The following is a 137,188-nucleotide window of genomic DNA, read 5'->3' on the forward strand; positions in this document are numbered from 1 at the left end:
CTACTACCTTTCCATCTTTATCTGCTTCCTCATGTACTCTCTTCTCTGGAGAAATTGGGCCACTGGACCATTTGCCTTTCCCTGAATACAGCCTCTGTTGTCCCCTCCTCCATAAACTCTTGTGGCTTCCTCTTACCCCCAGGATCAAATATAAAATTCTCTTTGGCCTTCAGAACCCTTCATGACTTAGCCCCTTTCTGTATTTCCAGTGTTTTCCCACCTCTGTGTTTTCTGTCATTCAGTGAGACTGGTCTTACTCTTTCGACTTCAGGCTGTCCCCCATTCCTGGAACTCCCTCCTTCCTCACATCTGCCTCCTAGCTTCCCTAGCTTTCTTCAAATCTCTGCTAACGACTCATATTCTGCCCTTGAGGAGCAGAGAATGGGTGTTTGTTTTGCCTTTCTTTGTATCCCCAAAGTTCTGCATGGTGCTGGCACATAGTAGGCACTTAATAAAAGTGTGTTGCCTTGATTTGCAGGTCTTCTAGGAACTATGGATGTTCACAAGAGGAAAGACAAGGCAAGGCAGCCAGAGCTCAGATAGTTGAGTCTGTGCTCTCTGTGAGGAACAAAGGCTTGGAGGAACAGCTCATGGCTTATGTTTGTGTGACACCCAGTGTCAAGCACGGTGCTCTGCACATAGTAAGTGATCAATTTAAATGTCATGTTGTTTAATGAATACAAGCAAAAATGTTCCCTGTCAAAGGTTGCTTGTGGTGGTGTTTTATTTTTCCATTGGATTTAAAACCACGTATATGGAAGAATGGAATACTTCTCCTTTATCTGAATAGCCATCCAAACATGCCTCACTTTTTCTCTTGTTTATAACATTCATTTCCAGGAACATCACATCCTGGAAACTGAGATCCAGAACAGCTTGTTTCAGGGTCATGATAATGCAAGAGAAGCCCTTCGCTCAGAATGCCATGATTAGCGCTGGCACTTTGAAAACAGCCCATTACTATAAGCAGTAATCATGAGCCATTCGATCATGGTATGTACTTTTTTTTTCAGTCTGCCTACTCTGTATATAATAAATATTTTTCCTAACCTCCTTGTCCCACCCCAGGCCAAAAAAAAAATGACCTTGTATTTACCTGTGTGCATATTTCCCTCCCCCAGTAATTCCCTTGAAGGTAGGGGTTGTCTCCCTTTCCTTGTTATGCCCTCAGTGTACGACACAATGCATTGTACATAATACCAAGTACCTGATAAATGGAATGGAATAGATCAAACAGGCTGCATATAAATCCTCCTAGTTATGTGAATGTTGGCCCTATTTTAAGGAACTGAATTGGAACTCTGATTCATCAATTCAAAACCCTTCACAACTTTGTCATCTTAGAGCCTCCTTTCTTCTTTCTGGAAGCACGTATGTGTCTTCTGCTGAAGATTTTCATTTTTAAGACACTCATTGACTGAACTCCTTTCAACACATGTCTTGAGTTTAACTTTGTAATTTCCAGTTGAACTTAAGCCTCCAATAGCCAAAAGTGTCCTGGTCTATATTTCGTGCGTAATTCAGCAAGTCTGTGAGCTCTCAGCACCCCTACTATTAAGACATTAAGATTATAGACTGATTTTTTTCACTTCTCTCTTTCATGAATCTTCACATTTTATTGGAATCCCACGAGGTGAACCCTTTAAATTTCATTCCCTTTTCTTGGAACTTTTCTCAATAAGGGTATTATTTTTCCTTCCCCACTGTTCTATCTTGCAAGGGAAACTGAAGTGTTTTTCTTTCAGTGGCTAAAGTCTTCTCCCAGTGCAAGGCATTTCTCATACTTTCCATAGCCATGGGAAAAGTTCGAAGAAGAGAGATGAGCTCTGTCGCTGCCAATGCTTTGGACTCAGGTGGCAGACAGACAACATATCAGAGAAGCCTTAACAGTATCAGAGCAGGTAACTGTCAAAATGTTTATCTTCATTCCACGCCAACAGACTGACATTAACAGGAAGCAGCTATGGCGTAAGGGAGAGAGACTGAGATTGTGAATGCAGTAACTAACCTCATTCTGCCACTTGTTAGCTGTATGACTTGGCGAATCAGTGTCCCTTTCTGGGTTTCAATTTGTTTCATCTCTAAAATGAGGGAATTGGACTAGATGAAGTCTGTAGGGATGTTTTTCGCAAAATACTTTGATCCTTATTTTCAACCCCATTCCTAAGTAACCAGCAGGTGCATTTAGGGTTAGGGTTAGGGTTGCTATTAGCTGTATTTATCTCCTATCTCATTGCTTTTGCCCCCTGCCTAGAATCTGCTTCTTGGTATCCCTGGGTCCATTGACAGTTCAGCTCAAATATAAGCTCCTATAATAAAAGGCCCTTTCTGCCCTCTCAAACATTTATTATTAGCAGCTCTCTGAAATGATTTTGTATTTATCTTGTATACAGTTTGTATTTGTGGACATGCTCCCTCCCAGTAAGACGTAAGTTCCTTGAGGACTGTTTAAGTATCTAGGACACTTGGTACAATTTGCCTGGCACATGATAGGTTCTTAATGAATGTTCACTGAATGGAATTGAATTTGCCAGCTCTTAATACTGCATGGCTTAGTGAAAATAGAGTGGGTCAGTTTGTCTCCTGTGGGGCCCTTGTATGTATGTTGATAGGATCCTAGATAACAATCTTAATGATTGAACACCACCTCTTTATTTTGTATAGGAGAAAATAGACCCTTGACATTCTTATTGTCTGCACCTTAAGAGATGTAGCCTCGTCTATTTCTTACAGAGAAAGAAAGAGGCTAATATGTGTAGTACCATGTCTTTCTGTAGTCTGTGGATCCTCCTTACATCCTGGGTCTTCTACTTCATCTACTGCAGAGAATTTGGAAAACATTTAGTATAACCCCCTTGTTTTATGAAGAAAATGCAGCTCCAAAGAAGAAAGGTGATTCATCCTTCTAGGTCACTTTGCTCCTAAGTAGCACAGAGGGGATTCCAACCGAGATCTTCTTCTGATCCTTAATCCATTATTTTTTCCTTCCCGAGTCCATGAATCTCAGAGAGTTTTCTGGAGGTCAATGAGCTAAATTCAACTGCCCGACCCTCGAATTGCTTTGGAAAGAGTTTAAAACTAAAGAGTGAGTTTTCCTCTTAGTAGATAGGCAGGTGAAAGGAATTAGTATGCTCTACCTGTGCTAGGCATATTAATGGAACAATTCATGTATAAAGATACCTTGAAAACATGTGGCTTTCATGTGAAAGGAATATCATTTTTTAAGCATAAGCAGGAAGGATTTTTCAACGATGAGTCTTTTTCTCAGAGTAATGTTGCATACAAACTGAAGATTGCCTCTTCTATTGGATTGTATAATGAAAAATCCATCAGTTTAATGGTTGACAAACTTTGACATTCAAATAAAAATGTTGCTGGTATTTTCATAAAGACCTGTAGGCAAAACGAGATTCTGTGACTTTAATTTATGCAACGGTAAATGTCTGCCAAAACAGTGTACAAATGACTGTGTAATGAGACAATAATAACCGAAGGAATCAAGGGAAAAAATACCAAGGCCCAAACTTCTCCATTCGGGCAGATTGTAGACATACATTGACAAAATAATATAAGGTAAGAAAAAAATGCTCTTATGATCTCTCATTATAGGAGGTGATTTGATTTTTGAAAGAGATTCCTTTAAGTTGGAAAAAGCATTTTCTGCAAACTTAACTGTCACCTCAAACTTCTCCCTCCCCCTTTTCCTTTTCCTTCCTGAGCAAAGGAAGGCCGAGACTTCATCTCATTTCGTTTGCTCTGTTGTGAGATGAGTCCAGAAGAGATCTTTGTAAAGTGAGCCTTCTACCAGCAAAGCAAAACATTCCAAAGCTACAGTTTGTTTTAAAAAGGAGTGTGGGTGGGAAGAGGGGACAGCTGGATTAGCTTCAGCTGGGCCTAACCTTAGATGCTGGCGAGGATAAAAAAGTGGTCCCAGGGCTGAAGGTATTTTGCAGGAGCAGGATGAGTGCCATTGCTCATGTGATATTTGCTAGCTTTGTGACCTTTAGTAACTTAACTCTCTCAGCTTTGGTTTCTTCTATCTGTAAAATGGGGATAACACATTTTGAGTACATTACTTACAGGGCTGTTTGTGAGGTTCCAAGGGTATCATATTACATATATGTATAGATAAAGTATTTTGCAAACCTCATATCAGTCTTTTAATGTCACCTCTTAATATCATGTGAATTTTATTTGGAAAATATTGGGATATCACATCCCACGGTATATCTTCTATCTAGGTGCCAACTTACAGCTGAGCTAGAATCCCTACTATCACAGACCCATTAAATTTAAATGCTTATCCAGTTTTTCCTTAAAGGAGGTCTATCTTCAGCTGCTGTTTATTTCACTTCTGGATAGATTTCAATGTTAGGAAATTTGCCTTGTATCAAGGCTGTCTCTACAATTGCCTCCTACCCCCTGCCCTAAGTTCTGCTCTGTGGGGCCAAGGGAAATAAGTCTGATCTCTTGGCTGTGATGGTCATTCAAATATGTGGACAGCATCTCTCTCCTAAGTCTTTTCTTCAGGTCAAATATCCGTGTTTTCTTAGATGCTCTTCATATGACATGAGCTCAAAGACCATCTGCATTCTTTTGAGATACGGGAAGAGGTATTTCCACGTATTTGACCCATAATGAGAATACTTTGAGGAAAGCTCCCATCATACTTGATTTCTCTCTCTCCTTTCCAGCCACCTCTTCAACTTCCTTGCAACCCAACCTCGCCTCTTCCCTCAGGTTCTGTAACTGTAAACCATGATAAAATCAATCCTGCCACGTTCCTGCCCCAGGCTTAGTTTACCATCCCTGTAACTTTCAGGACCAAAGTGCCCCTTCCTCCTTGGCCACTGCTCCCTTCTATGGGTTGGCTCTCCCTTGATGTCAAAGATCTGTCTTTACTTTTCTATTTCGGTTCTCATTGCTAAACACAATGTTTAGCATGTTATAACCCTTTAACCCTTTGTCTTTTACTCATTAATATTCAGTTTGCAGGCCACTAAAACCCCTGCATCATTTTCTAATAAGTAATGAATATGAAAGTTTTGTGTAATCCATAAAAGGTGCAAAGGCTCCCATGCTAGGAGCAGCCACTTGGAAGACTCTCTCCTCTCTTTTGGAGGTCCTTCAAGAAACAATGCTGTTTTAATTCAAATAATCCAGTCCATATCCCTTTGGGGAGAATTAAGGAAGGGAAGAACTGGAAAGAGTATAGCTATGAGCCTTAAAGCTAGGAGAGTGAGTAGGAATTGCTGCCATAAATGAGAAGCATGCTGTGAAGTGACAGGGTAAGAGGGCAGGAAGCGAAAGGGTTTCAAGAAGACAGAATCTGGCCATTTAACCATAAGTTTATAAATACCAAAAAACCTACAAGGGAAGATCATACCCCCTTTCCCTTCCTCCTTTCCTCTTGTCTGTAAGCCTCAGTAAATGTGAAGCGTGGTGTGATGGAGACTTTGTGCTTTGGGTACAGAAGACTTGATGTAGTCATTTTTTAGATGTAAAGGGGAAAAAAAGTCCCAGAGAATTGTCCCAAATGGGCCAGTTTAGTGAGCTAGTCCATTGAGAAAAAGAGAAAGAGTGCCATCTCCTGGAGTAAAGTCAAACTGTGAGGAACAGCAATTTGGGCTGAGGCCCAGGAAGCAGATTTAGATGAGGGGAAGGTCCCAAGTGTACATCAGTGGAACAAAGCACAGCAATGGTGATGGGAGGACTCATGGCAACTGCCAGGAGTGTTATCTGGCTTCTCTTAACATGTCAGAGAAATGGCTGTTTATTCTTCCAAGGCTCACCCTTCTATTTACCCATATCCACTCATCTTCTCCAGCAGATTCCATATACAGTCATCTCCTTCTTTTTCTCAGATTTCAGTCTCTCTTTCACCCATTTCCTCCCCTAATGCTTTCATACACACCCAGTTTCTCCTTTTAACAAACCTTCTGAAGACTTTGCTACCCCTTAAGCTATTTTCTTAGGTCTTGTTTCTCTTTCTCAGCCAAACTCATTGAAAAAGCTATCTGCTCACTCTGCCTCCATTTCCTCTCTTCCCACTCATTCCTCAACCCTTTGCAATACGGTTTTCACCACCATTCAGCTGAGATGACTATCTTTGGATGTACCAGTGATCTCTTGATTGTTCATTCTGATGGTCTTTTCTCAGTTTTCGTTTGATACTTCTCTTCTTGTTGACTACCCTTTCCTCTTCGAAGCTCTTTTCCCCTCTGGATTTTGGAGACTCTACTCTCTCCTGGTTCACAGTCCAGCTGTCTGTCCACTTTTCAAGCCTCTTTCCTGCCTTATCATGTACATAATAGCCCCTCAATGTGGGTGGACCTCAAGATTCTATTTTAGGCCCTTTTTATTGTCTTCTTTTACACTCTTTCTCCCTTACATCATCAGCTCCCACAGAACCACCATAGCTGTACAGATGACTCTCAGTTGTATCTGTCCAGTTTCTCCCCCAAGCTTCAGTCTCACATCACCGTATGCCTATTGGACACTTCCAACTATCTAAAAATGAACTCATTTTTTATTCCCTTAAACTTTCCCCTTTTCCTCATATCCCCATTCCTGCCCAAGGCACTATCCTTCCAAATTGTGAAATGTACTGCCTCAGCATTATCCTATATTCCTTAGTCTCCTTCACCTCATCTAACTCATCACTTGTTTTGATGAGGTTTAGATTTGGGGTACCCAAATGAAATTAGGGTTTCTGGTGGTCAGGGAGTTAAAGGAGGTCTAGTGGCAGCTCAAGGGTAGAGAGTTCTGAGGATTCCCTTTCTGGAGACGTAGAGGTCCTTTGTAAAGGAATTTATAGACCCGAAACCCTATTGATAAAAGAGGTTTATTATGGGGATTGGAAGTAAGGTTAAAGTCTGGTTAAAGTCTAATTAAGGAAATAGGTGAAGATAAAGAGAGGAGGGAACTAGAAACAGTATTCCAGTGGGCAGAGACCCTTGGCATGCCAAGTGTAGGGCTGCCATGTTTGGAATCTCTGCAAAAAGAGGATTTTAGTTTGGCTCTTTTATAATGAGAGATTTAGCTAAAGGGGCCCATGAGTGGAGTCCCAAGTTGGCTGAGATCTGATGGGGGGCTGTAAGAGCCCAAGTTGGCTCAGATATGGTGGGGGCTGGGACAAGCCCAGATCTCCTATTGGAATTCAAAGGGGTGCTTTTAACTAGGATTTGTGAATCAAAGGTCCCAGCTTCTTGAATTGATAATGCATTAGCCAGGAGGGGCTGGGAATCAGAAAGGAATAAATCAAACTGAAAGGACTAATTTCTTAAAGGGACCATAACCCACTTCAGTTTCACATGGTCATTTCTGCCTTTACAACAAAGCTAATAGCCAACCTCTTTAGTTTGGGCCGTGCTCACTACCTCTCACCTAGATTATTTCAAAAACCTAATTGGGCTACCTGCCTCAAGTTTTGAACCATTCCAGTCCATCCTACATGCTTCTGCCAAAGAGATCTTCTTTAAGAGAAGATCTAACTATGTGATTCCCCTCTTCAACCAAATCATGTGGCTTCTTGTTACTTCTAAAGCTGTATACCGACTGGGCCCAAAATCTTTCAGGCTTATTATATAACATTTCCCTTCATGTACTCTTATATCCATCCATACTGGCTTTCCTTATATTGCTCACACAATGACACTCTAGCTCCTAGAATCCCCTTCATTCTTTACAGACCCCATATTCTGCAGTAAACTCTTCCTGATTCCCCCATTAGTCTCTTCCCTCTCTACCTTGTATTTAGATACTTTTTATTTATTCACTTTATACTTATGGTACATTAATTTCCCATGCATTTGTTCTCTCTTCCATTAAACATAAGCCCCTTATGCACAGTGATAATTTCATCCTTTGTACTAGTATTCTCAGTAGTTTAGCAACAAGCAAGCTCTTAACAAATACTTATTTGATGAATGGATTGATTGGTTATTTTTGAGATTTCAAGACTAAAAGAGATCCCAAAAAGTCATCTAATCAAGTTCCATATTCCCATTTTTCAAATAATAGATTTGGATCTAGAAGAAAAATAGAATCGAAATTTCCAGGTCAACTGAGTAGGAAAAGAAGTTAAAGTAGTGAGAAGTCCTTCACTGGGTGCTCAGTGTCAGAGGACACCCTCTGACACAAGAGTTACATTATTATAACACTTTAGTAAGCTTTATTTGTGAGATGATGTTCACCACTAAAGGAGAGGCTATGATGAGTGCCTGCCTATAAGAGTAAAGAAAGAGGCTGTGAATGGAGGAAAGGAGCATAGACGGAAGCAATAGGGAGAGCTAATGAAAGACCCATTTTTAAAAATTCATATTTTGGGGCTTACCCTGGTCTCAGAATTTGTCTGCCTGTGGCATAACATAAGTAACCTAGTAAAAAGTGTTTTTTTTAAAGATTTTATCTCCCAAAGGAAGAGGAACTCAAAGAATTTGCTTGGTGATTATTTAGTTTAGTTATTTTAGATCAGTCAGGGGCTAAAAAAACAAAAAAATTCACATGAAACAGGATGGCATGGTAAGAGAATTTTAGTATTGCCACCACTTTGCCTGAGACAGCAGGTCACATAATTACTTGAAGCCTTTTTCTTTTTAGCGGAGACTCTCAAAAGTTTAGCTCTGTTTAATGACAGAAGAATTTCTGGTTCAACTTTATTGCCTCAGTTTACTTTTGCTGAGATATCTAACTTCAGACCTGGTGCTATCTGGTTAGTTTCTGTTTTGTCTCCCTGCAAATTCCAATTAAACCCCCCCTAGTACTTGCTGATTCAATTAGTACTTAACTTGATATAGATCTTCCCCTTCTACTATTGGTTCTGTGTGTAAATCTTTACTTTTACTTTTGCCCTCTGTAAAATTTCAACTATACCCTTCCTTACTGATACAACTACCGAATAGGTAGGATTTTTAAAATGTTACACATTGTCTGCTGGGTTTTGTGGATCATGGGGCTGTGTTCTGAGAATGTAATAAACCAATCATTAAATTGTTTCTGCATGTTGATAAGTGTGACTGAAAGCCGTACTTACCAGTGAATTTTTGAACATTTTTATATCAATTTTCATTCCAGGTTACTAAAGTTAGAACTCTCTTTCTCTCAGTTAAGAAATGGTCATAATTAAGCTCAAAGTAACTGTTACTATCACTTGTAGGGTTAAACAGCTTAAACATTGGTTTTTTTTGGGGGGGGGGGCACAGTCTTTTAAATTGTATTGATTCTCCTTGGGTTCACATATTAATTTCTTCATGTACCTCTTCTCAATATACTCTACTGTAACTTAGAAAAGCAATTAAGCAAGATCAAGCAGCACAGTAACCATACCTGGTAGCACATATACTGTTCTGTGCCGATAGCCGCCCATGTGTTTACTGAGAGAGGAGTAAGGTACATTTCATTTTATCAACACTTTTTAAAATGAGAAAGTCATGTGTGTCAAGGGTTGTGGCCCTTTATTGGGAAATGATTGACATCTAAAGAGAAGAAAATGAATATCCTAGAGTAATAGGATATTATAAAACATGAAATAATATTGCCATTCAACATTACAACTATGTATTCACTGAATTCAAAAGCAGTCAATTATTTGTATCTTTTTTATAGTCAGAGCAGTCAAATGATTTAATGGACCTATTTCTCTCTCTCTCAGCATAATTTTTAATACTTTTAGAGCAGAGGTGTCAACTATTCTGGTTTCAAATGTAATTGTTAAGAATTTCACAAAATAAAAATGCAATCAAACTTGAATAATGTGAATATGTGAGCTTCTAAGTCAATCTGTCTCAAGGATCCTTATATCCTGGTGAGAGGCCTCCATTTCTTTTTGAGTGTGACTTATCTGCTTGAGAGAAGTTTTTCTTGGTCTTCTGCCGAGTTCATCTTCTAAGGATACCAACCACTAAATGGGGCTTTGGTTATTCAAGCCACTATTGTTCCTATTGAATCAGAGATCGGGAGCTGTGAGGGACCTTAGAATCATCTACTCTAAACCCATAGCAGGGTTGGTGGTTTTTTGTTTTTGTTTTTGTTTGTTTGTTTTTTTTTTTAATCAACTGACTCATTTAGAGAGGTGCCGTATTATAGCATCATTTTAATAGGAAAATTTGTTCCTTTATTTTAAAGGAGGCAAGTGGTGGAGTAGACTTAGTAGACCTGGTCTTTCAAGAATGCAAATATTATTTCCAATTTTAAAAAGGTATTAGGTAAGTCAAGAGGAACTGAGTTCAAATTTAGCCTCAGATATTCAACATTTCTTAGTTGTGTGACCCTAGGCAAGTCACTTAACCCCAACTGCCTTAGCAAAAAAAAAAAAAAAAGTATTAGGTGAGGCATTCATGTGAGCCATATGACTTGGAAGTGTTTAGGTAGGGACCTAGATTCAGGTCTTCTATACCCTTACCTGCTCTTGTAGTTCTTTAAAACAGAGATATCTAACAGTAGGCCCACAACACACTCCAGGAGACCTGAACTAGGTGAGAATTTAATGATGTAACTTTTAACAAAATAAAGAAAAATACAATAAAACATAGATAATGCTAATATGTGGTGTTCTAAGTCAATAGACCCCAGGTATAAAGGGCTGAAACTCTTGAGTTAATGCACTGAGGTTGGACAACTGAGTACTTAAGGCTAATTACAGATTGGACAATACTTTATAAGAATATGCTTGGAAAATGGCCCTTCCCACTGTTTTGTGCTGACCCAATCATTTAGTGTATACAGAGAATTGTAGGAGGGACAAGGGGGTGGAGTAAGACAAGCTAGAGTCTCTTCTGGGTGGGAGATGAAGAGGAGAGGTCACAGAGATTCTGCGTCTATCCAATTTACTTCTACCCCTAAAGACCAATAATAAAGACCAAGGACTTTTGCTTATCATGATTCCAGTTTATTCAAAGGCATCCAGGGTGCTAATGTAGACATCACACCCAGGGATCTTTCTGTATGATTCACTGGCCCCGTTTCTATTTGAGTTTCATACCACTGTCTCAGAACAATACAAATAATGGTGGGGAAAGGTAACAAAGACAGATTGTATAGTAGAAGGAGCACCGGAGTTGGAATGAGAAGCCTCACGTTCAAATTCTGACTGCTATTTCCTTGATATTTGACCCTAAGTTGGTGACTTTACTGCTCTGAGCCACTTTCCTCTTCTGGAAAATGGGAATAAAAATGTTAGGTCCTTTGTGGAATTGCTAGAAAGGAAGTACCTTATAACCTCCAAAGGAACTGCTAAACTACTGTGGCAGTAACAGTAACAATAAGACAGCTTTTAAGCTTTTATGAGAGTGGAACCAAGAAGTGGTAGAGTAAAGGCAATGACTCACCTGAGCTCTCCCAAGATTTCTTTCCAATATTAAAATAATGCTTCAAAATGAATTCCATGGCACTAGAACCAACAAATGATTTTCTAGTCCAGGACAACTTAGAAAGTTGGCAGGAAAGATATGTCTCACTGGAATAAGAGTGAAGTGCAGAGCAGCATGGCACAGACTGTATCCCAGCAAACCAGCAGCCGGCTTTGGAGGTGGCTAAGGCAGCTGCATGGGTTTTTCAAAGATCTTGTCCACAGATGGTAAGTGGGTCAGACAGCTGGGCAGATTACAAGGGACCCTTTACTGGCATGGGATGCAGAACTCTGTTTCATTGCCCATATGTGATTCTGGGTCACAATCCCAGGACAAGGAGGAGCACTGGCAAATTAAAGTGTGTGGAACCAGGTGTACAGGTGCCTGGTCAAAGTTCCAGAATAGAGAAGAGTGCTTGTGGTCAATCAGAGAACAGATGAATGTTGAAAACTATCTTTGCATGTATGTGGAAAAACAAGATGCTATTTTTAAAATATTAAATAGATAACAACAAAATCACAGATCGACACATGTCGTGAAAACAATGGCCACATCTTTCCCTTAGATAATACCACTTTTTGAAAAACTTAAAAATTATAGGTCCCCTGTATTTGCTTTGAAAATAGCAACACAAAACCCCTGAAGCTTGGGATAGCGGTCCTCCACCCTAGGAACAGAGTTGAACTTGAAGATAAAAGTTCGAAATAAAAAAATAGGATAGAAAAATGAGCAAACACAACAAAAAAGAATGAGACCATACAAAGCTACAATGGGAAAAAAAAGAGCTAAACACAGTCGGAAGAGAAAAACAATATCAAAATGGTTACATGCAAAGTCTCAAAGAAAAATGTGAGTAGGTGTCAGGCCTCCAAAAAACTTCCTTTTGAAAAAGCTCAAAAAGTATTAAAAACATTAAATAATAGAAAATTAAGGGGGAAATGAGAGTGATATAAGAAAACAATGAAAAATGAGTGAAACAGATTGAAAAAAGAGGCACAAAAAATAATGAAGAAAATAACTTTTAAAATAGAATAGGCTAAATAGTAAAAGAGGCACAGTAATCCATTGAAGAGAAGAACTTCATAAAAAGCAGAATTGGCCACATGGAAAAAGATATACAAAAATTCACTAAAGAAAAAACTTGTTTAAAATTGACTATAATTGGAAAAGGATGTATAAAAGCTCACTGAAGAAAGTAATTCCTTAAAAAGGAAATGTTGACAACTGGAAGCTAATTATTTCATGAGGCATAAAGAAATAATAACATGAAAACAAAAGAATGAAAAAAAAATAGAAGAAAATATTAAATAGCTTGTTGTAAAAACAACTGTCAAAGAGATGACTTAAGAATAATTGGACTTACTGAGAGCTGTGATAAAAAAAAAAGAGCTTAGACATCATATTTCAAGAAATTATCAATGAAAACTGCTCTGATCTCCAAGAACCAGGGAATAAAAAGAAATGGAAAGATTCTGCTGATAACTCCTTGAAAGAGATCCCAAAATGAAAAGTCCCAGAAATATAGCCTGAATTCCCAAGCTCCTAGTTTAAGGAGAAAATGTTGTAAGTAGCCAGAAAGAAACAATACAAATATCATGGTGCCACAGTCAGGATCACACAAGAATTAGCAGCTTCTGCATTATAAAATCAGAGTGCTTGAAGTTTGATATTCCAGAGAGCAAAGGATCTAAAATGACTACCAAGAATCAACTATCCAATAAAACTTGAGTATTACTTCAGGGGGAAAATTGAACAAAATAAAACACTTTCAAGTATTCCTGATGAAAAGACCAAAGCTGAATAGAAAATCTGACTTTCAAATACAAGACACAAGAGAAGCATAATAAGCTGTTTATCCTTTGAGTGTGTGTCTTCTTCAACAACATGACTAATATGGTAATTTATTTTGCATGATCTAGTGGGGTTAGGTTGTAAGAGAAGGAGAAAGAAAGTGTAGAACTTAATTTCTAAAAAAAATTATTGTGAAAAATTGTTTTCTATGTAACTGAAGAAAATAAAATATTAAGAATAAAAACTTTAAAAAAAGAAAATGCCCATCATAATTATTATCCAAAAATATAATTATATTCATGGAAACCAAATTTCACCAAATGTATGGTGCTTCCTAAAAATATGTTTAGCATTTCAGAGATTTGTATTGTTCTTTGAATACCATTTAGTGTATGGATTCAGAACAGAATAGTGCCTTTTATGCCTCCAGTATATTTTCTGTTGTATATATGCAACTGGGCAATTGCTCAGAGATCTGTAGGCTGCTCTATCTGTTCTTTCTCTGAAGTAAAGGAAGAAACAGCTATTGCCTACTGCCCTGGAAAGACAACATGTGAATATTTAAATTTTGTTGCCTACTAAAGAGGAAATATGGATAGATTGGGGCAGGCCTGACTTCACTATCAGGGAAACAATTCACATTTGCCCCAGTAATGATGGATCCAGGATGTCATCTTATTTCACCAAGGATGGCAAATTGTTTGCCTCATTGATGGAGGTAATCCCACCGTGGATGGCATAGAACAGTAAAAAGTCCCATGGATTAAAGTAGGCAGCTTGGGTTTGAAACTTGACTTAACTATTTACTATTTGTGTGACCTTGCATAAGACTGTGCCCCCTCTCTGGACCTCGGTTTATTTTTTGGCAAAATGAAAGGAATTGGATTTAGATTATCTCAAAGATCTCTTCCAGCTCCATACCTATGACCTTATCAATAGCAATAAGAAGTTGGATTGAATGACCTTTCAAGGGTTCGACTAGTCTACAAAGCTTTTCCTTTGTCATTTGAATTCAAACATCAGTAGCTTTATGCAGAGTATGTTACATAGCAACATGGATGAAAAACATCCTCCACAGTGTATGTATATGAACTGGCAGAGGGACTGGCTGACATTTGCTAAAGCCAGTTTTCTCAGGAGGATTTGACATTTAATTCTGCTGAATGTCATCCTAAATGACTTGATAAGATGTGTCAGTAAGCATTATGAAAGCGCCTGTTCAGGAGCCGATGATGCCAATTTATTTGCAGAAAAATACTTCTCCACATTGATTCTAAGTAATGACAGGGCCTACTTAGGGTGAAAACTTCCTTTTACTCTGTGCAGGGACATGTTGTTTTGACTATCATAGTGCTCTAAGCCTGGGATGGTCTTGTAAATCAATTCCGAAACAGAAAATAGGAGAAATGAGCGCACGATTCACATACCTTGTATAAAACCAAAGTTGATCTTAGAGCCTTTTCACCCAACTCAATACTCTGGTACATGCTGTGGAAGGCATTAGTAACCAAGTCACTACTCCACTCCTGTTTGGAGGGTTTCTTTTTTTAAATTTTTAAACATAAACATAAAGCTAGAAATATCAAAAAGCACAAATATTTGCATATTTAGAAAAAATATTGCATATGAAACTATGTAATGATAGAGTTTTAAAAGCATGATAGTACCAAACCTGCTCTGCTTATCTGTGTTCCTTTCTGAATTTTCTTTTGATCCCTTAGTGTATATTTTTAGTTTCCTTGACTTTCTTTTCTTTTCGTAGTCTTCTATTTGTTTATAAGTTGCTCTATTTCTTCTCTAACTTTCAGATTTTCTTTTTTATTTGTTTCAGATTGGCTGTTTATATTTTTTGATCTTTAGAATTTTTAACAAAATTTGTTTTTGATGAGCTTTAATGTTGACAAACAAGACCATTTCCGTGTACAAAGGAAAGATAAAGGAGTGTATGTAAAACTGAATTTCTCTTACATACTTTGTTTACAGGAAACATTCAGTTGAATACAAGATGGCCAGCGTTGCCTTGTTTTTCTGTGTGCCCTTCTGAACTTATTTTTCTGCTCTGTTCTGTATATCTTAAAGTATTTCAATGGCATTTTTTCTTTCTTTAAAAAAAAAAGTTTGCTGCACTATCATAATCCACTTATTTCTCTGTACAAAAGCCTTCTTTTGTAACAAATAAGTATGAAATAACAAAACAAATTCCCATAGTACTTGTGACTGAAAATATAAATTTCATTTTGCATCAACAGTCCTTTACCTCTCTGTCAAGATACAGGAATCATGTTTTATTTCATTCTTATAGAATTGTAACTGGTCATTACATCAATTATATTTCTTGAATTTTTCACAAGCTTTAGGTCATAGTAGGCATTGTATAAATTGTCATCCTAGTTCTGCTCATCTTAGCCTAAATAAGTTCATGTGAGTTTTTCCTATGTTCTTTGAATCTATCTCTTTTATGATTTCTTTGTTATTATTGATCTCATTTGAAGTTTTCTTAGCAAATATTGGAGCTGTTTGTCATTCTTTCTCCATCTTATTCTACAGATGAGGAATTGAGACAGAGAGGGTTAAGTGACTTGCCCAGAGTCATACAGGTAGTGTCTGAGGACAGATGTAAATGCAGGTCCTCCTGATTCTGGGACCTGCACTCTATCCAGTAGCACCGAACTGCCATTTGATTTCTTTTGTATGCATGTAAGTTGTGAGGCATGCTTATCCTACCTACCCCTTTCAAAATAAATCCCCAAATGGTTGCTGTATCTCCCCTCAGGATTCAAAGGGCACATGAGTGCTTTCTAAAGAGATCTACTCAAGCCCCCATTTCAGTGTGTTCTTTCCTAACCAAAATCAATTGCTAATGCCAGTTAATATGTCCTTAATATTATCAGTGTCATGATCCTAGAGAGATGTTATGAATATTTCCATAGTGTTTTCAACAGACCATCAGTCAATGCTGAAGTCATTGACCATTTACCTCAGATTGAAGTCTGTCCTTCCTTAGCTGGAGTCCCAACTAAATAAGAGATTTTGAATGCCATTAGTCTCATTTCATGTGGCAGAGCACCTGGTGCTGATTCTATTTCGGCTGAGATTTACAAGGTGGGGGATCCACTGCTCAGATAAAAGCTGACTGAAATTTTCTGAGTTAAATGGCAAATGGAGCTTTATCCCCCAGGAGTTCAAGGACATCTTGAATATTGTCCATCTCAATAAAGGTAAAGGGAATAGACACCGGGAGGGGGTGTCTCTTTTGTAGTCATTGGTAGCAAGATTCTATTAAGAGTCTATTAAGATAGGCTGATCTTTAACCTGAAAGATGGTCATCTACCTGAGAACCAGTATATGGCTTTACAAAGTGCTGAGGAATATCTGATATGGTGTTTGCTGTCCTATAACTCCAGGAGAAATGCCAGAAGCAGAACAAAAGTCTGTACACAGTATTTAGAGATCTGACCAAGTCTTTTGATACTGCCATTTGTGAAGCACTGTGGAAAATTATGTCAAAATTTGGCTGTCTAGGGAAGTTCAGTATTATATGTCAATATCATGACAGTATGCTTCCTTAGATTTTGTATAATAGCCGATGCTCTCGTGCTTTCCCCATTATCAGTGGAGTGAAACAAGGTTGTGTGCTTGCTTTTGTGCTTTTTAGCATGATGTTTTCAGCCATGTTGCCAAACACCTTCAATAAGGATGAACATAGCATTGAGATCAGTTACCACCCTGATGGCAAATTCTTCAACTCTAAAAGGCTATAAGCCAAAACTAAAGCGGAGGGAGTGCTGGTGCAGGATTTTTTGCTTGCAGATGATTGTGCACTCAATGCAGCCTCCTAAGCAGAGATGTGGCAAAGTATGGATCAATTCTTTGCTGCTTGTGCTAATTTTGGCCTAACACCAAGAAGACAGGCGCAGTCACCACCATACCATCTATTTGTAAAACTAATTGATGGAGAAGTTTTGAATGTTGTGGATAAGTTCATTTGCCTTGTTTTCCTGAAATATACACATCGATAATGAGTTTAACAGATGCATTGCCAGAGCCAGCTCACTGTTTGGGAGTTTGCAAATGAAAGTGTGGGACAGAAAAAGACTGGTCTACAGAGCCTTTGTGCTGACCTCATTGTTATATTCCTGTGAAAGATGGACAGTCTACCAGTGTCAGGATAAGAAACTGAATTGCTTCCATCTGAATTGTCTTAGGAAGATTCTGAAGATCCCCTGGCAGGATGAGGTACCAGACACTGAGTTCCTTCTCTTGAACTAAACTACCATGTATTCCAACTCTACCACAGAGAGCACAAATCTGTTGAGCTGTCCACATTGTTTGAATGCCAAATGTACAATTGTCAAAAAAAATTGTTTTATGTAGAACTCACACAGGATAAGTGCTTTCAAGGTGGTCAGAAAAGGTGATTCAAGGACACTCTTGAGAACTTTGGAATTGATTGAGTGACGTGGGGAGACACTGGCACAGGACCACCAAGTATGGTGTGCCCTCATCAGACAAACTGCTATGAACAAAGCTGAACTGAATTAACTCAGAAGATGCGCAAAGTTAGAGAATTCACTCCAAATGCTCACAGAGAATATTTGTGTCCGACCTGTGGTAAGACATTCTGAGTCTGTATTGGTTTGATTAGCCACAGTCTGACACATTATAGCTTGACTTTAATATAGTGATGTGATTTTGGTCCTCTTTGAGAACATAAGACAACAACCAACCATTAATTAGTGTCCCACTGTCAATTTAACCCATTACCATCGGTTAACTTTTACTTTTACTGAAAAGATATGGCAATAACAAAAGTATTAATTACCCAGAATCCTCCCATCCCCCCAAAATATCCTGGGGCATGGACTCTCCTTTTTCATGTTTGTCCCTGTGAAATAGTATCACTGGATTTCTGCTTCTTCAACCTTTTGAAATCCCACGAGGCCCTGTATTAAAGTGTATTAGACTGAAAAAAAACACCATCAACAGGAGATGCCTATTTTCATACATAAATTTGCTTATGAAGGCATATGCTCATGAGCTGGCTCAGTGGAAGAAAAAATACCTTCCTACAATCTCTTCAGAGTTCATCAAGTTGTCCTTATACTTTGTGGCCAGAAGGAAGGAAAACTGTTTTTTTTTTCCTTTTGGGACTTTTATGTGCATTCTTAGTTTAATCTCAGAAGTCAAGCAAAGGCCTTTCTTCACCATGAAGTAAACAAACAAGAAACAGAATACCAATGCATTCTCCAAAGTAGAGATCTAGGTCCCACACTACAGGCCATCACAAACTTCTCAAAGAAGTTTACCAATAACCATATTATTCAGTATATATGCTTTCTAGATTGGGTCCTTGTTAGCCAGTTCCCCATCATACTTGTGCCTCAAAGCTACCCTTCTTCCCAATTTCTGTATTTCTATAGAAGTCACTACTATCATTCTAGTCACTAAGATTCACTACTTGGTGTTACCTTTTAGTTTTTGCTCATCTTACATATCCAATTAGTTGCTAAATCCATTTCTCACATCTGTCTCCTGTCTTACCTTTCACCAACACTATTTCCACAGTCTTCTAAATGGACTTCTTGCCTCAGCTCTACCTATCCCAATCCATCCTTCACACATCTGCCAAAGTGATTTACTTGGCGTACACATGAAATCATGTTGCTCCTCAACTTGATAAACTCTTGTGTCTCCCTATTGCTTCTAGGATAAAACAATTATATATTTATTTATTTTGCTTGTTTGTTTTCTTTCCATTTTATTTGAGTTTTCAGTTCCAAATTATCTCCCCCAATTTAAAAGTTAAGAAAAATGAAACTCTAAGATAAAATGTAAACTCCTCTATTTGGCTTTTAAAGAGCTTCATAATGTGATTTCAACTTATCTTTGCAAATTCATTTTACATCTTTCCTCTCTACAATCCAGCCAAACTGGCTTTTAGTTTCTCATACACAAGACGCCATCTCTTATATCCTTGTTTCTCTATGGTCATTCTTCTGAGCCTGGACTGGCAATTCTTTCTTACTTCTTAAAGCACCACCTCAAGGTATGGCTCCTCAAGGAGTCTGTTGATAGATTTCAAGGGATCCATGAACTTGCATAGGAAAAAAAAGCATCCTTATTTTCAAAAAAGAATTACAGGGTAACTGAAAATCAAAAGGTCTTTTTTTATAGGAAAAGATACGAGCAGCTTTGGGGATCGGGAAAGACCTTGTAGAATGTAAATGTTTGAGTTGAGCTTTGAATGAAACTAAGAATTCTGATAGTGTTAAGGATGAGAGTATATTTCATGCATGGGAGAAATCAACTACTAGTAGCTGTAAGGCAAATTTCTTTCTGTTGCTTCCAAGGAGGCCTAGAGAACTGCATCTACCAAACTCTCCTTACATCCTCTTGAAACTTTCTTCTCCCTTAAATGAGGAGGAAAGTTTAGATCAGTGCTTCTCAACCCCCTTCCATTTTTTACATTTCAATTGTATTTTTCCAGATATATATATAAAGATAGTTTTCTGTATTCATTTTTGTAAGATTTTGCATTCCAAAAATTTTCCCTCCCTCCCCTACTTCCCCTCTCCCCAGGGCAGCAAGCAATCTAATAGTTTTTTTTTTTTTTATGTACAATAATTTTAAACATATTTCCTTATTTGTCACATTGCACAAGAAAAATCAGAATAAAAGGGAAAAAGAATGAGAAAGAAAAAGCAAGTAAACAAAAAAAGATGAAAATAGTATCCTTCAATCCACATTCAGTCTCCATAGTTCTCTCTCTGCATGCAGATGGCACTTTCCATCAGAAGTGTTTTGAAATGGCCTTGTATCACCTCATTGTTGAGAAGAGCGAAGTCCATCACAGTTGATCATCATGTAATCTTGTTGTTGCTGTGTACAATGTTCCCTTGGTTCTGCTCACATTACTCAGCATCAGTTCATGTAAGTTTTTCCAGGCCTCTGTGAAATTATCCTGCTAGTCACTTTTTACAGAACAATAATATTCCATAACATTCGTACACCATAACTTATTCAGCCATTACCCAATGGTTGGGAATCCACTTGATTTCCAATTCCTTGCCACTACAAAAAAAGGCTGCTGCAAACATTTTTGCACATGTGACTCCTTTTCACTCCTTTATGATCTCTTTGGGATACAGGTCCAGTAGTGACACTGCTGGATCAAAGGGTATGCACATTTTGATTGCCCTTTGGGCATAGCTCCAAATTGCTCCTCACCTACAATGTATCAGTTTCCTAGTTTTCCCACATCCCCACCAACATTTATCATTATTTTTTCCTGCCATCTTAGCAATGTGAGAGATGTAAAGTGGTACTTCTGAGTTGTCTTAATTTGCATTTCTCTAATCAGTAGTGATTTAGAGTATTTTTTTCAAATGACAATAAATGGCTTTAATTTCTTTGTCTGAAAATGATCTGTTCATATCCTTTGACCATTTATGAATTAGGGAATGGCTTTTATTCTTATAAATTAGATTCAGGTCTCTCTATATTTTAGAAATAATGCCTTTATTAAAAACACTGGCTGTTAAAAATGTTAGATATGTTGGTTTTGTTTGTGCAAAATGTTTTTAATTTAATGTAATTCATCTCAAACCCTTTTTTGCTCATATCATAATGGATTATATTACAATTGAAGTTCATACAATTTAGCGACTACTTTCTGATATATTTACATGTGTAAGTTTGATAAAAGGTCATCTATACCTACTGAGAAATCAAAGCATACATACCCTGGCTGATCCTGAGGTCTCCAGGGAGCTAGTTTGGACTTTACAGAAGTCCACTAGCGTGAAGGATCTCTTTCATGTCTTCCTGCCCTAACAGTTTCTGCTGTAAAATGCCTTCATTTGGGGCTTGATTGTGCTTTTAATTGACTTTCATATTATCCCAAAATGACCATGTAGCTTTTGAGTATTAATACAATAGGGAATGGAGAATATGGAACTTTGGTATGATAACTTGATCATCCCTTAATAAACAATCACTTTTTTTCTTGTATACATCTGATTTGCATATAGCATGAGATGGATTTTTTTCATTTTCTTACAACCTAGCTCAAGTATTAGCCTAAGGACCACAAGTCAAATCTAGCTCAAACCCTATTCTTATTTGATCTGTTCAAATCATTCTTAGCTTTGAGGGCAATACAAAAATAGGCAGCAGTCTGGAATTGCCTCCTAGGTTGTTGTTTGCAATCCCGTGGCCTTGAGCATATAGATGATTGAATACAATTTCACTACTAGAAAAAAAGAACGTTCAATATTGATGGCCCCAACAATTTAGAAAGAAATAGTATAGAGCCAATTCAAAGAAAAATTGATTTTGGTGCCTTACTTTCCTCTCTTTGTGCTCTTTTGCCGCTTCTTGTCCTACTTTCTTCTCCAATTCAATATCTTCATTCTATCTGAGATCTTCCTCGCCAGCATTGTATGCAGAGCTGTTTTCTTGTGAAATGCTCCTTTTTTCTATTTGCCATTAAACTTTCACTCCTGACATAGTAACTTCCACAAAGTAAATGTTCATTTGGTATGTTATGGTAGATAGAAAGTATAGGATTTGGAGGCATTGTGCCTGAGTTCGCTCCCTGCTGCCTGCATGACTTTGGCAGGTCACCCGTCTTGATGACAATTCTCTTATCTGTAAAAGGCGGGAATTAGACCAAATGATATCTAATGGCTTATTAAATATATTTTGTTCAGTTTCTTCAGTGTGGCTAACTTCACATTTTGCTTACATTAAATTGTTCATGTGTCAGTGGATCAGATTGGTACCATGTGGGCATTTGTTCAGGGGTCCATACCCATGGCTTTATTGCTTCTACAGACAGATGTTCTATGCCAGTCCTACCTCCTGCACGGAGACAGTTGTGGCTTATTCTAGGCTGGTCTTAACAAGTGGGAAAGACTTTGAATGGAGCCTAGTAGATAGTCATCTGAGGGCTAGCTGATGAATGCATTGGCCACACAACACATGAAGACCATTTTTGAAGGTGTTGGAGGCATTGAGATATGCATGGAGCCTGAGATATGTGCAAAGCATCTCATACAGAAAGGTTTCCTTTTTCAGACAATTTGGTGGTGGAATATGGGACAGAAATAGAATGATGATTATTATTGAACTAGCATTTGCATAGAAGCTACTCTGTCAGATACTCTTTACAAATATTCTCAATTATCTCAAAGAACTTATATTCTAATAATAAAAAGTAATTTCAGAAATAATACAAGTACTTCAAGAATGATACAAAACATTTTCTAGAGGTAGAGAGAACTAGAAGCAATCAGGAGAGGCCAGAAACAGGAAGTGGATCTTTCGAAAGATGCTAAGGATTCTGAGTAGCTCAGTGGCTCATTGGATAGTACACTGGGTTTGGATTCGAGAAGACTCATCTTCCTGAGTTCAAATCTGACCTCTGACAATTAAGAGCTGTGGGATCCTGGGCAAGTTACTCGATGACAATATTTGCCTCAATTACCATCTGTAAAATGAGGTGGAGAAGGAAATGGCAAACTACCCTAGTATCCCTGTGAAGAAAACCCCAAATGGAGTCATGAAAAGTCAGATATGACTTAATCGTACTGAACAATAGCAGGGATTCTGAGAGGAGGAGATATAGTGAGGTGGGATATGGACTTCTACTTACAGAGGGAGTAGGCCAATTTAACTTGATCATGGATCATGTAAACAGGAAGTGAGGAAGGGAAGGGAAGAACTATTTATATGTTACCTACTTTGTGCTAAGTTCTTTTGCAGATATTATTTCATTTGCTCCTCACAACTACCTTGTGAGGGAAGTGCTATAATTATCTCCATTTTCATAATTGAGGAAACTAAGGTCCATATAAGGTTAAGTGTCTGAGGCCTAATTTGCTGTCAGGTCTTCCTGACCCCAGGCCCAGTGTTCAATCCATTGTGCTACCAGCTGATTGAATATGGCTGCTCTGTGGTCTGTTGGAAAATGAGTATGATTGGTAAGATGTCTTGTCCTGCTAAACAGAAGTAGTAAAGAAGCTGATGCTAGGGAATGAGAAGTTTTAGGGGCAAACTGGGTACCTTTAAATTATACCAAGTGGACGTATGTCCATTTCCAGGTCTCCTAGGACTCACCTTGAAAAAAATAAAATCTCCAACTAGAAGATTCCAAAGGTCCCTTCCAAACCCTGAATTTCTATAACAGTGCTTATAGAGAAATGGCAAACATAATCTTCAAGTCAAGTAGTCAGACAATTATTATCCAAACCACATTTTTTTTTTGCCAATTTAAACCTTTCAATGAAACTATCTTCAAAACCTTTAAAAGGTTTGTGTGATCTGCATAAGAGAGGTAGTGTGGATATTGGACAGAGAGTAAGGGAGACTAGTTTATTTTTCACATGGTATTGGCCACGTGAGCTAGGGATTTAATTTCTCAGTATTCTAAGCAACCGTCTAGACTATAAATGGTAGAAAAGGCACAGACCTACACTGGTAGAGGAAATTTCTTCAGAGAAGAATTGTTCATACTAATGAAATCACAAATCCTGCCCCTTTCCCTGTGGTTATTATATTCATTTAGGTGTAAATGAAAAATAATTGTCATTTTGTTAAAATGATATACTGATATCTAGCGATCAGGCAAGTACAGAGAGGAATATTTACTAGTCATATAGTTAAAGAACAATTGGAACACTATGACTGCTTCTAATTATTTTATTTGAATCTTGATTATTTAAAAACAAATCCACATATTAATCATCATCATCAGAATAGCTAGCATTAAAGGGTGCTTTAAAGTTTACAAAGTACTTTACATGTTATCTCTATCATTACAAAATTCTGTGAGAAAAGTGCTATTTTATCTGTCCTTTACAAAGAAGTAAATGGAGGCTTAGAATTTAAATGACTTGTTCAAGGTTGCACGGATACTAAGTATGTGAGGCTGGATTTGAATTCAGCTCTCCCAACAGATTACAAACCATGTTTATTAGGTCTTCATAGAATTTCTCTCCTTTTTCCTTTGCTGCAGATGTTGATGCCTAAGCTGCCATTATCTTCATCATGCTTTCTTTGCAAACACTCATCAAGACTGAGATGACTGTCACATAAAATGATGGGGTTTTTTTTGCTTTCAGTTACATAACAAAAGTAAGTCTACAATCTCCTCAATTCTCCACCCCAAGGAGAACTTGTGATCCATCCTGCCATTTAGCCACAGCATCTTTGTCTTCTGTGTTTATGTCCCTAAAGGTGTGTTCTTATAATGGAGTCCCACTTCCTTAGTGATTGAACCAGAGATCTCATATTTGGATTGGAACCAAAGGTTCCATTGATGTTTGTGGATAGCCTAAAAACTGCAGCTCTCATTTAATACATTTCCCTTCCTTTTTGGCCTCCCTCCAAGGGGGCCACTTGTTACTGCCAAGGCAGAAGAGGGCTGCTTTGGACCTGAAGATCATTTTGTACTGTCATCTGTATCGTGGTCCTTTACTGATCAGTTTGCTGGTGATGAGGCTCTCCCCACTCAGGCTAGTTCTGGGAAAGCAAATACAGGACACCAACAGAACTGTACGCTCAGCCTTTCTGATTTGGCAGAATCTGCCAGTGCTCCATTCACACAGTATTTGAGATTTCAGGGTCATCTCCATTCATTGACAAGGCATTTGGTGAGGCGCAGTTGTTACCAATCAGAAATGGTCAATTGTAAATAAGCATCTTTATTTTTGGTCCTAGGTAATCTCACTGATTCTTCAGATTAACAAGAAATGTGTAAATACCACTTTCACCAAAGAGGTTAACATTTGCATAAGCTGACATGGTATGTTTTTATAGTATATACCAATTTCACCCAATGCATTCAGACAAGGTCTATTTTAATAAACTCAGAAATTACTGAGGCGTAAAATGAGTTGGTTGCATAAATGTTATGCAAGAAATTATTGAACTGTTAGAAATGAGGTTATCATGCTGCCTGCAAAATTCCACAGACTGGTTGTTCTTTGTGTGATTAGTTTATTTGGCTATAATGTGACTCTCAGAGATTCTCTCGCTTTTATGCTACTCTAAAGAAAACAAAAAGAGAAAATTTTGAATAGAATACTCTAATGAGTTGAAGATGTGAATAGCTGTTGAGACTTTTTCTCATGGAAACAAAAAGTCACCCAGATCTAAGAAAAATCACTTGTAAACTTTTGATAAATAAAAAGCAAATAGAGTAAAACAGATATTTGCATCCCTATTGATAAATACCCTCCACTGCTCTCTTATTCCAGTACCTCATGGTAGTGTGGAAGCAACCCTGGATTCCCCAAAGCTTTGTTGGAAGAAAATAAGCTTTGTCAGATCTTTCAGAGCTTGAAGGGTTTTGAATACAGATTCAGCAACAGAATGTAATCTAAGCACTGGTTGAGCTCCTTTGGAAAGGACCATACTGAGGTTGGTTGCAAAGTGAGAAATGTTTTAGCCACAGAAACTAATGAAGACCAGATGATAGGCATAGAAGGACTGGGAGCCATCAGTACAAGTAGTACCCATATTGATAAGTCACAAAATGTCAAGGTATTATTGATGCATACAATTATTGAGATGCTTATGGACATGGAAGATTGTGAGAGTTTTGTAATTTTAGTGACTCTAGTATCGGGCCCTGTTGTCAGACAGAATGAATTTTGTTTTGTTTTGTTTTGTTTTTACTAAGAAACTATGTAGATGATTTTGTCTTCACCCACAGTTCCTCCTGAATTAATGACAATCTGGTTCATATCACTTTAATGGCCACTTATAAACTCTGAGGCTAACAAAAGTATTAAGCATAGAAGAGTATTGTTAAAGGTAGTAGAGAACAGAAAGAGTCTCTGAGTGACTAACAAAACAACTGGGGCCTGAGAATCTCCCTGCTAAGTTCCATTTACCTTCCCAGAGGTTTTATTACAATCATGCAAATTCACAGCATTAATATGTGAAGTCTTTATATTCATGAATGGAATTGTGTATTCTTAGACAATTGCAGTCTCTTCTTGGGTCTTTCTGTGGTTTGTGAATGTGATGGTATATTCATGATGAGATGGTTTCGGAGAAACGAGAAGACTTGTATGAACTGATGCTGAGTAAACTGAGCTGAACCAAGAGAGCAATTTACACCATAGGAAAAATAGTGTAAAGTGAAACAACTTTGTCAGATTTAAGAACTCTGATCATCACACTGACCAACCATGATTTCAGAGGTCTCATGATGAAATGTCACGTATCACGTGATAATGAGGCCGAGGACGCAGTGCATGTTTTTTATGTGGTCAGCATGAGAATTTGTCCTGCTTGAATAGGCAGATTTGTAAGAGAAGTTTTGTTTTTCTTTCTCAGTGGAGTTTGAAGGGAGAGAAGACAGATTTTCATTGAGTGAAAAAACAATTTAATCTGAAAATAAGCATGGTTTAAGATTAGGAAGGTGATAGTCCTGCTGCAGGTCAGACCATTACTGTCATTTTGTATTAAATGTTGGGTGCCATATTTGGGAAGACCACTGATAAGCTAGAAAGTAGCCAAAGTAAAAGTTACTCTAGTAAAAGACCTGTAGCTGATTCCATATAAGGGTTAGTTAGTTGATCTGTGTAAAAGAAAACTCCAGGGAGATGTGTGTTTGAGTATTATAGAGATTCTTGGAGAAAAAGGGTTAAAATAAGGGTGCTTTAGAAGTAGGGGAAGATTTAATTTTGAGGTGAAGAAAAACTTGCCAGTAATTAGACTGGCTACAGATCCACTGGGTTACTTTGGGGACTTGTGGGATTCCCTTTCCTGGAAGTCTTTATGTCAAGGCTAGAAGACCACTTGCTGTCTCTACTGGAGGACAGGAATTATGTTCAGAAATGTACCAGATGACATCGGAACTCGCCTACAATTTGGAGCTTCTGTGTCTGTGTGCCAAATAGATATAGTCACATTTCAAAGTGCCCACTAGTTTGAATTGTGAGTATTCAGTTTGCTGGAGCAGGTGCTAGTGAGATAAGTGTATTTGATTGGAACAATGGAAGGGATAGATGTCTATACATTTCATTTCCCCTTTGCTTAGTTTCTCATTACTGTATAACTAGAGGGGAGGAAGTCACTGCTTTTTAGTAAATGGGTATGAGACTCTCAAAAATTAATGAAACCTACAAAATATAGTAAGATAATTCCCCCCAAAACTCAATGTGGGAGAAAATATTACGGGAAAGGAGACAACTATTAAAAAATGAAACAAAGGGATATTTGGGGCGTATGTTACCACAATTTTTCTATCTTTTAGAGGTCCAAGGGTTTTTTTTTGTTTGTTTGTTTTGTTTTTTCATTTTCCTCCTGGAACCATCTTTCCTTCATTTAAACACAGACCACGGATTCTACTGTAAATGGGCCAATCTTGTAGCATCCTTCCCTTTCCTCCCAAGGGCAGGTTGCTTTCTCAGCAACACAACTGAAACTGCTTTCCCTGGCCTGGTATTTGTGTCGGCAGCAAAATTGAAAGTATTTTTTGTCACCTGCCCCTGCTGTCAGCAGAAAAAAATAGAAAGTAGAAGAACATAATTTCAGCACTAACACAAGTATCAGAATGATTTACCTGTCTGTTCTGCTTTACTTTCATCTAAGCTTTCAGGGTTTCATTCATCAATATTGTATTTACACACGCATATCTCATTTTTACGCAGTTTCTCTCCTCACTGCCAGATGGCTGTGTCTGCTACAGTGTTCATCAAAGGAGGGTGAGAGAGTGGCCGGGCTGCCAATTGGCGTCTGGGTGGGGTTCGGCCAACTACCTAGTCTAATGGGAAGCTCCTATGAATAATGAAGAAGACGTGAGCAAACTGGTTCTTTTTTGAAGAAATGGTGTGCCATCTCCAAGGAAATGAACAACTTTCCCCAGAAAGAAACGGCCATCACAGTAGAGGATCATGAAAATGAGAAACAGAAAAACTGGGGAGGTCATAGCCCAGTTGCTAATGATGTTTTTCCCAGCCAGCTCATTTTCTAGTGTTCTGTGTGGCCCCTTTGAAATGACCCAGACAGAGTGGCTATTGCTTCCAGTGAGAGGCAATTTCAGTCTAATGGATCTCCCCATTGGGGCATTTTCCCTAATATCCAACCTAAACGTATCTTTCTTTAGGAGACATACCAGGTTCAAGTTAGGGATTAAATTCATATTAGCATCATGAAATCAAACAAATAATAATAAAAGCAATGAATTCATTTTTTTTTTCAAGAAAAACTCACATGAGACAGTGACCCTCCGAATAAGTATGATGGTGCTCTGGGTCTCAATTTTCTCATCTGTAAAATGTGAGAGTTGAACTAGATGATATAGCTTAAAAATATGTCATTGTTCTTTTTTTCTTCACTGTCATTTCCGAGTGATTTATCCCTTTTCCATCACCCTTCTTATCTAGAATCTTCTCTTATAACAAAGGAGTGCAGGTGATTGAACCAAATGTAAATTTCTGATAGTCGTACCTCATTCTCTACCTGTAGTTTATCACCTCTCTATCAAGGTGCAGAACACACACATTACTGCTTCTCACTGGAACCTCATTTGTTCTCTGGTGTGCTGAGCGTCTCTTTTTTTTACCTCCAGATTATCATTAATTTGAAGGTTATGGATTCCTGGCCAAGTCTACTTAAGCAGGAAAGTTTGAAGAAGGGCCTTGAAAACTGAAGAGGTAATAGGATGTGGTTGGAAAGTATGGTTTTGCTCCTTACTATCTGTGAGTTTGGACAGATCACTATCCTAATGTGAGCCTCAGTTTCCTCACCTGGAAGATGAGGTTTTTAGAATAAAAGCTCTGTGCCATCTCTAGAGCTTTGACTGTATGAAGATTCTAGAAAGATATCACCAGGTAGGCGATTATGGGGACCACTACTACCATGATGGTAGTGGGAAGGTGGAGTTCGGGGGAAGGAATAGATTATAGAAATTAGAGATAGGATCAGTTAGGCCTGGTATGTTACTGAGGTTTGATTGGTTCAGAGGAGAGGTGTTGGCAAGGCAAGAGTCAAGAGAGTTATAGAGGGTTCGAACAGGAAACATCAGGTGGAACACATAGTGGAAGACAGAAGCAGCAGGAGCTCAAGGTGAGGCACTTGTATTTGAGGTACCTTTGGAATATTCAGGTAGAGATGCCTTACAGGGGGTTGCAAAAGTAACCTAGAGTTCAGATGAAAGAACAGGCCCACAGGTGGTAGTTAAAGCCTTGAGAATAATGAACGTTTTACCAAGGGAGCAACTGAAAAGAGAAGGCAAAGGAGAAGGCCTTGACAAACATCTACCTTAAGGGGCTGGAGAAAATGAGGGGTCAGTGTTTCAATAATAAATATTCAATAATAATTCATGACATATGGCCTCAATGCTTTTATCCCAAACCATGGTTTATCGGCCTTTTTCTTTTTATTAAAAACAATCAAAATGGAGTTTATTGATTCAGTAGCAAGTGAGCCATATGCAAAATATTATCCCAGGGCTCAGAGGAGCCATGAATGCTTAAACCCTTAATACGTGCAAAGAACTAGGTATTCAAGCCAGATAATTTCTGCTCTCAAGGAGCTCATGGTAATTGACATTCCATTTGAGACAGACAACATATATGGGAGTCTTCAGCAGCAGATCAGATGGAATTAACACTAAAGCAGATAATAGTGCATCTTCTTTCAGGATGTTTCCATTGATAGAACCATATCCATTTCTAATGTTGAACCCGGTCTAGTCTGATTTCTGTCCTCATTACCCAACTGAAAAGCTTCTCTCCAGTTACAACCCAAAGACCTTCTCCTGATCCCCAGACTCTCTTACCTCCATACAGCCTCTGACATTGTCACTCACTCTCTTCTGTTGTTCTCTCATCACAGGATTTTGGAGACACAGTTGTTTCCTGCTTCTCCTACCTGTCTTACTATTTCTCTTGGACTTTTTTGAGGTCTTGTCCACTAGCTATGAGTGGCACCTGGGCTCTTTCCTGGGCCTTCTTTTCTTTTGTCCATATATTACCTTGCCTGGTGATGTTATTGGTAACCATGGCTTTAATGATCACCTTTGCACAGACCCTGGGAGAGTCACTTAACCCCTTTGCCTTAGTTTTTTCACCTATAAAATGAGCAGGAGAAAGAAATAACCAAGAACTCCTTTTTATGCAAATAAAAATGTTATTCTCAGTTCTATTTATCCAGCTCTAACCTTCCTCCTGATTTCCATCCTTGCTTCACCACCCAGAGAAATCTCAAATGCAACAAATTGTCTAAAACATTTTAGACAAAAATGTATAAAGCATTTCTGTGTAAAGTGCTATAGCAGTGGCAGCATATGTGAAGACTGTCTAATTCCAAAGGACCCATGGGAAAAATGCCATCTACCTCCCGAGAGAACTGATGAGCTCCAAATGTGGATTCAAGTATCATTTTCTCACTTTATTTTTATTTTTTGCTTTTTTGTACTGTAGCTAATGTAGAAATATGTTTTATATGGCTTTACATGTAATAATAATACTTGTTAGATTTCCTCCTCTTTTTCAGTGCTTTCCTATTCCTACTATTATTTCTAGACATTTGGGGTTAAGTGGCTTGCTGGGGCTCACACAGCTTGTAAGAGTCTGAGGCTGGATTTGAACTCAGGTTCTACTGACCACAGCACCACCTAGAGCTCTTTATTTATTATTGTTGAGGGCAGCACCCACACTTGCAAACTTGCTATCATCCTTAACTCCTCATTTGTACTGGCCTCCCATCTGTGATGTCTGCTGTCATGTCTTTTTATTTTTTGCTTGGTAGCATCTGTCTCATGTCCCTATCTCCCTTCTGGTGCTGTCACCACCTTGGTGCAGGCCCCCATACCACACTCCTAGGCTGTTATAATAACCTTTGGGTTGACCTCCAGGAATCAAGTCTCCCTTCACCCCCGATCTGCCTTATATCCATCTGCCAAAGTATTACCTGTCCTGCTCTGTAAACACCAGTGGCTCCCTGTTACCTCCAGGATCAAATAGAAAGTCCTTGGTTTAGTATATATAGCTATTCACAGCCTGGATGCTTCCTACCTTTCTAGTCTTATACTTTCATCCCTTACACACTCTGTGATTCAGTGACAAATTTTTTTTTCTGCTGCTCAATCTACTTACTCTCTCTGCCTTTTTTCTGGCTATCTCCCATGTGTGAAATGCTCTCTCTCCTAACCACTACCTTCTAGATTGAATTGAAACCTCCCTTTTCTGTGAAGGACTTTGCCATTCCTCCAGCCTCCACCACCGCCATGCCTTCCTTCTAAGACAATGCTCCATTTATACCCTGGATATCTTCTCCACATGGTGTTTTGCCTGCTGTCTTCTCCATTAGAATAGAAGCAGGGCAGGATCACAATTTTGACCTTTTTTTGTAACCATGGCTCAGCACGGTGCCAGGCTTAGGAAGAGCTTAATAAATTGCTTATTGACTAACAAGGTAATATGACAATATTATGAGCATGGAGAGCAAGACGTTTTTTTTAAATTTTTGTTCTGGACCCCCCAGAGCTTTGGCTACTAAAGCACCTACAGAAGAAGTTGCCAGGTCATCTCGGGGTGTTTTGTTGTGGGGCTGTTGGACTTTATTTTGGGCTAGCTCTAATGGGAAGTGATAGTTGAAGTGGTACCAGCATTTGAAGCATCTTAACATATCCTGTCTCTTGCCCATCCCTCAGGATACCTAGCTACTTCAGCTAGGTTAATTTGCTATGTAGACAGTTGGATGGAGCGGTGGTTAGAACCCGGGACTTGGAATCAAAGACCTGAATTCAAATTCATCCTCAGTCCCTAGTTGCATGACTTTGGGCAAGTTACTTAATCTCTGCTCAGTTGGGGATCTTAGTAACACTAACCTCCCAGGGTTTTCTGAGTATCTAATGAGATAATAGTTTATGAAAAGCCATCAGCACGGTGCCTGGCACATAGTAGACAGTACATAAATGCTAACCATTATTAATGTTATTAGTATGGTGGTAGTGTAGTGAAAACAATATTGAACTTGGAGTTAGAAGATCTCCCTTCAAGCCCTAGACTTGCCCCTTACTTTTGGCCTGTCATCCTCCCTGAGGCTGTGTCGCTCCATCTTTAAAAAGAGGATAATAAAAACCCATGTAGTTCAGTTGAAAAAGAGTTAAGATTTAGAACTGGAAGCTCTGAGTTTGGTCAGTCTGTCAAAAAAAAACAGCAACAACAACAACAACAACAACCACCATTTATTAAGCACTTACTATGTGCTTAATAACTCTACAGCATTGTGGAGGATACAGTAAAAAGGCAAAAGATAGTTTCTGATGTGAAGGATGAAGGAGCTCACATTCTAATGAGGGAAGCAAATTGCAAACAACTCAGCACAAATAAGCTGTAGAGGAGTTAAACTGGGGAGCATCTCAGAGAGAAGGCAATAGGATTAAGGTGGATTGGGAATGGTTTTCTGAAGAAAGTCCGGCTTTACTTGAGATTAAAAAGAAGCCAGAAGGTGGTGATAAGGAGGGAGAAAGTTCTAGCCTTAAGAGACAAGCAGTGAAAATGCCTGTAATGGAGTGTCTTGTAGGAGAAACAACAATGAGGTCACTGTCTCTGAGAGTTCATGGTGAGGAGAAAGGTACACTGGAAAAACAGAAAATTGGCCCAGTTAGAAAAGACCTAAAAGACAAATAGAAGATTTTATATTTAATAAGATATCTGTGCTCTCATTTACTTCCTGTGTGACTTTAAGTTTTAGTCCCTTAATTTCCCTGATTCTCAATATCCTCTTCTCTTAGATGAGGGCAGTTGGACCAGATACCTCTGAAGAACCTTTTTCAACTCAAAATCAGTAACTCTTTGGTCCTCATGAGGTTGTTCTGGGGAAAGCATTTCTGTCTAAAGTGCTATAGCAGTGGCAGCATTTGTGCAGACTAATTCCAAAGGACCCATGGGAAAAATGCCATCTACCTCCCGAGAGAAATGATGAAGTCCAAGTGCAGATTCAAGTATCATTTTCTCACTTTATTTATTTTTTGCTTTTTTGTACTGTGACTAATGTGGAAATATGTTTTATATGGCTTTACATGTAATAATATCATATCCCTTGTTTTAGGGTGGGGGAGGAGAAGGAAAGAGGAAGAGAATTTGGAATTCAGATTTTTAAAAAAATGAAGGTAAACTAATTTTTTTTACTGGTAATTGAGAAATATTTAACAAAAACGAATAAAAACCATGTTTTTAAAAAGATTCTCTCTGTGCCCTCCTGGAGATGATACAAAGGCAGCATGCAAAGTCTAAGGACGCCTTTCTTATGAAAGGGTCCCTGATAGCTTTTTTATATAATAATAGCTTTTTTTTTTTCAAAATACACACAGAAATAGTTTTCAACATTCACCCTTGCAAAAGCATGTATTGCAAATTTTTCTCCCTCCCTCTCTCCCCACTTCTCCCCTCCCCTAGATAGCAAGTAATCCACTATAGGTTAAACATGTATAATTGTTCTAAACATATTTCCACAGTTATTATGCTGCCCAAGAAAAATCAGATCAAAAAGGGAAAAAAATGAGAGAAAAAAACAAGCAGGCAAACAATAACAACAATCACAAAAGTGAACTTACTGTGTTGTGATTTGCATTAGATCCCATAGTCCACTTTCTCTGGATGCAGATGGCTTTTGAGATGGGCCTCAAGGGATGGGTCATGTTCTGCCTTGTAGAAGTCAGAGCAGTGGCACAGATACATGAAGAGTGCTTGCTGTGGGGCCGAGATGGAATTTTAGGATTACTTGAGTTTTACAGCAGAGGGGAGTGATGGAAGGTAAGACTTGAAAGACTGAGCAAAGCTTGATTGCAGAGACAACTAAGTAGTGCCATAGTGCACGGAGTCTTCAGCTTGGACTCAGAAAGACCCAAATTCAACTTGACCTCATATATTTACTAGCCGTGAGACCCTGGGCAAATCACTTGAACTCTGCCACAGTTTCCTCTTCTGTAAAATGAGGATCATAATGGCTCCTACCTCTCAGGGTTCTGAGAAACAAATGAGATAATATCTGTAAAGCACTTAGCACAGTGCCTGGCTCAGGGTAAGAGCTAGGTAAATTTTTCCCCTTCCCTGATTAAGTGAGCACTTTCTTGCTGAAAACCTGTTATTTTTGTAATGCTTAATATTTTTCTTCATGGTGCATAGACTTATAGATTGTTAAAAGTGAAAGAGAGCTTAAGTATTATCTGATCTGACTGCCTCATTTTATAGATCAGAAAATGGAGACTCAGATTTTGTCACTCCCTCTGTCCCCACTTCTCCCCTCCCCTAGATAGCAAGTAATCCACTATAGGTTAAACATGTGTAATTGTTCTAAACATATTTCCACATTTATCATGCTGCCCAAGAAAAATCAGATCAAAAAGGGGGGAAATGAGAGAAAAAAACAAGCAGGCAAACAATAACAACAACAGCAAAGGTTGTTTGTTGTGTTCCTAAATGCTGCTGGTCAGTGGCAGAGACATAGGCAGATCTACCAACTGCTCATTCACTGTTTTTCCCACCATTCCATTGTCATGTCATTCATTATGTATACAAAAACACACTTCTAGATGGATTCAAGTTATTGCACTTTGAATTTGATTATGATTATTGAAAAAGACATCTAGATATGGAGTCAGCAATCCTGGTTTGGTTTTAAAGCCCCACTTGGGAGTCTTACCAGCTGTGTGACCACCTTTGTCTAATCACCATTTGGGGTTGGACTAGTTAGGAAGTGTCAGACACCAGCAGTACAGCCTGCTCATCCCTAATACTGCTACAAGCAGATTGAAATATGTTTGAGAAATATTTTAAATACAACACTATAAAATCAATCCTGTTAATTTCTGGTTTCTCGCCACTAACCTATGTGACCCCTGGGGTGCTATTCAACTGTATACCTGTGATCCTAAGCCATTTCCCCTGCTCCGAGCCTCAGTTTTCCTCACTGTAAAAATAAGGTTAGACTCATTGATCTCAACCGACTCTAGCGTGATACTGTGATCACACGAGCATGCCTTGGGAGACACATACACATTGCTCAAAAGATGTTAATGCAAAAATTGAGCTATTCGTTGTCATCCGCAGATTGCTTGGAAAGAATTAAATAGCTCAAAAGGAGAAGTCTAGATGAAAGGAGATGAGAGAACTTGAAAAAGAATTGCTTCTCTCAGATGGAGCACTCAGTAACCTGGGCATTCGGGGGCGCATTATGGGGTGCTAGCTGTGAATATTGTTATCTCTGAAGAGAAAGACTTGTTCCAAGACAAATAAAGATAGCGTGTGAAGCAGTTTAGTCCCAGGGGACCCTTTTCCCTGGAGCAATTTAGTAGGAGGTGAGGACATCAGAATATCACTCACACCAAGGCGGAACAACTGGGATTTGGTTGATGGAGTATCCACACCAGAGCATTTCTGGCTGTGAGAATGGTCTGTGCTAACAATAACTAGCTTTTTGAAGCTATGAACAGCTCGGAAAATGAATATGAGTTCCTGCGGCATAGAAATGAGGAAGTTCCATTTCTGTGGGATCATTTTTCTCTGTCCTGGAAGAGAATAGCCATGATATACAGAAGGCAATGAAAAAGGCAGGCGCGGAAGGGGCATGCATATCAAGGTAGGCTAAAGCTGTAATCTGCTTGTCTTGTAGAGTGAGGAGCACAGGATGCTCCCGAGGAAAGTTTTACCTTTTATCATTTAAGGATGACCTTGATGAGAAGACCAAACTGGGCAATGGAAGGAGCGCTGAATTATGAGTCAGGAGACTAGGGTTTGAGTCTTAGCCTAGTTGCTAGCTAGCTGCATGATCCCTAATAAGTCATTTAGCCTTTCTAAGCCTCAGTTCCCTTATGTGCAAAACAGGAAGAATATTTGTCCTGCCCATCTTTAAGGATTGTTGGGAGGAGCAAATGAGAATGTGTCAGAGCTGGAAGCGACCTTAGAGATGAGGAGGAAGGCAATAAAAGAAGCTTTTGTACAGCACCTGCCATGTGCCAGGCACTGTGCTTAGTACTTTACCTTTGGTCTCTCCCATTAGAATCTGAACTCTTTGTTGACAGAGACCATATTTTTACTTTTCTTTCTATTCCCAATGCTTAGCACAATGCCTGACACATAATAGGTGTTTTGTAAATTCTTGTTGATTGACATGTATTGATCTAATAATATAATTTTGGATAACGTTGTTTTTATATGACATATATATATATATTGATTGTTTTTACTGATGTTGAACCATTCTTGTGTTCCTGATAAAACTCCAACTCAATAATACTGAATTTTTTTTGGCTATAAATGTTTTAGCATTAAGAGTTTGTTAGTATTTTCTTTCTCCATTTCTGAAGATGATCTGTAATAATGTAGGTATTTTTCCTTTAAATTTTGATGAAATTATCTCCTAAATCCCACAGAATTAGAGGTATTTCCCCTCCTCTATCCCCTTTGTTTACTCCTTTATAGCTTGTTTGGTTACTTTTTCTGAAATTGGTTATATAAGCTTTAGATGGTGTTCTGTTCATTTGGGAATTTTGGTTTTGTAGATAATCTTCCCTGTTAAAAAAAAAATTGCTGTGGCATTGGTGTATAATTTCTACTGTGCTATGGTTTCACCTTATTCATTCTGAAATTTTTTGCTAGACTTCTCTTAAAATCAAGTTCATTAAAGGTTTGACATTTTGTTAGTCTTTTCAAAGAATTAGTACTTAGTTTTGTTTACCACTTCCATAATATTTTTGTTTTCAAATTTATCTATTTTTCCTTTAATTTGCAAGATTTCATCTTTTGTGCTTATTTTTTCTTCATTTGTTTTCTAATTATTTCAAGTTGTACCTTCAGTTCATTGATGTCCTTATTCTTTTTGAAAAGTCATGGTTTTAGAGATATAATTTTTTTCTCTAAGGAATGTTTGCTTCATCCCAGAACTTTATGGTGTTTTCCCCCCATCATTATCTTTGTCTTTTCATATAATTAATTTAATTATTTAATTATTATAAAATAATTAATTATTGTTATATAATAAATATAATACTAATTTTTTTAAAACTAGAAATACTAAAATATCCTTTATAATAATAATATTTATATATAGTTTCTGTAGCACATTATTATCTATTTCTGTAAAGGAGCCATGTGGCTCTGAGAAATAGTATGTTCTCTAATGTGCCTATTCAGAAGATGTCATTAATTCTTCCAGCTTTAAATTCTCTAGCAGGTTATTCAATTCTCTATATTCAGTTCTGTTTATCTTACCATAAGACTTGTTTGAGAAAGGAATATTAAAGTCATCTGCTATTATTGTGTTACTTTATCTTTTTTGCAATTTAGTTAACTTTTCCTCTGTGAATTTCGATGTCATGCCACCTGGCACATACATGTTTAGCATTGATGTTGTTTCATAATTCATTTTCATAGATTTATGTATCTGCCTTTCATCTCCCTCCTGAGCTCCAGTGTCATATAACCAACAGCCTATTGGACATCTCCAACTGTATGTCCTAGAAGGCTTGCCCACTCAGCATGTCCAAAGCTGGACTCATTATTTTTGTCCTCAAACCCTTCCCTTTTTTTCCACTTTTTCTGTCACTATTGGGGACACTGCCATTCTCTCAGTCCCTCAGGCTAATAACTTTTGTGTCAACCTCAACTCCTCAGATGCATTCACTCCACTTTCAAACTGTCATCAAATTTCGTTATTTCATCCTTCTCATCTTTTGTCCACTCCCCTCATCCCCACCCTGGTTCAGGCTCTCAGAAGTTCATACTGGAATATCACAGCAGACTGCTGGTTGGTTTCCATACTCCTGGCTCTCTTCTGTAGTATCTCTCCTCTTATTTTTATCTACATGAGCATGCATGTGTACACATGAGAGAGACATAAAGGGAAAGAGAGAGAAAGGAAAGGGGAAGGGGAAGAACAAGAAAGGGAGAAAGATAAGGAGAAGGAGAGGGACAGAGAGAAAGAAATAGAATGTAGAGGGAAGAAAAGAGAGAGAAATAAAGAGACAGGAGTAAAGAGAGAAAAAATAGAGAAAGGAATAAAGAAAGAGGAAGAGAGGAAAGAAAGTAAGAAAGTAAAAGAGAGAGAAATAAAGAACACAAGAATGAGGCAGGGGGAGACAGAGCCAGTACACGCTCATTTTCTACCTCAGTAAATAGCACAAGTCACTTCTGGTTCCATTTAAGAACTGTTAGCCATTACACATTTCAAACATTATAGCTAGGAGCAGGCTCCCTCATACTTCCACATAATCATATGGAGGGAGGGTGGTGGATGAATATCTTTGAGTGGTCTGAGAACTTGTGCCCATAAGTCATTCTGTAACTTCTCTCTGAATATGTCTGAATTTCACAAGGATTAGTTTCTCCTTTCTCCTTGACTTTTTATCTGTGGGTTTTTTTTTTTGGCTGCTTTTTTTCTGCCTTCCCAACTCTTCTGCCTTTTTATGTGCCTCCCTCATCAGTCCTTTTCAATCTCTTTTTTTTCCATCCCCTCATTTTCATTATTCCATTCTCTCTTAAGGGTTGTAATGTAGAAAATGTTTTATTATTTGTTGTCGTTTATTTTGAATAGCTTTATGCTCTAGATTTAAGAGCTAGATAAGAAAAAATGTGTTATTTTTCTCTTTCCCACTCACCTCCTCCCACTGTAAAAAAAAAAAAAAAAAGCCACCTAAGAACTATTTAAAAAAAACAACTTAGGGGATTCTTAATTGATTTTTCTCCCATATGTTGTGCCCCTCAATAGAACAGAAGTTACGCACTTTTAGTCTAAGGTTATAAAAAACTTGTTAGGTAATTATATTGAGTCTAGGGGACTAGTCAGTACTTTGGACTTATGCCCAATACCCTAAATGCATAGCAATATTTGCTAAATAGTCAAATTACAGCCAGAAACAGAAAGTTCATTGGCTAGTTGATTTCCTGTGAGTGTTATTTATAATAGATTACAATAAAGGAAATATATATTTTGTAGCTATATATGGGGAAGAGTTCATGACTAAACAAGAGGTAGAGAAGAACAGAGAAAATAAAGTGGATGATTTGGGGACAAGTGAATTGATGAATCACCCCACTCCTGTTAAGTAACTCCTAAGATACTCTGGCCCTGATACATTTAAAAGGTCAGAATATATTAAGTTGATTTGTTAGGCATTAACCTCTAATGTATATCCTGTTACAGCCTCTGACATTTCCATAAAATAGGCAATTTGGATTCTGCTGTCTCATTGGTGATCCAAGAGATGGCAGTTAGGACCAAGCCCTTGAAAGGGGATTGCTTGTTGGGACAAGGGGATAGGAGGGAGAGAAGGGATGGGCTATTTCTCTTCCTTACTTCCTCTTTGACCGGACATGTGAAGTTCAAAAGGTTGAAGGATTTGGACATCTAATTATTTCCTTAGCAGTGTCCACAGAAGAAAAGCAAATGAAATGGGTATCTGTATTGAGAAATGAAGACAAATTAGGCACACTGAGGAAAGACAGCTAAAACTGCTATAAAGAAGGTTATAAGGAACCCCTCAGAATTCTATAACCATACACAGTAAGAATTTCAAAAAGGCTCTATAAAGCAAGGAAAAGAGCTCCAAGAGCCATGAGTTACTCTTGTGCCATATAGGCTTGAGCCCATTTTCCCCTAGCTTCTCTACTTGTGGAAGAATATATTCCATGCTTCAAAGGATGTTTTGTCACAATTGCTCCTATTATGTCTTCCTGATAAAATGCTTATTTCTAACAAGTAATTATCTCATGCTAATTCTATCTGCTGATAAAGTAGAGGACGGCAGAGACATGCTGGCAAGAGCTATGGTACTAGAAAAACCATTCCCCTCTCCCCCATTCAAGAGAGAAGTTTAGAATTCTGAGGGGAGGCATAGTGGCCCCCCTCTGGGGACCTAGCTTGCCACTGTGCCACTTGAGATAGTAGCTCTAGAGCTTACGTTGTAATTGCATAAAATTAAAAAAAACTTTTGCACAAGTATAATCAGTGAGGTTTTGGAAGGGAACCAGTTAACTGGGAAAATAGAATGTTTGGTAAATTCATGTAAGTCTCACAAAGTAGCCAGGGAAGTGATTCAAGCAAATAAAAACGAGAGCCATTCCACAATAAAGTGACCAAATGGTCATGTATTTGAACAGACACTTTTCAAAGCGCCATCCGAGCTGTCAATAGATTGATGAAAGAAGTGCTCCAATTACTCATAATTAAAGAAATACAAGTCAAAATAACTTTTGAGCTCCACCTCATACTCATCATACGGGGAAAGATGAGTGAAAAAGAAAATGAGAGCTATGGATAGGGTGGCAGGAGGACAGGAATAATAATTGGCTGCTGCCCACTGTAGGATAAGTGTGGAGTCTGGATTCAGGACTCAAAGTGCTAAATGAAGCATATATTGTTGCACATGCTTTTGCTTTGTAATTTTTTGGCTACAAGTTATTGTTTTTTACGTGAGAAGTATTTTTGGGAGGTACAGTGGGATTCGATTAGTGATGGCCCCTGTCCCCCAAAAAGAGAAGAATCACAATCCCACTTGGGTAGAAGTTTGGTTCAATCTAAATGGAAATTGCCTAACAATCAGAAGTACCCCCAGATGAAGTGGGCTGTCTTGGAAAGTAGTTAAGTTCTCCATCACTGGAGGTTGTCAAGTGCTTAAGTGGCATACTGTTTGGATAAGAAGCACATAGTCTGTAGGGGAAGGGACTTCAGAAGCCATGTGATCTCCAGGCTACTTCAACCCAAATTCTTTTCTCAGTTCTTCCAACAAACGGTCATCTACACTGTGCTGACTGTCTCTGCTGAGGCTGAGCCCCATGATTGCGCTTTTTAAATTGTTTCTGACATCAGACCTCAATAGGTCCCTCGGACACGTGTACCCCTTGATCCTAGGTAGTAAGAGACAGCCTTCCTGATACAAGAACACGCCTAGCAGATCTTGTCTCTGCTCTCTCCTCCCTCTTCCTATGAGACTATACTTTTCTTATTTTTTAGGTTCAATTTTCTTTTCTTCTCATGAAGATGTGAGTAATCTTACGCCCCCACCCCCTCCACAAAAACATTTTGGGAAAAAAGGAAACACAAACCTCTGTTCCAAAAAGACACGGTGCAGCCCCAAAGGTTTCCACGTTGGCCCTGCGCCAGAATGGGTCAGGCTGTCAGCCCGGAGCCCTTCAGCCCTCTATCGGGAGGTGAGTCAGCCTGCTGGAGGGCGCACAGCGGGTGGTAGCTGTGGCGGTCTCAGATACTGTTTCCAAGTTGGTTCCTGCAGTCTTGCTGCCGTCTAAGTGGTTCTGCTTCTCCCGGCCTGCCTCGGTTCCTCCCCAGCTGGTCCCGCTTCCCGAAACTTTGGCTTCAGTCATTTCTGGGGGTCTTTCGACAGACCCTTCACCATTATCCTTCCCCTTCATCTTTGCGAGTCTTTCCTTAAAGGCGGCTCCCAAGATGGAAGAGCCCCGCCCCCCCCACTGCTGCCCCAGGCTGAGCCCCAGGGCAAACCCGGCCCCGCCCTTCGGTGTGATGGGAACGAGGCCGGGGTCAGGGGTCCGCTGCGTGCGGCCAGGTCACCTCCTCCCACGAAGTGCGCCTGCGCAGAGATGGCCGAATTGAGAACGCTGACCGTTTGTTGAAATGTGGAAGCTTCTAGAGCGGCTGGCCAGCAGGCGCCCCACCTCGCCATGGCTCGGAAGCCCAGCCCTCAGCTGCTGGCCTGGGCCCAGACTCCTTCTCATCTGCAGTTCAACCCGTTCGTGCTGACAGGCTACCGGCCCTCCAGCAGCACGCTGGGCTGTGTCCTCAGCCTATTCTACCTGCACAACGAGCTGGGCAACATCTACATCCACGGGCTGGCCCTGCTGGTCTTCCTGGTGCTGCTGCCCCTGACCATCCCCTGGGGCCAGCTGGGCTGGGGCTGCTGGCTGGGTGGCACCCACTGCTTGGCTTGCCTGGCACCCCCTGCCGGTTCTGTCCTCTACCACCTCTTCATGTGCCACCAAGGAGGCAGCCGCGTCTACACCCGACTCCTGGCCCTCGACATGTGCGGGGTCTGGCTGGCCAACAGCCTCGGAGCCTTACCCATGATTCACTCCACCCTGACCTGCTGGCCTCGCTTGCGCCTGGTCATCCTGCTGCTTTACACCTTGCTGTCCATCAAAGCCGGCTGGCACGCCGTCACCGCTCGCTCAAACATGGCTCGGCTTCAGGCCTTCGGCTGGCAGGCCATCACCCGCCTGCTGGTGTTTGGGATCCGGGCTCTGGGAGTGGGCTCCGGAGCCCCGGGGGCCTTGCCTTGCTACCTTCGAATGGACGCCTTGGCACTGCTGGGAGGACTGGTGAACGTGGCCCGGCTGCCAGAGAGCTGGAATCCAGGGGCTTTCGATTACTGGTGTAACTCCCACCAGATCATGCATGTGCTCAGTGTGATCTCCATCCTCCAGCTGCATGCAGGGGTGGTTCCAGACCTGCTCTGGGCTGCTAACCATAATTATACCTGTCCTGCAGCTTGAGCAGTTTGTTTTGTTTTTTTTTTTAACCACCTCAAAAATCAAGCCAGCCAAAAACCAAGCCGGAAAGAACAAGCCAGCCAAAAACCAACCGAGAAAGAACCAACAATTTAAGACACACGCCACCAAAACTCAAAACAACCCCAAATCTCAAACCACCGTTCCCCAAACTCTCTTCAAAGCTAGTAAGTAGAATACCCCTTGTTCCCCTGGCTCTTCTCCCTCCTCTTTCCTAGGACTCTCTTGTTTGGGGGAGATGTAGAGGTTTCCTGTTATATAAGAATCTTCTGCTTGAGCGCCAACTAGGGTTTCCTGAGTTTTTCAACTCCTTTCTTAAAGCTGTAGAAGGTTGTCCACCCCACTTTTGGAAAACTTCAGTTTCTTTGGGGGAACCTCACCCCAAAAACTTCTTCCCCTCCATCCTATGCTTTTTCTATAGTTGATCAGCACAAGTAATTTGGGAAGAAGGGAAGCTTGACAGGGCCAGGGCCTCCCCAACTTATAATTTTGGCTCTGCTACCAAATAGAAATTTCCTTTATCTGATTTACTTGTTGGACTAGGCCTGCAACCTACCACTTTAGATATATTCCACACACTTCTAGGACCAAACAGCTTCCCCCATATCCGACATTCTCTGTGCTTTCTGCCACGGTGAGTGGGAAGCATTAGATTGACTCTCCAGCCACTAATATATCTGAGTAACTCTAGGAATAACCTCTCAGCAAACATTTTTACATTCCCTTGACCTCCAGCCTTCCTTCAACTCCCTTATCTGCCCTTTTTCTCCTACTCACTACCTATCTACTGAAGTTTTGTTTCTCTACATAGTAGCACCTCACATCTGATTTTGAGCTACACCCATTCCATTTCCCTCTATCCCCAAAGAAATTAAGCAAAAAACAAGGACAAGGATGATTAAAAAAACAAAAACAAACCAATAACCCAGCCTGAGATGGAGTGTGTATTTAGGAATACCAAGCATCTAGGACATCTTCTTGCATGTGATTGGGCCAGAACTTTCCCTCACAGGGAAAATTCACCTTGCCCTAAGACTTTAACCATTCACACCCCAGGCCAGAAGACTGTTCTCTAAGAAATTGGTCTTTCCACCTCTTCACTAGATTGTGATCTGGTGGGCCCTAAAATGCCCCAAAACATTTCAAGCCTTTTGTCTGGACTAAAATAACTCAGGTCTAAAATTTTGTATTTTTTGTATGAATATTGTACTAAAGATATTAGATCTTTTCTCTGGAAACCTTGCCATTCCTAGCACAAAGATGCTGTTTACATGAAGAGTGTTCCTGCATGACAACTTCTGACCATGAAAACAAGATTGTGTCTGAACTCTAGAAGCCATCACTGAGAACTGAGGGCCACTTCAACAAAGATAACAGGAAGAAAAGACAAGATAGGTGCATGTGAGTTATTTTTGACTCATGTTAGTTAATTTTATTGTTTTGTAGTTACTTAATTGTACTTTCTTGAGCTCTTTTAGTTAGATGTTAGAGACACAGGCATGGAGCTGGACTTCATGTCTGTTATCCAAAAACAAGCCTAGCAAAGTTACCAAATTAGTTATAGGGTCATTAACTGGTTTTGACAACAGCACTTTTCAAAACAACTTTTAGGTTGTAGAGGGTTTACACTGGGCATCAGATGGGGATGTATACCCCCACATATCAAATGAAAAATATCTGAAATATGTTACTTATATTGTTATAATGTTGTCATTGTTCAGTTGTGTACGACTCCATGACCCCATTTGGGATGTTCTTGGTAGAGATACTGCCGATTCCTTCTGTAACTCATTTTACAGGTAAGGAAACTGAGGCAGACAGTGGTAAATGACCTGACAAAGGTCACATTTGAACTCCTATCTTCCTGACGCTGGGCCTGGGGCTTTATTCACAGTACCACCCAGCTGCCCTTCTTACCTTGATACTCAGAGTTTTATTTCTTCTTTACCAAACACCATTTAACTAAACTTCTTTTTCTTTGAGTTTTGTATTTGCTTTTCCTTCAGGATTATCCTAACTTTGAGAGCATCATTCATTTGTCACTTACCATATGATACCGGGAAGTATATGTTTTATTCATAGATATACCTTAGGTATCTGTTTGATAACAATCATTATTTCACAATTCTTGTCATTAGTCAGTTCTCCCTAATGTCTAACTTTAATCCATTATGCATTACAGAAGCCTACATATTATTTTAAATATTAATTCCACAAAAATATCCAAGAGATCTTACTTGTTTCTTCTGTTTCTGTCAATAAGATATCCAGACCCCACCAGCTGTAAATGATTTTGCTATTCTTAGCAGTACAGTGATCCACAAATACTCTGAAGGATTGTGTCTGAATACAGATCAAAACATACTCTTATTTATTTATTTATTTTTAACTTCATTTTTCTTAAGATGGTTTGTGTGTGTGTGTGTGTGTGTGTGTGTGTGTGTGTGTGTGTGTGTGTGTGTGTGTGTTTTAGGGTGGGAGAATTGTTTTCTTTTACAACATGACTTTCAGGGAAATGTTTTATATAACTTCACATGTGGTTTCTTAATGAAGGCTGGGATGGGGATAAGGAGGAGAATCTAGAACTCAAATGTTTTTTAAAAATATATAAAGAAATTGTTTTAGATGTAACTGGAGAAAATATTGAATAAGTTTTTAAAAATAAGATATCTGAACAAAAAAAAGAAAAAATGTAGTCAGTCATTTAAATAAGTTATTTATACAATACCAAACATTTGAATGGTTGACTAAATTTTTCTTTTTTTTTTTTCTGAATGTCTAACATCTCTACATTCCCCCCCCCCAAAGAAAAAAATTTGGATGATCCAGTTTCTTTGTGTTTTTCCTAACGAACAGTTTAAACTTAAGGAAAAGTGAGTGAAGTTCAGAAAAGTAGAATTCTTCAAAACCAGGAAGCTGTACCCAAATATCCTGGTTATAAAATAATTCTCTCTTCCAAACTACTTTTTTTTTACTTTATATAATTTGTCAGTTGTTTTCAGTTCATTCAAATTTGTCCATTAATCCAAAAGAACCATTTTATTTATTTCTCTTTACTTTTGGGTGATGGACTGACATTTCTTTGTCTTTTAATGTTGCTTATCATGTCACTATAAAACTCAAAAAATCATTTTCTCTACACACGTTTGCACACACACGCATACACATAATCTAGCCCTTCAAAATATTATTATTAATTTGAGAGTGGCATTATGTTATATATGGGACTACTAATGAAAGAGTGCTTCCCATTTTTGCCATCGAAAGTTTAAATCTTGGCCTGGTTGAGGATCCTTACTCTTTAGTGATGAACCTAGTTCCTTTTGCATAACATTTTTACTTCCATAAGCAGCACTAATTTCATCAGTCTCCAAACACAGATATTACCGAACTCGATGTTAGGGCTCTTTATCAGGTGTGGCAGATGATCTCAGTCCATATATGCTGCTCTTATCTTTAAATCTCAAAGATAATAGTGCTAGTGATGATAATGATATATTTTGAATAGTTTAAGTATCCAATTTCATTGGTGTGAGTTCTTTCACTGATGCCATTCACATCTCCTTTATATATGTTTGATGATCTTTTTAAAAATTTTATTTATTTTGCTATACTTTAAGTTCTGAATGGTCTTCCTCCCTCCTTACCTGGTACTACAGAAGGCCATCATTTGACACAGATTTATAAATATATGTAAAACTATACAATGCATACTTCTCTTTGTTAGTTCTTTCTCTAGAAGAAGAGAGCATCTTCCTTCACAGGTCATTTGTAGTTTATTTAAGAATATACAATACGCAGAATAACTTGGCTGTTCATAATTATTCCTCAGTTTTGCTGTTACTGTACAACATCCTCTTGGTTTTGCTCATTTCATTTTGCATTATTTCATGCAAGTTTTTCCATATTTTTCTAAAATCAAACAGTTCATCATTTCTTATAGTGCAATAGTATTCTTTCAAATCATATACCACAACTTGTTTAGCCATTCCCAATTGTTGGGCATCCCCTCAGTTTCCAATTCTTTGCTGCCACAAAGAGAGCTGCTATAAATATTTTAGAACCTAGAGGCTCTTTTTCTTTTCTTTTCCTGATCACCTTGGAAAACAGATACAATAGTGGTATTGCTGGGTCAAAGGATATGCAATTGATAACTCTTTGGGCATAATTGCCCTTCCAAATGGTTGGATCAGTTTAACAACCTTGTATTAATGTTCCAAGTTTTCTATTTTCCCTCCAACTTTTGTCATTTTCCTCTTCTATTATTTTTGCTGATCTGTTTGGTTTGAAATATCTCAAAGCTATTTTAATTTGAATTTCTCTCATCAATAATGATTTGGAACATTTTTATATGCCCGTATATAGTTTTGAGTTCCTTATCAAAAATGTTCTTGTTCATATCCTTTGACTATAAATTGGGGAATGATTCAAAGTTTTGCAGATATTTGAAGATCCTTAAGAGTTTCTGTGACTGGGAAAAGTCATTTCTCTGTAATCAAGCTGACAGTGAGTCTATTTCACTTTAGTAAAGCTGATCCCTGATCCCCAGACATACAATCCATTCCTGGATCCATAGTCTAAGCCTTTCTACTAGTTGGGCATAATCTACCAGAACTTGCATTCCATTAGTTTTACACTAACTAATTTCCAAATTCTTTATTTCTATACTGTTACTGTTATGTTTACTTAAAATTCTATTAAGGCCTTTATACAAGTTTTTAAAATACTTATCACCTTCAAAAATGGAAAGTGGGTAGAGGTACAAAATTTCCAGAAATTTGGAAGTCTTTGGGAAAAGAGATGAGGGTAGAGAATGCAACATTATTTTTTTTTCTTATACATTGAAAGTCATTTCATTCATTTGAAAATATAAATTTTAGTTTTATATGTGTAATTTAATTTGATCAAAAAACTTTTGTTAATATTACTCCAAGGCATACCTTATGCAGAGTGTGGGGGGGAAATATTTGCAGTATCTGGGCAGGGAGAAGGGGCTGCCAGGGAGAAGTGATCCTTCAAGCCCAGGAGATATAAACCTTCATCAGCAAGTTTCTAAAGACACAGAACAAATAGAATAGCTTTGAAAATAGTTGTTCTTGCCCTCTGGGGAGGGCTTCTGGCTTCAGAACTGCTATAAAGGATTAATATGAAGATTAATTGAGCACCTCTATTTTTTCCCTCAGGGGTTCATTTCCATTGAGCTCTTTATGATTTATTTTTATTTCTTTCTCACGTTTAAGCTCAATTGAAGCTCAGGTTGTTATTCTGTAAAAAGTTACTAAACAAGAATAACACAATCAGTTCTATTCAGTTATTCTTTATGCTTTCATTTCATATGACAAATATATATTTTCCATACAGATAACTGGTTGTGGCAAACAGTTATTCCTGATTAATACCCAAGATTAGGCCACAAGGGTATCTAATTAATTTAAACATCTATTAACTAATAATTCACTAATATTGTACAGTATTATAATGGATTTCTTATGAAGTACTTATTACATCATCATGATAACCAAACACATTGATCACTGCTTTTTCTGTAAATGTTAATATAATGTCACTATTAGGTCATTTAAAAAGCTTCTGCAATTTGAAGTTAACAGCTATGGAAGGAGTTACTTTATCCTGACCTATGACATCTGATCATGTCACTCTGTGAGACTTTTTTCTTAAAATCTTTTGTCACTTTCAAACCAGATCAATACAAAAAGGAACCTGTCAAGAAAAATTGGATTTGTATTAATCAGGGTTCTCTATTAAATGATCATCCAAAGTTGTAGTTTAAATGCAGATAATAAAATTGAGTTAATTTTCATATGTGCCTTTATGACTAAATTGAACTATTTTGGAGGTCAGTCATTGAAGTGGTATCTGTGTGGTCTTAGAAAACAGTAACTCCTTTTCAACAACCCTTCTCTTGGTAGGTATAGTTGTTTCAAAAGAGACATGACGAAATATATAACTCTGGCAGAAATCATAAGTGTTTTTTGCAAATAACTAATCTTCTATAAGGAATCCGTCTTCTCTTTGTACTCTTTTGGATATTTTCTATAGCAGTGACAAACACCTTTGGTGAGCATATGTCTCCCTGATTTATGTCTAGCTTTATATTAATAATCAGCAGATTGTCAAATAATGTTGCTTTCATTAGAGTTACAGCTATTTTGGGAATGTCTTCTTTCAAGTATCATAAGATTTTAAAAATGTGTATGACAGCTTATTAGAGGAGCATCTTTAAAGTGGAATTTTGGTATGTTAAATTAAATCAAATGCTTTTTATAGCTAACAGTTAATAAGTATGTTAGAACCTTGTATTTTCTATGCTTTTCAGTCAATTGTGTGAATATGGTCTGGTGTGGAGTATTTATGTAGAAGTCTACCTCCTCACTCAATCTTTATCAAGGATGTCCTTGACACATGTATAGATTATTCTAGTTTTAATATATATTGTTCATTTTGTTTTATATGTCATATTTGCTTCCTAAAAAGCTTGCTTGATTTTCTTCTTAAATATTCAGCCAAGAAAAAAATATGTGCATATAGGTTGATAGTTTTTTCCCCCTTTTTCTCAATATTACCCTGTAATATTCTTTCTAAAATGTAATGTTCTCTTTTGAGGTTTTCTTGGAGTCTCATTTCAGTTCAGAGTAATCACTACACGAGTGTAGCCAGGTGTTAAAGTCCAAATCCTTTATTATTTCCTTCAAAGTCCTGTCTCCTTCACTTGGGGCTTGGCTAGTTTTCTGGAGGCCTTTCTCTCTCCTTGGTTCCGAGAGCTTGAGCTCCCCCCTGCCTTCTCTGGCTTCTGAATTTCTCCAACTCCAAAGGTTTGCTTCAGTCTGCAGCCACCACAAAGGCGGAAGATGAAATGAATCTGTCTCAGCCTCTGAGAGCTTCTAGTGCGCCAGTCCTTTCTGCCCTGAGAGCTTCTAGGTTATCTGCTCCACACTGAGTATACACCCATCATTATATCACTAGGAAACCATTATTTGTTGTAGGATTAAATCAGTGCTAAACTACATTTAACTATTGTCTCCTCATTTCCATTTAGTGCCTTGTTTCAAGTTCTAGCCCATAACATCTCCTTGTAGGATTAAATCAATCATACTGAACCATGCTACATGAGATAACTATTGTCTCTATCAATTCCAGTGACTTAGTACCTTGTAAGAATCCTTTGTTTCAAGTTCAGAGTTCTGGCCCATAGAATTACCCTGTTGCCTTTAATTTTTTGGTAATAATGTCTATGTTTTTCCAAGTTTTTTTATACCCTTTATTCTTATATGTAAAAATTCTTGAGATATATTGAGAATCTGTCTTTCATGACTCTCAAAATTAGGTTATTTTCAGCAAGGATCTTTTCTGTTAATACCAAAATGTTTATGGCAGCTCTTTTTTGTGACTGCAAAGAATTGGAAATTGAGGGGATGCCCATCTATTGGGAATGGCTGATCTGTGGTATATGATTGTGATGGAATACATTTTTTAAAATGACAAATAGGATGGTTTCAGAAAAACTTGTGGAGACATGCCAGTGGTCTCCTGGTTCTGCTCAGAGCATTGTATACAGTAACAATGATATTGTATGATTAATTGTGAATAGCTTAGCTATTCTCAGTGATACTGTGATCCAAGATGGTTCGAAAGGACTAATGATGAAAGATTGATCTTTGAAAAGATCAGAAGGAAATATATACAAGTAGTACAGCTTTGAAAGTTACATTTATGAAATACTTGAAAGCCAAACTGTACAAAATAAATTTTTAATTTCATGTGTTCTTTGGTCATTGAGTCACATCTGACTCTTTGTGACCCCATGGACCATAGCACTCCTGGCCCTTCTATCTTCTACTATTTTCTGAAATCTGTCCAAACTCATGTTTGTTGTTGCTATGATGCTATGTATTCATCCCATTCTCTGCCATCTTCTTTTCCTTTTGCCTTCTATCTTTCCCAACATCTGGATCTTTTCCAAAGAGTCCCATATTCTCATTATGTGGCCAAAGTATTTTAAGCTTCAGCTTCAGTATTTAACCTTCCAATAAATGTCCTGAATTAATTCCTTTAATTATTGACTGACTTTGATCTCCTTGCTGTCCAAGGGACTCTGAAAAATTCTCTAGCATAATTCAAAAGTATTAATTCTATGGGATTTGACATTCCTTAAAATCCAACTCTCACAGCCATACATTGCTACTGGAAAAACTATAGCTTTGACTATATGGACTTTTTTTATAATTTAATTTTTATTTTATTTTATAATTATAACTTTTTTTGACAGTACATATGCATGGGTAATTTTTTTACAACATTATCCCTTGCACTTACTTCTTTTCAGATTTTTTCCCTTCCTCCCCTAACCCCCTCCCCCAGATGGCAAGCAGTCTTATACATGTTAAATATATTACAGTATATTCTAGATACAATATATGTGTGTAGAACTGAATTTTTTGTTGCACAGGAAGAATTGGATTCAGAAGGTAAAAATAACAGTTTACACTCATTTCCCAGTGTTCCTTTTCTGGATGTTGCTGATTCTGTCCAACATACATCAATTGGAATTGGATTAGCTCTTCTCTATGTTGAAGATATCCACTTCCATCAGCATACATCCTCGTACAGTATCATTGTTGAAGTGTATAATGATCTTCTGGTTCTGCTCGTTTCACTCAGCATCAGTTGATGTAAGTCTCTCCAAGCCTCTCTGTATTTCTCCTGTTGGTCATTTCTTACAGAACAATAATATTCCATAACATTCATATACCATAGTTTACCCAACCATTCTCCAATTGATGGACATCCATTCATCTTCCAGCTTCTAGCCACTATGAAAAGGGCTGCCACACACATTTTGGCACATACAGGTCCCTTTCCCTTCTTTAGTATTTCCTTGGGATATAAGCCCAGTAGTAGTATGGCTGGGTCAAAGGGTATGTACATTTTGATAACTTTTTGGGCATAATATGGACTTTAGTTAGAAAGATAATGTCTGTGCTTTTTAGTCTGTTGTCCAGATTTGCCAGAGCTTTCCATCCAAGGAGCTTTTAACTTCTGCAGTGTTATCTTTGAGCCCAAGAATATAAGATGTGATACTACTTTCATTTCTTCTCCCTCTCTTTGCCAGGATGTGATGGGATCAGTTGCCAAAATCTTAGGTTTTGGTTTTTTGTTTTGTTTTGTTTTTTTTATGTTAAGCTTTAAGCAGTTTCATGTACAGTCCTCTTTGGTTTTGTTCTACTTTTTATATGCAAGTGCTCATTTTATTTGGTGTTTAAGTTCAGAGTTAAAAAATAAAATTTAACTTTGAAAATAAGATCAGTTTTGAATCACACTCCTGGAATATGAGCTACTTCTCTGGGCTTATATATTTATTAAGCAGTTGTTTTAGAACAGGTCCACTCCCACACCACCAACTGTTTCGTAGACTTCTTTAATTAAATATCTTATGGACATCTCAACCTCAAAATGTTCCAAATGGAACCCTCAAATCTGCAAGATTTCCTGCCCAAACCTTGCCCTTTTCCAGACTTCCCTGTTACTCTCAAGGATACCAGTCTCATATCTTCTGTGTCATCCTGAACGCTTCACTTGCATTCTTTTATAGAAGGATGGAACGCCGGAGAAGTATACTTGAAATGAGGTGTTAACTCAATGGAATTGCTGAGATGGTGGTTCTCTAGTTCACATATATACTTAATAGTATGGTGATGTAATGGTTCTCTAATTTACACATAATCAGTGTGCTGTAATAGTGTAATTGTACTAAGCTATATTAGGGCTTAGAAGGACTGGAAATGATTCATTCCATCTTTGACCAGCCTCGTGGTGGCTGTCCTGCGTTTATCACTTCTCCACTAAGATCAAGGACTCAGGCTGATTCCGAAGTCCTCCAGAAATCTAGCCCAAACATTCTATTCTTTCCACGTGTCAAGTCTGTTGCCAAGTCTTGTCATATTGACCTTCCCCTTTCTGATATATGTCTTCTCTTCACCCATACAGCCCTCATCACCTCTCACCTAAACTGTTACAGAAGTTTGTAACTGGTTTCCTCTACTCAGCTGTCAAAAGGATTTTCCTGAGGAGCGAGCAGATCGTATCTCTAATCCCTACCCCCCCAAAATATTCAATTTCAGTGGCTACCTGATACCTCAAGAATTGAATATGAATTATTTGTTTTGCAATTAAAGCCCTTCAGAATATTTTAGCTTTCCAATTTTATAGCTTATTCCCTTCTGTGTATTCTATGATCCAGCCACAGTGATGTCCTGACTGTTTCTCATACTCTCTGTAACATGCTTTTAATACCACTTGTTCCTCAAGTCTGGATTGCTCTCACCTCTGCTTTCCCTGTCTTCTTTGAAGACTCAGATCACATACTTTCTTCTGTAAGAGACTTTTACTGGTTTTCCTCTCCCTTTGTTCTAGTTCCTTCCTTTTCGGATTACCTTCCATTTACAGTGTATGTATCTAGTTATTTTCACTCTGTCTACCATATTGGAAAATGACCTCCTTGAAGGCAGGGACTACATTTTAGCCTTTCTTTATACCTCCAGCACTTGCCACAGTACCTGTCATACAATTGATGCTTAATAAATGCTTGTCACATAACCAACTGATCAGTATATTCCTAAGAACCATAGCTTTATAGCTGGATGGGACCTTAGAAGATAGCAATTCAGTTATGTAGGACACTGGAGTTTATGTGCCTATAACTGCTTGATTATAATAATAGTTCACAATTATATGGCACTTAACTCACAACAGCTTTGTGAAGTATACAGCACTATGGCAGCTCCTCTACATTTCCCTCATTTTGAGATGCTAAGGAGAAACTGGGCAATCAGGTGGTATAGTGGATAGATTGCCAGTCCTGGAGTAAGGAAGATTCATCTTCACATCTGGCCTCAAGGCACTTAGTAGTTGTGTGAGCCCAAACAAGTCACTTAACCCTGTTTGCCTCAGTTTCCTCATCTGTAAAATGAGCTAAAAAAGGAAATGGCAAACCATCCTAATATCTCTGCCAAGAAAAGTCCAAATGGTGTCATGAAGGAGTCAGACATGACTGAAACAACTGAACAGCAAGGGGAAACTAAGACTTAGAGAGATGGAATACATTTACTTATAAGCTGCAGAGAAAACTTGAAACCAGGTCTCCTGATCCTAATCTGGTATATTTTTGACTATATCACAGCTAATAGACCATTAGCAACTGAAGACTAGAGGCAGGAGAGAATTTAATGAGAGAGCCATTGAAATAAAATGGTTCAGAGAGCCTGATAGTAAGAGTAGATGGCACTTCGAACGTGCATTATATACATGGTCAAGGCAGAGATAGAAACATCTTATTATTGGCATATATTGTTTACATGGATGGAGACAAGACAAATCACAAGCCAAGCCTAGCATGATAGAGTAATGTTATGCATGATATAGTAATTACTTGAGACTTCATTTATTTGGACTTTTAGTAAAAAAGAAAGAAAGAAAGAATGAAAGGAAGGAAAGAATGACAAAATTTTCTTGATTTGCCTTAATGATAATTTAATTCTTTAAAAGGTGGAACAACCATTGAGAGAAATTTTTACGCTTGACCCAACTCATGGCACCAGGAGATTTTGTTTGCTTACATAGAAACAACAGGAACCTTCGAAGGAAATGACTGTTTTAGAATTTGTAACAGAGAAGGAGATGAAAGCCTGGCAGAGTTCGACATGCATTTTAGATTTCCAGAGGGCTGATTTCAAAGGATTCAGAGAAAGGGTAGTTAGTGTCCACTGGACTAAAATTAAACAATGAAAGATAACCCAGGAAGGATTAGAGTCTCTCAAGCATGAAATTCTGAAGGCACAAAGAGAAACAATTTGAATGAATGGGGGGGGGGAATAGTTTAAAGAAACCCAAGAGTATAGAAAGAGAACTCATCAACTTAAGTTTTATTTTTAAAATCATTATTGATCTCTTTTGTTTTTACATTATCTTCTTTTCCCAACATTATCCTTTCTTCCTTCCCCATCTAGTGAACCAGCTTAGCTTTTAAATACACATCAACCAATCATCAATCAACGCAAAATAATTAAGGAGCTAAGTGCCAGGTACTGTGCTTTAAGCTTAGATTTAAGTATAAAGAATAAAATAGTCCTTACTTGCAAGGAACTTATACATTTAATGCAAGAGATAAGCAGACATAAATGCAGAAAGTATAACTATAAATACAGAGTTTGGAAGGAAAAGCACTGGTATTTGGAGAGAGTTGGAAAGCTGCCATGCAGAAGAAGATGCTTGATTGGTATCTTAAAGGAAAAGATGGACTTTATGAGGTGAAAATAAAGAGGGAGCACACTCCAGTCAAGTGGAATGACCATTGCCAAAGTGTTGTGTGTGAGGAACAGAGAAGGGCTCCTTTAGCTGACTGTAGATTGCAGGAGTAATGTCCATGGATGCTGGAAGGATAGGTTGGAGCCAGATTAGTTTTAGAAACTAAACAGAGGAGTTTAGAATTGATTTTAGAGGTAATAAGAAGCCATGGAAGTTGAGTAAAAGAGTCATGGGATCACATATATTTAAGAAAAGCTACTTTGGCAATAGTGTGTAGGGTGAAACTAGAATTCTTAGAAATTAGCAGACTGTTGCAAAAATTGAGACAAGCAGTGAAGATGGTAACTTGAACTACGATGATAGCTCTGTGAACAGAAAGACAGTCCTACGTGAGAGGTGTTGTCAAGAAATGGCAAACTTTGTCATCTGACTGTGTAGAATGAGAGTTGAGGAATTGAGCATAATGCTGAGTTTTATATCACTGGGAGATTGGAAGAATGCTGCACACTTAATTATTTTGCATTTTAAAAACAGTTTGTTATTTTTATTTTTCAAGTAACAACATTTAAAAATTGTCCTTTTCATACAGAATTCCCCTAAGCTACTTTGGGTCTAGTAACCCTGTCACAAAAGAAAAGGAGGCACTAGTCTACATGTTCTTGATGAAGTATATGACCATCATTTCTTTGTGATCACTTTTATTATAGATTCTAGATTTTTTTTTCAGGAATCAAATTCAATCTCACTGGCTTTGTAGATTCCATTCTTTTTCTTTTCTTTTCTTTTTTTAAATGGGATGATTGCCTTCTCCAATCACATGATACCTGGTACTTCTACAGGTCTCCAAGATAATTAAACAATCATTCCTATGCAAATGGAATGGGATCAGAATGTATTAAGCACCTACTACATGTCAGGCACCATGCTGTGACATAGGTACTATTATCCAATTCTACAGGGGAGAAAACTGCCCCGAGTCACACATCTAGTAAGTGTACAAGGCCAAATTCGAAGACAGGTATCCCTAACTCTAGCTACAGAGCTCTATCCGCTGTCCCATCTAGCACTACTTAGAGATAATGCCAAGAATCTTATATCCAACCCACCTCTGTCCTCTGAACTTCAGTCCTATGTTACCATTTGCCTACTAGACATTTCCAACTGGATCTTCAGACATATCAAAATCAACAAGTCTAAAACCAAACAGTATATTTCACTAGAGTTGTTACTTGAAAAATAAAAATAACAAACCGGTTTTAAAATAAAAATTGACTGTATGTCATACATTTTTCTCATTACTATTGTTTTTTATATTATAAATTTTAACTTTAGATTTGATGAGTAGATTCTATCACTAGCTAATACAAAGATAACTGTAATTTCCATAATAAGTATTTGTTAAAACATAAATTTAATTTTTCTATAAAGTATTTAAACATGTAATTGGCTTGTGTATTCTCATCTTTTACTAATAGCTAGGTAAAACCTGGGATGAGACTTGTTTGTGATATCAAGATGGTAAAATGCTTTGTTAGTTATTTATAACTCATTGTGAAGAGCACGAGCCTATATTTAGGGTTGTTATGCAGTCCTTCACAACATAGTGAGGAAGACCCTAATGTGTTAGGTAGACTCTTGGACAGGAGTAGCACAGGATAGTGAGATATGCAGATGTTGGGGTCTGCATTTTTAGAGGAAACTCTCAAATCCATGAGATCATGAAGATATATCGGTGTTGAGTGTCTGTCCCTTCCACTTTCCTGTTGTGTAGAGAAGCTCAAGTTGGTTACTTTTATTGATCTAACTTTGCTGTCGTTCATTATTTTACTGTGTGGGCTGTTTCCTATTTGGTCAAATTTAAATTTTTTGTTGGGCTAAACTTTCCAGATGACCAAGGTTTCTCTCTTGCTTCTGATTTCTTTACTTCTCAAACCTTTTTAGTACAGTTTTTATTGATGGTAATTTATTTATTTTGTTATTTGAGCTACTTTGATTCCTTCTTTGCCTTTAAGGTTTTGACTTTGCTTTCAATTCTTGATTAAAGGAATCTATAATACCTGATAAGCTTTTGTTTTCTGGGTTCCTTCCCATCTTCTAAAGGAAGACTTTCCCAGTCCCTCTTAATTTTAGTGTCTTCCCTTTGCTGATTGTTTCATGTGTGTCCTTTCCCTAGCTTGTTTGTCCATAGTTGTTTGTCTCCTCCACCAGGCTATAAGCTTCTGGAGGGCAAGGATAATTTTTTACCTTTCTTTGTATCTCCTATGCTGAGTCCAGTGCCTGACACGTTTATAGGTGCTTAAAAATAAAATAATCAGAAAGATTAAAATAAAGTCAAGATTTAAAAGTGGAAGAAAATGTAAGGCATATGATATAACAATAACTGATCTTGAAAATAGTTTAAGAATCATTTGACTTCCTGAAAATCATGATCAAATACTATGAAAGAATGCATTTATTCATGATATTCGTCTTTGATTGTAAAACAACTGTAAAACAATTGCAAAACCAAGAGAAAGACAGCAGGCAACATGTGCCAGATGAGTCAAACTACCACCTTGGCCACCATCTTCCCTGAGAACATGAACCTAAGAGACTTGGAAATAAGTTTATCCCAAACAACCAGGCCTGCTTTCAGTGCCTGGTTCAACATGAAAAAATGAAATTATTCTTATCAGTAGAAATGACATTAAAGAAAAGGCGTTAACATATGCTTTGTTGCTCTAGCCTAACAACTGCTTGCAGCTGAATTCGTCCATGTATGTTGTTTTCCCTATTAGAATGTGAGCTCCTTGTGAATAGGACCATCTTATTTTCTGTATGTCCAGTTATTTCTATATGTAGTGGTTAGCTCATTGTTTTGTTCGTGGTAAATGCTTAACAAATGCTTCACTCTTTTGGGACATACTTTTTTTTTTTAATGAGTCTTTTTTTTTGTATGTTTGGTATTCCACTTTGAATCACGCTGTCAAATCCATAGGGGCTTTGGGGAATTACAGGAGAAGCATGCCAATTTCCTTTTCAAAAATTTTTGAGATAAGTGATGCTCTTGTCATTTTGTAATTTGTTATTGTATATAATTACACATGAGGCCACTAGGTGGCCCGTTGGCTAGGGTTTTGGACTTTGCAAGCAGGAAGCCCTGATTTGGAATCCTAGCTTTAGGACTTAACTGTGTGACCTGGACAAGTCACTTAAGCCTTCTGAAACTGTTTTTTCATCTGTAAAATGGAGATAATGATATACCTACTTTCTACAGTTGTTTTGAGGATCAAATGAGATAATATGTGGAATGCTCTTTGCTTACTGGGAAGCATTATATAGCTACAGTGTAGCAAAATATTGCAAAATGGTCCTAATATTTTTGAGATACCCTGTTTAAATGATAGTATTATTATCAGTAAGTATTATGAGTGGCAAACCACTCCAGTATCTTTGCAAAGAAAAACCCAAATGGGGTCAGGAAGATTGGATACGACACAGCATGTATTAAGCACCTAATCTGTGCTTTGCACTGTACTAATGCTGGGAATACAAAGAAAGGCAAAAGATAGATCCTACTCTGTTGGAGTTCATCATTCAATGGGGGAAATAACGTGCACACAATCATGTATGGAGGAAATACATTTCAGGATAAATTGGGGATGATCTCAGAAGAAAGGCTCTAAAATTCAGGAGGATTAGAAAAGGCTTTTTACAGAAGGTGAGTCTTTAGCTGAGGCTTGAAGGAAGCCAGAGATGAGGTGGGACATGGAGGCAAGGAAACAGCCAGTGAAAATTCTTAGTAATAATAATAATTTCTGGAGTTTGCAATAAGTGAAGATCTAGGAGTTTTTCAGCTTCTCCCTCTTTAGGTTTTAGTAATTCCTACATTTTACCTCTTATTTGGTCTAATCTCAGTATAAGGATAAAGTTTTTTGCTTATTTTTTAAAGATTTCTCTAGGATTATTTGATGTAAACTAGAGATGAGGGTTCCATTGATAAAAGGCAGTGCTTATGGTTGGTAATAGCTATTTTTTTTGATATAGTACTGGCGCATAATTAAAATATTCATGTATTTATTTTATTCCATGGACACTTCTGGTTTGCCTACTTCAGTGGTCATCGTCATCTGCCTTGAAGTATTTCCAGCAGGGAGAAATTATCTAATTTGTTCCAATGTACCATGACTTCTTCTGGCACCAATACGTGGAGTAAGTACCTTTTGCTCCACTTGTCTTTCATATTGGGTTGATTGTCTGGGTGGTTTCATTTATAGCCAGCCAGACTGCAAACTTTTGCTGTCCTATCTATTTCTTAAATTCTTTGCTTCCCTGTTAGTGGTATTGCCAGAGTCAAGCTGGTCAGTTTATCAGGGTTTCTGCCAGCCCTTCATAGCTACTGGACACAGAGAATCCCCACTTTATACTATCTGGGATAGCATTCCTTTATTTTGTCTCCCTGGGGAAATGGCTACCATGGGAAACTTGATGAGGGATGGGAGAGTTCAGAGTATCCATTCAGATTAAGATCATGGTCCTTTCCCTTGTCAGGTCACTCTCCTAATTATTTTAAAGGGAGGAATCTTTCCTGGGAGAAGCAAAATATTATTTCTAAATTGGTAATTAAAAACTGTTAAGTATTTTGCTTTTTGATTAGTTCAAAGTTGTTGGTCTAGGATGATTTGTAAGTTACTTTCATAATACTTCTAAAAAGGGATTAGTGGGCTTGCCCACTGAGCCCCTAGCCAATGGCAGAATCACATTTTAGGCCCAATTCCTCTGACGTAGAACTAGTGTTTTTTTATTATTATTATTATACACCATTTTCCTTGCTAAGATAAAATTGCAAAGTTTTTGTTGTCACAATATGAATTGCCTTTGATCAGTCTCCAGGTCTTGGAAATCTCACATTGGCCATCTTTGCATCCTTTATAGCCACTTGAGTTAGGCAGCCTCTTATTTTCTTCAGTTTCTTGTTTTTTCTTAGTGATTTTATCACTTCCTAAATCCAAGACACATCCCGATTTGTCACAAATGTGTCATTTTTGAATCCTACTGTTTTATTACTGCCGTACCCAGACCTGCCTTATACTGACACCTGCTGGGATACACAGGACTTGGACAACATCTGGTACTAGATAGTATGGTATATAGCAAAAGCCTGGTTTAAGTTCTTAATGCCAGAATTGAATCTATAGAGGCTGATTGGAATCAAATAAATACACTCTTTTGACTTATACACTAAGTAAAGCTACAGAACAACATGATATATCTTAGTTTACTGTATTAAGATACAGAATCATAGAGTTATAGCTAGAAGTACTTTGAGGCCATCAAATTCAACTCCCTCATTTTTCAGATGAAGAAATTAAGGCACAGATTCTCTGGGGGGGAGTCCTCATAGTTTCTATTCTACGTGTATTTCAGAGGAACTGAGAAAGAAAAGGTGCTACTTATCAAGATGATCATAAACTTTTCCCCATATAGTCATGTCACTAGGATTGTTGGGAGGACTTTAATTTTAAAAGTAACATGTTAACTCTGAACTCCAGATCTATTCTGTCCATCTGACAAAGATCTGGTGGGAATCAAATGAGAAAATTCAGTGGATCTCTGATTTCACTGTGAGCATTCTCTCCATTTCTGTAGCTTTCATTCCTTGCCTTCTCATCCTCTGTGAAGCTTGTCCATATTATTCTTTCCATGGTCCCCAATGAACTCATCTATCATCCTAGAGTCCTTCCTCTAGTTCTTAAATTTCAAGGGATAACTAAAAAGCTATCCATTTATTATCCCTTGCTGGTCCTGTGTGACCAGCCTACTTCCTTTTCTCATCATGTATTTCCTCAATGATTTCCTTTATGTTGCTTCTCTTATGCACATTATCACTGCAGATAGGCTATAACTTACTTGCATCCACCATTTGTCTTTGATATTTGGGTAACCTGGAACTTAAGCTACTCAGAGATTGTGGTATCCCAAGATTTACAACCATTTAGCATCAAGGAGAAATTATATATGTTGACAAGATGGTTTTTTCCACTAGGTAGTATTTTAATATCATTTACACATTTTGTAGATTATTCAACTCTACGCAAATAAAAAGACATTTTAAAATCTGCTAGAATGTTCTCTTGAGGCACCATTAAAATCTGTTACTTTGTATCTTATTGGTGAATGCATATGTTTTTCCAATATTTTGTTAATATGGAGCAATTAAGCATTCAGCTGATCATTCTTCTCATGCCTGTTGTAGTAGTAGAAAGAACTGTGTACCAGGAATCAGGGGAAATGGGTGCTAAGTTTAATTCCTTCTCTTTGGTTGCTTTAAACCTTGGTTTTATTACCTCTAAAAGTGAAGGTGATAATTACTCCAGTCCTTTTTGAGATGTAAGACTTTGTGAAAGGTCCAGATACTTTTGTGACTTGTTTCCAACTGAAATGAGCTGATTGGTTCCACTGGATTAAATGATTCCTTTAGAATGGCAGGGGAAACAACATACTGGCACTCTAAGGGATGATCAGAATCAAAGCCGGAGGTTGAAATTTGAATAACAATTTGGGCTAGTGCCAGTGAGAAGTATTCTGCTTTTCTCTTTTTTGTTGGTCCACATTATTCAATTGAACTTCCTGTGCTTCATGTAGAGGTTATGAGCTGAAAGTTCCAATGCCATTTGCGATTCCTGAGGGCCAACTGTTACTTCCTTTCCTCAAATTCTCCCTGCCTTGCCCTTTCGATGAAAATCCACCCTCTACTTCTTCTGATTAAAGTATCGGTACCCCTGTTTCAAATGGACATATGAGGGAAAAATGTAATCCCATGAGCTGATTGGTTTTTGTATTTTTAAACACAATAAAACTTAATTTTAAAATACAAAAATCATTCTTAATGTGGGTGGTCGGGGGTGGGGGGTTGCCAATGTCACTTTATGTCATTAACTGTTTAATTTGGTTTATCAATTCCCTAAAATAAAATAGGGAAATAAGATTTGGTGGTGGGAAGGAGGCCTGAAGAATTCTGCCAGGGAGATATGGTTGAATTGCCAAAAGACAGCATCACAAGCAGTAGACATGTAGAAGAAGCAGATAGAAATTGCTTTCTCCCCAACATCACATGACCCCTTATCTCCACTCATACAGCCACCTCTCTAGTTAAGGGCTCTATTCACCTCTCATCTAGACTATTGCAATGGTCTCCTAATTGGTCTGTCTCAAGTCATTACTCACTTTAATCCATCCTCTGCACATCTGGTACAGGGATTTTCCCAAGGTATAAATCTAACAGAGTTACACCCCTACACAAGCACACTCAATAAATACCAGTGATTCCTTATTACCTTTAGGATCACAATTAAACTCCTCTGTTTTGGCATTTCTTCCTATGTTTCTAGTCTTCTTATCCTTGACTCCCTTTTATTTACTCTGTAGTCTGGCCTGCTTACTTTCCTCTTACATCCTCTACATCTCCCTTCTCTGCCTGTGCATAGACTGTCATCCATGTATAGAATGCTCGCTCACCTCCACTTCTTGGAATCTCCCTTTTCCTACAAAACTCAGCTCAAGTTTCATTTTCTACAGAAGAGACTTGCTGATTGATATGTGCTAAGAAAAATAAGGAGCATAAATGTCCACTTATACCACCCTGTGGATTTTACACAAATTGATGAAAAAGACAACAAGTGATTTTACTGTGTGGCAAATAAAGAACTCAAACATCAAAATAATCAAAAAACCACAAAATAATGACTTTCAAGGGTAAAAAGTCTAATAACTTCCAGAATGAGGAAAACTCTCCGTTTTCACTTTTCACAGCGTATTAGTGGGAAGAGTAGAGACCGTGCTCTTGTCCAGTTTGGCAAAACTGTCTTCCGAAGGAATATGAATTAACCAAATCTATTTATAATCTTTGAAGTTTAGCAACCATGAGGGCACTGAACGATTTCCTCTGGGAGTTATTAAATTCCAGGAGCTCCCGTCGTCTGGTAAACTGGTTGGAGCAGAGAGTTTTGTAAGCATCCCATGTGGAATTTGGAAAGACAGTTTAGGTCTGTGAACCTAGGAAGAGTGAATAGGGGGGTGTCCTATCAGTATAGGTAATATCAGCTATTCACCCAGCCAAGTGTGTCCTTTGGAATCCAGTGGCGTGGGTGCCCCTTGGCAGTTATACCATTTTAAGAATCTGCCTTTCTTATTTCATGGGAGGAGAAACCCTTTAAGCTATCTCTCCCAAAGGAAAATGTTATTAGGAGAGTTTCAGATGATGATGAGCACTTCCAACCTATTGACCACAAAGAAGTTGCTTAACTGAGTCATTTCCCCCTGGAGCAAGGAAGCAAATTCCATTTCTTTGTGCTTACTTTCAAAAATAATTTCAGTAGTGCTGAGGACAGCAAAAAGAAGTGCATTGGCACTTACGACGCAGCCTCAATACTTCTGCTTTCATTTGGGCAAAATCAGTTCTCTGGCAGTTCAGTACTTAGTAGCATAATTGGGTGATAGCAGATATTGCTACTGACACAGGTGTGAAATTCCCAGCAGGCATATCAGAAGCAAAACTCTCCAGATTGGAAAATTGCTTGTGTGTCATTTATGCATTTGTGAAAACTGTAGGTCTCTGTGTGTATTATGGGCATCATCTATTTTATATTTTATAGGTACATATATGTACATTTTTATAACGAATGATGATATATATATATATATATATATATATATATATATATATATATATAATGTTGCGATTTTATATGTGGATATAAATGCCACACATATATTTCATTTCATTTTAGTTAGATCTCAAATAAAAATTTATTTCTTTAAGTCCTTTTCCCCTTTTCACTCTGGTTTTTACTCTGAGATTTAGAGTTTATAAAACTCTTTTTCTAAATAGAACCAACTAACTTCACCAACTTGCTAAACTCTTCCTAAGGAAGCATGTTTTGAGGAAGGTAAAATTGAATAACAACTTTCATTTAGAACTTTGCTTATCAGGTGTAGTTATTCCCCTTAAAGATCTTAAAATATAATAGATAGACAGGAATAAAGTCAACTCTCAGCTATCTAATTGCAGGTTATCTCCCTGGTAACTAACTGGCTTGTATATGGGAAATGCAAATTCAATTTGCTGTTTGCTTGAACAATAAGTAATTAGGCAAATAAATCTACATAAAAATAATACACTTTATATCTGTGCAACATGACTTCTAGAAATGTTTTGCACAACTTCACATGTGCCTTCTCAATGGGAGTGGGATGGGGAAGGAAGGAAGGAAGAGAATTTGGGACTCAAACTTTAAAAACAAATGTTAAAAATTGTTTTACATGTAACTGGGAAAATAAAATATTAAATAACTAAATAGAAAAGGAAGCAGTAAAGGAAAATAGAAAATAGAAAAGGGTCTAGACTAAGGCCTTGGAGTATACCCCCAGGTAATGAATAGGACATGTCTTGAGACCCAACAGATGAAACTGAGGAAGAATGGTCAGATAGGTAGGAGTGTCAGAAAAATGCAGACAGGAGAGAATTTCCAAGAAGAGAGAAGTCAAGGTAGAGGACTGAGCAGAGCTCAGTAAGAGATCAATCGTTAGCTTAGAGGGAGTTGTTTGTTTAGTGACAATGTTTGAAAGCCAGATTGCAGACAATTCACCACAACTGAATGAAAGGAGAGCATGTAGAGATATTGAATATAAATGGCTTTGGAAAGGAAGGAGAGTTATATAATGACTGCTAGTGGGAATGGTAGGACCCTGTGAGACTTTTTCTTTTAAGAAGGGGGGAGATGTCTGTATGTTTATAGGCAGCAGTAAAGAAACCAGTGTATAGGGAAAGACTGAAGATTATATAAAGGATTATAGTGAGGGAATTTGGCTGGAAAAGGAGGGAGATGGAGATAAGGGTAACACGAAGAGGGGTTGGTCTTAGTAAGAAGAGACATTTCTTCATCAGAGACTGTAGTAAAGGAAGAAACAGTGGGGGATAATGTCAGGAGAAGATGGCATATAATAAAAAGGAGAAAGAGAGAGAATCATTTGCAAGAGACCTTATTTTCTTCAGGAAGTATGAGGTACGATCCTTAACTGAGGAGAGTAGCTAGGGAAGGCTATTTGAAGTTTTAGGGGAGAAGAGAAGATTTGGAACTGCTTCTGTGGGAGTGGGATAGAGATTCAGTTAGGGAGGGTTGAAAGAATTGCTTTGATGTGGTGAGGACTCCAAGAACTATAAATAGCACAAATTTATTGTGGACCCAGGTGGTGAGTCATGTGACTTCTTCAACTCTGTTCTGTAGTACCTCAGTAGGTGTGTAGGAGGCAGTTATTATCCAGGGATGGAATTTAGCAAAGCAGGAGATATGTTAGGACAAAGGAATAAGAGGTGCAAGAGTAACAATTGCTATAGTTCATTAAAGGATCTAATTTGGGAAAGGAAAAGAATATAGTGGAGGGAAGAGGTAATTTCTGCCATTAAATTGTGAGTTCCTCAAAAGCAAGGACTGTCTTTTGCCTTTCTTGGTATCCTCAGAGTTTTGCATATCGCCTAGTACATAATAGGTACTTAATAAATGTTTAGTAACCAGATGACTGACTGGAATTGTAATAAGGGGCAGGGGCTTTAGAAATTGCTGTCAAAAGAAATAGGTTTAGGAAGAGAAAGGCATAAAGAGAGAGATGCAATGATCAGAGAGATGATTGGAGAAAGGGATTTCGGAATTCATGATTATGGAAATAAAACACTTGTAAGTTATGGCAAGATTACTTTGTGTGAGTAGCTGAGATAGAGTGGAAATGTAATTCATAGTAATTGAGTAATGTGGAGATCTGACACATTAAGTTATTTGACAGAGCATCCAAATGTTTCTTGGCATATCCTCTTATACTGGAAGGAGCCAGTGTGGAGAGGGCAGGAGACTGTAAGCCAGATGCTAAACTCAGTGAGAAAAAAGAGCATTTCTGAGGGCGGGGAAGAAGATTGCCAGATAACAGCCACCAGGATCTGGATTGAGTGATAAATTTGTAGAGAATATACCTCAAGGGAGAAGAGGTTGCTGAATGATAGTAGTATAGTGAGAGTTTAGAATTGTCTGTGAGAAAGTGTTCTGATTTCCTTTCTGCGAACATTGAGTCATAAGTGAAAAGGTACAACCTGCATTGGAAAGGCTCACCTCGAAATTCAGTGACATTCCTGGAGAACTGTGTCTCAGTGAGAGTCAAATACAAAGACTATGAAAGGAACAAGTTTAAAATAAATGGAAATTTGTTGATCATTAGAAGAGAAATTTCAGAGGACACAGTTGAAGGGGATGAATAGGTATATACTGGGACATTGCAGAGTTAAGATTGAAATAGAACAAGCAGCAGAATTTGAGTAAGAGTGCTCAGTTCCCAGCATTGTGTAAACTTAGGCAAATATCTTCCCCCCTTCAGGCTTCAGTTTTTTCCTAGACTACCTCTAATATCCTTTCTAGTTATGGCACTCCACAATCCTATAACCTCAAGTCCCATGTTCATTGCTTTAGGCCATGACAGGCCCAAACAATTGGGTGTGCCTTGGCTAACAATTTCTGTGAGCCTTATCATGTCTGTTGAACAAGAGAGCACTACCTGGACTCTGGACAAGAATTGCTCAAACTCATTCTAGAACGAATAATAGCAGCGGAGTCAATATTTATACTAACGTACATAATACTATGTTATTTATTTGTAGCCATAGAAATTAATATGAATGCTGGTGCAAATCATATCCAATTACTGTATCTTAGTATTTGGATGAACTTTTTAGAACATCTTCATCATCTTGCTGTGACCATAGTTAAATTATCCCCCAAAGCTATTATCTGTCCTTATTTTTAAAATTCTCTGACAGACAGACTTTATTACAGTTATGGTAACAAGTTCTTGTTTCTTTCATTTCTCATATCAGTAAGTTAACCTGAGTAAAAGCCAGTTATCATAGTAAGTAATTTGAATTTCTATCATATTGTGCAAACACTAGCCATTAGAATTACTAACCAGGGCCAGCAAATGGCAACACAACTGCTAACCAGAAACATATTGGATATTTATTTAGTGCAAACAAGAATTTCACTGTGCACATCAAAGTCATCAGCTAGTAATGTGAAAGTAAGATATAAATATACACTGAAAGTTGCCCAAATTTGTGAATTTTACCTCTTTAAGTAGAAATATGTTTTCTAGAACATATGAAAACTGAGAAAAAACTTTTCCATCAATTCATGTTAAGAGAATTTGGAAGTGCTGGACCCATAGAAACCTTTATCTTGACACTCTCATTCTAAATAGTTCTGTACGTTAGGCATTTCATTTAAAATGGTTTCTAAGGGCAGCATGTATTTTGGGGGTAACTGTCCCAATTTCTTCCCACACTGATAGAGAAATAGAAGGTGGCTAATTACTTTTCTCCTCACATTTCTAAGGAACTCTAAAGACCTGGGGAAAGGTGCTGAGTGGACATTGGTTTTTTACAATCTATAATTCATGAGTCCCTACTAGTTAGTGTGTTCTCCAATTATTATTTGATATCAGTTACTCATTAATTAGCTTTTTAGAAAGGGGCGTTTACTTGTAGCAATAGTCATTCCAAAACAGCTCCCCAGAAGTCTGGGACCTATAACTTTACAAGTATATACGGTGTCCAGGGAAAATTAGGCTTATGCTTAAAGATGGATGATGGGGAAAGGATAATTCATAGCTCTTGAAGGTTCTTTTGCTCAAGTCCTCAAGAAATTTCCTTATGGTGAAGCTCTCTAATGTTCTAGCTGTAGAGTCCCGAAGCCGCCTTTTCTCAGTATGTCTAGCTTCTTGTGACTGCTACCAGTTAGTGCTATACCTGTACTGCTGCCAGAATTCATCGAAAAGTTCAAACCCTCCATCCTCCAGATCATGCCGTCTAATTGCAGGTGTTCCTCAAGCATGTGTGTTGGGTGCTCTTCTATTCTTCCTCTACATTATTTTACTTTGTGATCTCATCAGCTCCTGTGGATTTAATTACTATCTCTATGCTAATGGTGGAGCAACTACCTGGCACAGTGGATAGAGAGTACCAGGACTGGAGTCTGGAAGACTCATCTTCCTGATTTCAAATTTGGTCTCTGATTCTTAATAGCTGTATAACCCTGGGTATGTCACTTCACCCTGTATGCCTCAGTTTCCACATTTGTAAAATGAACTGGAGGAGGAAGTAGTAAACCACTCCTGTTTTTATTTTGTTTTGTTTTGTTTTTTGCAAAGAGAAGTCCTGTTGAGGTCACAGAATTAGATATGACTGAAACGACTGAACAAAAAGGGTGATGATTCTCAAGTCTACCCTTCCTATCCCAATCTTTTTTTCACCTCCAGTCTCACAGCTCCAGCTACCTTTTAGACTCAAACTGGATGTCTAGTAGACTAAGAAGTCTAGTAGACTTCTTAAACTCAGCATATCTAAAGTAGTACTCGTTATCATTCCCCCAGAACTCTCCCCATCTTCTATCTTCCCTATTAGTCTAGAGGGCAGCACCATCCTTTCAGTCCCTCAGGCTCCCAGCCTAGGGGGGATTCTTCATTATCTCTTGTGTCACCATATCCAAGCTGTTGCCAAGGCCTGTCCATTTCACTATCTCTTGAATATGTCCTCTTTCTCTTCATTGCCTCCATTCTGGTTCAGGACTTTATTATCTCATGCCTCAATTATTGTAGTAGCCTGTCTGCCTCAAATCTCTTCCCCCTCCAGTTCATTCTCCATTCAGCCACTAAAGTGATTTTCTTAAAATCAGGTTCCATCATATCACCCCAGTAGTCAATAAACTTCAGGGGCTTCCTTTTGCCTGCAAGATCAAATATGAAATGTACTATTGGGCTTTTCAAGTCCTTCATAACCTGGCCTCTTTCTCCTTCTCCAATCCCTAATCCCCAATATCTACTCTTTAATCCAGTGACACTGGCCTTCTGGCTGTTCGAATAATACAACACTCCATTTCTAGGCTCAGAATATTTTCTCTGGCTGTCTGCATTGCCTGGAATGTTCTTCCTTCTTTGCTCTGATTACTGACCTTCATGACTTCCTTTAAGTGCAAACTGAATCCCACCTTCTATGAGAAGCCTTCCCTAACCCTTCCTAATTCTCTCTCCCTCTGTTAATTGATTCCTATTTGTCCTTTACATAGCTTGCTTAGTGTAGATTTATATAGATTTGCATGTTATCTCCCCTATTAGATCGTAAGTTCCTTGAGGGCAAGAATTGTCTTTTGCCTCCTTTGGTATGTGCTAGGACTTAGCATATGGTCCACCTAATAGGCCCTAGATAAATGTATATTGATTGATAAGGATTGTTCTTTCCTCAGGGATAGGGGAAGGAAAAGACTAATAAGGCTTTTCTCTCACCCCATGTGATTCCTTCTCAGGGCTTTGTCTGGAATTAGTCTTTCCTGGCTTGCTACTAAAATAATGCTGGGTTGGTAGTTGGCTTGCTATTTTTAGAGGACTCACAGGTCTTGAAAGAAAATATATTTATGTTCCTGTGAAGGGGGTGTGGGGGGGGTGCCTGCATGCATATAATTACCTTTGATTGTTAGATTCTATAGAGATTCCCATCATTGAAGGTATCTTTTTGGCTATTTGCAGTGGGATGGGATAATTGACTCAGTAGACAACTTCCCTTACATAAAGAAGAATAATTGAAATCTGTACTGGAAGTTTCTGGTACTATGAAAAAAAAAATGTAGCTTTGTAATCAGAGAATCACTTGATGGTTCTATTTTTCATGTAAAGTTTGAACTTTGAAGACTTTGAAGTCTTTCAACTCTGAAATTCTGTGTGATTTTGATTCAAATATCTTAAACACGTCATTGACATCAGCAGAATAATTTTTCTTTTCTATCTCATCTGTATGATATAAGCGTTTTCTATCCCTCATATAAAACATGGGAGGTACTTTGTGAGTCTTGACAAAAGGCAAAATAGTCATTTCCAGCTTCTTTTCCAAAGGAGACTTCAATTCCTGCCAGGAGAGGAGGTAGAAAGTTGGGCCTAGAAGCTGCCACTTTTCTTTTCTTCAGAGAGAGAAGTATTGGGTAAGATTACACTTATCTGTCCCCTTCAATATTATTAGTCTAGGTGATGTGATTTTTCAGGTTTAAGGTAAGTTCTGGTTGCTGACTCATTACTGGGGAAAGCAGGACTCCAAGCTTTATATCCAAGGGTTGACTCCCTTCCCATCAAATATAGATTCCACAGTGGATATGATGAGGTCTAAATTTTGGGATTTGTGGCCAGGGAACCAAATGATGAGGTTAGGGTTCCTGATGGTCAGGAGGTTAGTGGCAGGTCTGGGATTCAGGGAACCAAATGAAGAGCATTGGCTCCCCTAAATCCCCCTAGGATTTGGCGCAAGGTAGGGAGTTGTGGGAACCCCTTCTGGTGGTGCAGAGGTCCTTCATAAAGGAATTTACAAACCCAAAAAGCTAGACTGGTAAAAAAAGAAATTTATTACATGCATTAGGAAGTTGCCCTCTGCTATGCATGAATAGAAAGACTGAATTCCTTGATGGCAAGGTCCCAACAGAGAAGTAAAGTTTCTAGCAGAGAAATCCCGACAGAGAGGTATAAAGCCTTGTTAGAGAAATAGGTGAGAAAGATAACGAGAGGGTAACGTTGAAAGAGAGTATCATTTCAGCAGGCATAGGTTGCTGCTATGCCAGGGAGAGAGGCATATTAGGTCCTCTGCAAGGACTGAGCCCCAAGTTGGCTCTTTTTAGAACTGAGGCCTTGGCTACACGCTGGGGTTTGCTCTTGAGAGGAGCTGGTGCAGCTTGAGCTGAAATCAGAATAGAGAATCTTAGAACTGAATGAGTGTCTCTAGGCTGATCTTTAATTCAATGGGAAGCTTCTTCAGTAGTGAGTGTTATCAATGGGGGGCTGTTATTGCAGGATAACAGAATGAAGTTGTTTATCCTGTTTCCCTCTGTGGGGTCCTTTACAGAGGCAGGGTTCAAGGAGAATCAATCTCTCCTTCAAGGAGCTTCCCAAGTGCTTCACCTCATAGCTCACCCAGAAGTGAGAGAGAGTGTGTGTGTTTTGGGCCTCCCCTCATCAGCTACACAGAGCATTAGCCAGGAAACCCATTTACCCAATTCTGTAGCAAAACAGACATCAAAGAACATATGTATAGAATAATATATGCCAGACAATGCAGAGTGAAGATAGTTCAGTTCAACCAAGAATAGAGAACCCTAGATGTCACCCAAAGGGGAACTCCCTGCAATCTCTCTTGTAGCAATCTGGGGATAGGGACATGATGGAGATATGATTTTGGTGCTGTTCTAGTGGCAGTGCAGAGTTGTGGGAATCCCCTTCTGGTCAGCGCAGGTTCAACATTAAAGAATTCACAAATAGTGGCAAAAAAGGAAGTTTATTGGCACTGAGAAGAGGATCTCTTCACAGTGGGCAGGAGTCCTGGCAGGCAGCTATGCCAAGGAGAGAGGTTCCTTGACAAGGCATAGTCCTGCTTGGGACATTCTGCCAAAAAAAAAAAAAAAAAGAGTTTAGAATTGTCCTCTATAGAAGCCTGAGGCCAAAACTTCTAATGGAAAAGAAAGCCATTGCCTCCAGGCTTAGATTCTTATCAATGTCAGGCCCAGATCTCCAATTGAATGAAAATCACTTTGAAGGCTTCCAGAATGAGGATCTGGCTACCTATGGGTGTGGGGGGGGGGGGGGGGGATTTGCCTTAGAAAAGCCCAATCTGGGAAATATGCCTTCTTTTAAACTCTCTGGAGTCTGGAAGGAAGGCCAGGAATCAAAGGGGACACAATTTCAGAGTGATTATTTTACAGTTTAAAGAGGACACAGTTTCACCCCGCCAGCTTAGCTCATGTTGGTTTCTTTCCAGAATCTTATTTTCCCTTCTGAAATTGGCATCTTTCTCCAAGTTGGAATCTAGAAGTACCCAAACACCTACAGAACCCAAAGAAAGAAACTTGAAGAGCTCTCCACTCTCTGCTCTTGCTCAGTCCCTCTAGCCAGTACAGGCTGTTGCTCACTACCAGTAAGAAAGAGTCCCATACCAATGGATTAGGTTACATGTAAAATGAATAAGTTGGAAAAGATAAATTCTAAGTCCCTTTCGATTTTAAATATTTAAACTTAAGTTCTAAGCTAATGCAGGAACAAAAGCCCATTTCTTCTCTTCTGTTTTTCAGTACTGTTGGAGAAAAGCCAATCAGCTGACTGTAGTCCAACATACAGGTCATTTGTTCTTTCTAATTACATAGATTCCTTACTTAATGGTTGGAATGTAGTAGGAGCTTAATAAATGTTTATTTGAATTCATTAGTTATTGAATTTGGTCCATAGCTCCCCATGAAAAACCTGAGTGAACTTTGTATTTTAAAACTCATCCAGCTAGCCTCTAGCTAAATTGTGAAGTAGACTAGTGGAGACATTGATAACCTGCAATTGATTAAACTTTAAGAAATATTTTGATCCCTGTATTTTAATATATTGGTTACCTTTGTAGTCCTAGATTTTTTTAATACATTTAAAAACATCATTCTGTGAAGGGGTCCACAGGCCTTATGAGAGTAGTGTCCAAAGGGGTCCATGCCTCAAACAAGGTTAAGAAGCCCCAAACTGGTGCTTTCCTCCTAAGCATTGTATGAGGCAGCTCCAGGACTGGAAATAGAAATCTTGTCATTTTATAGAGGAAGCAACTGAGAACCAAGGAGATGAAGTACTTTGTGCAGTGGCACACTGCTAATAAGTGTTAGTGATTGAGTTGAAGCCTCAGCCTCAGGACTCCCAACGCAGATGCAGGGAAGGGGACCTAAAGGGGAAATTTGGCTCCCTTTGTCCACTCTTTGGGTCCTTTACCTTCTACTCGTTTTCATCTTTCCTGGATGTATTTCCCTTAATTCTCTAAGCAACTCTTGCAGCTTATAAATGGCAGAGAAGATACTGATCCGCATTGTTAGTGGGAGTTTCCTCCTTCATATACAAATGAAATCTCAGATCTGTTCCCTGGTACTATTCTAGTCCTGTAGAGAGTAGCATCTGATCAAACGATGCCCATAAAGTTGTCACTTCAGTCCTGTGCCATTGCATCCTAGAAAATTTCCATATTAAAAATAGTCCCTAAAAGTAATAGAGCCAAATGATATGAGTTTAGAGATTGGTAAAAAAAAAATACTTGGGGATGAGAGACCCCTAAATGATAGCACTCCCTCAGTTGTAAGGATTGACTCTATTAGCAGCTTCCAGCACAATAAGACTTTTTCCCACACAATCAGCCTTAATCAGTCCATCTCTGCCAAGTTCTAACATGTTTAATTTCTTAGGAGTCTCTTCTCTCTTTAATGAGGGAGAAAGATATCAGGTATTTGTTTGCTACCATCTTTCCTGGCCCAGGACAGGTGAAAAATCAGGCCTTTATTTCTTCTCATTTACTCTCTCCCTTTTGGAGAAAGGGCATTGTTTTTTCTTTCCAATCTCAAACTAAGTACCATGGAGACTATTAGACATAGTCAATCCTGTAAAAACTTTGTTTCTAATAAAACCCTTTCTTATGGTCCTTTATGATCCCGATAATTCCAACTTCCAAAATTCCAAATCAAGGGAAATTTAGTTATTTCATAAATTTTTGATAGATAAATAAAAAGAATATCTTATTTCATATGAAAGTACCTTAGAATGTATTGAGTATTATAGGAGACTTAAAAACAGGAGACAGAAAACTGATTCATTGATAGTACTTTATCCAGAGCTAATTCTTAATTCCCTTCTCTGAGGTTTGTTGGGATTTTTAGTCACTTCTGAACCCCCACCTGATGTATTCCCCAATAATTATCAGAATTAATTAGCTTTTAAAAGGTCATTTAGTAAGGAAGGTATAGCAAGGACAGCTGTTACATAAGTATCTACCCAAACTAGAGGTATGATCGTATGAGTTTGGACTCAGACTTCAAGAACACATATGGCCAAATGCTAAACTCATAGCTGTTGGCTACGGCAAACTCCATTTCTCTGTTCAATGATGTTTTTCCTCAGTTACAGCTCCTCTGCTGGCCCATGTTGTCTTGTAAAGCCCTGATGCTGCCTTTCCTTAGTATATCTTGTTTGTGCTTGGTTTGTTTCTTACTTTCCAGTGGAAACACTGCCATCAGCCACTTGTGTTCCAGTGACACTTACTGTTGGCTCTGGTAGACATTCTAGATCTGATCCTTCAAAGTTCACAAAATCCTCCCCTAGTCAAAGCTGGGAAACAGAAAAACCTTCCATCCTTCAAGGAGAATTCCTTTTCAAGAGTGTGTCCCCACTAGGTTCAGTCATGACTAAAATTCTCCCTGTGGTCTTTTTGGCCCATTACTAGAGATTTCCTGGGTAGTATCATTTGTCTTTACACAATGATCAAAGCATAGTTTCCCCAAATTTATAAAGAACTTATTTGTATCTCATTTACTCTTAATTGATTGAATTAATCCCATTTACATTTACATTAATTCAAACAGGAGTGACTATTTCATGTTATTTCATTCCTGCAGAGACTGGGCTTCCTTATAGTAACTTTCCCAAATCATTAGAGCTCTTGGCCATATCAAATTCTTTTTTTCTCTGGTTCATATTTAATGTTGTTGCTACTTGCCTCTTTGGGAAAGTGATGGCATAACCAATTTTGCACAGATAATTGTTGCCCACTGTAATGAGAAAAATCGATTTTGCCTTTTTCAAGCAGATACAAAAATATGTCTCATATTAGGGCACATGCTGCCCTAATTTTATACTTATCTGGCATGGGTATGGCCAGAGTCAACAGATTTTGAAGAACAGACCAAAATACTGCTTTTGTTTTTTTGGGAACAACCAAACTCCATCACAGCTCACATTTCTATGGTTCTTCCTAAAGTGTACGCTTTGCAGCAGTCCTCTGAGAGAGCACAAGCCTTAGCTTTATTTTACATCTGAAATCCATTCAGGCCCAGAGAACTTAAGTGATTTTGCTCAAGGTCCCACAGCTGGTGTCAGATCTAGTATTTATCAGTGTGAGGCTGGTGCTTTTTCTATCACACCGTATTAGGCTTACCTGAAATTTTTCTTCTTTCTTTTCTTCTCTTTTGTTTTTCTATGATGTCTTTAAAGGCTATTAAAAGTCTGCTTTGTATTTCTTAAACTTCAAATGGGTTTGTAGTATAAAACAGTAGTACAGCAAGAGTATTTTAAAGTAGTGCCTGTAATGATACCTGAAGGGAGGAAGTGGTGGATATGGCTTAGTGGATAACAGACTAGCACTGGAGTCACCACTCTCCCAACTCTCTGAGATGATAAATTCCAGAACAATTGCTGATCTGTCTAAATGGAGTTAGTCTCCATATAGCTATTTTCTCTTTTGATGAAATACTTGAATACACAGAGAAAATCAGTCCGTGGCATAGCATTTATATAAATATGAAGAATGTTCCCTTAACAGTTTTTAGTCCTGTCAGTAAAAACGTGCCTATGGGTCTGAATATTTTCTGGCATTGAATGATTTTTAAAATTGATTCTCAGTTACTCACAAACGTATACCAATAATGCATTTTCTTAAAAAAAAATTTAAATGATATCTTTTGAAAGCCAATAGGATCCAGAAGCCATTTTAAAAAATAGACCTCTACATCTTATTTAATGTCAAATTTCCTGAGATGCAAAACAGTTCTGAGTGAAGAGTTTCTTAAGAAAAAGAGACCACTTCCATTTGCTGGGATATCGAGTACATTCTCCCAGAGTTTCTCATAAAGTTTATCTCAGTAGCATAGCACGAAAAAGCTGTCTCTTTCTTGTTCCTCTATAGCTGCTTTTGCCTTTTGGATGAGGGGACTTATCCTTTCATGGGTGTATAAAAAGATAATACATTTTTGCTATTTTCTGTTCTGAGGGGAATAGGATGAGGATAATATTAGCATTTTTAACAGCAATGAGAGAGTTTGTCTTAATCTTAAAAAAAAAAAAACACCTATTTTTTCTAGTTCTTAACAATCTCTAAACATTGAAGTCTTATGCTCCTTTTGCTATTTTAAAGACACCTTATTTTCTTTGGCACAAAATAACAGTGTTTGATCTTCTTTTTGAAACTTTCATCTGCTATAGCCTTGTTGATGGATTTTTGTGGGTCAATTGGCTTGGTCTTGAAAGCATGGTTAAACATTTGGAAGAATTTCTCATCCTCAACAGCAGAGGGTGCTACCTACTCACTGTCCAAAAGAATTCCCTTTAAGTATCACAATATAAAAGATCATTTACTACTGCAGTTCTTTAATTGTTTGAGCATCTGTCAGAAAAAAAAAAAAGTGTTATGAGTAAATAGCAAATTAATTTGCTAAGACATCCACATTGCTCACTTGATATGAAAAGCAAAATGTGAAAACAAACCTCAGTGCCTTTTCTCAGCAGTATGAGTAGCTGATTTTTATGATTCACCAAATTTTGAAATTCATAGGAAGTCTTTTTAAAAAGTCTCTTTTAAAGATTTTATAGGTGTTTTTTCTTAAGTCAGTTGGTAATTAAAACAATATAAAATGTATTTTTTCAGTGGTACCTAAATTCCTTTAAAATATAAAATATATTTTTCTTTTCATGGACTAAATGTGGCTTAATGGCAGAGGCAGTCTGGCTCTTCGAGTCATAATTCCTGAATTTAAATCTTACCTCAGACATTTAGTAGTCAAGTTCCTTAAATATCAGATTTATATAAGTGGAGGATAATATTTGTACTGCTGGTTTCAAAGGCTTTTGTCAACCTTAAGACACTGTAGAAATGGTAGATACATTATGTTAGTTTTTGAATGGGATGAGCATTTTCTGGGTTTTTCTCACAGCTGTATCACTAAATGTATGATATTGGATAAATCCTAGAATCCTAGAATTTAAAAGGACTCAAAGATCACTAATTCAATTTGACTTAGAGGAACAGTAAATTAATCATTCAATTTCTCCAGTTAAAGCTATGGCTGATGTTCTTATCTGAACCTTTGAAACTCATGAGCGTATTACATTTGAAAAATAAATATGTCTAGGTAAGAATCAAAATATGTTATGAAAATATGATGGTAGAAAGAAACTGAAGTCACCACTCCATTTATGTGCTTTTGGAAATATGTTTTGTTTGGCTAACATGTAGGTTTATTATTGGCAATTTCTTTTTCCCTTATTTTTGCTTTCTTTTTGGAAAGTGTATTACCTACAGCATATCTCTATGGTCTTGGAGGTGTAAGGGAAAGTTTTAAAGCTTGGGAAGGAAGTGAAAAAGAACTTACATAGTTTATTCTAAAAATTATAAAGCATAAACAAAAATGGTTGAGCCATTACTGACTTTTGAAGTCCTTTTTAATTCTAGGATTCTCTGATGATAGAGAAAAAAAATGAATTCAGGCAAACGAACTATATTTAAAATAACCAGTTAGTCCCTAGATAATCATCAGACTGTATTCCTCTAACCTGCTATACAGAATCAAAGAAGTCCAGATTGCATTAGTCACCTTTATTTGTTAATACAAGAACTGTGTGAGTGGGGCTTAAATCATCCTGAATGATTTAAATGAATCTTTTTTTTTAACTTCCGGAAAATATAGTGTTTTCTCCATATTAAATTATTAAATATTTAATCCTTTGCCAAGTGAAGGTATATTCTACAGTATCTTCGTAAACAATCCTCTAGAGATGGTGTGAATTGTTTTATTTTGCTAGTGTAGAAAATCAGTAATTCAAATAACCAGCACAGTTTTTTGTACATTATGTTTATTTAAAAGACTTATCTGAGACACTATAGTTCAGGATAATTCTTAAACTTCTTTGGATTTCATTTTGACTTGCAATAATTGAAGCACATAATCCCTCTAATTGTTATTGGGAGCTTTATAGCATAATATGCATAAATTGTAATCTGAATTTTGGGTGTTTGTGTGGCTTGTAAAATTGGCTATTGTGTGTGTGTGTCTAAGGTGATAAGGATTTATTTATATCAGATAGGTATCAATCCTTTAATCCCCTTAAAGTCCAAGTTGAAAAATATTACCCAGAGGGAATAAGCATTTAAACCAGGTTGTGGTTGATATATGTAATCTACCTGTTCTATTTAAGGGCTGCTGTATTCAGTGAAGAAGCAATTTATGCCTTGAACCCCCATCTGATTCCTTCTCTAGTACCAAATCAGGCAGGAACAGTCAATCAAATAGCACGGTATTTAACCAGAACAGAATAGTAAAGTAAGTAACAAAAGAACCCCCTCCCAAAAAAAAAAAAAAAAAAAAGAGAGAGAGAGAGAGAAGGAAAAGGAGAAGAAAAGAAGAGGAGGCAGAAAAAAAAAGAAAGAAACCATTTTCAGTGCCATACCTTATTTTAAAAATGAGTTCATTATTCCATAAACTCACCTGTAGGTGGAAGAAAGATTTAGAGCAGGAGTTCTTAACCTTGAGTCCAATGATCAGTTTCAAAAGGTCCTTGAAATTGTGTGGGAGAAAAAAGACATCTATTTTCACTAACTTTGGGTTTCCACTGTAATCCTTTGTATTTTATCATTTGCACATACAAACCATTACATGGAGAAGAAGTCCATAGGCTTTACCTGAATGCTAAACTCTATGACTTATAAAAGGCTAAGAACCCCCTGGCCTCTTTGCCAAGGACAGCATTATAAATCTTGAGGTGAGGAAGGGTTAAGGCCTAAGTGCTATTTGTTTCACATATCAGCTAGAAGATTTGTAGTCTTACTTTCCATTTGATATTTTAAAACTATTTTATTCATTTTAGCACAAAATAACTGACTGATCTTATGGAGAATTCCTGCCCTCAAGGAACTTATAGTCTATAGAGAAGAGGGCAGGGATAGAAAATGTACACAAGTATAACCCTTTGCTCAAAAGACCAGTTGTATAAGACTGTCTCCCCATTGGTGGAGATCAATTACACAGTACCCAGGCATCTGTATGAAATGTGAGTAGAATTGGTGAGAGCAGGTTTGCAGAGCGATCTGGCTCTTAGAATTTTTACCTTCAAGAGGAAAGACATGTGACTCCAGCTTCTCTTCAAGTTTCCGAAAAGAGCAAAAGCTTCTGCGAAGAAGCCAACATGAAAGGAGTTGGCAGTCTCTGTAATGTCTCTATCTTCTCTACATTATAGACTTAAGAAGAATTTCTCCTTCAGTAGGATCTAGGACTGTCAGTTCATCTGCATCATCTCATCCCTAAAGAGAGAGCTACTTCAGTCTGTATTGTCTGTTATACATTTTCATATATAGACTTTTTCCTGATTTCTGTTTTGCCATCGATTTGGATAAATGGGTTTCTTTGTTGTTGCTGTGTGTATTCATTATGGAACTGGCTTTTGCTAAGAAAGGGAATCAAATTTTAGACATAGAGTCTGGGGCACTATTTTCCTGTTTAAGATTAGAGACTCTGCAGGAGTTTAGCTTGAATTTGAAAATTACATCCCCTAGATGATTAAATTAAAATATAATTCTAGTCTAGTAGCCCTTCTCTTTGATGAGAATAGAGCAGCCAGCCTCTATCCCCAATGTATGGGAGAGGAGTAATGTATAATTCGAATAAAAATAAAAACTGGAGCCAAAAGAACACTCAGTGCAAAGCAGAGGAATTGGTATTTTATTCTGGAGCCTCCTGGGTACTACTGAAGTGTTTGGAGTTTAGGAGTGGTGTGGACTTGTTTTGTAGAAATATCAATTTGACAGAGATGCTGAATGGAAGGAGACCTAGTAAGAGACTTGCTACAGGAAAGAGCTGATTAAAACCTGAGTTATGGTAATTATAGTATGAATAAAGAGAAGGGAATAAATACAAGATACTTGGTAGATGTCAAGTCAACTAGGCTTGGCCATCGCTTGGATATAGGGGATGAGAGAGAGAAAAGAATTGAAGGAGACTTTGAGGTTATGAATCTAGATAACTAGAAAAAGAAAAAATAATTGTAAAAGAAATGGGGAAGGTAGGAGAAGAGGGTTTAAATGAAATGACAATGAGCTGTTTGGGTGATACAAGAGGACATATACATTAACACAAAGCAGTATTAAGACATCTGGAGTCTATAGCTAGAGAAGAGTAGAGTATATAATTTACTCCCCATATAAATTATATGTCATTTATGTCAAAATCTGAAGCATTTATCTCATTGTACATAAGAGATGTACTCGCACCTTAGAATCAGAACTTAACCTAGAGAAATTAAATTAGGCCAATTTAGACTCTTCTATGTCTCTTTTGATCAGACCAATGGAATTTCCACCCAAGTAAAAAAAAAAAAAACAAAAAAACAAAAGCAAAAATTCTCTAAGATTTCTCTCAGTGCTCTTTGTTCTCAACCATACTTGCAAATTGTCTAAATTGAAGTGAAAAGATCAAAAATCTCGATGTAGTGTAGTAAGGTCACAATTTATATGTCAATTTAATGCTGAAATCATGTCTCTTTTTTACTTAACCATAGGTCTGTAAGTCCCTTAGGGCATTCTTTATTGGACTAGCTCTGTAACTAGGTAGGACTTCTTTGAGGGAAACTAAGAAACAGTGAGTCTCTGACTATGACAGATACACAGGACAGAATTGATGCATGAGATAGACGTTTTACTGGAAGCCAGGGCTGGGTCCAGTATGTGTCAGCAGTAGACCTAACAAAAAGTTAATGGGATGCATCTTTGACACACATTGCCATTACAAAATCACCATATGTGACGCCCTCTTGTTTGTCTGAATTCTTGGTACTGCCCTTCAGTAGGCAGAACAAATCTGAAATCTTTCAAGAGGTGAAAGAATAATGGGAAACCTGAGCAAACTGGCCAAGACAATTGTTATTAGAGCAAGCTCTTTAAGGGCAGGAAAGGAACCACATCTAATCTCTAGTCTATAACCCTTAAATAATTCTAAGGATTCAGAAAGCACACAATACTGTATCCAGCTCAAATGGAGTCAATTCAACAAGCATTTGTTAAATATTTACAGTATACCTGGAAGCTTTGGGGGATACAAAGAAAGGTAAAAACAAGGTCCCTTGCCCTCAAGAAGTTCACATTCTAATGAGGGAGACAATATGCAAACTGCTGTGCACGTACAAATATATTTAAGTAGGATGTAATCTCCAAGGAAATACCCTAGAGAAGGGGGACACCAAAACGAACTTGGGTAGGTGAGATTTGAAGTGGATCCTGGGAAGAAGGCAGAGAATCTAGAAGGCAGAAGTAAAAAAGGAGAATATCCTAGGTATGAGAAGGCCCGAGAATCTGAAGATAGGGTTGATGATAGATATGTGGAGGGGAGTAAAGCAGAAAGTTGAAAAAGTAGGAAGAGATCTGATTTTGTGTGTTTGTGTGTGTGTGTGTGTGTGTGTGTGTGTGTGTGTGTGTGTGTGTGTGTGTGGTGAAAATATCTCCACTACACACACACACACACACACACACATATACTGCAATAATTTAGGCAAGAGGGGATGAGGATGTGCGCCAGACAGGTGGCTGAGTAAAGAGAAGGGAACACATAAGGAGAGATTGTGGAATGAGAAATGACAGGGCTTGGCTCAAACATATTGAATGTATGGGGTGAATGAGAGTGAAGAATCCAGGATGATGTTGAAAATGGGAGCCAATATGCTGAGGAAGATAGTGGTACCCTTGACTGTAATAGGGAAGGCAGGAGGGTCAGGCAGGACAGGGGAATGTGGGGACTAAAATTCATTTTGAATGAATTGAGTTGTAGATGTCTCAGGATATGTCCCATACACCTTTGGAGGCTTGTGAGACTGGAGGTTAGGAATGGAAGGCTGGATAAATAGATCTAAGAACCTATTCCTGGCTAGTCCAGTAAAACTTCAGTTCTCAAAGCTGATGAGAATATCAAGTAAGAAAGTATAGAGGAAAAAGAGAAGATAGTCCAGGAAAAAAGCTTGGACTTAGAAGCAGGGGGAGAATCAAGACAGAACAGGGTCACAAAAACCAAAACAGAAGAGGAGGGTGATTAACAATATCATGGACTGCAGAGAGATCAGGAAGTATGAGGACTGAAAAGATAAATATTAGATTGGGCAAATGGATTGTTGGTGATTTAAGAGAGAGTAGTTTTAGTCCCAAAATGAAATTAAAAGCTAAACTGCAGAGAGTTTAGAAGAGAGTGAGAGGAGAGGAAGTAGACATATAGGTGGTTTACACTTAGAGTTTAGCTACAGAAGGGAATGGAGATGAAGTATCATAGCTAGTGGGGATGGAAGATCACATAAGTGTGTTTTAAGGATAAGGGAGACATGGATGTATTTATAGACAGCAGGGAAGCATCCCATAGACAGGGAGAGATTGAAGATTAGTGAGAGAATGGGCATCAGTGAGGGAAATAATCTGGAGAAGACTGGATGGAATAGAATCAATGATGCATATAAAGGGGTTTATCTCTCAAGAGAAGGGCCCTCTCGTCAAAGGAGATGGGGTGAAGGATGAGATAGTGACAGAAGGCATCTGAATGATTTGCAGAGGAGTGAAGAAAGGGGAGCTCTCAGCGTATGAGTAGATTTTTTTCAGTGAAGCATGAGGCAAGATTGTCAACTGAAGGAGAAAAGGAGTACTATGGGAGATTTGAGGAGTGATGAAAAGGTTTGGAAAAGCTGCTATGTGGTAAGAGAAGGAATTGATTAAGGAGGGTTAAAAGGATTAACTTTCTGCAATGGGGGCCTCCGTTACAATTATGGAACATAAATGGGTAATGGACCTAGTCACCATAGGCTTTATGATTTTCTGCAGTGATATCCCATAACATATGAATAGGAGCAAAGGCAACAGATGGCAGAATAACTTAGGATTGGGCCTTGGAAAGGCATAATTGACAATAGGATAAAGGGACAAGGGACTCTGGTGTACAGTCACACAGCTATATCAAGAGAAAGGAACAAGCATTTAAGTGTCTTCTCTGAGTTAGGCCCAATGCTAAGCATTTACAAATATCTCATTTGATCCTAATAACAATCTTGCAAGATAGGTGCTATCTTTATCTCTATTTTACAATTAAGGAAACAAAGGCAGGTAGAATATGATCATCTCCATGTGTACGTGAAGTACAGAAAAGGAAAAGGCCACATGAAACATAAATTATTTTTAAGTAGCTTCAGAAGTGGCAGGATTGTATGAATCAAATAGCAGGCGTTTATTAAGCATATATCATGTGCCAGGCCTTGTGCTAGATGCTAGGGATACAAGAGTTCAAGTGAGCCAGGCTCTGTCTTTAAAGAGCTTATATTCTTTGTGGAGGGAGGTCCAGAGTGGGGAACAAAACATACCTGTACAAAAACAAACATTGCCAGATGAAGGCCATGGCAGCTGAGAGGATTGGGAAAGACCTGATGTAGGAGGTGGCAGCATACAGTATACAGTGCCCTTCTGTATCACAAGTCTCCTCGTTGTGGTTTTGCTGTATCATGGGCTGCCATAAGAAATTAAATAGGAATTTTGGGGAAGTTTTGCAGAAGCTGTAGACAACATGCAAAAGCCAGCAGATGACACAGAAAAAGTATAGCAGCAGAAATGCATAAAATATGTACATAGTGTTGTACAATATCAATATATTTTATCTTTTAATACCATAATCTAACTTCTTTTGTGGTACAAAGGAAGGGCCAAAACATTTTATGGATTTTCTAGATTATGGGGGTGTTGTGCCCTTTATCCCTGCGATGTACAAGGGTAACTGTACTTTAACAGGGATGTCTATCTAGATGATGAAGTTGATGATGGTGATGTTTTGCCAGACTAGCTCAGTGTTTGGGAGGCTCCAAAGGCAAGTGCAGGAGAGAAGAGGTATAAGGCTGCCTACCAAACTGAAGGTTTCAGAGCCTTTGTATCAACCTTATGTTGGGTGCCAGTCAAACCTGGACAGTCTTCCAGTGCCAGGAAACTGAATCGCTTTCATTTGAGCTGTCTTAGAAAGATTCTGGAAGATCACCTGGCAAGATAAGCTACAAGGCACTGAGCTCCTTTCTTGAACTAAACTGCCAAGCAGCCAGATCTGCCATGGGGAGCCCAAGTCCAACGGGCTGGCAATGTTGTTCAAATGCCACCTGTGTGCTTGCCTAAAAAAACATTTTAAGCAAGGCAGACACTCTCATGGAGGTTAAAAGAAGTGAAACATGTTCACTCTCAAGGTCTGTCTGAAGAACTTTGGAATTGAGTGTGAGACACAGGAGATGCTGGCATAGGATCACCAGTATAGTGTGCCCACGTCCAAGAAGGTGCTGTTCTCTAAGAGTCAAGTAGAATTGCAGTAACTCAAAGAAAATGTGAGATGTACAGATTTAAGACCATCTCCACTCTACATGTTTATAAGGACTCTTTGTGCCCAACCTGTAGTAGAGCCTTCTGAGCTCATATCAGTCTAATCAGTTAGAGCCAGACACTGTGCACCTTGACTCTGACACAGAGATGTCATTTTGGTTCTCTTTGAGAATTAAGCCACAAAACAGAGAAAGGCAACACATTGTACGTAGTGCAGAGGTACCCATTGGGCTGCAGTAGCCAACAAGACTACTGAGTAGTATCCTAGGTTAAAATATAATTGGGAAATATTTAATTAAATGTACAATACAATAAGATGTAAATAAGGTTAATATGAAATTTTTAAAGTCAACACAAAAGTTATAGGGACCCCTTACATATGGTTCAATGGTCCTCATTTCCCATTGATTCTGACAACACTGATGTAGTGGAAGGAACGTTGGATGTGAAGGCTAAGGACCTGGGTTCAAAACCTGTCTTTGGCACTTAAAATTCTACCTATGTGGCAAGTCCTACTGTCATGTACATCTTCTTCTATAAAATGCAATAGGGAACTAGAAGAGCTCCAGGGGTCCTTGCACTTCTAAATGGATCACCTAAATGCATTATCTTTATCTTTTTAAACAGATGAGCTCTAATTTAGGCGGTCTGTGAAAGACTGGACAGGAATTGGTTGAGGAGGGGCACTAGAATTCACATTCTACTCACTATATCAATGAAATGTCGCTGTTGTACTTTCTGTCTCATGTTGCTTCCTTTGTTCCTACATGAAAAAGTAAAACATATCAAATCTGGGCTGAGTTGTAGATAGCTGTGGTGGTAGCTTCCCAGGAAAAGCCAAATTGTAAGATTGAGGAGTACCTGCTTCCATTGATAGAAGTAGGCATTACTAAAGTCCTGCTCTGATACTTCCCACATGACAGAGAGGTGACTTTGGGTTCTTCAATCAACAAACAATTCCTAAGGGCCTACATCATATCAAGTATTGGGGATACAAGAGAATGAAATAATCCATATGTGTAGTGAGATTCCATTTTTGAAGGCTCTTCCAGAGGGAGTAAGCTTTGGCAGTTGCTCCCAAACTTCGAAGATCCACTGGCAGGTGTTATGCTGCTGTCCGAGGACCGGCCTCTCTTAAGTTCCCTGGAATCATCTCTGGTTTCGCCACAGAGTGACTCTTTGTTCACACCCACAAGCACATCATATGAGTAGCACGATGAGCATTGCTGGAGAATTACATCAACATTCCTTAAAATATTGAAGTAAAAAGCAAAAACCAAACTTCTTGAAATGGAATCCCTCAATATTGTGTTTTGGAAGAGTGGTGAACTCAGGCAGACTCAACCCCCCCCCCCTTTCAAATGGGGATGATCCTACCATATGATAGTACTATAAGTTTAACAAATCATATTGGTTACTGGAAGGAAGTAGAGCTCAATTTAGAAGAAGGAGAGTTGCCTCCAGTGTTTATGATCTTAGGTGTGAAAGAATTTTTTGTATTTGGTGTTTTCTGTTTGGTAAAAATAAAGCCTATGCTGTATTTGATGTATTTTTAACCTGAGGGCTTGTGTGGGAACTGAGATGTCTTATCTTTTTGGGTTGAGACCTAGACATGAACTATCTTTTGTTGTTCCCACAAGAGATCCTTAGTGGGAACATAAGCCAAAAAATGATTTATTCTTCAAGATTCACCTTGGTCCTTGTAAGTTATTAAATTCTTGAAGAACCTACTTTCTCCTGGGAAATTAAAGTACTACAAAGTAGTAGAGAAGGCTTTTCATGTGGGTGTTGTGGTCATATTACAAGATACAAAGGAATTTAAAAGAAATATTCCTCTGACTATACTAATTAATCAGAGCCAATGAAAAGTGACCGTTATAGAGAAATTGTCAAGTAATAACACATACTTTAATAATCGTATTCTTTTTATAAGTTTTTTGGATGTCTCTTGTTTTTTATACCATAGTCACTTCGTAGTATTATCCACTCTCAGAATTCTCTTTTGTTACCAAGAAAAATGGTTAAGCATAACCAACCAATTCTGGGATCCTGATTAAACATATGCAACGTTAGACTTTTAGTTCTAACATCTCTACAAAGAGGAGGGAAGTGTATTTCATCATTTGTTCTTTAAAAATAAGATTGGATCAATAGTTGAATTTTTCTACTGATTCTATGTCACTCTATCTATATAGAGTTGATTTTTCTAGTGTGCAATATAGCAAAGCCAGTCTTTTAAAGATATCTGAGTCTTGATGAAGTGGTCACATTGGCACTATTCAGTTATAAATGTGTAAAATCTAGTCTTTAGTTCCAGCATAATGTAAATTTGCAGAGCAAATTCAGAAAATGTGACTACCTTACAGAATTCATTATTCTTACTAATTGAGATCTAGCTATATCAAAAGCTTCTTTGAAAGGGAGTCAGAAAGTAAAGGAATTTTTGTCTATATAATTTTACTTTAAGCCATCTTATGTTTCTTCTCTTGTCTCAGAGAAAAGGCATTCCTTTTCTTTTTATGCAGATCACCTGATCCTTTTCCTCTTGCTACCTACAAGACCTTGCCACATCAACTTCACTATTTTTCTTTTGTATCTTCAATACTTTCCTTTCTCCTATTTTCTACCTTTTTGCATACAAATTTAATCAGGTCTCATCTACTTAACAAAAGAAAGTTCTCTGCTACTTAACTTAACTTAACTACTTAAGCAACTGCCTTCTCTCCTCCTTTTCCTCCTTCAAAAATTACTCTACTTCCCTGCATTCTCTTTTCTCACTATCTGCTCATTCCTTAATCCTTGCAATTTGTTTTCTATCTTACCCGGCTCTGCTGAAACATCTTTTAAATGTCACTATTGATCTGATTACAAAATTCAACAATTATTTCTTAGTTCTTTTCTTCCTTGACCTCTCTGAAATAATTATTGAACACCTCCTCTTTACTGAAACTCCCTTTGTGTCCATGTCTTGCTTTTAAATTTTGACTTCCTATCTGTCCTGTGAGATTTTGTTCACTGACTTCCAAATCTCTATCTCCAGTCTCAATTTCAACTGCAAATTTGTCTTACTTTCCAAATGTTTGCTAGTAAATATGTCCTATGGTTGTACTAGAAGCTCTTAAGTTTGGGAGGACTGGTTAAAACAAGTTGGGAAGTGAATTAAAAATTTCTGTTATGACTTGAGTTAGATGTATTTAACCTTAGTTGGACTTCCAATAAGACTCTCTATCTTTTGTTTGTTGATTTTCCCCCTGTGTTGTCCACTTGGGGCTAATCCATGTACATAGCTCCTTTAATGGCACAGGATTGCGTGTGTAGACTTTGATTATGACATTTTCCTGAAGAGCCCAGATGTTTCATTATCTCATTTGGTATGATTATCTTGTACTTAAGATTCACCATATCTAGAGAAGAACTCATCTTTTACTCCAAAGAGCTGCTCTTCTAGACTTCTCTATTCTCTTGTTCTGTGGTTTCATACTACTATTGTTCCAGTTACATAAACTTGACTTTTCATGTGTTTTATCTTCCCCACCTCCTGGAGCCCTCAGATCATCAGGTTAGGTCAAAGGTTAAAATCAGTACCAAATTTAAAAGATGAAGATAAGAAGATAACATTATATCCAAAACAGTAGCTCCAACTTAACCTGCTGAATGTGAATGTGAAATGAATGCAAATAATTTCTTGACTATGTCACCATTTTAGAGATGATCAACTGATACACAATAGTCACCACAATAAGGAGAGCTGAAAAACTCAGAATCTAACTAGGCCAGCAAAGTTGTGATCTTATCTAGCTAAAACACTACAACAACATTAGTTTGGGTTTTAAATTTGCTTGGAAAATATTTTAGAGAAGAATGGAACATCATAAACAATATTGTCTCCGAAAATAGCAAAAAAAAAAAAAAAAAAAAAGTTTAAGAGGTTAAAAAGAAAACAGTCCTTCAGTGATCTAGTTAGAACAGCTCAGGGACATCATTGAATCATAAACTGGAGGAGAGAACTAAATGGAAACTTAGAGATCATCTAAGATTAACCCCTATGATTTTTCAGTTATGGATTATGAGGCTTGGAGGAAGAGATTCAGTGATTTGCCCAAAATGACAAAGATATCAAGGTGCATGATGATAAATGGAGGAAAAATCAAGGAAATATATTACTATTTCTATAACTCTCAGTTCTCATCAGCAATAGTACTTGAACAACTACTATTACCTGTTAGAGTGTGAAGATGTGACATTGGAAGTGAATAGGATGAAGTTGGATGAAGAAAGTGATTGCTTTTAGGTTAAGATTTATGATTTGCTTCTACAGAATGGCTCACTCCTTCAACAAGACCTAAGATACCAGGTTGTATGCATCCTATGATTAATATAACTAGTACTACAAAGAGATACATAGACTAGAGGGGGAGAGAAGAAAGAATACATCACCAATTCGGGGAAGCACCAACTTTGCAGACCTCAGGCTGGGGAATGATTCCAGATTATAGCCCCGCAAATCCAGACTAGGAGGGTCCCAGGCAGAACGTCTTCTCCATGGGTGAGATTCCAATATGGGTATTGATCTGTCATGACTTAAATAGCCCAGGGAACAAAGGTGGCTAAATACCAGCAATACTGACTTCACTTTCTTGAATGAATCCAAAAGGGGGGCCACTCCTGCTAGAGTCTGTCAAGAGTGAAGCTTTACTCCTGGAGTAAACTCCTGCTAGTTCTAGTATATAGATAATGCATCCTTAGTGGATTTGGCCAGAATCCACTTAGGACAGTGTTCTTTTAAACTATATTTGTTCCCAGGGTTATTGAGCAGCTGCAAAACAGGGGTGAATAATAGTTCACTATACTGTAATTACCCTATGGATGTGGAGGGAAACTGAGGGCCGAGACCTAAAGAATTTTATCCTTATACCTATATCTTTCAAGTGCCTACAGAAGAAAACAGAGTGAAGGGTGAAACAGTTTTAAAGGGACTGATTTCACAGATATCTAAAAAAAAAAGGGAAAGAGTAAAAAAGAAGGGAAAACATCACTTTTACCAAGAAAATGGTAACCCAGAAGTTATCAGCAACCACTGGGCCCCATTGTTTCCTTTCTCATGTCAGTAAAATCTGTAATCATAGTCTGCACATCTCAAGGCTATCCTGAAGGGAAACTTGAAAAAGAAACATGTGTTTTCTATAACTGAGCACATCTTCACAGTCACAAGCTAAGAAATACAAAGAAGATCTGCTTATTTAAGAAATGCGTTTAACTTTAGAAAAGGATATACTCTTGGTTCTCCTCAAACACTGGTAAAAATCATATAAGTGTCCATGTTCTATGTGATCATAAAAATAACTTTGTTTAACAATCCATTGATTATTGAATCAAGTTAGGAAGTTACGGTTTTTAGTCAAAAATATTAATAGTCAATTTTCAGAGGAAGAAATCACATGTGAAAATGCTCTAAATCACTAACAACTAGAGAAATGAAAATTAAAACAACTTTGGGGTGCCATCTCATTCTTATCAAATAAGCAAAATTAACCAAAAAAAGATAAAAGTGCTAGAAGGATTATAGGCAAATTGGTATATCAATATACTACTGGTATTGTTGTGAACTGGTGTAGCCATTTTGGAAACCAGTTTGGAATTCTGCTTCAAAAGCTGTTCAACTGGGTATACTCTCTGACCTAGTGATAGAGTAGGTATATACTGCAAAAAGATCAAAGAAAGAGGAAAAGAAGTCATATTATAGAAATGTTTACAGCGGCTCTTTTTGTGGTGCCAAAGACTTAGAAACTGAGAGGGTATCTGTGAATTGAGGAATGCCTGAACAAGTTGTGGTATACAAATGTGACAGAATACTGTTGTGGTATGAGAAATGATGAAAGGGATGGTGTCAGAGGAAACTTGGGAAGGCTGACATCAACTAATGCAGAGTGAAGTGAGCAGAAACTGCAGAACAATTTAATAATAATCGTAATAATAAACAATATTATAGAGACAAATGATTTGAAAATTCTGATCAACATAATGACTGACCTCAATACCAGAACTCTCATGATGAAACAAGCCACCCACCTCCAGATAGAAAGGCAGTGGACTCTGGGAGTATATTCCTCTGAGATTGAGGCATAATTTTTGGACATGGCCAATGTGGGAATTTGTTTTGCTTGACAATACGTGTTTATAATTAGGATTTTGGTTTTTTTACTTTCTAAATATAGAAGTGGAGACTGAAGGAAGAGAAAAGGTGGATTTTGGTTCAGAAAATTAATTTTAAAAAGAAAGTTATGGTTCCATTAAATTTGAGATAAGAAAAGGTTTCTGCATTGTGATTTTTTCCATTAATGACACACTGTGTATTGTTTGGGGTGGCCATATGGTACTGAGCACTAGGCCTGGAGATGGGGGGGGTCTGAGTTTAAATCTAGACTCAGACACTTTCTAGCTGAGTAAGTCACTTGACCCTGTTTGCCTCAGTTGCCTTATCTATAAAATAGAAAAAGAAATGACAAACCACTCTAGTATCTTTGCTAAAGAAAACAAAAACAAACCCCAAAGGGGTCTCAAAAGAGTCAGCCACAAGTGAAAATGACTAAACAATAATTTTCTCACAGGAACTCAGATGTTCTATAAATTCAGACATAAACTTCATAAGCATTATCTCTATAGATATAAATCCTGAGGAAATAAAGAAGTGATCAGAATAAGAAATGATCAGTTAAATTAATTTGTGTTGAAGATTTAAGATGTACTCTACTGACTTAGCCTTCCGGAACTTAGGGATGCCATTCTGTCTTTTAGTTATGTATATGCTACCACAAAGTCAATTGAAAAAAATTAAGTTTTGTCATCTGATTAGTTGATACGGTACAAAACACTTCATTTGACTGAATTTTTTGTCCATTTTTTGAATTTTTTCTCTCTGCAAATTAAACCCGAGCTAGTCTGGAGAACTTGTAGGTTGCTGATTAACTCAGCTAGATTCTAGAATCCAAAATCTATTTCTTTGTCTTTCATTTTCATGATGGCAGCAAATAGAGGTGAATTTGATATGGGGTGACTGAAACCTTCTTTGGAAAGGTAGATTTGGAGATTATAAGGGAATAAATAGCTTCATTTGTCACCATTAACATAGGTATTCCTGAGTATGGCTTTTAAAATTATTTTTATTATTTTATTCTTTCTTAAATTAAAAAAACCGTAAATTTCAGGGTTTTTTATATTTTTAATGACTTTTGATTTCTGTGATGGTAGTTCAGACTGAGATTAATTTGAACTTCAAATTCCGACCCAAAAATAAAAGATTAAAATTCTAGTCTCCTAAATGGGATTTTTCAAAGGAGTAGCTTCACTTTCCATGAGTTATCTCTGCATCTAGAAAAAGTTCTTCTTCCATGAACTGCCAATTACTTTAAATGGCTGCTTAGGGATCAGTTCTGCTATCCCCTCACTAAGTGCTGTATGTAGTCTGAGAGCTATTGTGCATCTTGCTTGTATGAAAATGCTTCTCTTTTTCAACAAATGTCCTTATGTAGAAATAAACAAATCAAATCAAACATTTATTAACTTCCTACTATTTTCAGAGAATTGTGCTATGTATTAGGGGAGATAAAAATTTCTATAACCTATGGTTTTTGTTCTCAGGGAGCTTACAATCTGGCAGCTAGATAGAACGTAATCATAACCTGAAATAATAAATGCTGAGTACATTGAAAATCTCCAAAATGCAGAAGCAGTTTTGTAAAGTGATCCTTATTATATTATATTTTTTTAGCTTTAATTTTGCTTTTAATTGCTAATAAACTCTTAATAGCTTTGCCCTAAAGTCCAAAAAGGATTACAAGTAATTTTGGAATTGAATTGTGATTAACAAAAGGTTTCTCTTATAGTGTAAAAATCAAGAAGACAGGGAGGTTCCCTATTCCTAGTAGTACTTAGGAAGTAGCCGAAATAATAGTGAAATAAACCTTTTGTAACAAAGATCATTCTCTTGAACCTCCCCAACTGGTTCTGGTTGGTTTCAACTAAGGTGGAGCTGGCTCTTATACTACTTTGCTGTTATTACTGATGATTATTTTCATTGTGCTATGCATTATCTTCATGGCATTTTATAGGCTGACACATAAAGAGTGAATCCCTGCCCTAGATGTCTTACAGTATCACTTGGGATGAACATTCAAGTGGGTGGACCTTCTTTATACACTGTGATTTCAAGTTGATATGACATACATATCATTGCTATGCCATATATCATAAACATTTTTGGTATACTCCCAGTACCTAAGCTTACAATCTGCTAAAACGATTGGGACATAGCTTCCAAATATGAGTTAAAGTGTCTACTGGACACAAAGAGACTCTGCTTTGTCTCATAGGAGAGCTGCTTTCGTTGTAGATATAAACTATTCTATAGTTGTTTCTCACAATAATATATAGCATCAGGATATTGGAGTGAGTCTTATCTGTTAGTCATATAGGAACATAAGTTCGTAGACTTTACTTGAAGCCTTTTCTGATCTTTCTTCTCCTTCCACCTCTTTCCCACCCCCAAATCACCTTGGATCTATTTTGTAAATAGCTGCATATCTTCCTTTATTGAGTAGAAATTCCTTGAGAGAAGAACTGTTTCACTTAGGTGAAGCAAAATGCTTGGGACTAAGTGGTCATTTAGAGAATGCTTACCTATTTATTTGTTTTAGATGAAAAGGAGTTTAAAAAGCTCATCTGATTTACAGGACTTGCACAGGATGCACAGGGAAGGATGAGTCGGGATCAGCATTATTAGAAGGAATTCCCAAATCTCAGATCTCAGATCCATCGGAACAGAATGAAATGAGAGGACATCTCAGTATAACTCTTAAGGGTTTCTCTAAGAGCCTCTGTCTCTGACTGCTTGAAAAACAATATCATGTCAGTGGAATATTCCAACATGTGTTCTGTCTCTATTCCTGTCTTTTCCTCTCCCGAAGAAAAGGAAGAAGAAATTGTTTTTGGAACATGCACGGTCATGTTTATATGCTGTCTTTGACAACATAAGGTTCTTACAGAGGGAAGTGAGCAAATTGTTTTGATGCTGATAAAAATCTGAAGTAGTACCACAGACCCACTATTATTTAAGTAGGAATTTATTTGAATTTCCAGTTTTAATCCTTGGTTTTTCTACCTGGGATTGAAAAAGACTAGATCATTCTGTTTCTTTATTAATCTAACTTTCATGGGAAATACTTCAAAATACACAAATTGGAATACATAAAATGTAAAGGAAACCAATTGTATTAAAAAAAACAATTATCAAAAATTTTTGTAAAACAAATTCACAGACCTTATCCTTTGGGGAATATAAAGCATTTTGCCTGTTATTGAGCCTATCAAATAATTTGTGACTCAGTGAGTATTGTTTCATATTAACAGAGGAAAAGCCATAGGCACTTAGGTTATTTTTTTTCCCTATTTTTGTCAATCATTTGAAAGAAGGACTTTTAATCTTTCAACTCACTATCACCTATAAACTGAAAATTCTGCTTAGAAAATAATTTAGGAAATCTGTGACCTAATTAATATGGGCATTTCCTCCAAAGGTATAGATCTGAGGATCAAATACAAATAGAAAGTGATCCCTCAAGGCTACACATTGACATAGAAAATCACAAATTAATATTCTTTATATTGTTCTGTATTTTCATTTATTTTGTTGAACATTTCCCAGTTACATTTGATTTTGGTTTGGCAGCACTCTGAAAGTTTCAGTGTTCCTCCTGATGCCTGTTGGCATCAAATTTGACACATCTGATATAGATCATAAACTCCCCCATTCCTTCTTATCCTTCATTACTCTCTAGAAGCACTCTTGTGAATTATTAATAAACATAGAGTCATAGAACTTTCTGCATTATATCATTCCTCAGTGGAGGTTAACTTTGGAAATTTTTAATGAATTTCTGTGAAATTCTAAACATGAATAGAGGTTATAGAAATACATGATTGTACTGAATGAAGTTTGAAGTTTACAGAATAACTAGTGATACCTAAATACTTCATCAAAGAAATAATGTATTAACCAACAAGCTTATCTGAACAAAGTTCGATATAATCAAGAATCCAAAATGTGAAGTATTCCTGGGCTAATCAATTTATTCCTTTATTTTATAAAAATGTTTTATGATGCCCTTTGTCTTCCATCAGAATTTGATTTCCCATTCTCCAAATCGAACTTTCCCTTGTAACAAAGGAAAAGAATTAAACAAATATGACTGTTAAGGAAACCTTTTCTGATATTGTGTACAATGTTCTTTCTGTCCTATTTGTTGTGGAGAAGACAATATTTCAGTGCGTCTACTCTAGGACCTTCTTTGGTTTTTCTGTTACTGAGAGTTCAGCTTCCTTTTGGGAATCATTGCATCTATGTTGTCATAGTCATTGCGTGTATTGTCCTTTTGGTTCTGCTTATTTTGCTCTGGATCAATTCCCTTGTTACTTCTTTCAAAGAATTGTACATCATCTTGACACGTGGTTGGGAGAAACTTTGTTGGAAGAGAAACAGTTTGCTCTGTGAAATCAAGGAGTTTTTTAAATAGTAAATTAAGAATTAGGACAGTGGAATCTTTTATCATTGATGTTTTGTCAATTGTGTGATAGTAAAGAGGTATTTCACTATTGAAGGTTGCTGGTAAAAGCCTGCCGACTCCTTCCAGATACTCTCATCAGGGAAACCTTTTGTACATGTGTTAATCTCATAAAATTATATATAAATGGGGAATAGTTATTGATGTTTTCTTGTTTACCTTTTTTTGGATAGTACAATGGAGTAATATTGTTAAGTGCATTTAACTTTCATAAATTCAGTTATACAAGCTTGGTGAGGGAGAGAAACCATTTTACCAGCCTAAGTGTCACCTTTATGTTCAATGTTTGTATGCCCTGAACTAAGCAAAATATAAGAAGTGTGATTGTTCTGTTCTCTCACTTGGTAAAGGTCCCTATGTGCCTCTCTCTGTGCTCGCTGCAATTTTATAATTTCCTCTATGTTGGACTCACAGAAATTATCCATTCTGCCCATGCTGACCTGCTTTGCTTTCATTACTAGTCAGTTTGAGGGGCTTCTGCTGTTACCTTTTACTTCCTGTCTTCCCTTGCCTCATGGTGTATGAAGAAGAAACCTAGTATTTGAGGATGTGATCACGCTCTAATGCAATTGTAGTTGTGTGTGAAGCTCCTTCAGGACCTTCCCCCCTCACCCCCTCCCCACTGATCATTAGCTTTGTTGCCAGATAGCTGTGTTTTTACATTTTTATTGATTTATTTATTTATTTTAATGTCACTTTCATTTTAAGAGATATCTTTCTCCTTTCCCTTCATTAGAGAGCCAACCATCACAACAAAGGATGGGGGGGATAAGGAGAGACAGAGAGACAGACACCGAGATAGCGTCAGACTGACAGAGACAAAGACAGGGAAACAGTGAGGTGGGGAAGAAAGAGAAGGAGAGAGGGGGGAGGAAAGGAGAGAAGACAAGAGAGGAAATAGAGGAGAAAGAAAGAAGGAGAGCCAGCAAGCAACAATTGAATCTTAACATTTGTGCTGTCTAGATTGGAGAGTAAAGAAAGACTGAATCTCTCTGAGATGAATAATTGTTTTCTCCAAAAGCAAAATGAACACATTAGAATAGACTTTGTTGTTCAGCCATATTCTCCAGCTTTTGCAAAGAAAGGAGGGAGGTACTCGATAGGTTTTTATCTGTTATTTTTGTTTTTGTTTTTGTTTTTTTCTTTTTGAGAAGCCTTGGCTCCCTACCTCGTTCTAAGCAATAACTTGGCCAGGTGTATGAAAAATAAGTCACTTCTTTTCATAGCAACCAGAACACTAACTTTAGAACCCGTAATCCCCATGTTAAAATTACTTTGCTGGACTAAGTTCTGAGGTTTCTTCCTTGCCTTTGATGTATTTCCTGCCAGCACATATCTTGAGAGATCTCAACATTTTATTGCTTCCATCATGAACCTCCATTGTAAATACGTGATCTAATCTAGCTGCTTTTCTTTATTTTCTTCAGTGCCATTTCCACATTCTCAAGAAGCACATCTGGAACTGTGATGTTAAAGTCCTAATGCAAATGCTGTGGTTTTTACTGTTGATGTTAAAAAAGAGAGAGAGAGAGAGAGAGAGAGAGAGAGAGAGAGAGAGAGAGAGAGAGAGAGAGAGAGAGAGAATGCAATCATAATCCTTACAGATCTTTCCCATTTTTCATTTACTTGCTGTCCCCCATCATGTCCCATGGTATGATTTTTACTTGCTTGAGTTTCTTACCTAGCTTTCCTTAAATTTATTTTTCCTTCCACTGGCTCCTGCTCTTTCATTGTGATGCTTCTTATAACCTTCTGTTCTTGGTAAGATTATATGAAGGAAAGGCAACTTAAATAGCTGGTGTTGCATCCAGAAAGAATGGCCACAGCCTGACTGTGTGATCCTAAGCAAGTCATTTAACCACAGTCCTAAGCAGCTCACTTCTGACTTGCATTTGTAGCATTCGGAGAGGAGTTTCCTCACCATTGAGGAAATAATAATAAGAAAATCACAGATCCAGTTCATATCTTATCTTGTTTTCCCTTAGTTGTTAGATCACTCTGTGACTGACTAACAAGAGTGATTTTAAAATTCTTTTTGTGATCTCATGGCAATTTATCGCAGTTCAACTAATGTACAAAATTGTAGTTGTTATTGATATACTTTACTCTTTTCATTTTCCATCTTTTCACATCAACCAGTCGTTTAATCAAAAAAACATTTATTAATCACTCAGGCATTGTGCTAAGTAGTGGAGAAGCAAAGGAAGGAAGAAAAATTAGAGCTTACTCTCAAGGTGCTTATAGTCCCTTGGCATTGATAACTTATTTAAGTAGATAAGGCAGGAATTATTTTATCCTCTTCCTTTTTCTCAGTTTTATTCTTCGAGTTTTGCCCTAACAAGTCAGGGGTCTGACTGTACACAAATAGCTGATTTAGGAATGACTCCTGCATCAATATTCAGTTGTTCCCTGAATTTTAAAATATATCACATAGAGACTCCAGTGGTCCTTACTCAGTTCTTACACATGCTGATGTCTTGTGTCGAGAGAGTGACTACTACTTCCCCTAAAGACTTTAGAGGTTTGGGGAGGGGTCTTTCTACGCTTTTTGGCTGGAACCCACTCTGGAATGCTCTTCCTATGATTGTGGTTTGATTATCAGTCAGCCAGATTCCATTTTAATTTTTTCTACTTAATATTTTATTTTTTCTAATTACTTATAAAGATAGTTTTCAACATTCTCTTTTATAAAATTTCGAGTTCCAATTTTTTTCCCTCTCTCCTTTCCCTCCCTTGCCCCCAAAAGGCAAACAATTTGCTATAGGTTATGTATGTCCAATCATCCTAAATATATTTACACATTAGTCATGTTGCGAAAGAAGAATCAGAACAAAAATGAAAAACCATGAGAAAGAAAAAACAAAAGAGTGGAAATAGTATGTTCATTCAGACTCTATTGTTCTTTTTCTGAATGTGGATAGCATTTTCCATCATGCAGACTCCATTTTTGGAAAGAGGTTTTTTTCCTAAGATGGTACAATAAGAATGGTTGGTACGCAGTTTCCCTTTCCCCAAATTTAAGATATATTCTCCTGTCAGCACACACAGAGTACAGGGGAAAATGGGCTCCATCTTACTGCAAACTAATTGTTTCTGGCTTCTAGAAGTCCTTTTATCCCCTTCATAGGAGACCCCTCAGTTATGGTGTAAGTTTTCTACCGGGATTCTTGTGGAGTAGAGAATATTACCTTCCCATGCTACACCTAATCTGTTCTTGGCTTGTGCTGCAGACACTGCCGCTAGCAACTGCTGTGTCAGGGATGATGCAGGAATGTTGGTGGGATGTCCAAAATCTTCTGTACACCTCCACTCAAAGGGAAGAGGGAAAGAAGACCTAACTTAAGGTCATAACCAAGGTGCTCTATTCCCTCTACTCCCTCAAGAAATTCTTCAGTGTTTTGCTGGAGTAGTGTTTCTTGACTTGGGTCAGATTTAAACCCTGGATTTTCTCAGTTATGTACAGGTCCCTCCGAACATTACCCCATTTCTTTAGTCACTCACTTTAACTTTCTGTGCAGAGCTCATTGTAACTGGTACAATGGCTTTCAAGGACATCAAACTAATTAAATTAATCACAGATTTTTCACATATAGTCTGAAATCTTTGATTCATTGAAATATGTTCTCATCTCATTAAAGGAGTTGCATCTTAATGCTTATTTTAAGTGGGATTGGGTGATTATCCTATGACTCCGAGATCCTCACTCTTAAAACATACATATATATTATATATGTATGTGTGTGTGTATGTATGTACTATTTTTTTCTTTTCTTTTCTTTTAATTTCTTTTTGTTGTTGTTATTTTTGGGGCTTGTCATGTTTGATGCCTTCCAGTTCTTTCCACAAGCAAACATTCTTGATATGTAGATGTGAGGCTTCTGTATAATTTACTTTTTACCTCTTTTTTTTTACTCCCAAACCATGTTTTTTCAACATTTGGATCCATGTTCTTTTTTGTGGAAATAACTGAGTTTTAAAATATGGGTTGATTTAATTTATAAGGTCTTACTGATTTTTCATAGTATTTCTGTTCCTCATCCTCTATAACAGATGTTGGCAATAAACTGCAGGCATTTTCATGGTGGTCTTTTTGTGAAGACTTTATGAGCACTGTAATACTAGATCGACCAAATGTTCTGTGAAATTATATTTCTTATTGCCTTTAGACCTTTGATAATTCTTCCTACTTATTTATTTAGGAATTAAAAAATTTAAGAATATTACAAAAGAAAATAAAGGAAAGCTTAACACATGAAAACATTTGACTGTATAAAAATGCTGACATCACACTGATATTTGTACATTAACGCCCTTGTGTTGTCAGCAGTAATGCCTGGCATTCACTGAAGCAGAGAAAAAGTAGTACATTTTGCAGGTCTTCTGTGTATATGTAGATATAGATATCTATATGTGTGTGAACACACATACAAATGGCTATTGATTAAAATTGTAGGAAATTTCTGTACATTACATTACATGAGTGTGAGGAACAAAATAGAAAGTGGTAAGGCTAAGGGAAAAATTTGTTGAATATTTAAATTTTATTTTATTTATTTCATTAAATATTTCCCAATTAATTTTTTACATGTTGAATATTTTTTAATTATAGTTTTTATTTACCAGATATATGCATGAGTAATTTTACAGCATTGACAATTGCCAAACCTTTTGTCCCAATTTTTCCCCTCCTTCCCCCCCCCCCCGCCAGATGGCAGGTTGACCAATACATGTTAAATATGTTAAAGTATAAATTAAATTCAATATATGTATACATGTCCAAACAATTATTTTGCTGTACAAAAAGAATCGGACTTTGAAATAGTGTACAATTAGCCTGTGAAGGAAATCCAAAATGCAGTCAGTCAAAATTAGAGGGATTGGGAATTCTATGTAGTGGTTCACAGTCGTCTCCCAGAATTCTTTCGCTGGGTGTAGCTGGTTCAGTGTTGAATATTTTTAAATAATATTTTAGAATATTCATTTTACAAGTGGTAGCTAACATTTAAGAATGCTATCATTCTCTGCAAAGTTTTTATCATGTCTTACTTTCTATGTGTACAAAAGCTAAAATTAAACAAACCACATTGTCTCTTTTATTATAGCTTTTTATTTACAAGATACATGCATGGATAATTTTTCAGCATTGACAATTGCAAAACCTTTTGTTCCACTTTTTCTCCTCCTCCCACCCCCTCCCCCAGATGGCAGGTTGCCCAGTACATGTTACATATATTAAAATATGTTAAATACAATATATGTATACGTGTCCATACAGTTGTTTTGCTGTACAAGAAGAATCAGACTTTGAAAAAGTGTACCATTAGCCTGTGAAGGAAATCCAAAATGCAGGCGGACAAAATTAGAGGGACTGGGAATTCTATGTAGTGGTTCATAGTCATCTCCCAGAGTTCTATCACTGGGTGTAGCTGATTTAGTTCATTACTGCTCTATTAGAACTGATTTGGTTCATCTCATTCAAACCAAAATGTCTTAAAGAAATCATTCTATCATATGTTTTAAGACTCTGCAAGTTCTCTGCAAGTAAAAAAATAAAGATGCCTTAAATAGATTTACCTTCAGCTTCAACAGCTTACAACTCCCAATTAAATCCAAGAGTGTGATTGTAGACCACACCAGTAAATCTTCTATTAAGATTTAATCAAGGGGCAGCTAGGGGCTCAGTGGATAGAGCACCAGCCCTGAATTCAGGAAAACCAGAGTTCAAATCTGGTCTCAGACACTTAACACTTCCTAGCTGTGTGACCCTGGGCAAGTCACTTAACGTCAGCCTCAGGAGGGAAAAATAAGATTTAATCATTTTAATTCATTGTGCAATTCTGTCTTTGTGATACATTACAAGTAATTCATAAATCAAGATATTGATTCTGTGCCATTGGGTTCAGGTGGTACAATATTGTATTTTAACTTGGTATTTTGACTTATAATATACTGATCAAATTCTCTTCCTCTCCCCTTCTATCTATCTCTCTCTCTCTCTCTCTCTCTCTCTCTCTCTCTCTCTCTCTCTCTCTCTCTCTCTCTCTCTCTCTCTCTCCTTTTCTCTCTCTCTCTCTCTCACCTTTTTGAGTTAAATAAAAATACGTGTGGCAGGATATTACTGGTTCTCCATAATATATTTGAATTAGATGATTTGGTCAAGTTTGTATTGCTTTAAATTTTGTGATACTTAATAAGACATAATAACCAAAGGTTTTCTTTTTGTGCACTAAGTGAAAATTGTAGCTATGTTTAGTAAAAAACCAAAACCAAAACAAACCTTTTCACTTTTTCAGGAACATACTTTGAGAAATCCCATCACCAAAAGTTTTTACCCAAGGTTTTAATTTGATACTTCGACATTTGAGTAAAAAAAAAAAATAAAAAAACTTTTGTTTTCACAAATGTTAGGCACACCCAACTGAACCAGTTTTAAATTTGTACACACTTGCAGTGCTCAGATTGGCAAATCACAGCTTGCTGAAGTCTGTCTATAGTTCATTCATGAGTCACTGAAAATTCAAAGAAAACACTTCCAGAAATCTACTATGTCAACACTAATATATAATTATAAAAGGAATTCAATTGATTTGATCACAGCCAGAATTACCTAAAATTACATCCTGTCTTTAGTATTAATTATGCGTTTTCAAGAATACTGGCCTATAGGAAATAAAAACGTTATCTGTCTCCCATAGAGTAAAATGTTTATACCAATGAATATAAAATTTGACTTAATTGTTAGGATATTAAGCCAAATTCCCCAGCATTTTCATCACATATCATGACCCAAGTAGCCAGTAAACCTAGGTATCCAAAATCACCATTCTCAGACTGTATATACATAACTTGAGTGAAGGATGCAGCAAAATTGACTTCAGGGGTTCTTTTGTTTTCAAATGAAAATGGTTTAGAGGGCCTTATTGTTTAAAAAAAATCTTGATTTTTATTGTGCAGGTGAGTTCTGGAAAGACATCACTTCTAAGCAGAAAAATTTTTGGAAGTCTTAAGCAATTTTTTGCAAATGTAAAGATTCAGGCTTAGATATAATATTCTTTGAGAAACCAAAATCCTACCCTGCACCTTATTATATACCCTAAAAATAAAATACATGCATCCCCTACATAAGATGGGTAAAACTTGAAATTGGTGTTACTGTAGCTTCTAATTTTTTAAAATTCCTTATACTAAACTCTAGAGTTCAAGTAACCCTGAAGTTCAAAATCCATCTAAAACAAAATGCATGTAGGTACTGACAGCTGAAAAGGACAACTTGGATGACTGGCATGTAGGATCTCCCTGAGAGGAAAATCATGGCTGATGTTTTTTGTTGGAATTGTGTGTATTAATGGTGAAAGTCAGCTTTGCTCTTTCCAAGCCTTGGTTCATCAAACTTCCCTGTTGAATTTAACTACCAACAATAGTCTCATTATCATAAGATAATATTATATTCTCTAAGCATTTTTACACAAGTCACTCACCTATTTTATTTATTAAGCAATATAAAATCTTGTTAGGGGCTATATCAGGTCTCTTGAGGGGGAGATTGCCCAAGTGGAGCCCTTATGCCTGTGACTTATTGTGGATGTAGTATTTGAGGCCCAGTTTTTTTTTTTAGTGTGTTATTGTGCATTTTGGCTCCTAATAGTATTTATATTAAGGGTGTGTGCAGTTAGCTTGGTTTCGGCATTCCTGAAATCATTTTAACACTGGGCTAAATGTGGAGACAGATTTGCCAAAAGCCAGTGATATTCACAGCCTCAACCTCAGAAGTTGGTTTGAGCAGTTGGAATTAGTCTTATCTATGAATCAGGCAAGTTTTTTTTTCTTTGAGAACTTTAATATTAGATGCTCTAATATCCAGCCTTTGCTTGAAGCATGGATAATAGAGAAGTGAGCATGTTACTACTGAACTCCACAAATTATTATAATAATACCTTCCACCACAGTTAGAACCACTTTCTGAGAGGTTCAGACTGTATCAACATTATCTAATTTCAAAGTTGGAAACCCAACTAAGGCAATGGGTTTATTTTCTTGTGAGGTCTCCCCTTTAGAAGCCTTTAAAATAACTTAACAATCAACTGAGAGTTAATGGCCATGTTGTTTAGTTAGCACTTCACTTAGAAAGACAGTTTCAGACTTTAGACTTGAAGCAGTGAGACAGACTAGAAAGATGCCTGCAGCAGGCTTTGCCATGTGGTCCTTGGTATGTGGCTTCGAATTGCTGGGAGTTCACTTTTCCACTTGATAAAGTCGGGGTGGACTAAAGGATCTATTAAATTCTGTTGTTGACCCAGAATTTTAAGTGTTTGAATTCCTTCAATTCTTTAAATGTAACAAATGGGGATTTATTGATTTTTTAGAAGATTTAGGAAAGCAAATGCATATTCAGAATGGCCAAGGAAGGAAAAAAACCTTTCTTTTTTTTTCTTTATAACGTATCTTTCATTTGGTAGGAAACAGGACATTGCTATTAATTAATAGTAAATTATACTTTGTTTCTGAACTTAATTGTGAAAATCTGTTGATTCTTCATAGTTTAGTTTTTTAGCTAAAAACCTATTAATTCTCGATTTCGCTATCAAGAAAAATTATTCAGTCTTAACATCCTTTTGGATTCAAGTCATACATAATTTTAATACCATCAGGACTTTGAGATTGTCACATGGTACTTTATCATAATCTCTCTCTCTCTCTCTCTCTCTCTCTCTGGTCCCCCTTTCTTCCTTCCCTCTCCATATCCTCCCTCCATCATGGTTTGGAATTTTTTTGGGGGTGGAAGACAGCTTCTACACAAGTAGTTACTGGATTAATGGTGCTGCAGCCGAGCAGCTCCCACAGATTAGGTCATCTAATTATCTGATTTGGAGAAATAATTTAGCAAGTTTAGCATTTGAACATGGAAGGACTTGTAAGAACAAAAGCTACATGCTTTTGCAGACAGTCTGTAAATGATATGAAATCCAATGGAAGTTTATTCCAAATGAGCTTCCCCTTTTAAAAAAAATAGAAATTACCCCCCAAAAAGATTGACTTCATTAGAGTTCTCAAAAAACTCCAACTTGGTATATATTTGGGGGAAAAATATGAAATACTAATCAGTAGACTCAAACTTGAGCTAGATTTGAATAATATCATGAAAGAGATTTTATCATAAAATAGCAAATGATGTCCTTAGTTTTGTTTTTGGTGAGGAATTGTGAATCCCACCAATCTATATAAAATTCTCATTAGATTCTATTTAAAAACAAAGCCTTGCAAGCAATCAATTAAACGTTTATTAAGCACTTACAATGTGACAGATACTGTGCTAGCTATTGAGGATACAAAGACAAAAAGGAAACCATTTATGCTCTCACGATGTTTATATTCTTTTGGGAGACAGCACATACATATAAACTTATATATGAAACATACAAAATAAGTACAAGGTCATTATTTAGGATGTGGGCACTAGAATCTGTGGAAATCAAGGAAGAGTTCATGCAAAATCTGGTGCTTAAGTTTTGAGTCTTGAGGTCTTTTGATATTTGGAATATATTATCTCTTTCCCTCTGTGATTTCTGATGGGTACAAAATAGTCTTGTTATGTGAATTTATTTTTTATATAAAGATATTTTATCTTTTACAGTCTTTATCTTTTCTTTTAAAGGCTTTTCCATTTGAATTTGTCTTTGCAATTTTAAAATTTAACTAGTATGTGTCTTGAAGTTTGCAGAAAAGGTTTTGTCATTTTTTGGAAGCAATCTGTCAATTTTCTGAATTGATATTTTGTTATCTATGTTCTGAAGTTTGGGGAGAGGGTATTTTTCTCAACAGTATTTTACTCTTCCAAATACATGTAAAATTAGTTTTCAACATTCATTTCTGTAAGATTATGTTCTAATTGTTTTCTATTCTCTCTCTGCCCTCTAAGACTGCAAACAATTCAGTATAGATTACACATGTACAATCTTTCGAAGTACATTTCCATATTTGTCATGTTGTGCAAGAAAAATCTGACAAAAAGTGGAAAACCACGAGAAAGAAAAAGCAAAGAAATAAAGGTAAAAATACTTTGCTTTGATCCACATTCAGTCTTCTTAGTTTTCTCTAGATACAGATGGCATTTGCTATCCCAAGTCTTGTAACTGTTAAGGATCACCTCATTGCTGAGAAAAGCCAAGTCTGTGATAGCTGATCATAACATAATCTTGCTGTTATTGTGTACAATGTTCTCCTGGTTCTACTCTATGTTCACAAGTCTTGAGTAGTTTTCTGGGTGTTTAGTTTTTTACTTGATTCTTCTGGAGATCTTTAATGGTTATATCATTTCTAAATATCCTTTCTTCAAAGTCAACGTTTTTGCTTATGTAGAGATCTTGTTTTCTTTTAGTGTTGTTACTCTTTGCTTCTTTGTTTGCATCCCCAATCAGTTGTTGTCTCTCCCTTCTTTAGTGAGATTTATTGTAGCAATATGTCCACATATGTGTTATATAACAACTCTTCTGAGGTAGAATTTAATAGGAATAAATATAAAGGTCATTACTGAATCTCAAAATCAACTGCACAAATGTAATTTAAGAGAGATGTGGTTAGATAATAATAGTTCTTGTGAAAAAGGAAGATTCTATGTGACTGTAAGCATAATAGAATCACTAGTGTTACACCACCAAAAAGACAAGTATGGACTTTTGTTGCATTAAGTGTACCATGGTACCCCCAAATGAGGACACAAACACCCCTGCTGTCCGCTCCTCTGATTAGACCAAATCTGGAATACTATGTTGCTTTCTGCTTGCCACATCTTAAGAAGGATACTAGTAATTTGGATGTATTTAGAATAGGTTATACTCTTTGCAGATTGATTCAAGAACAAACTTCTCTCTCCAAATCTTTTACATCTCCTGCTCCTAGCAGAGTATCTTACATCCTTCTTGACAGAGAAAATAGAGACCAACTGTTATGAGTATCCTTGTTTTCCCAGTTCTGCATCTCAAAACCCTTTGGCATGTTTCTCCATTCTCATAATTCACAATAACATAATTCTCCATTCTTTGTGTTCCATCATATAATGAAGAGAAGATCCTTCTCTTTGCCATGGCCTACCTTTCTATTTATGTTCTTGATCTCCTCATTGTCTTCTCCCCAACCCTGTTCCCTCTCTGCTTAGAGTTTACATTCTGAATTTGCCCTTTTTAAAAATCTTTTAAAATATTTTATTAATGAACTTAAAACACCAGAAAACATGAGCATTTTAATATTTAAAGAACAGAAGTTTGTTCATAAAACAGCAAATTTCTATTATATGTGATTTTTTAGTTTAAGTTTACAGGAAACAAAATTGCCTTGCTGATCTGTGTGCCCTTTTGAAATCCCTTCTGCTTTCTTCTCTGTATTTTTTAAAACACTTCATCCTTGTCTGTCTGGAGATAAGAAGCGCATAGTCATTTGAAGTCATGATTGATTCATCATTGCCCCAATCAGAGTTTTTAAATCTTTTAAAGTTATTTTCTTTTACATTATTGTGGTCATTGCATAAGTCATTTTCTTTCTCCTTTGCTCTTAATTAGTTCACATAATTTTTCCAAGAATTCTCTGAATCTGTATTTTTATCTTGTCTTACAATAATGCTCCATTATATTAACGTGATAATTTGTTCTCTGCCATTCCCTGCCCTTACTTTCTAATGTTTTATTTCTTCTCATTCATAGGCTCTTTCCTGCTGCCTAGGTTTCCCTACCCTTTTTTATTATATTTTTATTCTTCCTTTGATCCTTCTATACCCTCAAGCGTTAGACTCCTCTCCTGTGGCAAAGTACCTGGTGCTGATTCTATTCCAGCTAAAATTTACAAGGTGGAGAAGTCCATTGCTCATACCAAAACTGACGAAATTTTCTGGGTTACTTTGCAAGAAGAGGTTATCCCCCAGCAATTCAAGGATGCCTCGATTGTCCATGTCTATAAAGGCAAAGGAAATACATTGTCCTGTAACAATCACAGGGGAACTCTTTGCTGCTGGCAAGATTTTTGCCAGCATCCTCTTTAAAAGATGGACATGATCTAGGGGAGGCAGTAGAGGGAGGGAGGGGAAAATTCGGAAAAGATGAGTACAAGAGATAAAAAAATGACCCATGCATATGTACTGTCAAAAAAATATAATTAAAAAAATTAATAAAAAATAAAAGATGGACATGAAAGATGGTCATCTTCTAGCTTAGAACCTGTGTGGCTTCAAAAAGGGCCAAGAAACACTCTATAAAAGCATTGAAATGAAGTAATTCAAGAAAAGCTTTCAGAAAGAAGTTGTTCCAGATCTGTGTTTCAAGGGAAGATAGGGATAGTTTGAGACAAAGATGAAGAGGAAGAACATTTCAGACAATTTTCTTGTGCAAAGGCACAAGGATCACCTCATTGCTGAGAAAAGCCAAGTCTGTGATAGCTGATATGCAACATGATATGTAATGTATGGGAAACAGCAAGTATGCTAGTTGTATGCAGCTCCTTGAAGGCAAGAGCTAATTTGTTTTTTGTTACCAATATCTAGTAAGGTACCTTTTTGATTATTATTAAATGCTTTTTGAATAAGCAAATGAATGAATTATTGGGGGAGATATTTAACCTAGGCAAGGGATGACAAGGTAGAGGACAGGGGACAATCTTTAAGTGTTTGAAAAGGTGACACATAAAAGAAGGGACATACTTGTTTGTTGTCTTGACCCTAGAGAACAAAATTAGGAGAATTTAGTACTATTTGCAGAGACGCAGATTTTGACTTGGTATAAGAAAACCTTTTAGAAATTAGTAGTCTCCATTTTATTCTCCTGGCTGTCTCCACAGTTTCCCTCCTCATCCTTTGCCTATTAATTTCCTGGGCTTTCTTCATGTCTCAACTCAAATCCCACCTTTTAGAGAAGGCCATTCCTGGTCTCCTTAGCTGACCACACCTTCCCTTCTGATATTATCTCCCATCTTAATGAGCTATTTTTACCTTTTTTTTTCAGATCCAGTAACTGGCACTCCATAATCAATTAAAAATGGTTTTTTTTGATGTTTTGATTAATAACAAAAGTAAAATGGAATGCTTCAGAAGGAAGGCAATTCTCTTTCACTGAAGGTCTTCAATAAGAGGCAGGATTATAAATTGTGAAGGATAATTGTTGAAGATATTTCTGCTCAGATAGAGGTCAGATTGAATGTTCTCTAAGGCCCTTTTGTCTCTGAAATATGACTTTGAAGCTGTGGGCTCAGTGAAATTGCTACAGATTCTTTAAATGTACATATGTTGTTTTCTCTTTTTCTTATTTGCTTCCAGTAATCCTCCCAAAGTCAGAAACAGTGGACATATTGGGAGGGCAGGGGAATGGCAATGTTACCAAGAGGAAAGGGCCATTTCATTCGCTCAAGCTTGCTGGTGATTATACCTGAGGCCTATAATCCGTCTTTTGTTACCCAGACTGCCCATGTACTGAAACACTAGAAGGGCAAGAACAGACATCACCCTTGCCTAAGGAAAAAGCAACTGGGGAGCCCAGAGGGACTCACCTTTTTGTTCTGTCTTCTTTGAACTGCCCCCTCCCCACATTTATTCAATATGCTCCACCATGTTTCTTCTATAGTTCATGGGCAGTTTTCATGTGACAGGACAGCTCCTAGTGACTCAATTCACCTCTTACAAAGTCATGAATATGTATCTGCATCACAGACTATAAAAGCAGCAAAGGAATCATTTTAAACTATTGGCTCATTAATTCCCACTTTAAGCACTCCCAATATACACATTCACAAGGAAGTCATCAGCTTTCATATTCACATATTTAAACTCTCTGTTTGCACAGTAGAGTGCAATGGCCTGGAAGACTTGATGTGCTTGTTCTAGAGAACATGACTAACGCCTGTCTTGTTTCAACTCCTCCACTTTTCATTATAGAAATATTGTTTTAAAATCATTTTTCACCCAAAACAAAGAACTAATTAGATAAGTCAGGTGAGACAAACTAAGTAGGAACTATAGATCCTAAGATAATGATTTCTCATTTTGCCTACTGGAATTTTGCCCAAGATTACTTCCTAAGTAGACATATATAGTGTAGAATTTTAGAATATCCCCTATAGCTAACAGCTCTGATGCTAAGGTAGACATAGTCTAATGATCAATTTCTAATAAAAATCATAGAAGAAACCCTAGAGAAGTGCTAGCCCTCTTCTGAAAGACCAACTATTGAGACATTCTTGAGTTCTGAAAATGTTTTTGCAATCTCAGTGATGAGGAGAAAAACTGAAATTAAAGTATTGACCATGTATTATGAGATATGGTTCATTTTATGTAAACTGCAATCACTTGTGACAAGAACCAGAAGCTCCTCTCCTATAAGTGAAGTCAAAACTACATGGTGCCTCCAGTCCAACTGTCAGATTGGGTTGATTGTTTAGCCTTTTGATTGCTTCCCAGAGAATGGAAAGCAATTCATTGCTAACTAATCCATTTGATTCAGTTCTATTAATTACCAACATAATGAGGGTGTGTATAGTGGAAAGAGTCTAGAAACCTGATTTGATAACTAGCTACCTGTGCAATCTTGGCTAGGCAAGTCACTTTTCCAGGCCTGTTTCTGCATAAAATGGAAGTTGGAAAAAATCTGGATGGTCTCTTCCAGTTCTAATATTCTGTAATGCTATGACTCTACCCTGATGGCATTCAGTCATTAAAATGACATAAGACACATTGTTTATGATCCAATTAATTGTTAGGTAATCATAAATTCCTTAAGAAAGCCATCTACAATAGATGCCATCAATTTATCTCCTCTTCTCTGCAGTCTGGCTTGCATCTTCATCATCCAACTGAAATTTCTCTCTCCAAAGTTACCAAGCATCTCTCAATTGTCAAATCTTTTGCACCTTTCTTAGTCCTTATCCTTCTTGTCCTCTTTGAAGCCTTTGACTCTGTCAGTCATCTTCTTCTTCTTGGATACTCTTTCCTCTCTAGATTTTCTAGACACTCCTCTCTACTGGTTCTCTTCCTACCTATCTGATTGCTCATTTTTAGTTTTCTTTGATGGATTGTCCTACTGGTCATATCCACTAACTTTAGAAATTCTCCAGGGCTCTATGCTGGACCATCTTCCTGATGCTATCTCACTTGGGGACACTTCAACACCCATGAATTCAATTATTATCTCTATATAGATGATTCATAGATTGATTTATTTAGCCCTGCCCTCCATTCTCCTATTCTCAACTGCCTTTTAAACATTTCAAGCTGTCCCAGAACCATCTCAAACTCAAGATGTCTAAACAGAAACTCCCAAACCTTCCCTATTACTGTCCAAAGTACCATTATCTTTTCAGTTATTACTTCTCATCTTAATTATTCCAGTAGCATTATAATTGATCTCACTATCTCCAGTTTCTCCTCACTCCAGGCCATTATGTCAAATCAGCTATCAAATCAAATTTCCCAAAGCACAGGTATGTCAAGACTTCTTCCCCACCCCACCCCTATTTAACAAACTGTGGTGGGCTCCTTATCTCCAGAATCAACTATAAACCTCCCTTTGGTTTTGAAGGCCTTTTTATAGCCTGCCCTGTTTCTGCCTTTACAATTGTCTTGCACTTTCCATATGATCTAGCCAAACTGGCCTTTTTTCTATTGTTCAAACATAATACTCCATCTGTTCACTGTCTGTTCACTTGTTGTCCCCTATGTATGGCATGTTCTCTTTATCTCTACTTTCTGGCTTCCCCAGCTTCCTTCAAGACTCATCTCCTCTCTTCCCTTCTTAAAGACTTTGCCCCTGCTAATGCCTTTTCTCTGACATTGTTTCCCATTTAGGCTGTATTTATCTTGTATGTACATAATTGTTTTTTTAATATATTTTAATAGTTTTTATTTACCAGATATATGCATGGGTAATTTTACAGCATTGACAATTACCAAACCTTTTGTTCTAATTTTTCCCCTCCTTCCCCCCCCCCCCGCCAGATGTCAGGTTGACCAATACATGTTAAATATGTTAAAGTATAAGTTAAATACAATATATGTATACATGTCCAAACAGTTGTTTTGCTGTACAAAAAGAATAGGACTTTGAAATAGTGTATAATTAACCTGTTAAGGAAATCCAAAATGCAGGCGGACAAAATTAGAGGGATTGGGAATTCTATGTAGCGGTTCATAGTCATCTCCCAGAGTTCTTTTGCTGGGTGTAGCTGGTTCAGTTCATTACTGCTCTGTTGGAACTGATTTGGATCCTCTCATTGTTGAAGAGGGCCACGTCCATCAGAATTGATCATCATACAGTATTGTTGAAGTATATAGTGATGTCCTGGTCCTGCTCATTTCACTCAGCATCAGTTCATGTAAGTCTCTCCAGGCGTCTCTGAAATCATCCTCCTGGTCATTTCTTACAGAACAATAATATTCCATAATATTCATAGACCACACTTTATTCAGCCATTCTCTAATGTTTGGGCATCCACGTAGTTTCCAGTTTCTGGCCACCACAAAGAGGGCTGCCACAAACATTCTTGCAGTATGTACATAATTTTTGACATCATCTCTCCCAATAGAATGAGAGCTTCCTAAGGGCAGTGATCATGGTTTTTCTTTTTTTTTTTTTCTTTTTCTTTGTATCCCTACCATTTAGCACAATGCTCAATAAACTGCTTGTTAACTGACCTTGTGTAGGTGAGTCACCTACCTCTCTATGCTTTATTTTAGTTTCTGCATTTGGATGATAATGGGATTACACTATGTCTCTAAAATATATTGTCTGTTCAATAGTACTGTTGCTGATAATTCATCTACATACTATGACTCCAACCAAATGGCATTCAGTCATTAAAATCATGTGAGATACATTGCTGATAACCTGATTGGTTGTTGTGGTCATTCAGTCCTGCTAATGGTGGATCTGACTGAGCATGTCAGGTCGATCTTAATATATTTGTAAATAAGGGGAGAAGGAAGACAGGAGTCATTTCAAAATTGAATATATTAGTTTATTATCAGCATCATAACATTCTTCTTTTCTATGCTACTAGGCTGTACGCTCTTTACAAAGCAAGTTAGACAGAATTCTTGCCTTCTAGCAATTTTTAATAGAAGAAAAACCAACTTGATATGGTTATGCTAGTAAAGATTAAATGAATTCATAAATGAAATGAGAATATATTATTCATAAGCAATAAGCAACTGAATATATTTAGAGACTTGAGTGAAGCACATAAAACTTTAACTATATTGAAATTTACAATTAAATAACATAGTATTTTACTTTCAATATGAGTAATATGAGAATAGAAGTTTATCAGCCTAAACATTTCTCCCAATCCTACCCTTCCTAAATTATTATAATAATAACAAATGAATTAAATTATAGGATCATAGATTTAGATTTGGAAGTTGTCTAAAACCCATCTTATCCAATCCCCTCATTTTATAGATGAGAAAACTGAGATCCACAGCAACTTGTTTTTACCCAAGGTCACAAAAGCAGTAACTTTTTCATGGTAGAGTTTCAACCTAGTCCCCCCCCCCAAGGTAGAGTTTCAACCTAGGTCTCCAAATCCATTGACCTTTTCTGCATCCTCATCCTTCTTGACCTCAATTCAATCTTTTACACTACTGATTATTCTTTTCTCCTTGATCACTCTAGGTTTTTAAATTTTTGTTTTTAAAAAACAGAATAAGAAAAAAGAAAAACAGAAAAGCAAAACAAAATAAAACAAAAGAGAAGATTGTTGTGTGCCGAACATGGCCAATGATGGAAGATTCAAAATATAAAAGAACAAATTACCAATTCAAGAAAGTATATGTGTATGTATATGTATATATATATAATTTCTTCTACTAATATATGTATTAGAAGAAATTATATTCATGAATGTCCATCTTTACCTCCTTGTAAATTGTTCTTTTGTTCTCTGCCCCACATCTTTTTTAATATTCTTTTCCCCTTTTCATCCCCTCAAGCAAGCTATAGTTAAGAAAAGATATATTTATGTATACATATATAGATATATACATGCATACCCTCTGCCCCCCATACATATACACACATCCATATCTTTCCTATCCTTGCTGAGTCTTTATTTAATTCTGGCAACCTCCCACCACTCATATATCCCTCCCTTGTCTTCTTCACTTACCTTTTGCTTCCCAGTCTGCCCATCCTTCCCCCTTATTTCTTTATAGATTTTGGATTGTACTATACCCTTCATGGTATATATGTAGTGTTGTCTATTTAACCCATTCCCTATGAGTAGGTTTTCAGAACTATGAACCCTCCCCTCAAATGCCTTTGTGTCTATTCTTCCTCTGTACTTCATTTGTATAACATAATTATTATTTTTACCTTAATTCTGCTCCAATCTCTCTTTTGAGCTACCCTCTTGTTGATGTCAATCTTAAACATGGTGGACAGTTTGTCCATATTGAGTTCCTTGAAATTGATCTTTGATATTGGCTCTTATATGTTAAATTTTTTATTAATTTTGGGTGTGGTTGATAGAAAATCCTGAAAATCTGCACATTTGTTGAATGTCTATTTTTTCTCATTCAATATTATAGAAAAATTTTCAGGATATGTTATTTTTGGCCACAGGGCTAGTTCTTTTGATTGTCAGTAGATATGATTCCAGAACCTGTAGCTGCGCCAAGTCCTGTGTAATTCTTAATTGTAGCTCCAGCATATTTGAATTGTTTTTTTCTTGTTTCTATTTTTTTCATTTTTTGTTCATCTTATTTTTCTAGGAGGCTTTGCATGTAGGAGCTTCAACTTTATCTTCTGAGTGTCTGTTTTGATCCTCTTTGTCACCATAATAACTGGGGCTGCACGCTGGACCTCCTGCCTCTTCTGCTGAGCTTTTAAGTAGTCTTTTGCTGAAAAATGTTCTACTCCCGTCTTTTTGGGTGTTCTGGGGCTCTAAAATTTGTTTAGAGTCATTATTTAAAGATATTTGGAGTAGTTTAGGGGGAGAGGTTGGATGAGTTCCTGCCTTTACTCCTCCATCTTGGCTCTGTGGTGGTGGTGGTGGGGTGGTGGATCTTATTTCTTGCACAATTTTCTCTTTGATGTAGGGAGATACACTACTCTCTTTTCCTACCTAGCTGAGCACTCCTCAGTCTCCTTTGCTGGATATTTATCCAGGGCCCTGTCCTGAACCCTTAGTCTCTCTTTATAGTATTTCACATTGGGATTTTCTCAGGTCCCGTGAATTCAATGATTACAATCCTAATAGCTGTACTAAATCCTAACCTCTCTGCTGACCTCCATTCTCTTATCTCTGTCAATTGGACATATCAAACTACATGACTTGTAGACATTTTGAACTTGACATATCCAAAACTCATTATGTTTCCCTTCAAACTCTCCCTCCTTGCAAACCTTCATTTAATTGTAGACTCCTTGAAGGAAGGGCCTTTGCCTTTTTGTATCCTTAGCATTTAGCTCAGTGTCGGACACATAATAAATAATTAATAAATTTGTAGGAGATGAATGGCGATACTCTGCTTTGTACTCTGGTTTCCCTAGACTGTGAAAATCATGCACTTTGGTCCGTGGCTCCTATTGGCCTGAATGAATGTTTGTATCTCCCTAAATTGGGGGTGGTAGTGGTAGCATCAGTTGGCTTAGGTCTCAGGGAAAACCATTAACACTCCTTTGGTTATACCCAGTTCTTCATATGTTGTCTCCTTCATCAGACTTTGAGCTTGTTAACAACAGGGACTGTCTTTCTGCTTCTATTTATATTTTCCATATTTAGCATAGCACTAGGCACATAGTAAGTTTATTAAATACTTATTAACTGATTTTCCCCCTGTTAATGTGCATTTCTTTTTTTTTCTACTAGATAATATGTTCTTTGGAGATTTTCATTCTGTCCTTGACCTCTTAGTTATATTGTTATATTGTCAGCAGTAGGATCACTGAGTCCCAGGGTGTGAATAGGACAATGGCTTTTCTTGTATAATGACAGATGGTTTTCCAGAAGGTTGGACCAATCCATATCTGCTGAAGGCCTTGAAAAAATGAGACCGACGCGTTTTGGTCCATGGGCCCTAGTGATCTGAATGGATGCTTGTACCTCTTAAATTGGGGATGGGGATGATAGTGGTGGTGGTGGTATCAGTTAGCTTAGGTCTCAGGGAATGCTATTAATACTCTGTAAGAAAAGATAATCTGCAGGGCTTGATTTGAAACAAAATCTACTTTGCTACATTCTGATTGTTGGCAGAGAGTAGGCTGAGTAATTCATCTCACCTGATATTTTCTTTAGTACTCTCCAGTCACAATCCTCCTGCTTCTTTGATGAACATATTATGGTTTAGGAGGGTGACCACTGTTCTTAAAACTAAGGAAATTTGTCAGACATAATGATTAACATGGGTCTTAATTTATACTTGGATATTGCAGCTTGTTCAAATTGATGTGTCTCAGAACTGAGAACAAGTTATAGCATGCACCTAATTATGTGTCATACAAACACATTACCGGGGCAGTTTCTGTAGGCACAGACCCAATAACAATGCGAGTTCATGATAAATCATATTTACTACAGCTTTCTGAAATGTGAGAAAGAAGCTACTCAACAAATAATTTTTCCATGTACAGTTCTGCTATCCTAATATGCCTAATAAAAGAGAAGATTCAGTCATGTTCAAATTCCCAACTGTTATCTCAGAGCAGAATTATCATTTTATCGGTGTCTAATCAGATTTGCCCTCGCAATTATATGTGTTTCACACAAACTAATAAACAAAGTGTTCTGCAGGGTGAAATTATATAATTCCACATTAAAGTCGGGAGAAAGTGAGAGGCAAGATTTGCAAAACACAGGGAAAAATGAAAAGATACAACTTGGAGGAACCTGTTTTCAAGTGAGAAGATATGAATCATCAAAGTGGAGCTTCGCTGAAGAGGGGGAAAAGGAACTATAGAGAGAAATTAGCTAGGCTCTGAGCCAGTTGTGTCCTTAAAATATATTCAAGTTCATTTTTGTGGTTCTGAAACTGCTGACACAAAGAACACCTTGATTTTCCCAGAGCCAGTTACAGAGAAGGCGAAAACCGGAGACCGTGATGACTTTGAATATTTCCAGAGTCCTAGAGCAGCCCCCAGACAAGTTATAAAGGACTTTGAATGCCAGGTGGAGGAATTCCTACTTGATGCTCAAAGTAGTAGGGAGCCCTTTCAGTTCAATGAGGAGTAGGGTGATATGGTCAGTTATGTGCTTTTGCAAAAAATCACTTTGGCAGCTATGTGGAAGACAGAGGGAAATGAATCCTGGAGGCTGGGAGACCAATGAGAAATCTATTGAATTAGTTGAGGCATTGCCTTGTAGCAGCTCCTCAAAAACAGGGCATCTGTTCATCTTTGCAATGAATTCTGTTGGAGCTCTTTTGGAAGAAAAGTGGCAGCTAATAGGATATGTATTCTGTAGAACCATTTTTCTTGAAAAAGAATTCCATGAAAAAAAAAAAAAAAGAATTCCACAAGTGTAAAAATCCTGAGAATAATTTCCCCCTAAAGCCGTGTTTTTTAAATGAGAATAAATCAGTGTTTTTTCTTTTAATGAATTTTCTAAAGAAATGTGTTAGGATTACTAAGTGAGAACTCAGGTTGTCTGGACAGTGACAAGGTGAGAATTCAGGTTTTCTGGACAATTACAAGGTGAGAACTCAGGTTGACTTGATAGAGGGGGCAAGCTCATTGGCTGGGGTGGTTCTTCCCAGAAGCCCTTGCATTATTCCACGCCCATTCTCTGGGAGAATAAAAGAGAGAACAGTGGGCCTGGAAAGTGAGTCTGCCTGGAGAAGGATAAGAGCTGGAGGAGATTCAGAGCCAGGATTCAAGGAGAAGACTCTGAATTGCATCAGGCTTGACGGGGCTCTCTGCAGGAAGGGAAGTCACTTCTCTGGACAAGAGTTAACAGCAACTGCCTGGAGACAACGGTTCGTTACAGGAAGAAGAATCTGTTGGAGAGATTTGAGTAGAAGACACAGCAGATCTCTTCCCAGAGAGTGATCCGGCAGCTTCTAGAGACGACAGCTCGTTACATTTGGCGCCCAACGAGGGGCAAGGACTTTTGCTTATCCTGACAAGAAGAGCTAGACCAGACCTTCGCAATTTGGCGCCCGAACAGGGAAATGGATAAATATACCCCACACTTCCCAAGATGAATCTGCTTTTTTTTTTTTTTTTTTTTTTTTTTTTTTTTTTTTGGAATATGTAGTCGGACATTCAGATAAATACCCGCCCTCCCATGGTGCCTTTACATTGAATAAAGTGACATAATTATTGTACCATAAAGGACCATGTGAAGCACACTATGTAAAGATGTAAAGAAGTAGTATTTACCAAAGTGTAATGATCTAATGGAAACTATAATAATTCTATTCTTTCTTTGAGAAAGACAGAGAGACAGAGACAGACTTTTGAGTGCCAGGACTTTTGGTTTAAAATCCTTGTTTAAATATTAGTTTGCATATACTCAGTGCCTCAAGAGACTTTAATTCTACATGTTGGGAGAGGGGGTGGCAGTGGTGGCATAATACTGTGGGTTTCTATGCATATATGAAACAAAGGGTTCTTTAATCAGTTAATTTCGTAGCATTCCAGATTAGGAAAGGTAAGAATCTATTTAAAGATTGCTGTTTCCCAGACTTTGTTGGAAGAGGGTTGGTAGTCACTGTTTAAGATTAAGAGGATGACTGTGTGGGTTCTGTTGGTGTCCCTACTACATCTCTGTCCCTTGGTTTCTCTGTAGCTATTGGAAGAAAAGTGAGCTGATCTGGCAGAGCTGAGATCTTGTATCTGCAGAAATGGACAGTGTATGCAGCCAGAGTTTTCTCCAGAATGTCCACGACTAAGCAGCATCCTTCTGATCACTATGTAGCAAAACACCAGCACATTATATCTCATCTGATCACTTTGTGGTTTGGCTGTTATTTTCTCTAGTTAAATCAAGTCAAGGAAGCACAATCAATTTACTGCTAAGGAGCTCTGTCTTGGCTTTGGGGTCAAATTTAACCCACTTAATAGACTTATTGTTTATCCTTGCTGACTAGAGTCAACATCCATGATAAGAATTCCGATTAGATCTTGATTTCAGAGGACATATGTCTTCATCCAGGCTCAGGTACTTCAGAGACACTAAAATAGGAGCATGAGTACTTTAATAAGTGCATGCTTGTCTTTTTAAAAAGTGAAACACGAATAATCAGAGGCATGATACTTTAGAAATTCCATCATAATATTATTCAGGCTTCAAGTCAAAATAATAAAAGTAAACCCAAGAATCATTTAGGGCATTGCTTGTAAAGTATAGAAAGATTTAAGGATACACCATTATAAAGGTGAACATTGGGACTCTGGGTCTTATATCACAATGGTAGAAGTAACAAAACTCAGCCATTCTATGACCTTCCATAAGAGAAATATGAATGTAGCAGATTGCATGTATTCATTCCTTCCCTCTGCCCCTGAAAGGGAAATATTTGAAAAGAGCCTGTCTATAGTGATCTTTAATACAGTACAAGTTGTTCAGGAAATTTCCTGAACTATTTTCCTAAACTATTATCCTGAACAGTGATGATGAAAATTCACCTATCTTCTCCCGAGAACTGAGAGTCACTGAAGCGATGAAATATTAGACTTCATTTTCCCAGAACTAAGCTTCAATTTAATGAATTTTGCCTTTAGTTTTTGGGAATAGGGCTACATAATGGTCACAGATAAAATAGAAACAGAAATTTGGGAATTGATTGAGCAGTGTAAGAGATCCTGGCAAAGGACTGCCCCACATAGTAAACTCACATTAAAGAAGGTGCTCTATGAGTGAAACAGAATTGAAGTAGCTTAAAAGAAACGTGAGATGCTAAAAATTAGAGAGTCTATCCCAAATATTCATAGGGACTATTTGTGCCCAACCTGGGACAGAGCACTCTGAGCTCATATTGATCTGATCCACCATAGCCGAACACACTGTAATTCGACTGTGATGTAGCGATGCCATGTTGATCCTCTTCAAGAACAAAGGACACCAACCAACACCAGGTAAAATAGAAACAGAGGCCAATGTGCAATAGTAGATGTGATGAATAGCAATAGTAATAATGGCTCACCTTTGATTCTTTTAAGGTTTTATAAAGTATGTTATGTTCAAGAACTTATTTTATTCTCAAATAACTATGAGAAGTGGCTATTATTAATTTTTTGTTATTATAGCTTTTTATTTACAAGATATATGCATGAGTAATTTTACAACACTGACAATTGCCAAGCTTTTTGTTCCAATTTTCCCCTCCTTCCCCCCCCCAGATGGAAGATTGACCAATGCATGTTAAATATGTTAAAGTACATGTCCAAACAGTTATTTTTGCTGTACAAAAAGAATCGGATTGTGAAATAGTGTACAATTATCCTGTGAAGGAAATAAAAATGCAGGAGGACAAAAATAGAGGGATTGAGAATTCTATGTAGTGGTCCATAGTCATCTCCCAGAGTTCTTTAGCTGGTTCAGTTCATTACTGCTCTATTGGAACTGATTTGGTTCATCTCATTGTTGAAGAGGGCCACGTCCGTCAGAACTGATCATCATATAGTATTGTTGAAGTGTATAATGATCTCCTGGTTCTGCTCATTTCACTCAGCATCAGTTCATGTCAGTCTCTCCAGGCCTCTCTGAAATCATCCTGCTGGTCATTTCTTACGTAACAATAATATTCCATAACATTCATATACCACAATTTATTCAGCAATTCTCCAATGGATGGGCATCCACTCAGTTTCCAGTTTCTGGCCACTACAAAGAGGGCTGGAGAAGTGGCTATTATTAATAGCCCCATTTTACAGATGAAAAATATGAAGCTTTAACAGAGGTTGGGTGACTTGCCCGAGGTTTCATAGCTAGTATCAGATAGAATTGAACTCATTTTTCTGATTTCAAATCCAGCATCAGAGTCCTATTTGTATTTCTCTTGTGAACTATAGCCATTTGGTAACTTAAGAATGGCAAATCAGACCCTGCTATAAAATGAAAGAGATGTGAAAGGTTAATATACTGATGGAGATGCCATTTTCCAAGTATGATTAAAACAAGGCAGCACTGTAAAGCACAAGAAGTAACTTCCTAGGATCCCTTCTCTATCTCTTTCATTTCTTAACTATATCACTGTGTGACTTTGGATAAGCCAGTGGAATCCTCTTGAGCTTCAATTTCCTCCTCTATACAGTGGAGGTACCAGCCCCACTTACTTCCGAATTTTGTGTGACTCAAATGTGTGTATTGGTGTGAAATCTCTTTGTAAAGTATAAAACACTATGCAAAACACATGTAAAACTGTGTGGAACCAATAAGCTCAAGCAAAAGAAGAATAAGTAGCACCCCAAAACTAATGAATAGCATTTTTTGTTATTTCCTTGGATTCTAAGGAAGGATCTGTGCTTTTCAATGTGTGGTAAATCCTCCTCTGGGGAAAAAAAAAAAAAAAAAAAAAAAACAGCTAACACTGGGTTTGGACTAAGGCAGTAAATCTTAGGGACTTTATAGGTGATATGGCTGGTAGAAGGCCACATACATACCAAATGTCTCAGGTAAGACTTGAATCCAGATCCCCCTCACTCACATGTCAGACTCTATCCATTATCCATGCTGCCTTTTGATTTTCTTTGCCTGTTTATCTTTACTTTAAAAAGTAGGAGGCTGCACTCAGGATTTTAGCTGCCTCAAGGAACAACAAATGTGATCCTTCTACTCTAAAGAGTAGTTTCAAAGTAGTCATACTGGGTTTGGCCAAAGGGTTAATGTCCCATTTGCCAGCTCTTTGATTCCTAAGCAGTACATGCAGGGCACACAACAAACAGGCATTCCAGTTTTGTTTAAGCCATATTGTTTATGCCATAGACTCTTGTGATTGTATTCTTTTTTTATAATTTTTAAACTATTCCTTTGTCCAATCATATTCCTTATTCTCTTCATCTCTTCCCACTAGAACCTAGAATTCTGGCCATAAGACACTGGAGACTGTCTGGTACGTACCATACTTCCAGGTCACTGTCCTTCCAACCTTGTAACTTCCTTAAGTATATTGTCTTCTTCCAGGAGACTGCAATATGCTCCTTGAAGACAGATATTATCTTATGTTATTTGTATCCCCAGCTCTTAGAACAGTATCTGGCATATAGTAAATGCTTAATTAATGCTTTATCATTGATTCATTCTTCTGTTTCTAAAATAGCATTTTATTCCTGAAGTAATTAGAACAGCCTTCAGCCAACAGTTTCTCTAATATCTATATTTGTAAATTCACTTCATTTCAACAATCTAACGGGTACTAAGCATATGCCCTATGGCACTCAGTTCCTTTTATATACTAGGCCCAGTATTGGGAAATCAAAGACAAAAGCAACATTCCCTATTTCAAAAGGCTTAAATTCTACTGGAGGGAAATAATATGTACAGTGATGTTTAAATGAAAAATAAATACAAAATGATTTCAGGGAGAGGTAAAGGGAAATCCAAATGCTTGGAAGAGGAGGAGAAGGAGGAAGACATTTCTGGTAGTTGAACTGAGCCTTGAAAGGGATGCCTACTGATACCAAGAAGCAGAGATGAGAAGCGAGAGTGACACAGGTAAAAGGATGAGGGGAAGATGGGAAATGTCTTACATGGGGATTGTCAAATAGACAATTTAGAAACTTAAGTCTTTTATATACATATACAGTGAAATCCAGTATCTTGCCTAAAGAAATGAAGCAGTAGAAAGAAATTTGAGGCTTCTTTTTGCCCATGTATTTATTTAGTCATTCTGCAGATGAAAGTCTGGCCTCTCTGCACCTCCATTGTATTCAAGAAGTGAGTGGCTGTGGATAAGCTCCTTGGACTCTGTAAGCCTCAGACATGAAGCTGAATTGATTTGTCGGGCCCTTTATAGCACTTGATCTCAGAGCCTCTATTATCAGTTTCCATGCCATTTCATTGTCTCATAAGATGCTTTATTTCACTGTATGCTGTTGAAATAGAAGAATATTAAGACACATTTAATACATAGCTCCAGGTAGGTGTTAATTAAACTAATTTCCTGAGGACTTTGCAGATTTCCAACTGTCACCACTGAAAATATTTCTTGAGAATTTTAATGAGAAAAATTCTTTGAAAAGTTGATTAGACTTTTATTTCATGGGTGGAGAATTTTGGTGTATTCAGAGAGCACCTGTGGAAACATCCAAGACCAGGAAGACCTGTTTGGTCCCTTCCTTTGCAATGTAGTTGGTACTAATCAAAAAGGGAAGGAGACCAGCCTGAACTTTAATGAGCTTGCCAAAGTATCACCTAAAATTCCCCAACATCACATAAGAAATAGCAGTTGTTTCACAATTCCTAATGTAGATACACCCTTTAGGTATCCTTGTCATTTTCCACTCCCCCCATTCTCATTTCCTAATAGCTTGGGTTACTTATGATGGGCAGGAAGTTCTCAGCATGGAGAGCCATGGCTTGATTTGTTACACTGATGAGGTTTGCCTTTTGATGTAGGCAAATTTTATATTAAGCACCTCTCTTTCTTTGTGGTGAGTCCTTTACCTCAAGAACCCAGTGCCTTCTGGTTTCCCAGGGCATCTATCTCTCCAAAGGTGTCCCGGTACTCTAGACCTATCCTTCTTTTATCCTCCTATAAGTCTCTGAGTCTCAGAGCTCTGCTCAGTGAATGAACTTCATCTGAAAAATTCAAGTCACAGTAGCACATGCTAATAGATCAATCAATGCATTTTCTTTTTACTATGGAGCTCCTAGGAAAGAAGATGCCTTAATGTAGACACTAATGTCAGGCATTATAGTAGGCTCGTCAGGGGTATGCTATTTTGGGTAGGAGGATCTTCGGGGTGGAGGGGGTGGGGGAAGACACCCAAGCACCACCCTCAAATTATACTATGAATATGACAGCATTCTCTTGGGCCTAAGTATGACAATGTCTGGGTGTTGTAGAATAATTCCATTTTTCCTTCATCCACTAGTCCTGCTATCTCTTCCCTTAGCTAGGTAAGTCATTAGCATAAAACCCCATTAGTGAAACCATGGATCCAGCAAAGGAAAACCTGGAAAAGATAGTGTATTTATCTCAACTTGACAAAGAAGACAAATAGACACAGAAAGGAGATTTAGCCAAGATTAAGCATCAAGCTTATCAGTCATGTGATATACCAGCTCCTGATCTGTCTGGAGTCTCTGGGATGTGCTAAAGGATTAGCACCTGTACTAGGTGCTGCTCAGTCACCTTTGGTATCTACCTGATTCACCCAGCTCTCCCAAGAAGTAGTAGCATGTGCAGCGGCCACACTCGGATAACCAGGTTGAGGGTAGGCTCCAGGCCACAGATCTGTAGGTGAGCTAGGGGAACATCTATCCCAAGCATATGGAGACGACTTCTGGTGGAATGGGCAGATGAGAACAGTTTGTCCCAGTGGTCATGAAGACAGCTGAGGCAGGTACTCAGGAGCACCTAGAACTTGGTCAGGCACCCGAGATACCAAGATCATCCACTGCATCCAGGGCCATGACCTGTCATATTGACTTTGGTCTTGCCATAAGAGTGAGGCTGCGGACTCACATAAATCCAATTCACATGCAAGTCAACACATCACCCCGTGATGTCCTTGGTTCTTTTTGAAAACAAAGGACAAACACATCATCCCCTAATCTATCCATTGTTATAAGGTTACTGTTTTCAGGCCTGATGAGTGTTCTATTATGTTATTGGTATTTTTTCTTGTTCTGTAAATGATAGTATGCCTATAACTTAAACAAAATTCTTTAAAGGATTACTGGGTGCCAGACTATATGAAGTACTAAGGATAGAAAAAAAACAAACAAAAAGTTTACATAGGGTTAGGGATACTGTTCTCCTTTACAATGCAAAAAAAATCAGATTATTTTTTTTAAGTACCATTTCCAAAACTGCTGCAATAAGATGCTCTCTCTGGGCAAAAAAACTTTGACCACAGAGCAGAGGAGGAGGTATGGAAGTGATATTGTTCTTTTTGTTTGTTTTTGGTTTTGTGGTTTTTGTTTTGTTTGGTTTTTTATTTAGAATTTTTTCCACAGTATATATGCATGAGTAATTTTTTTAATAATATTATCCCTTGTATTCATTTTTCCAAATTATCCCCCTCTTCTTCAACTCCCTCCCCCCCCATGACAGGCAATCCCATACATTTTACATGTGTTACAATATAACCTAGATACAATATATGTGTGTAAATACCATTTTCTTGTTGCACATTAAGTATTAGATTCCGAAGGTGTAAGTAACCTGGGTAGATAGACAGCAGTGCTAACAATTTACATTCACTTCCCAGTGTTCCTTCTCTGGGTGTAGCTACCTCTGTCCATCATTGATCAACTGGAAGTGAGTTGGATCTTCTTTATGTTGAAGATTTCCATGGAAGTGATATTATTAAAGAAAAGTTTTCATGTTCAGGTGCTGGTGAAATTTCAATTTGGTGCCCTAGATGAAAAAACAAAACCAAACTAAACCAGATATCTTGAGGAAATTATCCAATTCCTTGCAGTTTTAGAATAATCTCCTGAACCATTATGTTACTTTGCAGATTTTTATGCTGCTGTATATGCCATAAGTTGCTGTTGTTGCGTATGATTAGTTCTCTTGGTCCGTTTCCTTTTCTCTATACTGTAACTTTTATTCTATTATTGGCAATAAAACTAACATAAAGAGATGAGATCATTTCTGATTGAAGAGCTTGTTTTAAATGACGTTATTATCTCAAAAAGTCTGTCCATATATTGAGCTCCACTAAAGCCACATCATTTCAGAAACTATAATAGAAAATTGATCTCAATGAGAGAAATAAGACCCAGAACATAAAGCATAAGCCTTAATTTGCAAATTGTTCATTGAGTGTAAAAAGTACATTGAGATTTAAGTCTTTTGTACTCTCTTGTTCCTGCTATGCCACTAATAACGTAAATAGAGCTATAAAATGTTGTTAGAATAATAGTAAACATGTCAAGTTATGAGTCACTGCATGAGTAATTGTTGTAATGGCTTAAGCTCTTTTTGGAGGTAATAGTTTCAATATTCTATAACAACAATCTTTTGAAAACAGACTTTTCAAATGATTCATTTTTAGAAAACCAAAACATCGAACAGATCAACTCAAACCAAGCAGTGCCATGTAGGGCAAGAGAGTATGTTACAAAAGTACTAGATATAGTCATTAATATGTCCTGAACAAAGGAGCCCAGGCCCCAAATGACTGGATAATAGACCCAGTTTACAACTCTATAGAAAATCACTTTGAGACGTGTAAAATTTTGCATGAATCAAAATGAGTTGACTATTCCATGATCTTTTGGTTTTCCAATCTTTTTATCATCATCCAGTGGACAAAAAGATTTTTGTATGTTTGGATTATGAATTATTTTCTCCTAAAGAGGAATTTCTCCTTCATTTTCCCTATTTTCCTCCCAGAGGTAGTATAACTCACAGTAGACATAGTCGGAGGTTATCAATTGCCTTATAAGCCTTTAGAGGCAATTCTTGGGTAGGGGAATTGGTTAGGGAAAAAGCCAACAAAGCTGTCTCAAAATCATCTGCCCCTAAACAAAACTTCCACGTTTCTTATATAAGATCCCTCATAGCCTTTTTAATCCCCGCTGGTTTGATTCCAGTCTTTCATCCTTTTATTACTTGGGCCTTCAGCTTCTATCCCTCATCTGCAGCCCCACCCCAGGGGACTGTGAGGCTGTAAAGCCAAAGGCCTAAAATACTCTCAGTAAGTTTAGGGATAAATTTTAGGGCTTTTGCTAAATCCCTGCTTGGTCCTGGTGTATTTTTTTTTGTTGTTGTTTTGCCCTTTTCCTTAGAGCTGTACTTAGCTCCTTTAATAGATAATTCTCTTGTTTTCATTTTCTGTAGGAGTTATTGTTCTTTTTGTTGTTTTTCCACAAGGACTTCTCTGTTGGTATTTCATTATGTCTAGGATATGTCATTTCAGTGGTGTGGATACCCTCTTCACCAATACAAATTACAACTCCTCTAAAACTTGGTACTTTCTTCTGTTCTGTTCTGTTCAGCCTACAGTCAATGTGGTGACAAGGTTTTCTAAAGTTCATCAAGTTGGTATGCAAACAAAAGCAATACAGTCCCTTATCAGATCTGTATTGGAAAGCTATCCTATTGGGAGCACCTGCCTGCCAGATCTCACACTTTCCTGGCACACCTTCAGAATTCTAGGATCACCCCTACATCATGCTGAACCATGATTAGGAGTGAGACATCAACGAAACCTTTGGTGATATGTTGAAGAAAACCAGGAAGAATTGTGGACTTGTTTATGATGATATAGAACATTCATTTCAAATTATCTTAGAATATGAGAGGAAATATTTTACTTTTTTGACTCAGTATATACACGATACTGGATAAAACACATGATTTAACTAAACTTGTAATACATGTGCAGTACATTGTCACATTTACTGTTGAAAAAGAATTAGTGATAAGAAAAGGCATATAACAAAATTAAGAGAAAGATGAATATAGAAAAGTGTGGAAAGAGCTATATGAAGTCAGCAGAGCTAAAAAATGATATACATAGTAACTTCAACAATGGAAATAGAAAGAATAACACAGCAAAAAAAATCAGTAGTAAATGTAATAAAAGCAAAAAACTTAAGCAGGATATCTCAGATGAGCTATGCAAAGATACTTTCAGTCCATGCCTTTGGAGAGATGGGAGGTCCATAGATATTACACATTGAACAGGTTTTCCAAGTTTCTCAATGTATCGTTTAGTTGTGCTGAATTTTTTTTTCCTTCTAAAAAATACTATTTGTCATATGGGATGACTGTCAGGAAGGAAAAGGTGGTGGATGTTTGAGATAACTACAGTAATGTAAGAAAAAGAAGATATCAGTTAAAACTTATTTTTTTAAAAATCAAAGAAAAGGAAAATTCACATCTGAGCTCAAAGTAGACCTTCTCAGTACTCTGGAATATGCATGATTTGGCAAATTTGTTGTTTTCAGTAGTTGTCTGCCATCTTGTTGGTTATTACACAAAGGCTGGAAACCTTCCTACTGACTATTTTTTTAAATTCTTTTCTCTCTTTTAAAAAAAATTATACTTATTTTTTTCAATTAGCAAATAGCCCTTCTCTCCCTCTTCCTGTCCCTTTTTTCTCCTTCCCTTTCACCCTGTTTCCCCCCTCCCTCCTTAAGTGAGAATGAAAGAGATCAAAACCTCTGCTATAAATATCTATAATTACTAAATTTAAAAAATGTATACTCAAGCAAAACCTCTTTCTGCGTCATCCATGTCCAAAAGAAAAAATGTACCATATAAGAAATGGGCAGCATGTACCAGGCAAATCAAACCACTATCCCCTGCCACCCTTGAACCATTTCCTTTCAGACTCTGATGGGAATAGCCCAAGACCCTGAACACAAAAGTTTTGGGAATAGCATTTTATATCACACCTCCCTACTCCAACCCCCTGCAACCACCAAACCTGCTTGCAGCCTAGCCCCTACAATGGTTATTAAGGGTAGACATGATTGTCCCACTTTCCTCACCATTACTATCAGCTATCAAGTACTCCCATATTACTACTCCTGCTTATAGCCCAGCCCTCACAGCTATAATGTGGGAAATCACTTCCCATGGAGAAAGGGCCAGCCACTTCCACCAACTGCTACATACAAGGCAGGCCAGCTAATCTAGCTGAAGTGGTAGGCCACCCTCAGGAAGAGACAGGAGGTAGCATTTGCTGGGCTAGTCAAACTACCATTACTTTGATAGTCTAATCCTCACAGACCCTGCTGTGGATAATCAAGGACCCTGAGCCCAAGAGCCCTAGAAAAAATAACTTCAAATAAGATATTAAAGAAGAGGTTTTAACATCTACTTTGCCGTTACACATTAAGGAGAGAACTTTTGTGGGACTTTTTCATCGAACTTGTCTCAGAAAATCTCCTTTATATGTTGTCCCTCTCCCCCATTTGTCCATTCTAATTTAGTTTGTTACAAAGGCAAGTTTTGTACCTCTTTATGACCAATTTCCATAGTGACCATTTCTTTTTCATGTTTTCCTCTAGCATTCTTATTTCCTTAAGTAAAACATTTTGACACAAAAAAATACATGATCGCTTCTAGGAATTCTAGTTTTGTTTGTGCCCAAGTTGTATTTTTCTTAGTGGCTTTGCTTATAGATGTTTGGGAGTCGTTTTCATTTTCTGAGTTTGTGTCTTGAGTCCCTTTTTAATGGTGAGATTCTTTTTTGTTTCCTTATTTTTCCAGCCTACTTTTTGAATTCAGACCTTATGCTAGGACTGGACTCTGTGAACTTCTAGAAGGAAAATCTTGGTTAGTTTTGTTGTTGCTTCCTTGAAAAATTGTTATGTTATGTTATATCATGCTGTCTGGCACAGCTCAGAAGAACTGTAAGCCTTCAATTTTCCCGAAGTGTTCTCATCTTTGAGCAAAATCTGATCATTGCTCTCCTGGTCTGAGCTCTGCAAATTCCTTACCTGGGTTCAGGTTTGAGCCGTACTAGATTGCTTTGAACTTTGCCACTGTCAGCTAGTTGGGAAACTCTGCTAGTTCAGAGTAATAAAAATTCAACTTATCTTTGAGTTGAGACTTCAGCCTTGATTACTTCTCTATAAATTTTAGACTGGGCTAGAAGTTGGAACTGAGAAACTGCTCTGCTCCTGGGAGTGTGAGCTACAAAGCTACTGTTTGCTTATATATTTTTTTTTCTTTCTGAGTACATGTTCTGGGGCCTGGACATTGTACTACCGTCATAACTTTGACTTCCTCTTGCCCTGGTACACAGCTTCTTTGTGTGCTGGAGTGCCTTGAAGAGCATGCTACTGACCAGACCTCATCCCTAGTCTATAGACTCATCTGTCTGTTCTCCTAAGTTAACTTGGGCAGGAAAAAGGATTCACTAGGGTTTTTCTTGGATTTACCATCAGAATTCGATCTGGTGGTAAGAATCTGGAAGAGATTGGAGTGGGGAGGGGCATCTTGCTGTATTTCCTGTCACTTAGCCATCTTGGCTCTCCTGTCTGCTGTTTCTCTTCTGATAACATAATCATGCCTTGAGGAACCACCATTGTGCCCACAAGGGGTGCAGTAGTATGCTGCTCCATTTTATGTAAAGGAGATCCAGGTATGCAGTTTATACTAGATTCATTCCTATGAGAAACAGGAGTTTAATGAAAAGGATTAGAATCTTTTTCTTCTTTGATTCCAGGTTTCTATCCATCATTCTGGGGATAGTTTTACTTCTTGACTGATGTCTAAGAATTCTCTCAGAAGTTGCTCAGTATAATACATGAATCAGGTATGGGACAGGCATTATATTCATGTTTGTGTTTGAAGGACTGTCTGCGTATGTTGAAGTTCCCTAGTATGAGGGCAGAAATGGGGGAGAAGAGAGATTGTGAGCTAGCCAGTCCCTGTGCTCACTGAGAAAAGAAGAACATACTTGAGGTTAGTAGATAACAGCTACCATCATTTTATAGTTGGCTTTATATGTATTCCTTTGGTAGTTCACTTTCTCCATTTGAGTAAGTCAAATGCTTGCTGATGAAGATACTTTTTGGACTTTTTTGATCTCTATGTTATGGTAATTAATTTACTCTGATTTGACTTCTAGACACAAGTATTGTAGTTAATACTGATATAAATTTCTGTTATCTACTTCACATTTTGGATTTTTAATAACTTATTAAAATAATTCAGGCTTAGATCTTAATAGTTGAATGCCATATATTTTTCTTTTTAATATTCTTCTTGTTTATTGTAAAACCTGTTAAAAGTTCTGACAAGTCAGTAGCCAGACTGCCCAGATAACTGAGTCAAGTTTAACTCTCATGTTTGTGATAAGTATTTTCTTTTTTTAAAATATTTTCATTTTTTATAAAAAATGTAGTCACTTTCATTTGTAAGGGTGGGAGTTGATTGAGCCAGTAAATTACAGCACTAAACTTGTTTAAGTAAATCAATCCTAGGTAGATTGTGTGAACAAGGCTTAGATATCTCAGATGAATCAATTGGATTAGTTGAGAAACTTGATTCTGCCCTATGAACTGGTGAGCTAGTTTGGATTGAAGCATCTGGCCATTTAAAGTAGAAGCCTTACATTCCTCTCTCTCCCTCTTTCCCTTCTCCTCCTATTTAAGGCAGTGCTTGAGATAGAGGAGACAAAAGCTGTCATCAATTGTGTACCAAATCACCTTAATCAGTACCCTTGACTAAAAGCAAATTCAGTCTGGCTCACTAATTGCTATCAGCTGATAAAAGATGAAGTGTCTTGATAGGGATTTGTGAGCTACAGCATTAGAAAATCACCCCACAACCTGGCAGATCTACCCCCGTAGGACTTTGAAGGCAGTTATCTCTCCAGACCTGACTTGCCAAGTGTGAATAGGCAGAAAAAGAATGAAAAATACAGTGAATAATAGAAAAGCAAGTATGCCCTTAAAGCACGGCTCAACCAAGACAGCGTCCCAGAGTTTTTTCAAACTTTGAACAAAAACAACTGGCAAAAACAAAAAAAACCCCAAAAAAACAAAACAAAACAAAACAAAAAAAACATTACAGGGAGAAAAAGATCATATAGTCCTATACTATGTGGGGCCAGCTTCAAATATTTTGCCATTCTCCTTCTCTCTCCACCCTTTTTACTAACTCATCTTTCACCCAATTTGCTGTTCTCTTCTGAATATAAAATGGCTTTTTGTTAGTGATGAATTGAAATGTTAACAGCAGAAAACATAAACCACTTCTATTAGACTGCAGAGGCAACACTCCAAATGTCACTACTTTTCTCTAAAGTCATAATGTAGTGGAGTTACTTGGAATTAAATAGCACTGTACCAGAAACCTTTGCTTTATATCCCAGATCTGTTATTTAACAGCTATGTTATCTTGGGTCATTTCTCCTCTCTAAGCCTTAGTGTCTCCATCTATAACATGGGAAGTATAAAAATGCCTGCCCTGTCTATCTCACATGAGTGAAATAATATGTATAAAAGCATGCTTAAACTCTAAACGTACTAATGTAAATATAGCTTGATGCTACGATTATTCTTCCTGTTCACATTTGAGACCCAGAACAAGGGACATATACATAAAGATGAACTACGAGGCCTTAGAAATATTGAAAAAAAATAGACCCTTCAAAGTAATTCCTTAAGTCCATCTATTTTCCCTGAGTTTCACTTCCAGAAGGGACCATACTTTCATCAGAGCTTCCATGAAGATGACTCTCTTGTCTTTTTTCAGCTTAGAATTTGTTTTAAATAAAGTTTTATTGAAAAGGATATACACACATATATTTATTTGTTTGCATCACTAAAATTTTCCTGAGTCTAGTTCTCTTGATCTCAGCCTTATCTTCTTTTTAATCCTAGATATTTTTTGATGAAAAAGGCAAATAAAAGCTAGGAAATGTGAGAGAAGACCTTCAAATTATATTAAAGAAATTAAATTCACCAACTCAACTAAAATTTATAGAGCATCTGCTCTGAGTACTTACCCTTGATGGCCATTAGGGCAGATAGAGATTAATAAAATAGCCCCTGCCCTAAAGGAATTTGTAATAGATTGAGAGAGCTAATTCCTACCCCTAACTTGTTGCTTCACCTCTTGGAAGAAGTCAAAGTTTTCCTTTGAGAAAAGTGTGGAGAGTAGATGATAGAGATGTCTCTTCTTGCATTTCTGTGAGCCACATTTAGACAGACCCATAGGGTAACATATAATCTATTTGAACCAACCAAAACAGTACTCCAAATACCCCTTCTATATACAGATAAATATAAAGTCAAGTGTGAAATTACACGTTATGGAATTTTCTAGGAGATCACTAGAGGCAGGGCTAATTCCTAATTGAGGGACTCCGTGTAACTTCTGTGTAACTCCTGTGTAACTCCGTGTAACTATGGAGACTCCAATGTACAACCTGCTTCCTATTGGCAGTCCTCAACTTGTGATTGATAGTAGCATATAAGTACAGGCTGTACTTTGTTCCTGCTTTGGTGGGTAGAGATCTGTGGCTTGTGGCTCACCCAGTTCCCAACCTCAAAAGCCCAGCCTTAAAAATGGATGACTTCAAACAACTGCTTGGGATGCTTCTGTGATTAGCCTGAGCCTTTCATAATGCCCCAAATTCCAGTGATAAAATTTTACATATGACAACTATGATTTCCCCACAATCACAGATCAGCATCTTTGATTCCACAAAAGGAGAAGCTTTGTAAGCAGTGTCAGCTGCCAGCTCTTTGGGGTGTGCTCTGTGACTCTCATTATCCTACTTATGTCTCCATGTAATCTATTGCAAAATCAGTAAGTGGGGGGGCATTTGGAAACAAACCTCAAAGTCTGACAAAATTTGACTACTGTGGGCTAGACAGGTACTTTTCTTACAGTTTTGGTTTCTGAACTTTCAGCCTTCTTTAACAGCCATACTTGATGATATCTCATATTATCTCCAAGGCTTTAAGTTTTACAAAATAGTTTCCTCCTTGTGATGAAAGGATAGTTACAAGTGTCCCCATTTTACAGATGGGGAAGCTGAAGCTATAGAGGTGGAATCTTGCCTAAGGTTAAATACTTAGAGCTGAGATTTGAACTGTGTCTCTCTCTTGACCCTGAAGATCAGGCCTCTTTTGACTCTAATATTCCTTTTAGAAAGAGACAATAGGATATTGTATGGCCCCTAGAAGCCAGTGAAATAGAAGACATAGTATACCTCTGTTCTTAAAGGGATGGACAATTTATGTATATGTAAAAGATTTAAGAATGTTTGCCAATATATTGTTTCTTTGTGCCAATGATCATCAATGAATAGAATACCTACAGAATGTTTAAGCACTGAGGATGGAAGGATTCAGTTGAACAGCTCTTTATTCAGTGTCTACTTCTAAGTGTTGAGCAGGATTGGTTCGGGAAGCCATCTTGGAGGAGGTGCAGGCCATGGACATGTTCCAGAGGTGTGTTCCAACTCTGAACTTGCTGGTTCACATTATCCCAATTAAATTTACATTTTATATACAGGTAGGAAGGTGAAGTCATATATTTTAAAAAGAATACAACAAAGTAAAAACCAACCTATTCATTTGCCGTTGTGATTTCAATAATTTCTCTTAGAAAAATAAGTAGGAGACAGGTGGTTGTTGCAGCAGCGTGGTTGCCCTCACCTCAGTTCTTTGGCTAGAAAATAGGGACCATGAAAACTCATTCATATGAGGTCACCTGCCCATGGAGGAGACATGTCTTGAGCAAGACACTGAGAACTGCCCTAATTGGGTGGATAATATTAGCTGCTACAACAGCTTTACAGATAAGCTCTTTTATTCTGCTTTAACTGAATTAACACTAGTTTCTTTTGGGAAACAACTTGGCTTCAATTATTTCCTCATTACTTGTCCTCTCCTCTACCTGTAAACACACACAGATACTGAAATAAAACAACTTTGTAGAAAGAAATTAGCTTTACATTGGAGATGAAAATAGTTTCCTTGATGAGCATTATCTAGACAGTTCTAAGGGGAACAAGTGTATTAGGGCTCCCTAGCTTTCAAGGAGAGTAGTGGGACAAAAGAACTGGGAGAGGACAGCAGCCCATGACCTATTTTTAAATTTTATTTTCTATTATGAACTTGACAATTATCAACATGAACTTTTTCATATACAAATAACAGAAAAAAGAGGCTTGTGTATGAAACTGAGTCTACCAAATGTGGCTTTTTATAAAATCTCTGTCAAATATAAAATCACAAGAGTGCCAACAACACTGCTTTTTTGTCACCTTCTTAACTTGCTTCTCTTTTCTGTATATTTTTTAATATTTATGTAAGTTCTGAATGTCTACATAGGTTTTCTAAATGTAAATATATAAACTAAGCTTGTGGTTGGCACAGTTCCTAAATCTTTAAAATGATTATCTTTGACATAGTTAGACTCAATATATGAATTGTGTTTATACTCACTTCTGTGTATCAATTCATATAAATCTCAGGATTCTAGAAATTTATCCGTTTTGTCATTTCATAGGATGCAGTAATATTGCATTATATTCATATACTATAATTTGTTCATTCATTCCCTAATTAGATAGTACCCATTGTTTGCAATTCTTTTCTTGTGATAAATGGTACTGTTATAAATATTTGTGTATCTCTGACTTCTTTCCCTCTATCTCTTATCTATTTGGGGCACAAGCCCAGTAATGATTTTGCTAGGTTAAAGGGTATAAATGGTTTAGTGACTTTTTCAGTAAAATTATGAATTGTTTTTCACAATTGCTACACAAATTCATAGCTCTGGAAACAATACATTAATGTGCCTTTTTTTCCCATAGTCCTTTGAGCAACTGGAATTTTCTTCTTTGCTAATTTGGTGGAGATGAGGTAGAACCTTGGAGTTGACTTAATTCATATTTCTCTTAACACTACTGATTTGAAGCATTCTTTTATAAAAGTATTGCTAGCTTAACTTCCTTCTTTTGAGAATTGTCTGTTCATATTCTTTAATCAACCTATTTCTTTGATTGCCTCTGGAGCCTAACAACTATAAATGTTTTGTTGAGTTGCTATCTTGAATAGGCAGGCTTAAAATTTTTCACAAAAACTGAGAAAAAGGGAAAGAGGATAAAAGCAAAAAGACATTTGTAGATACTGAGAAAAACCAATTTGAAAATAAGTATGGAAAAAAGGAATAAAAACAGTGATCTCATGATGCTAAGTATGATCCTAGTTCTATGGGGATGGACATATTCACTGGCCTCTTGCTAAAGCAGGAGTCCTTAACTTATAGTCTGTGAACTTTGATAACTGTTTCAATCTAATTAGCTCCTTTGTAATTATATATACTTAATTTTAAAACAGTATTCTGGTAAGTGCAGAGACCTCACTAGACCAAAATTTCTTAAACTGTGGGTTTATTTATTTCCTAAGATGAAAGAATATCTAGGAGGAGAGAGTAGCCAGCAGTGTCAAACATAGAAGATAAGTAAAGAAGCATAAAGAATATGAAAAGACTAACGTATTTGGCAATTAAGAGATTGTTGACCATTTTGGAGAGGGCCAGAACAGTTGAGTTTTGAGTTTGGAAATCGGTTGAAGAAGGAGTGAAAGGAAATGAAATGGAATCAGTGGAGGTAGGTGGCTTTTTCTGTGAATTCAAGAAAGGGAAGCGAGAGAGAGGGATGAAACTTTGAGGGAATGGTAAGCCCTAGTGACAACTTTTAAGTGCTGGGGAGACTTACGGATGTTTGAAGGCATTGTAGATGCCAGTAGATGGTGAGAAATTGGAAGTGTAAAAGGGACAGGAATGACTGAGATCCCAAAATGAAAACTCCCAGAAATATTATAATCACATTCTAGAGTTCCTTCTGGGTGAAGGTAAAAATATTGTAAGCAGCCAGAAAGAAACAATTCATGGATTATGGAATCCCAATAGCAGCTTTCATGTTAAAGAAGCAGAAAATTTGGAATAGGATATTCCAGAGGGTCAAGCAGCTAGGATTACAACCAAGAATCACCCATCCAGCAGAACTGAGTATAATCCTTTATGGGGAAAAATGAACATCGAGTGACATAGAGGACTTAAAAGTATTCATGATGAAAAGACCAAGGCTGAATTTAAAAAATTGACATATGAACAGTCAACTCAAAAGAAGCATAAAAAGCTAAACATAAAAGCGTAATCATAAGAGACTCGTTGACGTTAAATTATTTACATTCCTGTATGGAAAGATGATACATATAGATCCTAAAAACTTTATCATTCTTAGGGCAATTATAAGTAGAGGGGATGAGTGTGAGTTTATTATGTTGAGGTAATTTCAAAAAATTTAAGGGGTGAGAGAGATGGGGTAAGAGATGGGGTAAGGAGAGAGAGAGAGAAGAAGAATCTTTCTCACATAGCAGAGTCTTGAGAGAGATTTTTTTAGTGGAGGAGAAAACAGGGACAGGGGTGGAAAATGCTTAAACATCACTCATAGGAATAGGTACAAAGAGAGAAGGATATATATGTACAGCCTGTTGGTTATAGAAATCTGTCGTACCCAATAGGAGGGACAGGATAAAAAGAGAAGATAAAACAGAAGAAAATGGGATGGAGAGAATTGCACAATTAGCAGTTATAACTGAGTGTGAATGAGATGAGCTTACTCCTAAAATGGAAACAGATAGCAGAATGGATTGAAAATCAGACTCCAACAATATGTTGATTAAAAGAGATACATTTGATACAGGCACAAGCTGAGTTACAACACAGGGTTGGAACAGAATCTATTTTGCTTCAGCTGAAGTAGAAAAGGCAGAGATAGCAGTCGTGATCTCAGACAAAGCAAAAGCAAAAATATACCTAATTAAAAGAGATAATCAGGGAAATTACATTTTGCTAAAAAGTATCAATGAAGAAATATTTTCAAAGATTTTTATTAACACTTTATTCAAGAAGAGAATCCAGAGCCATGGCATACACTAAAATGTCTGAGAAATTAAATGAATTGCATTGTTACAGAGAGCAAATGACTAAATATTGAGATGGGAGTCCCTTCTAAATCATCCCCCTTTTTGTAGTCAGACCACTAACTTGTTAAAAACCAAAATCAAAATCAGTAAAAAATTAGAAGGATAAAAATGAGAAATGAAAAGAAATAAAAATGAGAAACTAAGACAATTCTCCTGGCTTCTTATCACATTTTCAAAAATTGGCATTGGATAAAAGGATATGTACTGACACAATGACCACTTAAATTATAAGACTTAATAAGCATGAGTAGGAGACCAAAAAGTAGTTTAAAAAATGATTTCACTCAGTAAACCTTTGACTTCCTTGCCAAGCTGAGAAATAGTAGTCAAGGGCAAATGTAATCTTAAAAATAAACCCTTTTATAAAAGCTTTCCGAAGAAGATAGGGAAGGATTATGAGCAATATCACCTCTGAAATAGCAAATAGTGATGGATGGAAAAAAATTAATTTTACAGAAGACTTGGTGACACAACCAATTAAGCAAAATCACCCTGAGGGCATTTAAGTCTGAAATTGAAAGGCTAAACTACTGATGAAGAAATATCTATTAAAAAAAAAAAGTGTCTATAATAAACACTTCTTTCTCTCAATCACACCGGAGTTCACCACATTTGGGCTCTAATATTAACAGTTCCCAAATGTTTTGCATGTGGAAGTACAAATGGTTCTAAAAGGCAGGAATGGAAAAAGAAGCTGGATTAGTTTAAGGATGCATAGAAGAGATCCTTGCTGGAGGCAAGCAAATTTGGAAGGCATTGAAGAGAACGATTTTTAAGGTATCTAAAAAATAGGAAATAACAGAA

At 37.4% G+C, this 137,188-nt stretch overlaps 1 long non-coding RNA gene and 1 pseudogene across 1 annotated transcript; both read left to right on the forward strand.

Moving 5' to 3' along the window:
• The first annotated feature begins 483 nt into the window (after positions 1-483).
• On the forward strand, positions 484-41,518 carry LOC141548688 (uncharacterized). The gene is made up of 3 exons (XR_012484033.1): positions 484-641; positions 841-993; positions 41,115-41,518. It is a non-coding gene; the product is annotated as an uncharacterized LOC141548688 (long non-coding RNA).
• A 209-nt stretch (positions 41,519-41,727) lies between these two features.
• LOC141548687 (progestin and adipoQ receptor family member 4 pseudogene) lies at positions 41,728-118,880 on the forward strand (annotated as a pseudogene).
• The last annotated feature ends 18,308 nt before the right edge of the window (positions 118,881-137,188 follow it).

Source organism: Sminthopsis crassicaudata, chromosome X, assembly GCF_048593235.1.
Source record: "Sminthopsis crassicaudata isolate SCR6 chromosome X, ASM4859323v1, whole genome shotgun sequence".
Taxonomy (NCBI): Eukaryota; Metazoa; Chordata; class Mammalia; order Dasyuromorphia; family Dasyuridae; genus Sminthopsis; species Sminthopsis crassicaudata.